Genomic DNA, 144,179 nt, shown 5'->3' with positions numbered 1-144,179 from the left:
ACCTTGTTTGAAACCCCCGGTTCTCAGTATCCACCTTCCGTTTTGCCATTTTTGATGGTTATCTGAAAGTTAATTTTACTGTGATGCTGACGACTGCTGTGCCAATAAATATTGAAATGAAGCAGCCTACTGCTCGGTGCGTCACCTTTGCATTGTGGGAAATGTAGTATTGGTGCGTGTAAAAGATCTGCGGGCTGCCGGCTTGCTGCGGGCCGGTTCTAATAATAAATCAAGATCATCCCAGGGGCCGTAAAAAACCTTCTTGCGGGCCGGATGTGGCCCGCGGGCCTTGACTCTGACATATGTGCCTTACACTGTGTACAAGACAGTAGTTTTGGAATTGTTAGTTAGATTACTTGTTGGTTATTACTGCATTGTCGGAACTAGAAGCACAAGCATTTCGCTACACTCGCATTAACATCTGCTAACCATGTGTATGTGACAAATAAAATTTGATTTGATTTGATTTAAACTGCATACCATTTACTCATCGTTGCATGCTATTTAGCATGTACTGTTTAGTATGCAGCATGAAATGGCCGTAACACACTAGCGGCTCCTGATTGGCTGAGTAGGTGAGGCAGGGTTGAGTGCGGGTAGATTTTTCCATATTCAACAGAAATGCATTGCATTAACCATTTCCAATTTGGAGTTATAGGCCTACTCAGGCTTGTTATAGGCAGACTATCACATTCAACCTATACCGTAGTAGACCATATAACCTATTTAAAAAGTACTGAGACAGGAACTGATAATTTGGTTCCATTTCAACATTGTATTAGTCAAAAGGCACTCGCACAGCTGAGATATCTTTGTTGCAGGTGCATGGTGACAGTTGAATAAGATGAGAAAAAAGAAGAAACCCACACACTGCTCTTGATAGTATCACTGCTCTTTAATAAGCATTAAGTATCGGCCTCAAGGCCTTCGTCAGAGCTTTTGTGAGTAAAAGAAAAAAAGTTGCAGACATAGCTCCACCCACATAAGTTCCATGCATCGAACGAGGTTGGAGTCGAGGGAAATAAATGTTACCAAATATAACAATGTGCATTTCATAAATATTGTAATAAAGTGTGTACATAAAACATATTAAACACGTCTGTAAAACCACAATGAGGACATCGACCGACCAAGCAAGTTTTCATAAATCATTGGGTACAGTGCAAGAAAAACGTCAGAGTAATCTGAAATGGTGGCATTAATTCATTTTCACATTTACAACATAACATACATAGACATTTCATTATTAAGACCTTTAGGAAATAATGTCTGGAGGGTGAAAATCCCAAAACATTCTCTTTTGCTCAGAGTATTATTTAAATCACCTCCCCTGTCTGATATCTTAAATTTCTCTGTGCCACAAAATCTAAAGGTAAAAATGGTCATTAAAATGTACTGTGACTGGATAATCCCTGTCATTTCTACTGATTGAACATTTATGTTAATTCATTCTCTGTTTGCGAGAACGAGAGGTTTTACCTACATAACACAGCCCACATGGACATTTTAATAATTTAGATATCATGGGTGGTGGAGCACGTAATAATGTAATTTATTTGGAACCGTTTTCCTGTATGTGGGTTGCTGAAATATTCTGTCACGCCCTGGTCTAAGTATTTTGTGTTTTCTTTATTATTTTGGTCAGGCCAGGGTGTGGCATGGGTTATTTATTGTGGTGTGTTTTGTTTTGGGGTTTTTGTAGGTTATGTGATTGTGGTGTAGTATAGTTGTCTAGGTAAGTCTATGGTTGCCTAGAGTGGTTCTCAATCAGAGGCAGGTGTTTTTCGTTGTCTCTGATTGGGAACCATATTTAGGCAGCCATATTCTTTGAGTGTTTCGTGGGTGATTGTTCCTGTCTCAGTGTTTGTTTGCACCAGATAAGGCTGTTTAGGTTTTCATGTTATGTTTACTGTTTTGTATTGTTCGTGTTTATCTTTTATTAAACATGTATTGAAATAACCACGCTGCATTTTGGTCCGCCTCTCCTTCACCGGAAGAAAACCGTAACATATTCACACTTCATCATATTGTTGCACTGTGTGCAACCTCTGCATCCATAGCTACCATTTGGAAGAGGGTGTAAAAGAGCCTGGCTGATTTTCTTTTGTAGCTGGCAGTTGGCGTGGACCAATTTATTGCACAAATTGCGACCTCTCCTATATACAATAAGTGGTGGATTCTTAAATTCAGCTGGCAAAGCTGGGTCCGATGATTAAACATGGCAGTGTTTCTTGACAGCATCTCCCACTTTGCGCGAGTTGAAAGTATACAGTACCAGTCAAAAATTTGGACACCTACTTATTCCAGGGTTTTTCTTTATTTTTGACTATTTTCCACATTGTTGAATAATAGTGAAGACCTCAAACTATGAAATAACACATATGGAATCATGTGGTAACCAAAATAGTGTTAAACTAACCAAATATATTTTAGATTCTTCAAAGTGGCCACCTTTGTCTTGACAGCTTTGCACACTCCTGGCATTCTCTCAACTGGCTTCATGAGGTACAGTGGTTCCTCCTTTAAAAATTGTGAGCTTATGCCACAGGATTTAGAGGTCATTTGTGGTTTAGTACGGTACCCTGCGTCACCACTTCATTGCTCCAGACCAGCGGAAGGGTGAGTTAGATCACTGATTTTGCTTTTGGGTCCTACTGGGTCTCTAACAATGAATGGGCGACATAAACCTAAATAGAAACTGATAATTGTGCACGACTTCAGTATTACTTATGTCGTGTCTTTACTATCATTAACTGAAGACTGATAGTTTTTTAAAATTAGTTACTGTGCGATCAACTGATTAATCATGTAACTAATTAACTAGGAAGTCGGGGCACCAAGGAAAAATATTCAGATTACACAGTTATCATTTCCTAAAATAACCTTTCATATATTTTATCTGATCAATTAGTCTTCGAATTAATGAATTATTTACTGTACCTCACGTTAGTCTCATTCCAAACGTCATAAATTGTTGGTTATCTGCACGAACCCAGTCTTCACTGTGAGTCATCCATACATCAATTGTCTTAAATAATTTATTTATTACTAATTCACAGAAATGCATAAACAAACAAACAAACAAACAAACAAGGTAAATGTAATGATAGGAAAATGCGCCCTATTGGGCTAAACCGGCATGGCGGCTTGTTAAACAAAAAGGGGAAGTGGGAGTCGACTAAAGTCACTACAGAGTGATAGTTATAACAATTAAAATGCGAAGCCTTTACACATGAACACTCACTCATTCGGGAACAATTGCAATCAATATATTTACGCTCAGTGTGTCGTCTTGATCGCTGATGAAAAGTTTGTGTCTTTCGTAGAATTGTCCGTCTCTCTCCCTCTCTCTCTGTCTTGGTTAGAGGGGATAGTTCAAAGTGACATTCGTTATAGAATGGGTGTTTCGGGGGTTGTCGTTCTTCGCGTTCTATGATACCGAATTCCTAGCTGCAGAGTAGTAATTAGTATCAAAGACTTGTTCTTATTCGGTCGGTATCGATAGTCTAAGAGTTTAACTACGTGGTATGGTTAAAAGATTCTGGAACTTTTAGCCATCTCGTAATTGAGGTAAGCTTGGTCTGGTGATAATTTCTCAAAGTTGGGTTTTATTCGGAATGGCAGAAAAGGGCTGTCCCAGGATGTCTGACCCTAACTGGGCTCAGGGGCGGTCCTCTGATTTAGTTCAAATCCAATTCCCTTTTTGAGTTTTCCTTCATTAAACAGTCCAAAATCATATTGTGTAAACAGTATCATACTCACTCATTCATCTTATACAACAATTAGATGTAAACCTTATATCTGGGGCTATTATATAAACAGCGTTATGGTAATGTGGCCACACCGTCTCCCATGAGCTTCCCAAGTTGTGACAAACGGACCAGTTCGTAGCTGGATTCTTCACCGATCTTTTACACTTTCTTCGGAACATGAAATTTGTTCGTACCTCAAGTTCTGTGAGGTGGAAGGATTTCCTTTGTCCTCTGTGAAAGTTTACCCTCTCTCTACTATGTGGCCATGTGGCAGGGTCTTTTCAGGAATTTATGACCTCTGACCATGGATCCATAATAAATTGTTATGGGAATAAATATCACTGAATTACAGAAATATCCTCCAATCCTCTATATGTAATTGTCACTTCATATTTTTCGATATACTGTAGGCCTACCGTAGGTGACATGAGTCTCACTAGTGTTGAGTAATGTGCTGTTAAAAGTGGTGTAGGTCTTATTTATTTTAAGAGCATTTTGAAGTTAGAAGCAATAGGATTTGAAGCAATAGCCTACAACTACTTTAGCACCGTTTCGCACTGCCCTGAGACAACCATGGGGACTGGTCTTGATAAATCAATGAGATTTTTATGTTCACTGAATCTCCGTTTGGGTATTGGTTAGACTAGAATTAGAAAATTAGGGTGTAGAAATGTTGTGCTCTTAGTGTAACCATTATTTAGTTAGGCAAGTCAGTTAAGAACAAATTCTTATTTACAAGGACCGCCTACTCCTTCCTCCCCGTCGGGTAATTGAACCCCGGTCTCCCACGTGACCTGCCCTGCCCTCGCAACACGGGGATTCTTTAGCTAAATAGCACAGTACTGTACTCCCGGCCGTCACATTGTACAGCTCCATATTTTCCATTCTATCCTAACGGAATAGAATTGTTTTTCTTGGAATAGAAACACCATAATATTAATTAAGAAAATACCATTCAAAGTTTGGACTGACCTACTAATTTCAGTGTTTTTATTTATTTAATATATTTTCTACATTGTAGAATAATATTTTAAGACATCACAACTATGAAATGGAATCAGTTAAGAACAAATTATTATTTACAAGGACAGACTACTCCTTCCTCCTCGTCAATGATTGACCCCGGTCTCCCGCGTGCCATCATTCTCTAGTACAGCCATTATTGAAGGTTATCAAATGCTTCTCAAAGATGTCCTCTGGTGGTCAAACTAGCACTAATTAGCATTATTGGTAGCAGTGGTTCACACAAATAACGTGCAGAGAATTCTGCAGCACCATGCAAGCTGCGCCGCAGTACGCTGCAACTTTTAAAGGACGAACCACTGTAGTCACCTGGAATGCATTTTAATTAACAGGTGTGCCTTGTTAAAAGTTCATTTGTGGAATTTCTTTCCTTCTTAATGTGTTTGAGCACAAAAGCTCTGACAAAGGCCTTGAGGCCGATACGTAAAGCTTATTAAATAGTGATACCATCGAGCAGTGTGTGGGTTTCTTCTTTATATTAAAGATCCCAGAAATGTTCCATACGCACAAAAAGCTTACAATATTTATTTAATATTATGTGCAAACAATTGTTTTACCTCCCTGTTAGTGAGCATTTTTTATATGCCAAGATAATCCATCCACCTGACAGGTGTGGCATATCAAGAAGCTGATTTAACAGCAGATCATTACACAGGTGCACCTTGTGCTGGGGACAATAAAAATACTCTAAAATGTGCAGTTTTGTCACTCGACACAATGCCACACGTCTCAAGTTTTGAGGGCGCATTCAATTGGCATACTGACATCAGGAATGTCCACCATACTGTAGCTGTTGGCAGATAATTGAATGTTCTGTTCTCTACCATAAGCCGCCTCCAACGTTGTTTTAGAGAACTTGTCAGTGGGTGGGCCTGGCACCCATGTCTGCGCCCCTGCCAAGTCATGTGAAATCCATAGATTAGGGCCTAATGAATTGATTTCAATTGACTGATGAACTGTAACTCAGTAAAATCTTTGAAATTGTTGCATGTTGCATTTATATTTTTGTTCAGTATATTTTTGTTCAGTGTATATAATTTGACCATGAATTAATTTGATTATTCCTGATTGTTTGAAATGCAGTGTATTGACTGTTAATTGCTCAACATAGCTTATTTAGAGAAAACATTAAAATTGAGATACTGTATATATCATGAATCACCCATAAGTTTAAAAAAATGTAGATAGGATTTTTAGGCCATATCGCCCAGCCCTACTCTGTAGCCACATGCCATGCAATCTTTGTCCCCACCCTTCCACTCAGCCTGCTAGATAGCTAGAACAGCTAATTACCCCTTAGCTACCCCGCTGTAATTGTCTAATTGAACCCTGCTGGGAAGGGTTTAGAACCTAGCCAAATACCTGACTTTGTAGATGTGGCAGAGGTATTCCATAATGTGCCATTCCAATACCCCAATCATTATACTAGGACTGCATGAGTCAAATGCATTTCAGGAGAAATGCTTGAAAGAATGCTTACATGTGGTGTGATGGTGACACAAAGCCGCAAAGGTGATATGCTGTCAATGTCACAGCCTGTATTAACATCCTTTTTTGTTAGCCATTAGGAACAGCACAGTGCTCTCTCTATAAGAGCTTTATCAGGCAGAGAGGTATTCCTGAACCACTTATCAATGTAGCACGGGGAGGGGGGGTAAAGCCTCGTGCCAGTCCAAGATAATCAACACTACAGTGGAAACGATCTGCAGGGCAGGCTGTGTCAAGCCTTAAGATGTTTTCTGCTGAAAGGATAGCGTCTAAATACCAAAAAGCCAGAATAATCCAATTTACTCGTAAAATGGAACTATCTAGATTGCAATCAACCTTGCTTCACCCCTACTATTTCAGGGGGGGATTTCCCAGAGCCTAATGTCTGGGTTTAAATTATGCCAACCGTTTCAGTCTCCCAGTCCCTGCCGCTGAAAAACATCCTGAATAAACTGATATACTTTCTGGACTAGTTTGCCGACATGTATTTATTCCCGTAGAAATGTGATTCCAAATAAATGTGAACGTGCATGAAGATGGCAGAATTCAGATATGACATTGTTTTAGCACCACTAAGTTTTTAAACTACGGCGAGCGATACGGTTCCATGTGCCAATAAATAAGCACAATCTACTTTTTCAGTTTTTCAAATTGCCGCTGTCTTGAAGCTAAAATGTGTATATTGTATACTCTGCTAATGACCATACAGCTAATGACCATACAAAAAAAAGAGTAACGGAGAGCAATGTACACTGAACAAAAATATAAACAGAACATGTAAAGTGTTGTTTTATCAGCTGAAATAAAAGATCACAGAATTTTCCATATGTACACAAAAATATTATTTCTCTCAAATTGTGCACACATTTGTTTACTTATCTGTTAGTTTGCATTTCTCCTTTGCCAAGATAATCCATTCACCTGACAGGTGTGGCATATCAATAAGATGATTAAACAGTATCATTACACAGGTGCACCTTGTGCTGGGGACAATAAAAAGCCACTCTAAAATGTGCAGTTGTCACACAACACAATGCCACACGTCTCAAGTTGAGGGAGCGTATAATTGGCATGCTGACTGCAGGAATGTCCACCAGAGCTGTTTCCAGAGAATTGAATGTTAATTTCTCTACCATAAGCCGCCTCCAACGTAGTTTTAGAGAATTTTGCAGAACGTCAACCCGCCCTCAAAACAGCAGACCACGTGTAACCACACCAGCCTAGGACATGCTCATCCGGCTTCTTCACCTGCGAGATCGTCTGAGAACAGCCACCCGGACAGCTGATGAAACTGAGAAGTATTTCTGTCTGTAATTAAGCCCCTTTGTGAGGAAAAACTCATTCTGATTGGCTGTTTCTGGCTCCCCAGTGGGTGGGCCAGGCTCCCAAGTGAGTCAGCCTCTGCCCTCCCAGGCCCACCCATGGCTACACCCTGCCCAGTCATGTGAAATCCATCATATTTATTTGATTTCAATTGACTGATTTCATTATATGAACTGTAACTCAGTAAATTCATATATTTTTAGCTTGTTGCGTTTAGATTTTTGTAAAATAGGAGGAATTTGTGTTGAGTGCATGGGGGCCACAATCTTTATGCACCTCTGCTATTGTGTTTGACGTTATCCTGCTTGTAGAATTAGGTGCAGAAAATTGAGATTATGCACTGGCCTAGGTCACAATAAATCTCTCACTTTTGGTGTGAGCAGGCATCACAAAAGGACTTAATGTTTGAGAAAAACAAGAACATGACCAATGCAAAAATGATTGCTTTCCCAGAGAGTGCATTTGGAAAGTATTCAGACCCCTTGTCTTTTCCACATTTTGTTACCTTACAGCCTTATTTTTAAATGGATGGGGGAAAAAATCCTCAATCTACACACAATACCCATAATGACAAAGCGAAAACAGGTTTTTGAAATGTTTACAAATGTATAAACAAAAAAAAGATAAAGAATAATTTTTCCATTGATCATCTTTGAGATGTTTCTACAACTTGATTGGATTCCACCTGTGGTAAATCCAATTGATTGGACATGATTTGGAAAGGCACACAACTGTCTATGTAAGGTCCCACAGTTGACAGTGCATGTCAGAGCAAAAGCCAAGCCATGAGGTTGAAGGAATTGTCCGTAAAGCTCCGAGACTGGATTGTGTCGTGGCACAGATCTGGGGAAGGGTACCAAAAAATGTCTGCAGCATTGAAGGTCCCCAAGAACACCGTGGCCTCCATCATTCTTAAATGGAAGACGTTTGGAACCACCAAGGCTCTTCCTAGAGCTGGCCGCCCTCCTCAACTGAGCAATCGGGGGAGAACGGCAGCACTCCACCAAACAGGCCTTTATTTAGTTCATATTTGATATCAGTCCTCATTGAACTAGGCCTAAACTGGATGGAATCCCCGAGCTGACGAGGTAAAAATCTGTCGTTCTGTCACTGAGCAAGGCAGTTAAACCACTGTTCCACGGGCGCTGAAGACGTGGATGTCAATCTAAGGCAGCCCCCCGCACCTCTCTGATTCAGAAGGGTTGCGTTAATTGCGGAAGACACATTTCAGTTGAAGACATTCAGTTGTACAACTGAGTAGGTATCCCCCCTTTCCCATTATAAGTAAATGAAGCAGACATAATGGGAATCATGGTCTATGCAAATAAACTTCCCTTCCCTCCTCCTTCTTCTCCTCCCTTCCCTCCTCCCTCTCTGCGGATGACTTTCAACCACACCGGGTCATTACAGTTATTTTTATTTGTGGCCTTAAACATTATTTTGAGTTAATTCTATGAGGGGGAGGGTGTGCAAGGGTAAGGTCATGTGAAAATATTTTTATGTTGGGTAGGTGGGTGTATTTTATTTGACAGCCTGATTCTCAGCAATCAAGTTTTCAAGAAGCAAAGTGTAGGATGCCACGTCATGAAGCCTTTTGCATCATATGATGCACCTGTATCTTGAAAATTACTGCTGACATGCATACATTTTGGGACTGTATCAACACTGGACTTGGAATTCAGTGACACTCTCTCTAAATTTGAATGTCTCAGCCAACCTCTCTGGCCAGTGGCCTGGACCGCTGTATTCCTGTCACTATGGTTTCTGGACTCCTGCCTGGCAGGCCTGTCACCTCCTAGAGAGCCAGGTCAAAGGTCTTAACCACTCCAACCATCCACTGATTAGTAGTGTAATAAGCACCTTATGCAGGCACCACAAATAACTCTGAACCCAGTTGAATAGAGATAGAGACGACCATAGTCTCTCTGGACCAAGACCACCTGGGGAGGGAGAGGAACTGGAGGTTCCGGGTTCGAGGACACCCACGCCTCTACTGTCCAAACCACCTACTCCTCCCCTCTGAAACACCATTGTTGCCTTTCAAGGGGCGCGGGCACCCGCTCAATAGACAATGGCCTGAATTCCTCCTCGCTAGTGAGTAACATGGTTTGCTTGCACTTGAAATGCACTTAAATTAATTCAGCTGAGCTCTTGCTTTTAAACAGTGCATTCACTGTTAGGTCTCCCTTTTTATAGACATCCATCCCTCGTCTCCTCGTTCCATGGTAGAACTGTACTCCCTGTTGACAGTGTGTCTCAACAGTCATGGAGTAAACAAAATCTCCACTTGTGTCCCCTCCCCCTGCCCGATTTTCTCTTGTTGTAACTGGAGTTCGTTGAGGAAAAACCAGATAGTCTTGTTACAAAAAAATATATTAACAGACCGTTTATATCGCACACACGTAGAAAAACACGATAAGTGCAGAATGAAGAAAGAGGGGGATGACACATTGATGCCATGTCCGTACACGTTTCCAGGCTGCTAGGTTGGCTGCTGTGGATGAGCAGAAGCAGGTCCATGCCTTGCACTCAACCCTAATTTGCTTGAACAGAAAGTAGATTTATATTTTGTTCAAATTGGCTTATATAGTACATTATATAGAGAGATGGGACTAAGTTATGGACGTTAATCTTTAGTTGTGTGAACCCCAAAACCCCAGTGCACATACAGTATGCCACAAATTGCCTGAATCATAGCTTTTATTGAATTTCACCAGAGATGCACTATAAATGTCTTTAATCTTGTATTTAACTCTTTATTTAACCTATATTTAACTAGGCAAGTCAGTTAAGAACAAATTCTTATTTACAATGATGACCTACCAAAAGGCAACAGGCCTTCTGTGGGGATGGTGGCCTAGGAAATAAATACAATGTACATATAGGACAACACACACACCACAACAAGAGAGACAGCACTACATAAAGAGAGACCTAAGACAAAAACATAGCAAGGCAGCAACACATGACAACATAGCATGGTAGCAACACAACATGGTAGCAGCACAAAACCGTACAAACATTATTGGGCACAGACAACAGCACAAAAGGCAAGAAGGTAGAGACAACACTACACCACACAAAGCAGCCACAACTGTCAGTTAGAATGTCCATGATTGAGTATTTGAATGAAGAGATTGAGATAAAACTGTCCAGTTTGAGTGTTTGTTGCTGCTTGTTCCTGTCGCTAGCTGGAGCGAACCGAAAAGAGGAGCGACCCAGGGATGTGTGTGCTTTGTGGACCTTTTAACAGAATGTGACTGGCAGAACGGGTGTTGTATGTGGAGGATGAGGGCTGCAGTAGGTATCTCAGATAGGGGGGAGTAAGGCCTAAGAGGGTTTTATGAATAAGCATCAACCAGTGGGTCTTGCGATGGGTATACATAGATGACCAGTCTACAGAGTATAGAGTGCAGTGATGTGTCCTATAAGGTGCACTGGTGGCAAATCTGATGGTCGAATGGTAAAGAACATCTAGCTGCTCGAGACCACCCTTACCTTACGATCTATAAATTATGTCTCTGTAATCTAGCATGGGAAGGATGGTCATCTGAATCAGGGTTAGTTTGGCAGCTGGGGTGAAAGAGGAGCGATTACGATAGAGGAAACCAAGTCTAGATTTAATTGTGGCCTGCAGCTTTGATATATGCTGAGAGAAGGACAGTGAACCGCCATACTCCCAAGTACTTGTATGAGGTGACTATCTCAAGCTCTAAACCTTATGTGGGAAGAGGGCCATTCTTCTTACCAAACCACATTACCTTTGTTTTGGAGGTGTTCAGAACAAGGTTAATGGTAGAGAAAGCTTTGTTGTAGAGCATTTTTCACAAAATCCGGGGAGGGGCCATCTGAGTATAAGACTATCATCTGCATATAATTGGATGAGAGAGCTTCCTACTGCCTAAGCTATGTTGTTGGTGTAAATTGAGAAGAGCGTGGGGCATAGGATTGAGCCTTGGGGTACTCCATTGGTGACTGCACTCTTTGAGAGAGCTAGTTAGCAAACAAGGCCAAAGATCCTCCTTGACACCAATACTCCTTAGCCGGCCCACAAGAATGGAATGGTCTACCTTATCAAAAGCTTTGGCCAAGTCAATAAAAATAGTCGCGCAATATTGTTTAGAATCAAGGGCAATGGTGACATCATTGAGGACATTTAAGGTTGCAGTGACACATCCATAACCTGAGCGGTAACCAGATTGCATACCCAAGAGAATACTATAGACATCAAAGTCTAGTTTTTCCAACACTTTGATAAACTGGGCAAATAGAAATAGGCATATAACAGTTAGGATCAGCTTGATCTCCCTCCTAAAATAAAGGACCAGCTGTGGCTGCCTTCCAAGCAATGGGAACTTCCCCAGAAAGGAGAGACCGGTTAAAAAGGTTGGCTTGGCGATGATAGGGCAGCAACCTTCAAGAAGAAAGGGTCTAAACCATCTGGCCCAGATGTTTTTTTGGGGTAATGTTTAAGGAGCTCCTTTAGCACCTTGGACTCAGTGGCAGGGAAAAACTTTGTAGCGGGGCAGGGGAAAAAGAGGGAGAAGCATCGGGGATAGTCGCATTAGAAGGGGTGGGAGATGAGGAAATGTTCGATGGGCAAGGAGGCATGGCTGAGTCAAATAGGAATCCTGACTTAATGAAGTGGTGATTAAAGAGCTCAGCCTTGTGCTTCTTGTCAGTAACAACCACATAATCAACATTAAGGGACATGGGCAGCTGTGAGGTGGAGGGTTTATTCTCCAGGTCTTTAACTGTTTTCTAGAACTTCTTGGGGTTAGACCCACAGAGAGAGATCTTAATGAGCATTTCTTTGACTATTGTCACAAGAAGGGATAATAATATTTATTTTGCTGGCTCTCTACTTGGGCCTAACACCATACTTGCCAATATATCCTCCAAACCACGGCTTCTCTGGCATTATCACTTAAATATTGTACTGGGCAAGATGTCAAACTGTGAAAGCAATTTTGTGTTCTATAAACAAACACTAAAGCAGGATGTTTTATGTTGTAGAACAGGGGTATCAAACATCTGACCTGCAGGCCCAATCCGGCCTATGGCTGGTTTAAGAAAACAAAAACAAAAAAATAATGTAGAAATTATAATGGACGTACATTATATTCATAAGGTTTCTTGACTGTCCAGGTCGCTAATAATCACTGTACACAAATGGACCTACATTCAAATTAATTGTTTTATTATTTTTTTTTTTTTTTACAGTTTATTTAGTAAACATATATATTTTTTTGCCCTTTTTCTCCCCAATTTCGTGGTATCCAATTGTTGTAGTAGCTACTATCTTGTCTCATCGCTACAACTCCCGTACGGGCTCGGGAGAGATGAAGGTTGAAAGTCATGCGTCCTCCGATACACAACCCAACCAGCCGCACTGTTTCTTAACACAGCGCGCACAACCAATGTGTCGGAGGCTACACTTTCTTAACCTTTTATAACTAGGGGGCAGTATTTTCATTTTTGGATAAAAAACGTTCCCGTTTTAAACAGGATATTTTGTCACGACAAGATGCTCGACTATGCATATAATTGACAGCTTTGGATAGAAAACACTCTGACATTTCCAAAACTGCAAAGATATTGTCTGTGAGTGCAACAGAAATGATGTACAGGTGAAACCCAGATAAAAATCCAATCAGAAAGTGGCGCATTTTTTGAAACCGCCTCATGCCAATGACTCCTTATATGGCTGTGAATGAGCTACGAATGAGCTTACGTTTTCTACGTATTCCCCAAGGTGTCTACAGCATTGTGACGTATTTTTACGCATTTATGTTGAAGAATAGCCGTAAGGGACCACATTTAGCATGACACATGATGGCTCCGGCAGAAAATCTTGCGTAAAGTACACAAGTAGCCATTTTTCCAATCGCTTCTTATGAGAAACCAATTGCCCCTACGGATATTTTATCGAATAGATATGTGGAAAACACCTTGAGGATTGATTCTAAACAATGTTTGCCATGTTTCTGTCGATATTATGGAGCTAATTTGGAAACAAGTTTGGCGTTGTAGTGACTGCATTTTCCGGTCGATTTCTCAGGCAAACGTGAAGAACAAACGGACCTATTTCGCCTACAAAAATAATCTTTTTGGAAAAAAGGAACATTTGCTATCTAACTGGGAGTCTCCTGAGTGAAAACATCCGAAGTTCTTGAAAGGTAAATGATTTAATTTGATTGCTTTTCTTATTTTCGTGAAAATGTTGCCTGATGCTAGCAGAGCCTAGCCATAGCATTATGCCATGATAAACTTACACAAATGCTTGTCTAGCTTTGGCTGTAAAGCATATTTTAAAAATCGGAGATGACAGTGTGATTAACAAAAGGCTAAGCTGTGTCTCAATATATTTCATTTGTGATTTTCATGAATAGGAACATTTTCTAGGAAGATTTATGTTCGCTGCGTTATGCTAATTAGTTTGAGGCTACGTTACGCTCCCGCATGCGGGATGGGTAGTATTTGTTTTTCTTAACTGCGTTGTTGGTTAAGGACTTGTAAATAAGCATTTCACCTGTTGTCTTCGGGGCATGTGACAAATAAAATTTGATTTGATTTGACTGTCCAGCTCGCTAATAATCACTAGACCAGTGGTTCTCAACTGGTTTTGTGTCGGGACCCAAATTTAACCATGTTGTCTCAGTCGTGACCCAAATTTCACATCTCGAAAAATAATCGCCAAAATACAATCTGGAAAACTTTTTTTCATGCTGTATTGATAGTAAATGTAGCAATTATATGCCAAGGGAACAACATTCCCACCTCTTTCATAGTCAGTAATGACATTTTTACCATGTTTTTGATGTTGGCAGCTTCGTTAAATAGTACCTGCAAAACACCAGTCCCAACATCAACAGTGAAGAGGCCTTCTAGGCAGAGTTCCTCTGTTCAGTGTCTGTATTCTTTTCCCATCTTAATCTTTTATTTTTATTGGCCAGTCTGAGATATGGCTTTTTCTTTGCAACTCTGCCTGGAAGGCCAGTATCCTGGAGTCACCTCATCACTGTTGACATTGAAACTGGTGTTTTGCGGGTACTATTTAATGAAGCTGCCAGTTGAGGACTTGTGAGGCGTCTGTTTCTCAAACTAGACACTCTAATGTACTTGTCCTCTTGCTCAGTTGTGCACCGGGGCCTCCTACTCCTCTTTCTATTCTGGTTAGAGCCAATTTGCACTGTTCTGTGAAGAGAGTAGTACACAGTGTGGTACAAGATCTTCAGTTGCTTGGCAATTTCTCGCATGGAATAGCCTTTTTTTTCTCAGAACAGGAATAGACATGAGTTTCCGAAGAAAGTCCTTTGTTTCTTGACATTTTGAGCCTGTAATCGAACCCACAAATGCTGATGCTCCAGATACTCAACTATACTCAACTCTAAAGAAGGCAAACAGTTTTCAGGCCCCATCGAAGCAGCGTTACCCATGCAGAGCAAGGGGAACAACTACTAGAAGGCTCAGAGTGAGTGACGTTTGAAACGCTAGTAGCGCGCTACCTAGCCATTTCACTTTGGTTACACCAGCCTCATCTCGGGATTTGATAGGCTTGAAGTCATAAACAGAGCAATGCTTGACGCACAACGAAGAGCTGCTGGCAAAACGCACAAAAGTGCTGTTTGAATGAATGTTTACGCGCCTGCTTCTGCCTACCACCGCTCAGTCAGATACTTAGATACTTGTATGCTCAGTCAGATTATATGCAACACAGGACACGCTAGATAATATCTAGTAATATCAACAACCATGTGTAGTTAACTAGTGATTATGATTGATTGTTTTTTAAAAGATAAGTTTAATGCTAGCTAACAACTTACCTTGGCTTACTGCATTTGCGTAACAGGCAGTCTCCTTGTGGAGTGCAACGAGAGAGAGGCAGGTCGTTATTGCGTTGGACTCGTTATTGCGTTGGACTCGTTAACTGTAAGGTTGCAAGATTGAATCCCCCGAGCTGACAAGGTGAAAATCTTTCGTTCTACCCCTGAACGAGGCAGTTAACCCACCGTTCCTAGGCCGTCATTGAAAATAAGAATGCGTTCTTAACTGACTTGCCTAGTTAAATAAAGGTGTATATAAAAAATATATATTTTAAAATTAATTTAAAGTAAGTGTTCATTCAGTACTGTTGTAATTGTCATTATTACAAATAAATAAATAAAAATCGGCCGATTTAATCGGTATCGGCTTTTTTGGTCCTCCAATAATCGGTATCGGTATCGATGTTGAAAAATCATAATCGGTCGACCTCTAGTTCGGGCACACAAAATGTTTTCTTGAGGCAAGCCGAAGTCATTAGCCAAAGTCTACGCCCCTTCGTCGGTGATTGGTCAACAGCAGGGATTCTTCAATAAAGTCTTTGTTGTTATTCAACAAGAGACGATTCGTTTTCATGCACATTTTTTCATTAAGAAATCCTGCACCAAACATCTTAGTTAGATGTAAAATTGCGCAACTAAGATCTTCTTGTGAAAAGCACCTAAATTAATGACAGATTTCTTGAGTTATCTTAGATTAAATCTGACTATTTTGAGGAAGTGTCTACTGACGACAGCGTCTCAAAATGGAAAAACAGTACTATTTTCTAGTTTTCTTTTCAATGGTTGCTAAACCCAAGTAGAGAAGCATGACAAGAGAGCCCTGTCTATTATTGTAATTATTATGGAAGTGAACTCCTGTAAGTATATCTCAAAAAGCTGGTGCGTGTTCCCTTTCGTTCTTCACCAGTGACAACATGCCCATAAAAATAACTCTTGAAGCTATTACTTAGTGGACTGACACTGGTCATAAATCCGTCCTGAGTCAACGCCCACAGGCTGTAAAAAACTGCAGGTAATAATTTGATTTATCAACCAATCTAGAAAGAGAGAAAATTGAGAAATTAATGCGTGACCCCTAATAGACTCTGATCATAGAGATGAACACTGAAACACAGAGTTGGTACAGAACAGCGTTCAACTGCACCTTGAGATTTTGTTGACAAGATTGTATCTGTACAGTTCTAAGGTAATATGAAAAATAATTTTCGCTTCTTGCCACCATCTTTAAAGGATTATCTTGTGTAATTTATGTTAATTTACAGTACTAGTCAAACGTTTGGACACACTCTCTCATTCAAGGTTTTTTCTTTATTGTTTTTACTATTTTCTATATTGTAGAATAATAGTGAAGACATCAAAACTATGAAATAACACATATGAAATCATTTAGTAACCCAAAAAGTGTTCAAATATATTTTAGATTCTTCAATGTAGCCACCCTTTGCCTTGATGACAGCTATGCACACTCTTGGCATTCTCTCAACCATCTTCACCTGGACTGCTTTTCCAACAGTCTTGAAGGAGTTCCCACTTATACTGAGCACTTGTTGACTGCTTTTCCTTCACTCTGCAGTCCAACTCATCCCAAACCATCTCAATTGGGTTGAGGTTGGTGATTGTGGAGGCCAGGTCATCTGATGCAGCACTCCATCACTCTCCTTCTTGGTCAAATAGCCCTTACACAGCCTGGAGGTGTGTTGGGACATTGTCGTGTTGAAAAACAAAATATAGTCCCACTAAGCGTAAACCAGATGGGATGGCGTATCACTACAGAATGCTGTGGTAGTCTTGTTGGTTAAGTGTGCCTTGAATTCAAAATAAATCACTGACAGTGTCACCAGCAAAGCACGCCCACACCATCACATCTCCTCCTCCTCCAAGCTTCACGGTGGGAACCACACATGCAGAGATCATCCGTCCACCTACTCTGCATCTCACAACCAAAAACCAAAAATCGCAAATTTCGACTCATTAGATTTCCACCGGTCTAATATCCATTGCTCGTGTTTCTTGGCCAAAGCAAGTCTCAAATCAAATTTTATTTGTTACATACACATGGTTAGCAGATGTTAATGTGAGCGTAGCGAAATGCTTGTGCTTCTAGTTCCGACAGTACAGTAATATCTAACAAGTAATCTTACATTTCCCCAACAACTACCTTATACACACAAATCTAAAGGGGTGAATGAGAATATGTACATATAAGTATATGGATGAGCGATGGCCGAGTGGCATAGGAAAGGTGCAATAGATGGTATAAAATACAGTATATATGGGTAATGTCAGATATGTAAACATAATTAAAGTGCCATTATTTAGGGTGGCATTGTATAAAGTGAAGAGTGATCCAGTGGCCAGTGATTGGGTCAATGTAGGCAGCAGCCTCTCTGAGTTAGTGGTTGCTGTTTAGCAGTCTGATGGCCTTGAGATTGAAAAACAGCTTCTGTCTCTCGGTCCCAGCTTTGATGCACATTTACTGACCTCGCCTTCTGGATGGTAGAGGTGTGAGTAGGCAGTGACTTGGGTGGTTGATGTCCTTGATGATCTTTTTGGCCTTCTTGTGACTTCGGGTGTTGTAGGTGTCATGGATGGCAGGTAGTTTACCCCTGGTGATGCGATGTGCAGACCGCACCACCCTCTGGAGAGCCTTGCGGTTGAGGGCGGTGCAGTTCCCATACCAGGCTGTGATACAGCCCGACAGGATGCTCTCAATTGTGCATCTGTAAAAGTTTGTTAGGGTTTTGGGTGACAAGCCACATTTCTAAAGCCCCCTGAGTTTGAAGAGGCGCTGTTGTGCCTTCTTCACCACACTGTCTGTGTGGGTGGACCACAAACACTGTCTGTTTGTCTGTGATGTGTACGCCGAGGAACTTTCCACCTTCTCCACTGCTGTCCCTTCGATGTGGATAGGGGGGTGCTCCCTCTGCTGTTTCCTGAAGTTCACGATCATCTCCTTTGTTTGTTTTGTTGACGTTGAGTGTGAGGTTGTTTTCCTGACACCACACTCCCAGAGTCTCATCATTGTTGGTAATCAAGTCCATTACTGTTGTGTTTGCAAACTTGATGATTGAGTTGGAGGCGTGCATGGCCAAGCAGTCATGGGTGAACAGGGAGTACAGGAGGGGGCTGAGCACATACCCTTGTGGGGCCCCAGTGTTGAGGGTCAGCGAAGTGGAGATGTTGTTTCCTACCTTCACCACCTGGGGGCGGCCCATCAAAGTACAGGACCCACTTGCACAGGGTGGGGTTGAGACCCAGGGTGATGAGCTTGGAGGGTACTATGGTGTTGAATGCTGAGCTGTAGTCAATGAACAGCATTCTTACATCGGTATTCGGTAGTCCAGATGGGATAGGGCAGTGTGCAGTGGGATGGCGATTGCATTGTCTGTGGACCTGTTGGGGCGGTATGCAAACTGAATTGGGTCTAGGGTGGCCTGTAAGGTGGATGTGATATGATCCTCGACTAGTCTCTCAAAGCACTTCATGATGACAGAAGTGAGTGCTACGGGGCGGTAGTAATTTAGTTCAGTTATCTTTGCCTTCTTGGGTACAAGAACAATGGTAGCTATCTTGAAGCATGTGGGGACAACAGACTGGGATAGGGAGCGATTGAATATCTCCATAAACACCCCCGCCAGCTGGTCTGTGCATGCGCTGAGGTCGTGGCTAGGGATACCGTCTGGGCCAGCAGACAAATCAATATGCTGGTCAAATTTAGGTAGCCTTGTTCTCAAATTTGCTTTGTTAAAATCCCCAGCTACCTTAAAAGCAGATTCAGGAATTATGGTTTCCAGTTTGCATATACTCCGCTAGCCAGCACCTCGCCTAAATAGGTGTGCGTTTCTTTTTCTTCCTGATCTTCCAGTTTGCATATAGCCTTGTGAAGTTCCTTGATCGCTGTCTTGGTGTCTGCTTGAGAGGGAATGTACACCTCTGTGACTATAACTGACGAGAGTTCTCTTGGTAGGTTAAATGGCCGGCATTTGATTGTAAGGAATTCTAGATCAGATGAGCAGAAGGACTTGTCCTGAATGTTGTTATGGTTACACCATGAGTTGTTAATTCTAAAGCTTACACCCCCACCCTTCCTCTTCCCAGCGAGGTGTTTATCTCTGTCGGCACGATACATGGAGAAAAGCCCAGTGGCTGGACCGATTCCGACAACATATCCTGAGAGAGCAATGTTTCTGTGAAACAGAGAATGTTACAATCTCTGATGTCTCTCTGGAAGGCAACCCTTGCTCAAATTTAGTCTACCTTGTTGTCAAGAGACTGGGCATTGGCTAGTAGTATACTTGGGGGCGGTGGGCGATATGCACGTCTACTGAGCCTGGCCAGGTGGCCACTTCATCTGCCCCTTCTGCGGCGTCGTTGTTTTGGGTCGACTACTGGAATTAGATCCATTTTCCTGGGTGGTGGTCCGAACAGAGGATCCGCTTCGGGAAAGTCGTATTCCTGGTCGTAATGTTGGTAGGTTGACGTTGCTCTTATATCCAATAGTTCTTCCCGGCTGTATATAATGAGACTTAAGATTTCCTGGAGTAACAATGTAAGAAATAATACATAAAAAAACAAAATACTGTGTCATTTCCCAAGAACTCGAAGCGAGGCAACCATCTCTCCTTCTTATTGGTGTCCTTTAGTAGTGGTATCTTTGCAGCAATTCCATCATGAAGTCCTGATTCAGGCAGTCTCCTCTGAACAGTTGATTTTGAGATGTGTCTGTTACTTCAACTCTGTGCATTTATTTGGGCTGCAATTTCTGGCTGGTAACTCTAATGAACTTATCCTCTTCAGCAGAGGTAACTCTGGGTCTTCCTTTCCTGTGGCGGTCCTCATGAGATCCAGTTTCATTATAGCCCTTGATGGTTTTTGCGACTCCACTTGAAGCAACTTTCAATGTTCTTGAAATGTTCTCAATTGACTGACCGTCATGTCTTAAAGTAATGATGGATTGTCATATATCTTTACCTATTTGAGCTATCTTGCTGTAATATAGACTTGGTCTTTTACCAAATAGGGCTATCTTCTGTATACCACCACTACCTTGTCACAACACAATTGATTGGCTCAAACGCATTAAGAAGGAAAGACATTAAACAAATGAACTTTTAACAAGGCACACTTGTTAATTGTATTGCATTCCAGGTGACTACCTCATGAAGCTGGTTGAGAGAATGCAAAGCTGTCATTAAGGCAAAGGGTTGGTACTTTGAAGAATCTCAAATATAAAATATATTTTGATTTGGTGAGTACGTGATTCCATATGGGTTATTTCATAGTGTTGATGTCTTCACTATTATTCTACAATGTAGAAAATAGAAAAAATAGTAAAGGTGCATTTATATTGGTCCAACACAGACCAATTAAGCGGTCGATTATATGGCTGCGTTTACACAGGCAGATTCTTTTCACATCAGATCTTTTTCATGGCTGATCTGATTGGTAAAAAGACCAATTAGTGCACAAAAGGTCAGAATTGGGCTGCCTGTCACTACCTATGTGAATTGAAATACGGAGCAGTCTGGACTGGAGTCGGATGCTTTTCTTTTGCCAGATTCCCTTGTCACACTAGGCATGTGCCATGGAGGCTCTTAATCGTCCATATCTAATTTGCTGGTCAGGTGTTGTGAGGAAAATCCTGAGGTGTTGGGATCTGGAGCTCTTCTCCCAACTCCTACAGGATTATGCAAATGTTCCCTAAATTATTTAGAGTAAAACTATTGACTAATTGTGAGAACAAACAAGGAGAGAAAAAGCATGAGATGAGTGAAATAGTGTGTTTCTGCAACACATCAATAAATTCCTATCACGTGTGCAGTTAAACTGTATAATATAAGATGTATGAGCTGGGGACATTTTACTGGAAGGCAGCTTTGCAGATATATGAGCTCCTGAGTGGCGCAGCGGTCTTAGGCACTGCCTCTCAGTGCAAGAGGCGCCACTGCAAATCCAGGCTGCATCACATCTGGCCGTGTTTGGGAGTCCCATAGGGCGGTGCATACTTGGCCCAGTGTTGTCTGGTGTAGGCCGTCGTTCTATATAGGACTTGGCCCAGCGTTGTCTGGTGTAGGCCGTCGTTCTATATAGGACTTGGCCCAGCGTTGTCTGGTGTAGGCCGTCGTTCTATATAGGACTTGGCCCAGCGTTGTCTGGTGTACGCTGTCGTTCTATATAGGACTTGGCCCAGCGTTGTCTGGTGTAGGCCGTCGTTGTAAATAGGACTTGCCTAATTAATTAAATAAATGTTATCTTTAAAAATTATTTTTTTTAAGTGTTCTGTTTATTATAAAGATTTCACAAATCTTTTTTTATTGCACATAAAATTAACTATTATATTTTAAATGTAATGCAGATGAGAATTAACTATGTCGACCAAATCTAGTGCAATGTTTGTTGTACCTGATCACTGTCAACTACACAAAAAAATAACTCTACACACTTAATCAAAGTCAATACATGCTCTTTGATTTTTAGTTATTCCTACAGTTTTTATAACCACAAACAAATAGGATAAATGGACACAGTCCTGGAACAGATTCCTCTGAGCAGGCGTTTGAGTGCAGTGGGGGGCCTAATATCTGCAGCACAGGAGAGAGAGAGAGCCATGGGAAGGACTCATTAGCATATTAATCAGATTCCAGATCCAGGAAAAAGGCCCATTGTTAGGAATACCAGCAGTGTGTGAGTGAAACCAACGAGTGATGTGAAGGACTGAAGGTCAGTTAGCACTCCCATAGTTCTCAGGAGCCAGGGGAAAATGTGACAGAATATCAAACAAATGCTTAAGTATGGCTGTGGCCCCTTCTAGACCTAGCTTGTTCTTGGCATTTGAGACTGGTGGGTAGTGTGGGTACACACACTAGCCTTAAGGCATCAGCATGCTTCAGTTCGGCTGGCGGCTAGCCGAAGTCAGCTAGGCAAACCGAACAAGTGTGTTTGCAAACTCCCTTAAGGTTTGAGTAAAGACGTAAACTTTGAAGTAACTCTTTTTTTAATCATTGTTGTCTTACATTTATTGATAGTGGCTTCAGGCGATGTTGCAAACCCTCATCAGGATCTGTATGTGAGACTGGTTGCCCTCTGTCTTTCTTGAAACATTTATTTAATCCATTGGTGTAACGGTTTTCTTGAGTCGAAGGAGAGGCGGACCAAAACGCAGCGTGGTGATTATTCATGGTTCTTTAATGAAGAAACTATACATGAATAGACTAACAAAAACAAGAAACGTGAAAACCTAAAACAGCCCTATCTGGTGCAAACACAGAGACAGGAACAATCACCCACGAAACACTCAAAGAATATGGCTGCCTAAATATGGTTCCCAATCAGAGACAACGATAAACACCTGCCTCTGATTGAGAACCACTCCAGACAGCCATAGACTATGCTAGATACCCACTAAGCCACAAACCCAATACCTACCAAAACCCCAAGACAAAACACACCACATAAAAAAACCCATGTCACACCCTGGCCTGACCAAATAAATAAAGAAAACACAAAATACTAAGACCAGGGCGTGACAGAACCCCCCCCCCCCCCCCCCCCCCCCCAAGGTGCGGACTCCCGACTTCCGACTCCACAACTAAACCCATAGGGGAGGGTCCGGGTGGGCGTCTGTCCACGGTGGCGGCTCCGGCGCGGGACGTGGACCCCACTCTAACAAAGTCTTAGTCCATTTTCCTCGCGTCCTTAGATAGGCGACCCTCGCCGCCAACCTTGGCCTAGTAGTCCTCACCAAGGGCCCCACTGGACTGAGGGGCAGCTCGGGACTGAGGGGCAGCTCGGGACTGAGGGGTAGCTCGGCACTGAGGGGTAGCTCGGCACTGAGGGGTAGCTCGGCACTGAGGGGTAGCTCGGCACTGAGGGGTAGCTCGGCACTGAGGGGTAGCTCGGGACTGAGGGGTAGCTCGGCACTGAGGGGTAGCTCGGCACTGAGGGGTAGCTCGGCACTGAGAGGAAGCCCAGTACTGAGAGGAAGCTCAGTACTGAGAGGAAGCCCAGTACTGAGAGGAAGCCCAGTACTGAGAGGAAGCTCAGGCAGGTAGTTGGCTCTGGCAGATCCTGGCTGGCTGGTGGTTCTGGCAGATCCTGGCTGACTGGCGGTTCCGGCAGATCCTGGCTGACTGGCGGATCCTGGCTGACTGCCGGATCTGGAAGATCCTGGCTGACTGGCGGCTCTGGCTGCTCCGTGCTGACTGGTGGCTCTGGCTGCTCCGTGCTGACTGGCTGCTCTGGCTGCTCCGTGCTGACTGGCGGCTCTGGCTGCTCCGTGCTGACTGGCGGCTCTGGCTGCTCCGTGCTGACTGGCGGCTCTGGCTGCTCCGTGCTGACTGGCGGCTCTGGCTGCTCCGTGCTGACTGGCGGCTCTGGCTGCTCCGTGCTGACTGGCGGCTCTGGTTGCTCCGTGCTGACTGGCGGCTCTGGCTGCTCCGTGCTGACTGGCGGCTCTGGCTGCTCCGTGCTGACTGGCGGCTCTGGCTGCTCCGTGCTGACTGGCGGCTCTGGCTGCTCCGTGCTGACTGGCGGCTCTGGCTGCTCCGTGCTGACTGGCGGCTCTGGCTGCTCCGTTCTGACTGGCGGCTCTGGCTGCTCCGTGCTGACTGGCGGCTCTGGCTGCTCCGTGCTGACTGGCGGCTCTGGCTGCTCCGTGCTGACTGGCGGCTCTGGCTGCTCCGTGCTGACTGGCGGCTCTGGCTGCTCCGTGCTGACTGGCGGCTCTGGCTGCTCCGTGCTGACTGGCGGCTCTGGCTGCTCCGTGCTGACTGGCGGCTCTGGCTGCTCCGTGCTGACTGGCGGCTCTGGCTGCTCCGTGCTGACTGGCGGCTCTGGCTGCTCCGTGCTGACTGGCGGCTCTGGCTGCTCCGTGCTGACTGGCGGCTCTGGCTGCTCCGTGCTGACTGGCGGCTCTGGCTGCTCCGTGCTGACTGGCGGCTCTGGCTGCTCCGTGCTGACTGGCGGCTCTGGCTGCTCCGTGCTGACTGGCGGCTCTGGCTGCTCCGTGCTGACTGGCGGCTCTGGCTGCTCCGTGCTGACTGGCGGCTCTGGCTGCTCCGTGCTGACTGGCGGCTCTGGCTGCTCCGTGCAGACTGGCGGCTCTGGCTGCTCCGTGCAGACTGGCGGCTCTGGCTGCTCCGTGCAGACTGGCGGCTCTGGCTGCTCCGTGCAGACTGGCGGCTCTGGCTGCTCCGTGCAGACTGGCGGCTCTGGCTGCTCCGTGCAGACTGGCGGTTCTGGCTGCTCCATGCAGACTGGCGGCTCTGGCGGCTCCTTGCAGACTGGCAGCTCTGGCGGCTCCTTGCAGACTGGCAGCTCTGGCGGCTCCTTGCAGACTGGCATCTCTGGCAGCTCCTTGCAGACTGGCATCTCTGGCAGCTCCTTGCAGACTGGCAGCTCTGGCAGCTCCTTTCAGACTGGCAGCTCCTTGCAGACTGGCAGCTCCTTGCAGACTGGCAGCTCCTTGCAGACTGGCAGCTCTGAACAGGCAGGAGACTCCGGCAACGCTGTACAGGCGGAAGGCTCTGGCAGCGCTAAACAGGCGGGAGACTCCGGCAGCGCTGTAGAGGAGGAAGGCTCTGGCAGCGCTAGATAGGCGGGAGACTCCGGCAGCGCTGGAGAGGAGGAAGGCTCTGGCAGCGCTGGATAGGCGAGGCGTACTGTAGGCCTGATGCGTGGTGCTGGCACTGGTGGTACTGGGCCGAGAACACGCACAGGAAGCCTGGTGCGGGGAGCTGCCACCGGAGGGCTGATGCGTGGAGGTGGTACTGGATAAACCGGACCGTGCAGGCGCACTGGAGCTCTTGAGCACCGAGCCTGCCCAACCTTACCTGGTTGCATGCTCCCGGTCGCCCTGCCAGTGCGGCGAGGTGGAATAGCCCGCACTGGGCTATGCAGGCGAACAGGAGACACCGAGCGCAAGGCTGGTGCCATGTAAGCCGGCCCAAGAAGACGCACTGGAGACCAGCTGCGTAGATCCGGCTTCATGGCACTTGGCTCAATGCTCACTCTAGCCCGGCCGATACGTGGAGCTGGAATGTACCGCACCGGGGACACCGTGCGCTTCACAGCATAACACGGTGCCTGCCCGGTCTCTCTAGCCCCCCGGTAAGCACAGGAAGTTGGCGCAGGTCTCCTACCTGGCTTCGCCACACTTCCTGTGTGCCTCCCCCAAGACATTTTTGGGGCTGACTCTCGGGCTACCTACCGCGCCGCATTGCTTGTCTCTCCAACTCCATTCTCCTATACCCCTCTTCGCACTGCTCCAGCGAATCCCAGGCGGGCTCCGGCACTCTTCCTGGGTCGACCGCCCACCTGTCTATTTCCTCCCAAGTAGTATAGTCCATATTCTTGCCGTCCAAAACGTCCTCCCACGTCCATTCCTCTTTACGCTGCTCCAGCCTTTCACCACGCCTCTTGGTCCTGTTGTGGTGGGTGATTCTTTAACAGTTTTCTTGAGTCGAAGGAGAGGCAGACCAAAACGCAGCTTGGTGATTATTCATGGTTCTTTAATGAAGAAACTATACATGAATAGACTAACAAAAACAAGAAATGTGAAAACCTAAAACAGCCCTATCTGGTGCAAACACAGAGACAGGAACAATCACCCACGAAACACTCAAAGAATATGGCTGCCTAAATATGGTTCCCAATCAGAGACAACGATAACCACCTGCCTCTGATTGAGAACCACTCCAGACAGCCATAGACTATGCTAGATACCCACTAAGCCACAAACCCAATACCTACCAAAAACAAAACACACCACATAAAAAAACCCATGTCACACCCTGGCCTGACCAAATAAATAAAGAAAACACAAAATACTAAGACCAGGGCGTGACAATTGGATATACACTAATGTTCAAAAGTTTGGGGTCAGTTAGACGTTTTCTTATTTTTGAAAGAAAAGCTTTAAAAAATTGTCCATTCAAATAATATCAAATTTATCAGAAATACAGTGTAGACATTGTTAATGTTGTTGTAAATGACTATTGTAGCTGGAAATGGCAGATTTTTACAAATTGAATATCTACATAGCCGTAAAGAGGCCCCTTATCATCAACCAAAACTCCTGAGTTCCAATGGCACGTTGTGTTAGCTAATCCAAGTTTATCATTTTAAAAGACTAATTGATCATTAGAAAACCATTTTTACAATTATGTTAGCACAGCTGAAAACTGTTGTTCTGATTAAATACGCAATCAAACTGGCCTTCTTTAGACTAGTATCTGACCTTCTTTAGACTAGTTGAGTATCTGGAGCATCAAATCAAATTTTATTAGTCACATGCGCCGAATAAAACAGGTGTAGACCTTACAGTGAAATGCTTACTTATAAGCCCCTAACCAACAATGCAGTTTAAAAAAAATGCAGAAAAGAATAAGCGGTAAAAGTATCAAGTAATTAAAGAGCAGCAGTGAAATATCAACGTCAAAGCCATGAAGTGCTTTGAAAGGCTGGTCATGGCTCACATCAACACCATCATCCCAGAAACCCTAGACCCACTCCAATTTGTATACCGCCCCAACAGACCCACAGATGATGCAATCTCCATTGCACTCCACACTGCCCTTTCCCACCGGGACAAAATGAACACCTACAGTGGGGAGAACAAGTATTGGATACACTGCCGATTTTGCAGGTTTTCCTACTTACAAAGCATGTAGAGGTCTGTCATTTTTATCATAAGTACACTTCAACTGTGAGAGACGGAATCTAAAACAAAAATCCAGAAAATCACAGTGTGTGATTTTTAAGCAATTAATTTGCATTTTATTGCTTGCCATAAGTATTTGTATCACCTACCAACCAGTAAGAATTCTGGCTCTCACAGACCTGTTAGTTTTTCTTTAAGAATCCCTCCTGTTCTCCACTTATTACCTGTATTAACTGCACCTGTTTGAACTTGTTACCTGTATAAAATACACCTGTCCACACACTCAATCAAACAGACTCCAACCTCTCCACAATGGCCAAGACCAGAGAGCTGTGTAAGGACATCAGGGATAAAATTGTAGACCTGCACAAGGCTGGGATGGGCTACAGGACAATAGGCAAGCAGCTTGGTGAGAAGGCAACAACTGTTGGTGCAATTATTAGAAAATGGAAGAAGTTCAAGATGACGGTCAATCACCCTCGGTCTAGAGCTCCATGCAAGATCTCACCTCATGGGGCATCAATGATCATGAGGAAGGTGAGGGATCATCCCAGAACTACACGGCAGGACCTGGTCAATGACCTGAAGAGAGCTGGGACCACAGTCTCAAAGAAAACCATTAGTAACAAACTACGTCTTCGTGGATTAAAATCCTGCAGCGCACGCAAGGTAACCCTGCTCAAGCCAGCACATGTCCAGGCCCGTCTGAAGTTTGCCAATTACCATTTTGATGATCCAGAGGAGGAATGGGAGAAGGTCATGTGGTCTGATGAGACAAAAATAGAGCTTTTTGGTCTAAACTCCACTCGCCGTGTTTGGAGGAAGAAGAAGGATGAGTACAACCCCAAGAACACCATCCCAACCATGAAGCATGGAGGTGGAAACACCATTCTTTGGGGATGCTTTTCTGCAAAGGGGACAGGACGACTGCACCGTATTGAGGGGAGGATGGATGGGTCCATGTATTGAGAGATCTTGGCCAACAACCTCCTTCCCTCAGTAAGAGCATTGAAGATGGGTCGTGGCTGGGTCTTCCAGCATGACAACGGCCTGAAACACACAGCCAGGGCAACTAAGGAGTGGCTCCTTTAGAAGCATCTCAAGGTCCTGGAGTGGCCTAGCCAGTCTCCAGACCTGAACCCAATAGAAAATCTTTGGATGGAGCTGAAAGTCCGTATGGCCCAGCGACAGCCCCGAAACCTGAAGGATCTGGAGAAGGTCTGTATGGAGGAGTGGGCCAAAATCCCTGCTGCAGTGTGTGCAAACCTGGTCAAGAACTACAGGAAACGTATGATCTCTGTAATTGCAAACAAAGGTTTCTGTACCAAATATTAAGTTATGCTTTTCTGATGTATCAAATACTTATGTCATACAATAACATGCAAATTAATTACTTAAAAATCATACAATGGTATTTTCTGGATTTTTGTTTTAGATTCCGTCTCTCACAGTTGAACTGTACCTATGATAAAAATGACAGACCTCTACATGCTTTGTAAGTAGGAAACACTGCCGATTTTGCAGGTTATCAAATACTTGTTATCCCCACTGTATGTGAGAATGCTATTCATTGACAACAGCTCAGTGTTCAACACCATAGTTCCCTCAAAGCTCATCAATAAGTTAAGGTCCCTGGGACTAAACACTTCCCTCTGCAACTGGATCCTGGACTTCCTGACGGGCAGCCCCCTGGTGGTGAGGGTAGGTAACAACACATCTGCCACGCTGATCCTCAGCACAGGGGAATAGAGTGACGAATAGACTGACAAGTTTCAGAAGAAAGTCCTTTGTTTCTGGCCATTTTGAGCCTGTAATCAAACCCACAAATGCTGATCCTCCAGATACTCAACCAGTCTAAAGATGACCAGTTTTATTGCTTCTTCAAACAGATCAACAGTTTTCAGCTGTGCTAACATAATTGCAAAAACGTCTTCTAATGATCAATTAGCCTTTTAAAATTATAAACTTTGATTAGCTAACACAACGTGCCATTGGAACACAGAAGTGATGGTTGCTGATAATGGGCCTATGTATGCCTATGTAGATATTCCATAAAAAAATCTGCTGTTTCCAGCTACAATAGTCATTTACAACATTAACAATGTATACACTGTATTTCTGATCAATTTGATGTTATTTTAAATTGGCAAAAAATGCGCTTTTCTTTTCAAAACAAGGACATTTCTAAGTGACCACAATCTTTTGAACGGTAGTGTACATACTACCTCAAATAACCGGTTCCCCGGGCACATTGATTCTATATCGGTTCCCCCCTGAATATAGTCTCGCTATTGTTATTTCACTGCTGCACTTGAATTACTTGTTACTTTTCATCTCTTATTTTTATTTGTATCTTTTTGAAACTGCATAGTTGGTTAGGGGCTCGTAAGTAAGCGTTTCACTGTAAGGTCTACTTGTTGTATTCGGCGCATGTGAAATATAACGATTTGATTTGAAAATAACAATCGCGAGACAATGCTGCGTTGAGTTGTTGCAAGTTGGATTTTTCTGTCAGATTTTTGCAGTTCGTTTTCACGTGACATAAGATATACTTTACAAACCAACATACTTCCTTAGAACTTTCTCCCTTGCACTTTCCTCCCAGCAAGTACAGAACTTCCGACCAAACTTGGAACAAGGCGTAAAACACTACTTAATGGACTCTTTCAATTGAGCACACAAACTAGAACAAACACGTTCATTCATCCCCTTTCCAAAATGCTAATGTGGCAAGGCCTTGAGCCTTTTTAAGGGGCTACCCTGTCATGATATTGTGTAAGGCTGTAGGGAGGTTGCCATTTGTTCAGTAGCCACACAAGGTGATGTCCTCACGGTAACCATCCCATGCTAGTTAGCAATTAAGACTTACCAGGTCGAGTGAGTTTCCTCAACCACCATTGGCAAGGAGCCATCTGTAGCATTAGCATGACTAGATATAGGAGGGCATACTACTAGGTAAAGCAACCAAATCAGATGCTTGACAATGGCAAGTGCCAACACTGTAATGTAATGTTGACACACCAGCCACTGGAATGCAACTCAACCGTAATGCCATTGAAGCCATTATCAGTCATCTTATCAAGATTGTGGTAGTTCTTTGGAAAGCACTTGGCACTATGTCGAGTACTCAAGTCTTATATACTATAATGAAGAAAAACATATCATATCTCTTAAGTGTTAATGTGCTGTCTTTTTAGCAAATTTAAGTCTGACAGTCCAGATAGAGTACAAGGAAGGCTCTTGTCTTGTTTATCTCAGTTAAGTGTTTTGTGGCGGCCCTGTCAGAGCTTGCTATAGATGGGGTAATATTTGAGGAATGTGTGTGCTGGTAGGGTGCACTTTGTGGTATAGGGATGACCCTGTGCTGTTTCCAGCATGTTACAACAGAAGTTTTCATTCCCATTAACTCCTAGCTTGTCATAAATGTGTAGTAAGGATGTGCCATCTACCGTGTTTAGATTAATATCTGTATTCATTGATTCATCAGATTTGAAATAATTTAATTACTCCATTTGAGAGCTTGTACAATATCAATAAGGTAGGACTTAGGGTACTATGGGGTGAGACGCCCCCTGGGGTAAGAAGCCCCCCCCTAATTCTCAAACACAATTTCTCACAAATCCTTTTTTCAACAGTTCCTCTGGCTGCTTCTAGTCTTGATCAATCTGTTTCATCAACATTCTGTTTCATCAACAATGATTTTGAGGTAAATTGATAACATTTTTGGTCATTTAGAAAAAGTTGCAGATATAATCCAATGAAGTTTGATCCTTATTTTTGTTATATATACACTGCTCAAAAAAATAAAGGGAACACTAAAATAACACATCCTAGATCTGAATGAATGAAATATTCTTATTAAATACTTTTTTCTTTACATAGTTGAATGTGCTGACAACAAAATCACACAAAAATGATCAATGGAAATCAAATTTATCAACCCATGGAGGTCTGGATTTGGAGTCACTCTCAAAATTAAAGTGGAAAACCACACTACAGGCTGATCCAACTTTGATGTAATGTCCTTAAAACAAGTCAAAATGAGGCTCAGTAGTGTGTGTGGCCTCCACGTGCCTGTATGACCTCCCTACAACGCCTGGGCATGCTCCGCCTGGGCATGCTCCTGATGAGGTGGTGGATGGTCTCCTGAGGGATCTACTCCCAGACCTGGACTAAAGCATCCGCCAACTCCTGGACAGTCTGTGGTGCAACGTGGCGTTGGTGGCTGGAGCGAGACATGATGTCCCAGATGTGCTCAATTGGATTCAGGGCTGGGGAACGGGCGGGCCAGTCCATAGCATCAATGCCTTCCTCTTGCAGGAACTGCTGACACACTTCAGCCACATGAGGTCTAGCATTGTCTTGCATTAGGAGGAACCCAGGACCAACTGCACCAGCATATGGTCTCACAAGGGGTCTGAGGATCTCATCTCGGTACCTAATGGCAGTCAGGCTACCTCTGGCGAGCACATGGAGGGCCTTGCGGCCCCCCAAAGAAATGCCACCCCACACCATGACTGACCCACCGCCAAACCGGTCATGCTGGAGGATGTTGCAGGCAGCAGAAAGTTCTCCACGGCGTCTCCAGACTCTGTCACGTCTGTCACATGTGCTCAGTGTGAACCTGCTTTCATCTGTGAAGAGCACAGGGCGCCAGTGGAGAATTTGCCAATCTTGGTGTTCTCTGGAAAATGCCAAACATCCTGCACGGTGTTGGGCTGTAAGCACAACCCCAACATGTGGACGTCGGGCCCTCATACCACCCTCATGGAGTCTGTTTCTGACCGTTTTTAGCAGACACATGCACATTTGTGGCCTGCTGGAGGTCATTTTGCAGGGCTCTGGCAGTGCTCCTCCTGCTCCTCCTTGCACAAAGGCGGAGGTAGCGGTCCTGCTGCTGGGTTGTTGCCTTCCTACTGCCTCCTCCACGTCTCCTGATGTACTGGCCTGTCTCCTGGTAGCGCCTCCATGCTCTGGACACTACGCTGACAGACACAGCAAACCTTCTTGCCACAGCTCGCATTGATGTGCCATCCTGGATGAGCTGCACTACCTGAGCCACTTGTGTGGGTTGTAGACTCCGTCTCATTCTACCACTAGAGTGAAAGCACCGCCAGCATTCAAAAGTGACCAAAACATCAGCCAGAAAGCATAGGAACTGAGAAGTGGTCTGTGGTCACCACCTGCAGAACCACTCCTTTATTGGGGCTGTCTTGCTAATTGCCTATAATTTCCACCTGTTGTCTATTCCATTTGCACAACAGCATGTGAAGTTTATGTCAATCAGTGTTGCTTCCTAAGTGGACAGTTTGATTTCACAGAAGTGTGATTGACTTGGAGTTACATTGTGTTGTTTAAGTGTTCCCTTTATTTTTTTGAGCAGTGTATATATGTAGTGAAGCGTTAAGATACATCATTGTCACGTTCTGACCTTAGTTCCTTTATTATGTCTTTGTGTTAGTTTGGTCAGGGCCTGAGTTGGGGTGGGGAATCTGTTCTTTTTTCTATATAGTATTTATGTGTTTGGCCTGGTATGGTTCTCAATCAGAGTCAGGTGTCGTTCGTTGTCTCTGATTGAGAACCATACTTAGGCAGCCTGTTTTTCCCACTTGAGTTGTGGGAGATTGTTTTCTGTGTCTTCACCATACAGAATGTTTCGTTTTCGTTTTGTTCTTTCACTTTGTTATTTTGTATTTTCGTGTTCAGTGTCTTTTCATAAAAATGACGAACACTTACCACACTGTACATTGTTCCGATCTGTCATACTCCTCACCAGAGGAAGACGAATTTCATTACAATCATCCACTTGTTTAGAGAGAAAAATGTTGATTGTTTTTGAGTAAAGTAGTAATATGTCAGGTTAGTATGTTGGACAAGATGCCACCCCTCCAATGGGGTGATCTAGCCCCTTTATGGTTGATAATTTGTTTCTAACTGTAATTTAGGCACTGGATAGCCCAGTTACCTAACTAGCAGAAAGTCCGAGGTGAAATAAATTCTAACCAGCTAGTTAGCATAAGCTAATGTCTGATAGCATAGCCAGCTAGCCCCCAGTTACCAAGCTAGCAACCTCACTAGCAGAAAGTCTGAGGTGAAATAAATGCTGGCAAGCTAGTTAGCATAAGATAATGTCTGCTAGTATAGTTATCTAACCCCCAGTTAAGGATTAAGAATCAGAGTTAGAATAGGGGCCATGGTTAGGAATAGATTTGGAGTTAGGGTCAGATAGGGGTTAGGTTACGGTCAGAATATTAGTAAATTTAGGGTTAGATTAGGGGCCAGTTCTCCATCATTATTCAGATACTTAAAAAAATAGTTTAGCAGAAAATATATGATCGTGGTGGCTATGGCGAAGATGCGCTTCGTCATGCGCTGAATGCTATTGAAAATGGACAGGGCATTAAGACAGCTGCCCATGCTTTTAATGTGCCACACAAAACCCTGAGGTGCCACCGAGACCAGCAGGCAAAAACCCCAGGCCATAGCCATTTGGGTGGGTTACCAGTCTTCACTGGCTCTTTTGAATGTGACCTGGTGAGCTATATCCATGAAATGGAAAGAGCCCTTTTTGGACTTAAATCATGGGATGCCCGAAAACTTGCCTTTTGACTTGGTGTCACAAAAGTCAAAATAACATTCGGACCAAGGCGCAGCGTGATATGGGTTCCACATCTTTTTATTCGTGAAACACAAAAAAAACAAAAAAGAGCAAACGACACGTGAAGCTATGGAGTGCTCACAGGCAACTACACATAAACAAGATCCCACAAAAAACAGTGGGGAAATGGCTGCCTAAATATGATCCCCAATCAGAGACCACGCTAAACAGCTGCCTCTGATTGGGAACCATACCATGCCAACATAGAAATAAAACAACCTAGATTACCCAACCTAGTCACACCCCGACCTAACCAAAATAGAGAATAAAAAGGCTCTCTATGGTCAATGCTTGACACTTGGCGGAGAGGTTTGGAATCCAAAACACATTCAATAAAGAAAGGCAGGCAGTTGGTTATATTCCAATGAATTTGCTCTTGAAATTCATTTAAAGAGCTGGGATTTAAAATCTTGCCTTATTCAAATGATAATGTGTTTAGTTTAACTGTACATAATGGAGTGTAAGGAAAAGGTAAAATAACAAAGTTTCTTTATGTGCAGATGAGGTAAAAAACATAGGGACACTTCTGTGAAACCCTATGACATAATCTTCTATTGGGGTAAGTCGCCCCCAGGGGTAGTTGCCGGTCAGGCTGTGTAAGGGCTGTTTGACCAAGAAGGAGAGAGATGGAGTGCTGCATCAGATGACCTGGCCTCCTCAATTAACCGACCTCAACCCAATTAAGATGGTTTGGGATGAGTTGGACTGCAGAGGGAAGGAAAATCAGCAACAAGTGCTCAGCATATGTGGGAACACCTTCAAGACTGTTGGAAAAGCATTCCTCGTGAAGCTGGCTGAGAGACTGCCAAGAGTGTGCAAAGCTGTCACTTTTTTGGTTACTACATGATTCCATATGTGTTATTTCATAGTTTTGATGTCTTCACTATTATTCTACAATGTAAAAATAAAGAAAAAACCTTGAATGAGTAGGTGTGTCCAAACTATTGAATGGTAGTACTGTATATTATTTAGTATATGTAAAGACCAGATTTAATCAAGAATAATCTGATGGGTGACAATATTAGCCTATCACTTGTGAATGATGCCCAGCATATGAAACAATGCCTACACCTCATGTAGCCTGACAACTAAAGTTGCCAAATAACTTCTTAAAATTAAGCACATTAATCCTCTTTAAAAGGGGTGTAGACCCTAACTGGCATACATATGCAGCCCGTGAGTTCCAAGTTTGGGGAAGATCATTTTCACCATAAAAATGCACCTTTTATAATAAAAACATTTACATGCATAATTGCATTTGCAGTCACTTTTGATAATGGTGTTTTCCGCTAACTGAACATTCGCGCTTATAGCCTACTACCATGTGCGCATTGCATTGCTGCACTTATCATGTGAAGAAATAATATTTGATCAACATTTAAAGCTAAACGTCTGTTGCGTAGGCCACATTGCATAAAACATTTTGGGGGATGCTAGTGGTTGTATTAATTTGGGACCTTTCGCATCCCACAATTGTCACAGACTAAGTTTGGAATATTTATTTCTTGCACAGAATAGAATATGTACATTTTTGTACTATGGGAGATAGTAGATTGACATAGGCTAGTGCTTTTGCTGTTCGTTAGGCTGTGACAGTCCTGTGGGTGAAAACAGCTCATTGATGAGAGAGGTCAAAAGAGAATGGCAAAAATTGTGCAAGCTAACAGGTGGGCCACAAACAGACAAATAATGGTACTTTACAAAATTGGTGTGCAAAACGGCATCTCGTTATAGCCCATCCACCGATCCTTGTCGTGGATGGGCTAGTGCAGCAGATGACCACACCGGGTTCCACTCCTATCAGCTAAAAACAAGAAGCGGCTCCAGTGGGCACGCGACGATCACCATCACTGGACAATTGAGGAGGGAAAACATTGCCTTGAACATGACAGTGAGTTCAGTTTACTTGAGTGGCCTGTGCAGTCCCCAGACCTCAACCCAATAGAGCATCTTTGGGATCAGAACGGGCGGTTTGCAGCATGAATGTACCACCTTTCAATCTGCAGCAACTGCTTGATGCCATCGCATCAGCATGGACCAACATCCCATTTCCGACACCTTGTAGAATGCCCTGAAAGATTCAGGCTGATCTGGAGGCAAAGAGGGTCCGACCCTGTACTAGATGGGTGTACCTAATAAACTGTCTGCTGAGTTGTTTCAAGCTAAACTATTGCTGATAGTGAACATGAACAACCAAAATAAAATCTAATGTAAGCCCAGATGTACTGTAGCCAGATGAGACTTGTCTCCGTTGCTACTTTTATTCCGGTAAAACACAATTTTCAACATAGTATATGATAAAAATAACCTTGCAAGTTACATTGGTTGACACTCAACTAATAATGCCTAATATTGCCCAAGCCATTTTATGAAGGTGACATGCAGATGTGCCAAATCAGGAATAGGCCTAATTCTTGTTGGTCAACGCGAGAAGCTATGCACAACACACAGTTTGACTAGGCTACTGATATTGCCTGGGGTTGTTCAGCATGCAAAATGACTTGTAGATCAGTTACTGTCAACATGCTTAGTTCAACATTGAAGGAGAGGACGCAGTTGTCACAAAAGATGAGCAGTATGGGCTCCCGAAAAGAAAGTGGGTTCCGGATGGGCTCCAGAAAGAAAGTGGGCTCCCGATGGCACAGCGGTCTAAAGCACTGCGTCACTAGAGACCCTGGTTCGATTCCAGGCTGTATCACAACCGGCCGTGATTGCGAATCCCATAGGGCAGCGCACAATTGGCCCAGCATCATCCAGGTTAGGGTTTTGCCAGGGAAGGCCGTCATTGTAAATAAGAATTTGTTCACAACTGACTTGCCTTGTTAAAATAAAGTCATTTGAGCAACAAAAAGTCAACGTTTGTATTGATTTTCTGAACGATGCATGCTACATTTAGTTCGGTTTGGGGTGACAGACCAATGCACTCATATCCTTAACATTTGAACTGGGATCGATGCAAATTGGTGAATCGTTACATCCCTAATAATTACTATGGCTTTCAAATCTGGATTCTGTCAAGTTTTTATAGGTAGCAAGGCTGCAGGTATAAGCCATTTGATGAAATGAGCCTAACGATCTGTCCATTCAATTAGGTCGTAGTGCCTTCTTTACTTTCCTTTGTGCCATAGTTTGAGCAGTGGTGTCATCTCCAAAGCGTGTGTAAGTGGGGCAGTGGGAGTGAACTGTATGTGTGTGTTTTGTAAGAATAGAATAGAATGGTTTGATTGCATCCTTTGTCTAAGCCCCTCAATTATGAATCGTAATCCACAAGGATTGAGAAAGAGATCCAACAGCTGTTCATTTCAAACTGGATAAAAGGTACTTGTCGTGACCTGCCACTAAAGCCCCGGACATCCCTGGAACTTGGCGGCTCCTTCGTTCCTCTGTTTCCTTCTCCCTCCTAGCTGATGAAAGGAAAGAGATGAGAGAAAGTGAGTCAGATGCCGTCAACGTGTCAACAAGTATATTCATGTTCAGTTCTCTCCTCTATTGCTCTGTTGTAGAGAAAATAAACCACCAGGAATTCAGAGTTGTAAACCAGCGTCTAGTTATTTTACCGGTGCTACTGTGTTTTGAGAAAATATTTACAGTACATAAAGTGCATATATTGTAAATAACTGAGAAATTGTTGACAGCACATGGATGTTTTGTCTTAAAAAAACAAGGGAAACCAAGTCAGGATTAAAATGGGCTAAAAAAAACAAAGAAAATGCTAACAGCACAAGCTATAGGATATAGAGTAAAACTATTTGAAAGGGGTACAGAATTTAACGTTTATTTAACTAGGAAAGTCAGTTAAGAACAAATTCTTATTTACAATGACAGCCTACCCAGCCAAACCCTCCCCTAATCCAGACAACACTGGGACAATTGTGCGCCACCCTATGGGACTCCCGATCACGGCCGGTTGTGATATAGCCCAGGATCGAACCAGGGTCTGTAGTGATGCCTCTAGCATTGCGATGCAGTGCCTTAGACCGAAGCGCCACTCGGGAGCTGAAAGTCATTCATAAAGATATCATGCCTGTTTTTAAAAAGGTTATGAAAAAGGTGTTAGTACAGTGTTACTGGATGTACTGCATTAGCTTCTGGTATTTGTTGGGGGAATCATTCCCTTATCTCTTTCTCAGCACTGTGGTGGAAAGAGCTGAGGTGTGAAGTGGGCTGCCAGTAGACCCCGAAAAGGGGTCTAGTGTCACTGAGTTTGAGTGTCACTGTCCATATCCCAGTTCTTGCAGCAAACTGATTTAGCTGCTGAATGGCCCTTTCATTGTCACTCTCAAGCGCTGCCAAGTGATGAGTTCCATGTAGGGGAGCTGTGAAAAACCATTATAATTGTTTTGTAAAATGTAATTCCATTGGGGAATAGGATATAACGAAGTCTGAATTCCTATGTATATCCCAAAATGTTTTGTTAACTGTTACAGCTCACTTTGATTATTTCCATATTTATTGTAAAGAAAGAAATCAACAAAAAGGGTAATGAGTGATTAGTAGCCTGTCCAAAGTCTTAATTTCCCCCCTCAGGGACCAAGTTTTTGTTTGGTGGTTTAAGTGTTGTAAATACAATACTGTCCCTGCCCAACCAATCACATGCTTCAAAATTAAATTGAGCAAACGGCTCTTCCCATGTCCTCACACAATCCACTAAACTCTTAACCCCTGCACTGAATGAGCTCTTTCCCACTCTACCGAATGACACTTTTCACAATATGGCGGGACCAACAATGAGAACATTCACTCTAAAAACAACGGCAATGACAACGGCAATGTTGAAAGGTCAATTGAAAGCATGAGAGCTAAGTTTAGTACTTTAGCATAACAACGATAGCAGTAGCCCTGTACTGTATTATTTGTCTCTCATTCACTCACCTCTTCAAATGACTGTACATTTGGCATGATTTAATTACAAACACAGATTGACTGTGGACATGCCCAAAATCCCACAATCGATATTGTCATCAGCTGCAGGTCAATTAAAAAAACTGGGAGTGGCTCCAAAAGGGGAGTACACTAATTAATTGGCTCACATAGACTTCCCCTGTGAGTACAATACAGTAATGTTATCTAACAATGCCCACGTGCAGCAGCGTCTCACTACAGTCAATGTTTTTGTTTTTCCTTTTGAAAGGAGCAGTCTTTGAAATGTGAGATGTTTCTAGCACGCTTCACTGTAACCTAACAAGTGTGTGTGCGTGTCTGTCAAGTTACAAACCCTGCCCTTACATAATACCGGTAGTACAGGTTGGCGCTTGATGTCAGAGAGCTGCCAGGTGCTGTCTGTTAGTGTGGCTGTGGTACCTGTTTAGATACGCACTCCTTTTGAGAGGGCACAAGGAATACATGTTAGGTTTGGCAGGTATTGACCTCAAAGGTAAGCCCATGTCTCTTTCTGACCTTTGCCGGTTATGATGAATTGAGAGACTACTGTTCGTGCTGTTGGGAAATGCAGCGCTGTCCTGTAATGTATCCCTTTTCAGCAAGGCTCAATGGAAGTGTTACCCAAGGAACTTAGTTTTTTCACAAATATGAAGGAAAAAGGTGTCATTGGGAACTAAGTTAACATCCAGTGGTGTGATCTGAGGCACCCTCTTTGTAACATTTACAACAGTTAATTATTTTATTTGCATTGCTCTTGTTGACTGCATAAATTGATAAAAGAGATGGCTAAAGGGATTAGTGCTTTGACCACATAACCATAGATCAAATGATAAGAGAGTCATCTTTAATTTTACTTACCACAGTGAAATATGCCAAGATAGCAGAATCTCATTGGGATGTGATTAACATTTGCAATCAGTGGAAGGGTCGTTCCACCAATCTGGTGCCCTTTTGAGAAGTGTGACTTGGTCCAAATTATGTTTTTTTTTATTTTTTTAGATATCCCATCTCAAGAGATTAAATAAAAAATGACTATAGTAAGTGCCCATTAAGTGCAGATTAAAGTAACAGGTTAAAGTGTAACAGGGTTGACAATTTCTTCTTAAATCAGCAAAAAATCCCCTTGTGACAGGGAGAATGGAAACTTGTTGTGTGCAACAGGGAGTGGCAATTGAATGTAACCTGAAATGGAAAATGAAATTGTTAAAACATTTCTAGCCTGTCTATCTATTGGTAACAGGGTTGACGTGTTATGCTCGACCAGCTCATTTTTCCACCACAAAACACGAGCATAAGAAACAATGTCTTTTTAGCGTTTTTTTTCCCTAATCATAGTCACACACCTCATGTAGCCTAGACCATAAGCCTATAAGTTGTGATACAAACCTTATAAAAACATAAGTAGCCAAATAAATTCTTAAAATTAAGCACATGAATCTACTTTACAAGGGGTGTAGTGCCTAACTGACATACATAAGCAGTGCGTAAAAATAAAGAAAAACACTTGAATGGGTAGATGTGTCCAAACTTTTGACTGGTATTGTGTATTGCACAGCTGAGAGTCAAGTGGAGGCAGGTTGCTGACAGGTGTATAAAAATCACAGCCATGCAATCTCCATAGACAAACATTGGCAGTAGAATGGCCTGTATTGACGAGCTCAATGACTTTCAACCTGGCACCGCCATAGGGTGCCACCTTTCCAACAAGTCAGTTTGTAATATTTCTGCCCTGCTAGAGCTGCCTCGGTCAACGGTAAGTGCAGTTAATGTGAAGTGAAAACGTCTAGGCCACAACAAGTTCACAGAATGGGACCGGTGAGTGCTGAAGCGTGCAGCTCATAAAAATGGCCTGTTCTCGGTTGCAACAGTCACTAAGGTGTTTCAAACTGCCTCTGGAAGAAACGTCAGCACCATAACTGTTTGTCAGGAGCTTTCTGAAATGGGTTTCCATGGCCGAGCAGCCGCACAAGAATAAGATCACCATGCGCAATGCCAAGCGTCGGCTGGAGTGGTTTAAAGTTCGCCGCCATTTCGACTCTGGAGCAGTGGAAACATGTTCTCTGGAGTTATGAGTCACACTTCACCATCTGGCAGTCCAACGGACTAATCTGGGTCTGGAAGATGCCAGGAGAACGCTACCTGCCCGAATGCTTAGTGCCAACTGTAAAGTTTGGTGGAGAAGGAATAATGGTCTAGGGTTGTGTTTTTTATGGTTCAGGTTAGGCAAATCTTAACTCTACAGCATGCAATGACGTTCTAGACAATTATGTTCTTCCAACTTTGTGGCAACAGTTTGGGGAAGGTGCTTTCCTGTTTCAGCATGACAATGCCCCCATGCACAAAGCGAGGTTCATACAGAAATGGTTTGTCAACATTGGTGTGGAAGATCTTGACTGGCCTGCACAGATCTCGGACCTCAACCCCAGGCCTAATCGCCCAACATCAGTGTCCGACCTCACTAATGATATTGTGGCTGAATGGAAGCAACTCCCGCAGCAATATTCCACCATCTAGTGGAAAGCCTTCCCAGAAGAGTGGAGCAGGTGTCCACCTACCTTTGGTAATGTAGTGTATGTTTTTTTTTTTTACCGTTGGTATTTCTAAACACCCAGTATACAGTATACCGCCCAAGCCTAGCCGATATTGTGTAACAGACAGCTCACAAAAAGGCCCATTATGTGTTGACGATACAAGTAGCCTATTGTGCCTAAGTTTTCAGACATGTAAAACCATGCAGGGAGTGCAATGTATGTACTTCTCTAACAACAGTATCCACCCCTCAAGCCAGTGCAGTACACAACTACAAAAGATGAGGCTTGATGAAAGCAGATGTCATCCACCGCTCCACTCTCTTCAATGGAGCTAAGACCCATTTGTATTATAATCATTAAAATAGGGTGGGTGTAAATGGGTGTCATCATGCACATGTTTAGTGAAGGGAGGCATTGGGTGGTAGTGCAGGGTGAGGAGGGGTATGGACAGAGAGGCATGCCTGTACTTCCTCTCCCCTCATTCTTTAATGCTCTGTGAATAGCCCTGTGGCCGTGGCTTTGTCCAAGTCATTGTCGTTCAGCTTAGAGAGCCTCTTTGCCAAGTGAGAGGCTTTGCCGACATATGTCACTTCAGTGAATCTCCCATAGCTCCTTTAGCCGCTTGAGTGGAGGGGCGGACGAGAGGCGTTCACTGGGCGAAAAATAAGCAACGTGAAGGGTGAGCTGGAATGCTCACTGTCTGTTCCTGTCCGGTGTGCCTGAACTTGCACAGCACAGATTTCTGACGCATTTAAATGGACTTTCAGTGCAGGTGATTTGCTCACAGCCTATAGGCATCCACAGTTGAAAGATTTCAGTGAGTACACTCGAATTTCCATGCCCTTTACTATATGTTGTTGCTTTTTTAGAAAGGAGCTGTTTTTTTTCAATGGATTGATGATTAATAGTATGTTTGGAATTTCAAGTCAGTAAGTAATGAGGTACAATGCAATGTGTGTTTTGAGTTGCTGTGGTAAAGGGATTAGCAGGGTGGTGGACCCACACTCATTCCTCGGCTGACTATTGGTCATGTAAACACAATCCCTGGCGATTGGAGGGTTCAATATCCTGACGTGGTCTGGTAATAGATCCCTCTGCTTCCAAACAAATGTTGGGAGCATGTTACCTGTTTATATTCCAAAGCCTTGCGTTACATACTGTACCCCGATGAAGCTCAATCATTTTCATAATCCAAAAGGTTATTTATGTATACAAAACAGAGGCTTTGTTTAGCTTGAATGAGTTACATCCTTGGTAAGGTCAGGCATGATGTTGATTATTTGTTGTCAGGATCAACAAAATCTGGAAAAGGGTCAAATTGTTAATTTAAGCAAGGTTGCCTGCATTTTATGGACTGTTTTACATATATATATATATTTTCTACAATGAAAAAATGAATTAATCACAATATTTCAGTATGTACAGAAATATTGGAGTCTTTTTTTGTCTTTTTTTGTTGTTGAAATATATGTGGTACATCGTGTGATGCTGTGACTGTTTTACCATACCGTAGTTGCTTTATCATGAATTAGGTTTATTTTTTTCGCAAAAAGGCAACCAACTATTCAATTCCAAATTAAATTCAATTCACAAATTGAAAACTTAACCTCACTGAGAATATTGGACAATTTCCAATGTGTTACTTGACTCTCAATTCCATTGTTGAATTAGACTAATCCTAGCCCTGGTGTACAGTAATTGACAAATTAACCTGCATTTACCCATATTACTAACTAGGACCAACCGGCAACGTTACACTCCATTGTGGGAGGTTGGCGGGAGATACATCATTGGTTTGTGTTTGGACAAGGCAGACTCCCGCTCCTGTGACTGAGTGATTCGTTTGTAGAGTGAGCCCTTTGGCAGTGCCACTGTACCCACAGGCTGAAACCCACAATACCCACAGGCCTACTACTATATACAAACTTAAGTCTACCCACTCTAGCAATCATCCATAGCAGCATCTTATATTATGTGCCAATAAGGTTTTCTGTAAGCATGCCATTTGGTGCTGCCATCCCAGTTTTACAATCAAATCAAATCAAAGTTAATTTGTCTAGTGCACCGAATACAACAGGTATTCGGTATTCACCTTACAGTGAAATGCTCACTTACAGGCACTAACCAACAGTGCAAAAAAGGTAATAGGTGAACAATAGGTAAGTAAAGAAATAAAAACAACAGTAAAAAAGACGGTGATAAATAACAGTAGCGAGGCTATAACACAGTAGCGAGGCTATAACACAGTAGCGAGGCTATAACACAGTAGCGAGGCTATAACACAGTAGCGAGGCTATAACACAGTAGCGAGGCTATAACACAGTAGCGAGGCTATAACACAGTAGCGAGGCTATATACAGTAGCGAGGCTATATACAGTAGCGAGGCTATGACAGTAGCAAGGCTATATACAGGCACCGGTTAGTCAGGCTGATTGAGGTAGTATGTACATGTAGATATGGTTAAAGTGACTAAGCATATATGATAAACAGAGAGTAGCAGTAGCGTAAAAGAGGGGTTGGCGGGTGGTGGGTGGCAGGACACAATTCAGATAGCCTGGTTAGCCAATGTGCAGGAGCACTGGTTGGTCGATCCAATTGAGGTAGTATGTACATGAATGTAAAGTTAAAGTGACAATGCATATATGAAAAACAGAGAGTAGCAGCAGCGTAAAAAGAGGGTTTTGGGGGGGGGGGGACACAATGCAAATAGTCCGGGTAGCCATTTGTTGACCTGTTCAGGAGTCTTATGGCTTGGGGGTAAAAACTGTTGTTTCCTGAGGGGAATAGGCTTTGTTGTGCCATCTTCACGACTGTCTTAGTGTGTTTGGACCATTCTAGTTTGTTGATGTGGACACCACGGAACTTAAAGGTCTCAACCTGCTCCACTACAGCCCCGTCAATGAGAATGGGAGTCATCTCCTTAGTCTTGGTTACGTTGAGGGAGAGGTTGTTATTCTGGCACTACCTGGCCAGGTCTCTGACTTCATCCCTATAGGCTGTTTCGTCGTTGTCGGTGATCAGGCCTACCACTGTTGTGTTGTCTGCAAACTTAATGATGGTGTGTGTGTTGGAGTCATGCCTGGCCATGCAGTTGTGGGTGAAAAGGGAGTACAGGAGGGGACTGAGCATGCACCCCTGAGGGGCTCCAGTGTTGATGATCAGCGTGGCAGATGTGTTGCTACCTACCCTCACCAACTGGGCACGGCCCGTCAGGAAGTCCAGGATCCAGTTGCAGAGGGAGGTGTTTATGTTGATTGCATCATCTGGAGATTGCATCATGGATATTGCATCATCTGTGGATCTGTTTGGGCGGTATGAAAATTGGAATGGGTCTAGGGTTTCTGCGATAGTGGTGTTGATGTGAGCCATTACCAGCCTTTCAAAGCACTTTATGGCTACAGATGTAGAGTGCTACGGGTCTGTTGTCATTTAGGCAGGTTGCCTTCAGGGACTAAGGTGGTCTGCTTGAAACATGTTGGTATTACAGACTCAATCAGGGACATGTTGAAAATGTCAGTGAAGACACTTGCCAGTTGATCAGCACATGCCCAGAGCACACGTCCTGCTAATCCGTCTGGCCCCGCAGCCTTGTGAATGTTGACCTGTTTAAAGGTCTTACTTGCGTCGGCTACGTAGAGCGTGATCACACAGTTGTCCGGAACAGCTGATGCTCTCATGCTTGCCTCGAAGTGAGCATAGAAGTGATTTAGCTCTTCTGGTAGGCTTGTGTCACTGGGAAGCTCGCTGCTGTGCTTCCCTTTGTGGTCTGTAATAGTTTGCAAGTCCTGCCACATAAGACTAGCGTTGGAGCCGGTGTAGTACGATTCAATCTTAGCCCTGTATTGACACTTTGCCTGTTTGAGGGTTCTTCAGAGGGCATAGCAGGATTTCTTATAAGCTTCCGGGTTAAAGTCCCGCACCTTGCAAGCGGCAGCTCTACCCTTTTAGCTCAGTGTGAATGTTGCCTGTAATCCATGGCTTCTGGTTGGGGTATGTACGTACGTACGTACGTACAGTCACTGTGGGGACAATGTCCTCCATGCACTTATTGATAAAACCAGTGACTGATGCACTTATCGATAAATCCAGTGACTGATGTGGTGTACTCCTCAATGTCATCGGAAGAATCCCGGAACATGTTCCAGTCTGTGATAGCAAAACAGTCCTGTAGTTTAGCATCTGCTTCACCTGACCACTTTTTTTTATAGCCCGAGTCACTGGTGTTTCCTGCTTTTTGTTTGTAAGCAGGAATCAGGAGGATAGAATTGTGGTCGGATTTACCAAATGGAGGGCGAGAGAGAGCTTTGTACACATCTCTGTGTGTAGAGTACAGGTGATCTAGAATTGTTTTCTCTCTGGTTGCACATTTAACATGTTGATAGAGATTAGGTAGAACAGATCTAAGTTTCCCTAAAATCTCCGGCCACTAGGAGCGCCGCCTCTGGGTGAGCGGTTTCCTGTTTGCTTATTTGCTTATACAGCTGACTGAGTGCGGTCTTAGTGTCAGCGTCCGTCTGTGGTGGTAAATAAACAGCGACAAAATGTATAGCTGAAAACTCTCTAGGCAAATAGTGTGGTCTGCATTTTAGCACAAGATACTCTACTTCAGGCGAGCAAAATCTAGAGACTTTCTTAGATATTGTGCACCAGCTGTTGTTTACAAATATGCACAGACCGCTGTTCTATCTTGCCGTGTAGCGTATATCCCTCTAGCTGAATATCCATGTCATCATTCAGCCACGATTCCGTGAAACATAAGATATTACAGTTTTTGATGTTCCGTTGGTAGGATATTCGTGATCGTACCTCATCTAATCTAATCAAGGGTAATCCCAAAACACTGGCATGTTTTACAACAATGATGTACCAATGAATTACACCCATTGAGAGAGGACGTGTGATATGGGACATTACTGTTATTCAGAAGAGAGTAAGGAAAGACATGGTGATTGCCTAGCCGGGTTGCTTCAGTATTTGCTTGGGCAATGGTGCTATATTTAGATTATTTTAGGCTGTCTGAGGGGTTGTCTATCAAACTGTACCCAGTGCATTTTATATATGATTTTACTAGTACATATAGGCAATTTAACAATTTTGCTTCCGTTTATTTACTGATTTGTATAGGCAAAGCAAATTGTCCCTTGGGCAATTCAAGATTTACTTTTCTCCACTAAAAGTCAGTATAGGGATGCTGTTCATGTTGCCGAAACGGTCTATGACTCTGTGATACAGTACACGCTTTTATTTTTTGTTTTCCTATGCTACCTGGCAAAAATGCTTGCTCACTAACCCAACTTCCTTTCATGAACAATGATGCGCCAGGCCAGCTAGTTAACATCAGCCTACTACATCTAGCTACGTATTGAACTTCCATTCTCTCAGGCCAGGGGCACAATGTAGGAATTTATAGTTGGATCAGAATTACTGTTTATAATCGTTTGCCAATAAGTAATACCACAAGTTCAAATCCCTATCTCCATCCATGGCTAATTTAGGAAACGGACGATTTTAGCTAGCTAGCCACCGGAGGACAACGGCACAACAAGATGTAACAATTAAAGGTTGACCGATTAATCGGAATGGCCGATTTAATTAGGGCCGATATCACGTTTTCATAACAATCGGTAATCTGCATTTTTGGACACCGATTATGGACGATTACATTGCACTACACGAGGAGACTGCGTGACAGGCTGACCACCTGTTATGCGAGTGCAGCAAGGAGCCAAGGTAAGGTGCTAGCTAGCATTAACTTATCTTATAAAAAACAATCAATATTAACATAATTACTAGTTAACTACACATGGTTGATGATATTACTAGCTGTCCTGCGTTGCATATAATCGATGCGGTGCCTGTTAATTTATCATTGAATCACAGCCTTCTTCGCCAAACGGGTGATTTAACAAGTGCATTCACGAAAAAAGCACTGTTGTTGCACCAATGTGTACCTAACCATAAACATCAATGCATTTCTTAAAATCAATACACAAGTATATATTTTTAAACCTGCATATTTAGTTAATATTGCCTGCTAACATGAATTTCTTTTAACTAGGGAAATTGTGTCACTTCTCTTGCGTTCTGTGCAAGCAGAGTCAGGGTATATGCAGCAGTTTGGGCTGCCTGGCTCGTTGCGAACTGTGTGAAGACCATTTCTTCCTAACAAAGACCGTAATTAATTTGCCAGAATTCTACATAATTATGACATAACATTGAAGGTTGTGCAGCAATATTTAGACTTATGGATGCCACCTGTTAGATACAATATGGAACGGTTCCGTATTTCACTGAAAGAAAAAATATATAGTTTTCGAAATGATAGTTTCCGGATTTGACCATTTTAATGACCTAAGGCTCATATTTCTGTGTGTTATTATAATTAAGTCTATGATTTGATAGAGCGGTCTGACTGAGCAGTGGTAGGCAGCAGCAGGCTCATAAGCATTCATTCAAACAGCACTTTCGTGCATTTTCCTGCAGCTCTGCACTGTGCTTCAAGCATTGCGCTGTTTATGACTTCAAGCCTATCAACTCCTGAGATTAGGCTGGCAATACTAAAGTATCTATTAGAACATCCAATAGTCAAAGGTATATGAAATACAAATGGTATAGAGAGAAATAGTCCTATAATAACTACAACCTAAAACTTCTTACCTGGGAATATTGAAGACTTATGTTAAAAGGAACCACCAGCTTTCATATGTTCTCATGTTCTGAGCAAACTTAAACGTTAGCTTTCTTACATGGCACATATTTCACTTTTACTTTCTTCTCCAACACTGTTTTTGCATTATTTAAACCAAATTGAACATGTTTCATTATTTATTTGAAACTAAATTGATTTTATTGATGGATTATATTAAGTAAAAATAAGTCTTCATTCAGTATTGTTGTAATTGTCATTATTACAAATATATATATAAAAAATTGGGCGATTTAATCGGTATCAGCTTTTTTTGGTCCTCCAATAATCGGTATCGTAATCGGCGTTGAAAAATCATAATCGGTCGACCTCTACTAACAATTTAAGTTTTTCTGTAAATTACGTTCTACTTTTGATGTGATTGGTGTGAAGACGAGTCCAAACTCGCTTCCCTTTAAAGTTTTATTTTGGTGCGCCAGGACAATTCACAGTTGAGCTCACTCAGTTTAGCTCAATGCTGATTGGCTATTATTATTTTATTTTTTATTATCAAGGGAGGCTAAATGCTGGCTGGCTTCCGTTGCATTCAATGGGGCAACAATGTCATTCTCAATTTTACCAGACAGCACCAGATAGATGGGATACACATACTGATGCTTTCTCCAGTGAGATACATTCAATCTCTTGCAAATTGAAGGAAAATGACTTCCCTTGCCTCCATGAGTACACACCACTGGGTTACTGACAGTTTTATATTTCCCTGTGTCTCTGCACATCTAGGTCCTATCCCTCTAAGTGTTGACAGCTATCTGCTGATCTAGTGGGTCAAAGCTGTGGTGCTGTCAGTGGTGTCGCCTGCTCTCCTGGACAGTCTCTGCTCAACGGCGGTGGAGTGATGAGGTCGCTGTGGAGCTTGGGCCTTGCTTTCCTCTTGGCCTTGACCTCCAGGGCCGGAGGACTCGATATCCCCCTGGAAGGTAAAGTGCAGTATTGGCAACCTACACTGAGTGTACAAAACATTAAGTACACCCCACCCTTTTGCTCTCAGAACAGCCTCAATTAGTCAGGGCATGGACTCTACAAGGTGTCAAGTTTTCCACAGGGATGCAGCTGTGTCAAGTTGACTGGATGTCCTTTGGGTGGTGGACCATTCTTGATACACAAGGGAAACTGTTGACTGTGAAAACCCAGCAGCGTTGCAGTTCTTGACACAAACCGGTGCACTTGGCACCTACTACCATACCCCAAAGGCACTTCAATATTTTGTCTTGCCCATTTTCCCTATGAATGGCACACATACACAATCCATGTCTAAATTGACTAAAGGCTTAAAAAACCTTCTTGAACCTGTCTCCTTCCCTTCATCTACACTGAATGAAGTGGATTTAACAATTGAAATCATTAAGGGATCATAGCTTTTACCTGGATTCACCTGGTCAGTCTATGTCATGGAAAGAACATGTTCATAATCTTTTGTACAGTCAGTATATTTCATAGTCTATAGGGGAATGTTTTAGACACACCCTATGCCCATGATGGGCAGTGAAGAGAGAGTATATGGTCCAGCTGTCAGAGACATGGACTGGCTAACTAAATTCATGCCTATGACGGGTCATTTACTTCAGGCATGTGTAACATGCAGTGCAAGATTGGTATGTCTTGTTGGTTTAATCGCTGTCTGCACTGCAGTTCATTATTAGCTCAGACATGTGGGCAAATAGAGCTAGTTTCTCAATATTAATCTTCCAACAAGCATAAGTTATACATTTCCTGCTGTACATTGCACAAAACATGACCAAATCCCCATAATGGTAGTCAAGTTGTTAAAGTGTTTGTTTGATTTCTATCTTTTCATCCCGCAGTGGAGCAGCTACCGACCATAACAGTGCAGACTGCTGGCCCTGTCATTGCCTTACCCTTTGAAGGCAGTTTTTCCATGAGATGTGAAGCCAAAGGCAACCCACAACCAGTGTGAGTGAGATGACTGCGATTCATCCTAGGATCTCCCTGTTTTTTGCCCTTATGCTTATGGATTGTTCACACTATCATCATTAACCCAATGCTTATTGTTGCAGCTCAAGCTAAATATCATAACTGTAACCAAGCATTACAAAATGCTTCATTGCCCCAACAGATACAGATGGACAAAAGATGGCAAGGCCATAGATCCCCTCTTCGACTTGGGGGTCAAAAAAGAGAGAAACAATGGGAGTTTTGTGATTCATAGCGGGCGCCTTGCGCAGTTCCAGGGGATGTATCAGTGCTACGCTTCAAACAATCTGGGAACAGCAGTATCAGAGGAAATTGAACTCATTGTACCAAGTGAGTGCCACTCTCATGTTGTAAGAACCTGGCATAGTGAACAGTTTTGCATCTTACAGCAAGACTGTGAGTGTTACATTTAGAATCCTATCTAAAGGTGTTGACATGAGTAAAACATGCCTAACCATTGCACAGGTACCCCAAAGTTCCCCAAAGAGAAGATTGCCCCAATAGTTGTTAAAGAGGGACAGCCTGTGATTCTGGAATGCAATCCACCACAGGGGATCCCTCCACGAAAGATCTACTGGATGACTATTGGTGAGAAAATAGACCACTAGTTCAATCTTTACAGCACCATCCAACTGAAACAGTTTAGAAGGGAATATGTCACTTTATACACATTTCAATTGAAATAGAGTACAGTAACACTTTACATTAGGTTGCTCCTATACCTCTGTTGTAATATTGTTATTACTCAAGTCACAACATAGTATTGACATGTTCTCATGTAGTAATTCAGTAGTTGTTTTAAACTGACATAGTAATGGGAATGAGCTTTTTTGTTATTACACAAGAAGAATTAGGGCCGCTCAACATAGTTCCTTTTAAATTTGGACATTTTGTCACCTTTTTCTCACCATAGCCAAAAGAGGGTCTAATGACATCACAGCACTGTATGAAGGAGTGTCTCAATGGGGATAAGGCCATATGCTTAGGCTCTCAGCCGTTCTAGTTCCATCTAGCCAAATCACACACTTTTCAAGAAATGCTTGTTTTTTAGAGCTGAGAGCAGCTTCTCATAAAGTGGTCCAAATAAAAATAAGAAATTAAATAAGAATTCTAAACTAGAAATTAGAAAATGAAATTTCCGTAAGAAAATCTAAGTTGAGTCAGTCTGTACCAGAGCTAGTTAAAGCGGACCAGAGCTAGACCAATGACCCGAGCTACGCCCTGGACCAGAGCATTGACCAGAGCTAGTTAGTGCGGAGACCAGAGCTAGCTAGGTGCTAGTTACGCGCTGGACCAGAGCTAGCTAGTCAGACCACTCTATCAAGATGGAATAAACTGCGTTCAATAGTGGATAAAAACAAAGTGGAGCGAGCTTTCAGGTCGTGGGCCCCAACCACAATAGTACACTAGACTCGACCCTCATTCTTAACAGCCCTACTTCTTCATTTCTCAAAGGAAAAACATCATCCAATTTATAAAGACTATTGACATCCAGTGGAAGCAATACGAACTGCAAGCAAGATCCACATAGAAAACCCATTGAAAACAGAGTGACCTCAAAAAAACAAAATCCTGGATGGTTTGTTCTCGGGGTTTCGCCTGCCAAAATAAGTTCTGTTATACTCACAGACATCATTCAAACAGTTTTAGAAACGTCAGGGTGTTTTCTATTAAAATCTACTAATAATATGCATATCCTAGGGTCTGGGCCTGAGTAGCAGGCAGTTTACTTTGGGCACACTTTTCTTCTGGACATGAAAATACCGCCCCCTAGCCTAGAGAGGTTATTGGCTGCCATATTTAAAGCCACAGTATGGTCAGTCATGTCATGTGACCCTAGTTCTTCCTTTACACTTCCAATAAGAAACACACATTTTCGCCTTGTTCAATATTAAACACAAATTGTCGCTTTCTGTTGCAAAACATTTTCCATTGTGTGTCCTCATGAAAACGATATATTGTTTCCTCCAGGTCTCCAACATATTGAACAGGATGAGAGGGTGTCCATGGGCCATGACGGCAACCTCTACATCTCCAACGCCCTGGAGAAGGATAGCCGGAGAGACTACTGCTGCTTCGCCGCATTCTCCGTCATACGGACCATCGTTCGGAAGACAGCCATGTCAGTGGTCGTCAAGAGCTGTAGGTTGACAGTGTAATGCCCTACATCAATGTTTCTCAACCTGTTTTATACCAGGGACAGGCAAGCTATAGTCCTTCCTCTAAACATTAGACCAAGAGGACATCCTCATATTCTAAGTGCAACATTAAGGCTCCGATACACTTACATTACAAGTAGCACTTGAAAAAACGGATGAAATAGGTGTCTGTAAGAAAGGTCAGCAACATACCACTCCCAGGTTGAGAACCCTGCACTACATGTCGAGTATGCATTGAAAGGGCATGTTCAGGACACTAGATGCAGTGATGGTGTAAGGAGAAGGAGGAGTGCTGTCCCCACACATGTCAAAGACAATTGTCAGATTCAAAAGTCTATCAACATTATATATGGTTTTATTTTACAAAAGTGCAAAGTGTGCAGGTGAAAAAAGGTGCAGGCATGTACTTCAGATCAAAGGAATAGACATGGCTCCATTGGCTCAAGGTGGGTCTTCATATTTAATTTACATTTCAGTAAAACCTGCTTGTGAGCTAGATGACTGACAGCAGTGGGGCGTTGCTTTAACATTATATTTGACTTTAACATGAATGATAATATCCCATTACAGTTCATAGTATTTGACTGACTAAAGGCCCAAACTTATTTGTAGGAAAAGTCAATACATGTTTAATATGCACACGTTGAATGAGATTCATCTATGCAATTTTATCAGTACCAGTCAAAAGTTTGAGCCACCTACTCATTCTAGGTGTTTCTACATTGTTGAATAATAGTGAAGAAATCAAAACTATGAAATAACACATATGGAATCATGTACTAACCCAAAAAATGTTAAACAAATAAAAATACATTTTATATTTGAGATTCTTCAAAATAGCTACCCTTTGCCTTGATGACAGCTTTGCACACTCTTGGCATTCTCTCAATCAGCTTCATGAGGTAGTCACCTGGAATGCAATACAATTAACAGGTGTGCCTTGTTAAAAGTTAATTTGTGGAATGTCTTTCCTTCTTAATGTGTTTGAGCCAATCAGTTGTGTTGTGACAAGGTAGGGGTGGTATACAGAAGTAGCCCTATTTGGTAAAAGACCAAGTCCATATTATGGCAAGAATAGCTCAAATAGGCGAAGAGAAATGACGGTCCATCATTACTTTAAGACATGAAGGTCAGTTAATCCAGAAAATGTCAATAACTTTGAATGTTTCTTCAAGTGCAGTCGCAAAAACCATCAAGTGCTATGATGAAACCAGCTCTCATGAGGACCGCCATAGGAAAGGAAGACCCAGTTACTTCTGCTGCAGAGAATAAGTTCATTAGAGTTATCTGCCACCCAAATAAATGCTTCATAGAGTTCAAGTAACAGACACATCACAACATCAACTGTTCAGAGGAGACTGTGTGAATCAGTCCTTCATGGTCGAATTGCTACAAAGAAAACACTACCAAAGGCCACCAATAAGAAGAAGAGACTTGCTTCTTCCAAAAAACACGAACAGTGTACATAAGCCCGGTGGAAATCTGGAGTCCAAATTTGAGATTTTTGGTTGCAACCACTGTCTTTGTGAGATGCAGAGAAGGTGAATGGATGATCTCCGCATATGTGGTTCCCACCTTGAAGCATGGAAGAGGAGGTGTGATGGTGTGGGGGTGCTTTGCTGGTGATACTATCTGAGATTTATTTAGAATTCAAGGCACACTTAACCAGCATGGCTACCACAGCATTCTGCAGTGATACTTCATCCCATCTGGTTTGGGCTTAGTGGGACTATGACTCAAAACACACCTCCAAGCTATGTAAGGGCTATTTGACCAAGGAGAGTGATGGAGTGCTGCATCAGATGATCTGACCTACGCAATCCCCTGACCTCAACCCAATTGATATGGTTTAGAATGAGTTGGACTGCAGAGTCAATCAATCAATCAAATGTATTTATAAAGCCCTTTTTATATCTGCCGATGTCACAAAGTACTGTCAGAAACCCAGCCTAAAACCCCAAACAGCAAGCAATGCAGATGCAGAAGCATAGTGGCTAGGAAACCCCCCCCTAGAAAGGTAGGAACCTAGGAAGAAACCTAGAGAGGAACCAGGCCCTGAGGGGTGGCCAATCCTCTTCTGGCTGTGCCGGGTGGAGATTATAACAGTACATGGCCAAGATGTTCAAACGTTCATAGATGACCAGTAGGGTCAAATAATAATAATCGCAGTGGTTGTAGAGGGTGCAACAGGTCAGCTCCTCAGGAGTAAATGTCAGTTGGCTTTTCATGGCCGAGTGAAGGAAAAGCAGCAAACAAGTGCTCAGCATATGTGGGAACTCCATCAAGACTGTTTGAAAAGCATTCCTCATGAAGCTGGTTGAGAGAATGCCGAGTGTGCAATGGTGTCATCAAGGAAAAGGGTGGCTACATTGAATAATAACATATATTTTGATTTGTTTAAATGTTTTTTGGTTACTACATTATTCCATATGTGTTATTTCATAGATTTGATGTCTTCACTATTATTCTACAATGTAGAACATAGTACAATGTTAGGAAAAATCCTTGAATGAGTAGGTGTGTCCAAGCTTTTGACTGGTACTGTGTGCTAGGAGAGTGTACCAAAACACTCAAGTGTGGACAAACACCTACGGCAGTTGCTCCTATGGTTTCAGAAATATACCTACTATACATCTTATGCCTGTCCTTTTCTGCCCATGGAAGCCTATGCCATTCCAGAGAGAAGACCGAGCCTTCTGGTACCCTCTGGTGTTCAGTCAGAGGTACGGCTGCTGAAAGGAGAGGAGCTGGTGCTAGAGTGTATAGCAGAGGGATTGTAAGTGGAGTCTAATCATTTCTCAATTTAGTATGAAGAATATTTCTTCATAACTTCAGTGACTGGATCTGCAATAGAACATGTTGTATTACATTTGATAGAATAATGTGTGTATCATTTTTCACTAATCATATCTTGTTTTCTCTCATCTTGTTACTCAGTCCAACTCCTGTGATTGAATGGACAAAAAGGACAGAGAAGCTACCGAAACGGGCAAATCTAAAAAACTATGGGAAACGTTTAACCATTAATAACATTGAAGAGGAGGATGATGGGAAGTACACGTGTGAGGCGAGGAACTCTGTCGGAGACACAGTCCACTACTTCAACGTCATGGTGGAGGGTAAGTAGACTGAGGCAGGTTATACTTTCAGTGTGTCCCCCACAAAAAAGTTTGTTGTCCCCTTTACAATGTCCAAGTGAAGCCTTTGCCCTTCTTTATACAGTGTATGTTTAACAGTTTTGAATACATTTTAAAAACCTCCCTTGTGCTGTTGTGTTCACTTACAGCAGCTACATTGTCAAAGGAAAACATTCATTTCTTATTAGAGCCTAAAGCATTCTAGAAGGGGTCATTTATCATCTTTACAATGATGGACAAATCTCCAGGTGACCGTCTTTGCTAGATAGAAAGGATTATGGATGCCATTACATAGGTTGTGCTGCCCTGCTCAGACGTTAGATGAATCAACCAATGGTTGCATGCCACGTCATGGACTGTGCCGCCAGGTACCAGAATGCTATAACGTATGGTTTAGTTAGCTGATACATAAAAAAATACCTTTCCAGGCGTTGTAAGATCGATCTGGCATGAGTCAGCAACGTCTGAGCAGGGGAACACAATCCTAGACTGACTAAGACTCTCTTTACAGTGCATTCGGAACGTATTTAGACACCTTAACTTTTTCCACATTTTGTTTCATTACAGCCTTATTCTAAAATGGATTAAATTGTTTTTCCCCCTCATCAATATACACACAATACCTCATAACGACAAAGAAAAAACAGGATTTTTTATTTTTTTTCAAATGTATAATAAAAATAATAATAATAATATCACATTTATGTAAGTATTCTGACCCTTTACTCAGTACTTTGTTGAAACACCTTTGGCAGCGATTACAGCCTCGAGTCTTCTCGGGTATGATGCTTCAAGCTTGACACATCTGTATTTAGGGAATTTCTCACATTCTTTCCTGCAGATCCTCTCAATCTCTGTCAGGTTGGATGGGGAGTGTCGCTATACAGCTATTTTCAGGTCTCTGCAGAGAGGATTGATGGGGTTCAAGTCCGGGCTCTGGCTGGGCCACTCAAGGACATAAATTCAAATCAAATGTTGTTTTTCACATGCTCCGAATGCTTACTTACAAGCCCTTAAACAAAAATGCAGTTTTAAGAAAATACAACATAAAAAGTAAGAGATAAGAATAACAAATCATTAAAGTGCAGCTGTCAAGGCTGTTGAAAGGAGAGGACCAAGGTGCAGCGTGGTGAGCGTACATTTTCATTTATTAATCAAAATGACGCCAAACAAAACAAATAACACTACAAAAACAAACCGTGAAGCTCAAAGGCTATGTGCCCTAAACAAAGTCAACTTCCCACAAAGAAAGGAGGGAAAATGGGCTACTTAAGTATGGTTCCCAATCAGAGACAACGGTAGACAGCTGTCCCTGATTGAGAACCATACCGGCCAAAACATAGAAATACAAAAATCATAGATAACAAAACATAGAATGCCCACCCCAAATCACACCCTGACCTAACCAAATAGAGACATAAAAAGGCTCTCTAAGGTCAGGGCGTGACAGTACCCCCACCCCACCCCCCAAAGGTGCGGACTCCGGCCGCAAAACCTGAACCTATAGGGGAGGGTCTGGGTGGGCATCTATCCGCGGTGGCGGCTCAGGTGCGGGAAGCAGACCCCGCTCCACCTCTGGCTCACCCCGCTTTGGTGATGCCTCTGGTGTGGGGAACCTCACCGCCGCCCCCGGACTGGGCACCCTCGTTGCTGCGGGCCCCGGACTGGGCACCCTCGTTGCTGCGGGCCCCGGACTGAGCACCCTCGTTGCTGCGGGCACCGGTCTGGGCACCCTCGTCGCTGCGAGCCCTGGACTGGGCACCCTCGTCGCTGTGGGCCCCGGACCGGAGGCCATCGCTGCAGGCTCCGGACCGGAGGCCGTCGCTGCGGGCTCCGGACCGGAGTCCGTCGCTGGGGGCTCCGTGCCATGGATCATCACTGGAGGCTTCTTGCCATGGATCATCACTGGAGGGAGGAGACGTAGGAGGATTAGTTCTGGGCGCAGGCACAGGACTCAACAGGCTGGAGAGACATACAGGAGGCCCTGTCCTAGGCAGAGGACTGTGCAGACGCACTGGAGACACATTGCGCAGAGCCGGCGCAGCAGTAAATAACAATATTGGGGCTATATACAGGGTGTACCGGTACAGAGTCAATGTCAATATGCGGGTGCACCATTGACGAGGTAATTGAGGTAATATGTACAGTTGAAGTCGAAAGTTTACATACACTTAGGTTAGAGTCATTAAAACTCGTTTTTCAACCACTCCACAAATTTCTTGTTAACGAACTATAGTTTTGGTGAGTCGGTTAGAACATCTACTTTGTGCATGACACAAGTCATTTTTCCAGACGTTTCAGAAGTTTACATACACTAAGTTAACTGTGCCTTTAAACATTTTGGAATATTACAGAAAATTCTGTGATGGCTTTAGAAGCTTATGATAGACTAATTGACATAATTCGAGTCAATTGGAGGTGTACCTGCGGATGTATTTCAAGGCCTACCTTCAAACTCAGTGCCTCTTTGCTTGACATCATGGTTAAATCAAAGCAATCAGTCAAGTCCTCAGAAAAAAATTGTAGACCTCCACAAGTCTGGTTCATCCTTGGGAGCAATTTCCAAACGCCTGAAGGTACCACATTCATCTGTATAAACAATACTATGCAAGTATGAACACCATGGGACCACGCAGTCGTCATACCGCTCAGAACAACGGCAAAGGACCTTGTGAAGATGCTGTAGGAAACAGGTACATAGTATCTATATAAACAGTAAATCGAGTGCTACATCGACGTAACCTGAAAGGCTGTTCAGCAAGGAAGAAGCCACTTCTACACCTGCACATGGGGACAAAGATCGTACTTTTTGGAGAAATGTCCTCTGGTCTGATGAAACAAAAATACACTGCTCAAAAAAATAAAGGGAACACTAAAATAACACATCCTAGATCTGAATGAATGAAATATTCTTATTAAATACTTTTTTCTTTACATAGTTGAATGTGTTGACAACAAAATCACACAAAAATTATCAATGGAAATCAAATTTATCAACCCATGGAGTTCTGGATTTGGAGTCACTCTCAAAACTAAAGTGGAAAACCACACTACAGTCTGATCCAACTTTGATGTAATGTCCTTAAAACAAGTCCAAATCAGGCTCAGTAGTGTGTGTGGCCTCCACGTGCCTGTATGACCTCCCTACAACGCCTGGGCATGCTCCTGATGAGGTGGCGGATGGTCTCCTGAGGGATCTCCTCCCAGACCTGGACTAAAGCATCCGCCAACTCCTGGACAGTCTGTGGTGCAACGTGGCGTTGATGGATGGAGGGAGACATGATGTCTCAGATGTGCTCAATTGGATTCAGGTCTGGGGAACGGGCGGGCCAGTCCATAGCATCAATGCCTTCCTCTTGCAGGAACTGCTGACATACTCCAGCCACATGAGGTCTAGCATTGTCTTGCATTAGGAGGAACCCAGGGCCAACCGCACCAGCATATGGTCTCACAAGGGGTCTGAGGATCTCATCTCGGTACCTAATGGCAGTCAGGCTACCTCTGGCGAGCACATGGAGGGCTGTGCGGCTCCCCAAAGAAATGCCACCCCACACCATGACTGACCCACCGCCAAACCGGTCATGCTGGAGGATGTTGCAGGCAGCAGAACGTTCTCCACGGCGTCTCCAGACTCTGTCACGTGCTCAGTGTGAACCTGCTTTCATCTGTGAAGAGCACAGGGCGCCAGTGGCGAATTTTCCAATCTTGGTGTTCTCTGGCAAATGAAAAACGTCCTGCACGGTGTTGGGCTGTAAGCACAACCACCACCTGTGGACATCGGGCCCTCATACCACCCTCATGGAGTCTGTTTCTGACCGTTTGAGCAGACACATGCACATTTGTGGCCTGCTGGAGGTCATTTTGCAGGGCTCTGGCAGTGCTCTTCCTGCTACTCCTTGCACAAAGGCGGAGGTAGCGGTCCTGCTGCTGGGTTGTTGCCCTCCTACGGCCTCCTCCACGTCTCCTGATGTACTGGCCTGTCTCCTGGTAGCGCATCCATGCTCTGGACACTATGCTGATGGACACAGCAAACCTTCTTGCCACAGCTCGCATTGATGTGCCATCCTGGATGAGCTGCACTACCTGAGCCACTTGTGTGGGTTGTAGACTCCGTCTCATGCTACCACTAGAGTGAAAGCACCGCCAGCATTCAAAGTGACCACAACATCAGCCAGGAAGCATAGGAACTGAGAAGTGGTCTGTGGTCACCACCTGCAGAACCACTCCTTTATTGGGGGTATCTTGGTACCCCCAATAAAGGAGTTACATTGTGTTGTTTAAGTGTTCCCTTTATTTTTTTGAGCAGTGTACAACTGTTTGGCCATAATGACCATTGTTATGTTTGGAGGTAAAAAGGGTAGGCTTGCAAGCCGAAGGACACCATCCTAACCGTGAAGCTGTGAGGCCAAAATTCACCAAACTTATTGTGGGAAGGTTGTGGAAGGCTACCCGAATTGTTTGACCCAAGTTAAACAATTTAAAGGCAATGCTACCAAATACTAATTGAGTGTATGTAAACATCTGACCCACTGGGAATGTGATGAAAGAAACTAAATCTGAAATAAATAATTCTCTACTATTATTCTGACATTTCACATTCTTTAAATAAAGTGGTGATCCTAACTGACCTAAGACAGGGAATTTGTACTAGGATTAAATGTCAAGAATTGTGAAAAACTGAGTTTAAATGTGTTTGGCTAAGCTGTATGTAAACGTTCGACTTCAACTGTACATGTAGGTAGAGTTATTAAAGTGACTATGCATAGATAATAAGAGAGTCGCAGCAGCGTTCCAGAGGGTGGGATGGCAATGCAAATGATCTGTGAAGCCATTTGATTAGTTGTTCAGGGGTCTTATGGCTTGGAGGTAGAAGTTATTTAGGAGCCTCTTGGACCTACACTTGGCGCTCCGGTACCGCTTTCCGTGCAGTAGCAGAGGAAGCAGTCTATGATTAGAGTGGCTGGAGTCTTTGACAATTTTTAGGGCCTTCCTCTGACACCGCCTGGTATAGAGGTCCTGCATGTCAGGAAGCTTGGCTCCTGTGATGTACTGGGCCGTATGCACTATCCTCTGTAGTAGAGTTAGCAAGATGTTGCCTCGTTTCGCGTTCTTTGGAAACTATGCAGTATTTAGTTTTTTTTATTGTATTATTTCTTACATTGTTACCACAGTAAATCTTAAGTATTATTACATACTGCCGGGAAGAAGTATTGTATAAATCAAATCCAAGTTTATTTGTCACGTGCGCCAAATACAACAGGTGTAAAGCTTACAGTGCTTACTTACAGACTCTAACCAATGGTGCGAAAAAAGAAAGGTGTGTGTGTGTGTGTGTGTGTGTGTGTGTGTGTGTGTGTGTGTGTGTAAGTAAAGAAATAAAACAACAGAAAAAAGAGTAGCAAGGCAATATACAGACACCTGTTAGTCAGGCTTATAGTGGTAGTATTTACATGTTGGTATCGTTAAAGTGACTATACATATATGATGAACAGAGAGTAGCAGAAGCGTAATAAGAGGGGTTTGCGGGTGGTGGGACACAATGCAGATAGCACGGTTAGCCAATGTGCGGGAGCACTGGTTGGTCGGGCCAATTTAGGTAGTATGTACATGAATGTATATTTAAAGTGACTATGCAAATAAGATAAACAGAGAGTAGCCTAAAAGAGGGAGGCCGAGCAACTGCCGTACCAGGCAGTGATGCAACCAGTCAAGATGCTCTCGATGTTGCAGCTGTAGAACCTTTAGAGGATCTCAGGACCCATGCCAAATCTTTTTAGTTTTCTGAGGGGGAATAGGCTTTCTCGTGCCCTCTTCATGACTGTCTTGGTGTGTTTGGACCAACCTAGTTTGTTGTTGATGTGGACACTAAGGAATTTGAAGCTCAGAACCAGAAACAGAACCAGAAACATCTTTCTGGTAAGAAGAAGGGTGTGGGCGTATGCCTTATGATTAACGACTCGTCATGTAATCATAACAATATACAGCAACATACAAGTCATTTTGTTCACCTGACCTAGAATTCCTTACAATCAAATGTCTACCACAATATCTACCAAGAGAATTCTCTTAGATTATAATCACAGCCGGTATAGCCCCCCAAGCAGATACCTCGACGGCCCTGAAATACCTTCACTGGACTCTATGTAAACTGGAAACCATATACTCTGAGGCTGCATTTATTGTAGCTGGAGATTTTAACAAAGCTAATCTGAAAACAAGGCTCCCTACATTTTGTCAGCATATCGAATGTGTGACTCGAGCTGGCAGCATTCTGGATCATTGCTACTCTAACTTCCGCGACGCATGCAAAGCCCTCCCCCACCCACCTTTCGGGAATCTGACCACCACTCCATTTTGTTGCTCCCATCCTATAGACAGAAACTGAAACAGGAAACGCCCGTGCTCAGGTCTGTTCAACGCTGGTCTGACCAATCGGATTCCACGCTTCAAGATTGCTTCGATCACGTGAACTGGGATATGTTTCGGATTGCCTCAGACAGCAAACTTGATGTATACACCGACTCGGTGAGCGAGTTTATTAGCAAGTGCATCGGTGATGTTATACCCACTGTGACTATTAAAACCTTCCCTAGCCAGAAACTGTGGATTGATGGCAACATTCATGCAAAACTGAAAATGCGAACCACTGCTTTTAATCATGGTAAGGCGACCGGAAACATGACCGAATACAAACAGTGTTGCTATTCCCTCTGCAAGGCAATCAAACAAGCTAAGCGTCAGTATAGAGACAAAGTAGATTCACAATTCACCTGCTCAAACACAAGATGTATGTGGCAGGGTCTACAGTCAATCACGGATTACAAAAAGAAAACTAGCCCCATCGCAGACACTGACGTCTTGCTGCCAGACAAATTAAACAACTTCTTTGCCCGCTTTGAGGACAATACAGTGCCACTGACACCAAAACCTGTAGGCTCTCCATCACCGTAGCCAATGTGAGTAAAACATTTAAACGTGTTAACCCTCGCAAGGTTGCTGGCCCAGACGACATCACTCAGAGCATGCGCAGACCAGCTGGCTGGTGTGTTTACAGACATATTCAATCAATCCCTATCCCAGTCTGCTGTGCCCACATGCTTCAAGTGGGCCACCATTGTTTCTGTCCCCAAGAAAGCTAAGGTAACTAAGCTAAACGACAATCGCCCCGTAGCACTCACTTCTGTCATCATGAAGTGCTTTGAGAGACTAGTCAAGGATCACATCACCTCCACTCTACCTGATATCCTAGACCCACTCCAATTTGCCAACCACCCCAATAGGTCCACAGACGACGCAATCGCAATCACACTGCCCTATCTCATCTGGACAAGAGGATTACCTATGTAAGAATGCTTTTCATTGACTACAGCTCAGCATTTAACACCATAGAACCCTCCAAACTTGTCACTAAGCTCGAGACCCTGGGACTCGACCCCGCCTTGTGCAACTGGGCCCTGGACTTTGTGACGGGCCGCCCCCCAAGTGGTGATGGTAGGAAACAACTCCGCTGATCCTCAACACTGGGGCCCCATAAGGGTGCGTTCTCAGCCCTCTCCTGTACTCTCTGTTCACCCATGACTGCGTGGCCATGCACGCCTCCAACTCAATCATCAAATTTGCAGACGACACTACAGTGGTAGGCTTGGTTACCAACAACTACGAGACAGACTACAGGGAGGAGATGAGGGCTCTCGGAGTGTGGTGTCAGGAAAATATCACCACACTCAACGTCAACAAAACAAAGGAGATAATCGTGGACTTCAGAAAACAGCAGAGGGAGCACCCCCCATCCACATCGACGGGACAGTAGTGGAGAAGGTGGAAAGTTTTAAATTCCTCGGCGTACACATCACAGACAAACTGAAATGGTTCACCCACATAGACAGCATGGTGAAGAAGGCGCAATTCGGCTCTTTAACCTCAGTAGGTTGAAGAAATGTGGCTTGTCACCTAAAACGCTCACAAACTTTTACAGATGCACAATCGAGATCATCCTGTCGGGCTGTATCACCGCCTGATACGGCAACTGCACCACCCACAACCACAAGGCTCTCCAGAGGGTAATGAGGTCTGCACAACATATCACCAGGGGAAAACTACCTGCCCTCCAGGACACCTACATCGCCCGATGTCACAGGAAGGCCAAGAAGATCAGCAAGGAAAAACACCCACCCGAGCCACTGCCTGTTCACCCCGCTATCATCCAGAAGGCGAGGTCAGTCCAGGTTTATCAAAGCTGGGACCGAGAGACGGAAAAACAGCTTCTATCTCAAGGCCATCAGACCTTTTAAACAGCCATCAGTAACATTGAGTGGCTGCTGCTGACTCAAATCTCTAGCCACTTTTTTTTTTTTTTAATTTGACCTTTATTTAACTAGGCAAGTCAGGTGAGAACAAATTCTTATTTTCAATGACGGCCTAGGAACAGTGGGTTAACTGCCTGTTCAGGGGCAGAATGACAGATTTGTACCTTGTCAGCTCGGGGGTTTGAACTTGCAACCTTCCAGTTACTAGTCCAACGCTCTAACCACTGCCGCCCCAGGTATAAATGTATCACTAGACAATGCCACTTTATATAATGATTATGTACCCTACATTACTCATCTCATATGTATATACTGTACTCTATACCATTTACTGCATCTTGCCTATGCCGCACGGCCATCGCTCATCCATCTATTTATATGTACATATTCTTATTTATCCCTTTACACTTGTGTGTATAAGGTAGTTGTTGTGAAACTGTTAGATTACTTTGTAGTTATTACTGCACTGTCGGAACTAGAAGCACAAGCATTTCGCTACACTCACATTAACATATGCTAACCATGTGTATGTGGCCAATAAAATTAGATTTGATTTAGAGACTTGTCCCGAAGCGTTGTCTTGGCTGTGTGTTCAGGGTCATTGGATGGTGAACCTTCGCCCAAGTCTGAGGTCCTGAGCGCTCTGGAGCAGATCTCTCTCTGTACTTTGCTATGTTTATCTTTCCCTCGATCCTGACTAGTCTCCCAGTCCCTGCCGCTGAAAAACATTCCCACAGCATGATGCTGCTACCAGCATGCTGCTGCTACCAGCATGCTTCACCATAGGGATGGTGACTGGTTTCCTCCAGATGTGACCCTTGACATTTAGGCCAAAGAATTCAATCTTGGTTTCAATAGAGCAGAGAATCTTGTTTGTCATGGTCAGTGTCCTTTAGGTGTCTTTTGGCAAACTGCATGCGGGCTGTCATGTGCCTTGTACTGAGGAGTGGCTTCCCGTCTGGCCACTGTACCATAAAGGCCTGATTGGTGGAGTGCTGCAGAGATGGCTGTCCTTCTGGAAGGTTCTCCCATCTCCACAGAGGAAATCTGGAGCTCTGTCAGTGACCATCGGGTTCTTGGTCACCTCCCTGACCAAGGCCCTTCTCCCCCGATTGCTCAGTTTGGCCGGGCGGCCAGCTCGAGGTAGAGTCTTGGTGATTCCAAACTTCTTCCATTTAAGAATGATGGAGGCCACTGTGTTCTTGGGGACCTTCAATGCTGCATGCAATTTTTGGTACCCTTCCCCAGATCTGTGCCTCGACACAATCCTGTCTAAGAGCTGTACGGACAATTCCTTCGACCTCATGGTGTGGTTTTTGCTCTGACATGCACTGTAAACTGTGGGACGTTATACGGACAGGTGTGTGCCTTTCCAAATCATATCCAATCAATTGAATTTACCACAGGAGGACTCCAAGTTCAACCCCAAGCTCAATTTTGAGTCTCATAGCAAAGGGTCAGTAATATTATGTAAATAAGGTATCTGTTTTTGTATAAATCTGCAAACAATTCTAAAAACTTGTTTTCACTTTGTTATTATGGGGTATTGTGTGGAGATTGATGTGAAACATTTTTTAGTCCCTTTTAGAATAAGGCTGTAATGTAGCAAAATGTTGAAAAGATCAAGGGGTCTGAATACTTTCCGAATGCACTGTATGTCTCACAGAGCCACCAAGATGGCAGCCGGAGCCACCCAAGGGCCAGTTGGCTGTTGTTGGCTCTGACGTGCACATCAAGTGCTCTGCCTCGGGAAAGCCACGGCCGGTTACCTCATGGAGGAAGAACGGACAGCCTCTGGACGGTGAGTGAGATGACCTCTGACATATGAAACCTGACCTCTGTCCTTGCCGGTTACTTCAGTGCCCAGTCCACCCACTTCACTTGACTATATAGGATACAATATTATCTTTGTAGTTTTGTGTAATACAATAGTCATTCCACTGTGTTTTTATTTTATTTATTTTATTTTACCTTTATTTAACCAGGTAGGCAAGTTGAGAACAAGTTCTCATTTACAATTGCGACCTGGCCAAGATAAAGCAAAGCAGTTCGACAGATACAACGACACAGAGTTACACATGGAGTAAAACAAACATACAGTCAATAATACAGTATAAACAAGTCTATATACAATGTGAGCAAATGAGGTGAGAAGGGAGGTAAAGGCAAAAAAGGCCATGGTGGCAAGGTAAATACAATATAGCAAGTAAAACACTGGAATGGTAGTTTTGCAATGGAAGAATGTGCAAAGTAGAAATAAAAATAATGGGGTGCAAAGGAGCAAAATAAATAAATAAATTAAATACAGTTGGGAAAGAGGTAGTTGTTTGGGCTAAATTATAGGTGGGCTATGTACAGGTGCAGTAATCTGTGAGCTGCTCTGACAGTTGGTGCTTAAAGCTAGTGAGGGAGATAAGTGTTTCCAGTTTCAGAGATTTTTGTAGTTCGTTCCAGTCATTGGCAGCAGAGAACTGGAAAGAGAGGCGGCCAAAGAAAGAATTGGTTTTGGGGGTGACTAGAGAGATATACCTGCTAGAGCGTGTGCTACAGGTGGGAGATGCTATGGTGACCAGCGAGCTGAGATAAGGGGGGACTTTACCTAGCAGGGTCTTGTAGATGACATGGAGCCAGTGGGTTTGGCGACGAGTATGAAGCGAGGGCCAGCCAACGAGAGCATACAGGTCGCAATGGTGGGTAGTATATGGGGCTTTGGTGACAAAACGGATTGCACTGTGATAGACTGCATCCAATTTGTTGAGTAGGGTATTGGAGGCTATTTTGTAAATGACATCGCCAAAGTCGAGGATTGGTAGGATGGTCAGTTTTACAAGGGTATGTTTGGCAGCATGAGTGAAGGATGCTTTGTTGCGAAATAGGAAGCCGATTCTAGATTTAACTTTGGATTGGAGATGTTTGATATGGGTCTGGAAGGAGAGTTTACAGTCTAACCAGACACCTGATGTTGCATTTGGTCCAGTTGTTGCTCAGCATCCTATAAATCAAATCACGTTGATTTTGTTCACATGCCCTGAGTACAACAGATGTAGACTTTACTGTGAAATGCTTACGTACAAGCCCTTTCCCAACAATGCAGTTAAAAAGTACGAAAATTAAAATAGATAAAATAAAATAACAATAATCAGGCAATATACAGGCCAGATACAAAGACTGCCAGTACTATAGAATCTGCATTCGTGTTTGGTTTTAAGCATTTCTTTCTGGTTCTTTCAGATGGCCCGTCATCGAACAGACAAGTGCTTGATGACACCATAGTGTTGCACAGGGCCAGGCCTGAGGACAGTGCCGTCTACCAGTGTGAAGTCTCCAACAGACATGGCACCATCCTGGCTAATGCTAACATCATGATCATAAGTCAGTACTGGACATTAGCACTTTGTGTGTGTATTTGTATTTATTAAAGCAGCAGCTACTCTTCCTGGGGTCCAGCAAAATTAAGGCAGTTTATACAATTTTAAAACATTACAATACATTCACAGATTTCACAACACACTGTGTGCCCTCAGGCCCCTACTCCACTACATAACTACAGTACTAAATCCGCGTGTGTGTGTGACTGTATGCATGTGTCTGTGCCAGTGTTTGTTGTTTCACAGTCCCCGCTGTTCCATTAGGTGTTTTTTTCATGTTTATTTATCAAATTTTACTGATTGCATCAGTTACTTGATGTGGAATAGAGTTCCATGTAGTCATGGCTCTATGTAGTACTGTGTGCCTCCCCTAGTCTGTTCTGGACTTGGGGACTGTGAAGAGACCTCTTGTGGCATGTCTTGTGGGGTATGCATGGGTGTTCGAGCTGTGTGCCAGTAGTTTAGACAGACCGCTCGGTGCATTCAACATGTCTCATAAATATACCTCTCATAAATAAAAGTAGTGATGAAGTCAATCTCTCCTCCACTTTCAGCCAGGAGAGATTGACGTGCATATTATTAATATTAGCTCTCTGTGTACATCCAAGGGCCAGCCGTGCTGCCCTGTTCTGAGCCAATTGCAATTTTCCTAAGTCCTTTTTTGTGGCACCTGACCACACGACTGAACAGTAGTCAAGGTGTAACAAAACTAGGGCCTGTAGGATCTGCCTTGTTGATAGTGTTGCTAAGAAGGCAGAGCATCACTTTATTATAGACAGACTTCTCTCCATCTAAGCTACTACTGCATCAATATTTTTTGACAGTTTACAATCTAGTGTTACTCCAAGCAGTTTAGTCATCTCAACTTGCTCCGTTTCCACATTATTTATTACAATATTAAGTTGAGGTTTAGGGTTTAGTGAGTGTTTTGTTCCAAATACAATGCTTTTAGTTTTAGAAATATTTAGGGCTAACTTATTCCTTGCCACCCACTCTGAAACTAACTGCTGCTCTTTGTTGAGTGTTGCAGTCATTTCAGTCGCTGTAGTAGCTGATGTGTATAGTGTTGAGTCATCCGCATATATTGAAACTCTGGCTTTACTCAAAGTCTGTGGCATGTCATTAGTAAAAATTGAAAAAAGCAAAGGGCCTAAACAGCTACCCTGGGGAATTCCGGATTCTAACTGGATTATATTTGATAGGCTTCCATTAAAGAACACCCTCTGTGTTCTGTTAAACAAGTAAATCTTTATTTTTACACATTATAGCAGGGGGTGTAAAGCCATAACGCATATGTTTTTCTAGCAGCAGGCTATGATCAATAATGTCAAAAGCTGCACTGAAGTCTAACAAGACATCACCCACAATCATTTTATCATCAATTTCTCTCAGCCAATCATCAGTCATTTGTGTAAGTGCTGTGCTTGTTGAGTGTCCTTCCCTATAAGCATTCTGAAATTCAGTTGTTTGTTTACTGTAAAATAGCATTGTATCTGGTCAAACACAATTCTTTCCAGAAGTTTACTAAGAGTTGGTAACAGGCTTATTGGTCAGCTATTTGAGCTAGTAATGGGGGCTTCACTATTCTTGTGCAGCAGAATGACTTTAGCTTCCCTCCAGGCCTGAGGGCACACGCTCTCTAGTCGGCTTAAATTGAAGATGTGGCAATATCGTCGGCTATTATCCTCAGTAATTTTCCCTCTAGATTGTCAGATCCCGGTGGCTTGTCATTGTTGATCGACAACAATAATTTTTCACCTCTTCCACACTGACTTTACGGAATTCAAAAGTACAATCCTTGTCTTTCATAATTTGGTCTGATATACTTGGATGTGTTGTGTCAGCATTTGTTGCTGGCATGTCATCCCTAAGTTTGTTATCTTGCCAATGAAAGTAGTTTGCAATATCAGTGGGCTTTGTGATGAATGAGCCATCTGATTCAATGAAGGAGCCGAGTTGGTTTTTTTCTCCAAAAATGTAATTTAAGGTGCCCCAAAGCTTTTTACCATCTTTGTTTCATAGTGTAGTTTATTTTTATTTAGTTTAGTCACATGATTTCTTAATTTGCAGTATGTTTGCCAATCAGCTGCTAGACTTCATTGCCATACCTTTTGCCTCATCCCTCTCAACCATACAATTTTTCAATTCCTCATCAATTCAAGGAATTCAACACTTTTTTTCTTAATGGGTGCGTGCTTATTAGTAACTGGAATAAGTCGTTTCATAAATGCTTCAAGTGCAGAGTCTGGTTGCTCCTCATTACACACCAGCAAATATTCTGGTCTTATTTTCAATGACGGTCTAGGAACAGTGGGTAGAATGACAGATTTTTCCCTTGTCAGCTTGGGGATTCGATCTTGCAATCTTCCGGTTACTAGTCCAACACTCTAACCACTAGGCTATCTGCATCCTATGGATTTGGATACTGCTTTAAAGCAAATATCTGCAGCGTTAGTAAAACTGTGATCAATACATGTTGCTGATTTAATTCCTGTGCTGTTTGTGCCTACCCTGGTAGGTTGACTGACAACCTAGCACAGTGCAGGCACTGGTTACAGTTTTTTCCTGAGTGTGTGTGTGTGTGTGTGTGTGTGTGTGTGTGTGTGTGTGTGTGTGTGTGTGTGTGTGTGTGTGTGTGGCTATAGCACACAGCCCTGGTTCACCCAGGAGTCTGATAGGGAGTTTATGGATGTCATATCCATATAAATATATTATTACACATTTATACAATGGGTGGTTTGGAATTCCCATTGTTAGAGCCTCTCCTGCCCATGATATGAGACAACATACATGTACACATGGCCACGTTCATATAAAGTGGCATCGTTTATGTCATTACCTAGCAACCTACTACCACTACTACTTTTAAAATTATTAAATTCAATTAAATTAAAATGAAGTCTTAGCACCTGTAAGTCATCATGGATGATTTTAAAGTTACTTTTGATTTGTTTTATCCACTAACGTTTGAAGAATGGTGCCAACGAGAAGAGGAGGAGTATATGAAAGAAATGAAGCAAGAAGAAGTGCAAGTGGACCAGAAACCTGAGCCTAGCATTAACGTTAGACATGCAGAAATCAGTAGCGCTGCTATAGACGACATAGAAAAGGAGAGACATTGGGCAATGAAGTGCTTTCTGGAATGGCTGTCAGAAAAGGGGATAAACATCGATCTGGCAACTGTTTCAAAACAGGAGTTGGGTAATATTCTCTGGAGTTTAAACACAGGTAAGAAGACCGATATGGAATCAGCAGCTTCGCTGGACTGCGGGAAGGCCTCAACCGCAACTTAAATGAGCCTCCATTGAGACGATCTGGGGTTGTATCATTTGATTTACACAACATGCCTACCACTTTGATGATGCAAAATATTTTTTTATTGTGAAACAAACAAGAAATTAGACAAAAAATCTGAAAACTTCAGCATGCATAACTATTCACCCCCCCAAAGTCAATACCTTGTAGAGCAGCCTTTTGCAGCAATTACAGCTGCAACTCTTGGTATGTCTCTGTAAGCTTGGCACATCTAGCCACTGAGATTTTTGCCCATTCTTCAAGGCACAATTGCTCAAGTTCCTTCAAGTTGGATGGGTTCCCCTGGTGTACAGCAATCTTTAAGTCATACCACAGATTCTCTATTGGATTGAGGTCTGAGCTTTGACTAGGCCATTATAAGACATTTAAATGTTTCCCCTTAAAGCACTCGAGTGTTACTTTAGCAGTATGCTTTGGGTCATTGTTCTGCTGGAAGGTGAACCTCCGTCCCAGTCTCAAATCTCTGGAAGACTGAAACAGGTTTCCCTCAAGAATGTCCCTGTATTTAGCACCATCCATCATTCCTTCAATTCTGACCGGTTTCCCAGTCCCTGCCGATGGAAAAACAGGGTGTTCTCAGGGTGATGAAAGGTGTTGGGTTTGTGCCAGATATATTGTTTTCCTTCATGGCCAAAAAGCAAAAGCAAATCGCAAACTGAAGCCAGACTCATTCATAATAATACAAATATGGATCGAGATACGCAACACTAAGTTTCAATGAAGAAACCAAGAACTACAAAAATTGACTGGAAAGAGACGGAGAGAATCGTTGAGGCTGCATGTATGAAAACCTAGGGAACGAGCTCTGCACGATGGCATCGCTAGAAAAATATATCTCTAAATTACATGAACATGCCCCAGCCTTTTAGCTATACCCCAGAAGAAAGCTCTCCGATGATGACAACCTGTTATATACCATGGAGTCAATGGGACACCCTTTCATCAATGTTGCCCCATCTGTGCAAGGTATACATTTTTTTCAAATAGCTAGGCTGCTATGCGGTATATGAATAGAATAAAACATATATTGTCATTCGGGGTTGGATAGGTTACTTTCTAAAAGTACTCAGTAATGTAATCTGATTACATTCAGTTACTTTTTTAGATTACTTTCCCTTTGAGAGGCATTAGAAGATGACAAAAATGTATGTTACCAATTGAATGATATCTTCTGCAGGATAAATCAATGTTAAAGTTTACATAGCTGGCCATATATGGATGCACATTTATACCCATCGCTTTCTACTAAATATAATAATACGATTAAATTATATATTTACATTAATATATATCATTTATAAGTCCAAAAATGGATGTAGCAACTACAGATTGCCCCTTTAAGTCTATCCAAAGTGTGTGAGTTTGAGCATGTGTCCATTAGGCCTATGGATGTAATTTTTTTATCAGCATGAATTTAATTTGAGCATTAAAAGCCCCACTTTTATTCCATAGGACGGCATCCGCACTATGCAGATGTTGCAAGCGTGCATTTTTCACTAGCTGTCTGTCACGTTGTATAGTAATTGGAGACAGGTGCACGAATACGACATAGGGGTTTTTAATTTCACTACCCAAAAGCGTACGTCATGAACATGACGGGGACAACGTCCAAAACAAACACGTGTATATGTATATGTGTGTGTGTGTGTGTATATACATACATGCATATACACAGTTGAAGTCAGAAGTTTACATACACTTATGTTGGAGTCAATTAAACTTGTTTTTCAACCACTCTACACATTTCTTGTTTACAAACTATAGTTTTGGTAAGTCGGTTAGGACATATACTTTGTACATGACACAAGTAATTTCACTTACAATTCACTATCAAATCTTATTGGTCACATACACATACAGTGCCTTGCGAAAGTATTCGGCCCCCTTGAACTTTGCGACCTTTTGCCACATTTCAGGCTTCAAACATAAAGATATAAAACTGTATTTTTTTGTGAAGAATCAACAACAAGTGGGACACAATCATGAAGTGGAACGACATTTATTGGATATTTCAAACTTTTTTAACAAATCAAAAACTGAAAAATTGGGCATGCAAAATTATTCAGCCCCTTTACTTTCAGTGCAGCAAACTCTCTCCAGAAGTTCAGTGAGGATCTCTGAATGATCCAATGTTGACCTAAATGACTAATGATGATAAATACAATCCACCTGTGTGTAATCAAGTCTCCGTATAAATGCACCTGCACTGTGATAGTCTCAGAGGTCCGTTAAAAGCGCAGAGAGCATCATGAAGAACAAGGAACACACCAGGCAGGTCCGAGATACTGTTGTGAAGAAGTTTAAAGCCGGATTTGGATGCAAAAGGATTTCCCAAGCTTTAAACATCCCAAGGAGCACTGTGCAAGCGAAAATATTGAAATGGAAGGAGTATCAGACCACTGCAAATCTACCAAGACCTGGCCGTCCCTCTAAACTTTCAGCTCATACAAGGAGAAGACTGATCAGAGATGCAGCCAAGAGGCCCATGATCACTCTGGATGAACTGCAGAGATCTACAGCTGAGGTGGGAGACTCTGTCCATAGGACAACAATCAGTCGTATATTGCACAAATCTGGCCTTTATGGAAGAGTGGCAAGAAGAAAGCCATTTCTTAAAGATATCCATAAAAAGTGTCGTTTAAAGTTTGCCACAAGCCACCTGGGAGACACACCAAACATGTGGAAGAAGGTTCTCTGGTCAGATGAAACCAAAATTGAACTTTTTGGCAACAATGCAAAACCTTATGTTTGGCGTAAAAGCAACACAGCTGAACACACCATCCCCACTGTCAAACATGGTGGTGGCAGCATCATGGTTTGGGCCTGCTTTTCTTCAGCAGGGACAGGGAAGATGGTTAAAATTGATGGGAAGATGGATGGAGCCAAATACAGGACCATTCTGGAAGAAAACCTGATGGAGTCTGCAAAAGACCTGAGACTGGGACGGAGATTTGTCTTCCAACAAGACAATGATCCAAAACATAAAGCAAAATCTACAATGGAATGGTTAAAAAATAAACATATCCAGGTGTTAGAATGGCCAAGTCAAAGTCCAGACCTGAATCCAATCGAGAATCTGTGGAAAGAACTGAAAACTGCTGTTCACATGCTCTCCATCCAACCTCACTGAGCTCGAGCTGTTTTGCAAGGAGGAATGGGAAAAAATGTCAGTCTCTCGATGTGCAAAACTGATAGAGACATACCCCAAGCGACTTACAGCTGTAATCACAGCAAAAGGTGGCGCTACAAAGTATTAACTTAAGGGGGCTGAATAATTTTGCAGCCCAATTTTTCAGTTTTTGATTTGTTAAAAAAGTTTGAAATATCCAATAAATGTCGTTCCACTTCATGATTGTGTCCCACTTGTTGTTGATTCTTCAAAAAAAATACAGTTTTATATCTTTATGTTTGAAGCCTGAAATGTGGCAAAAGGTCGCAAAGTTCAAGGGGGCCGCATACTTTCGCAAGGCACTGTACGTATCACAATTCCAGTGGGTCAGAAGTTTACATACACTAAGTTGACTGGGCCTTTAAACAGCTTGGAAAATTCCATAAAATGATGTAATGGCTTTAGAAGCTTCTGATAGGCTAATTGACATAATTTGAGTCAATTGGATATGTACCTGCGGATGTATTTCAAGGACCACCTTCAAACTCAGTGCCTCTTTGCTTGACATCATGGGAAAATCAAAAGAAATCAACCAAGACCTCAGAAAAAATATTGTAGACCTTCACAAGTCTGGTTCATCCTTGGGAGCAATTTCCAAACGCCTGAAGGTACCACGTTCATCTGTACAAACAATAGTGCTCACTTATAAACACCATGGGACTACGCAGCCGTCATACCGCTCAGGAAGGCGGCTCGTTCGGTCTCCTAGAGATGAACGTACTTTGGTGCGAAAGGTGCAAATCAATCCCAGAACAGCAGCAAAGGACCCTGTGAAGGTGCTGGAGGAAACCGGTACAAAAGTATCTATATCCACAGTAAAACGAGTCTTATATCGACATAACGTGAAAGGCCGCTCAGCAAGGAAGATGCCACCATCCCAACCGTGAAGCACGGGGGTGGCAGCATCATGTTGTGGGGATGCTTTGCTGCAGGAGGGACTGGTGAACTTCACAAAATAGATGGCATCATGGGGAGGGGAAATTATGTGCATATATTGAAGCAACATCTCAAGACATCAGTCAGGAAGTTTAAGCTTGGTCGCAAATGTGTCTTCCATATTGACAATGACCCCAAGCATACTTCCAAAGCTGTGACAAAATGGCTTAAGAGCAACAAGGTCAAGCTATTGGAGTGGCCATCACAAGCCCTGACCTCAATCCTATCGAACATTTGTGGGCAGAACTGAAAAGGTGTGTGCGAGCAAGGAGGCCTACAAACCTGACTCAGTTACACCAGCTCTGTCAGGAGGAATTGGCCAACATTCACCCAACTTATTGTGGGAAGCTTGTGGAAGGCTACCTGAAACGTTTGACCCAAGTTAAACAATATAAAGGCAATGCTACCAAATACCAACCGCACCAGCATATGGTCTCACAAGGGGTCTGAGGATCTAATCTCGGTACCTAATGGCAGTCAGGCTACCTCTGGCGAGCACATGGAGGGCTGTGCGGCCCCCCAAAGAAATGCCACCCCACACCATGACTGACCCACCGCCAAACCGGTCATGCTGGAGGATGTTGCAGGCAGCAGAAAGTTCTCCACGGCGTCTCCAGACTCTGTCACGTGCTCAGTGTGCACCTGCTTTCATCTGTGAAGAGCACAGGGCGCCAGTGGTGAATTTGCCAATCTTGGTGTTCTCTGGCAAATGCCAAACGTCCTGCACGGTGTTGGGCTGTAAGCACAACTCCCACCTGTGGACATCGGGCCCTCATAGCACCCTCATGGAGTCTGTTTCTGACCGTTTGAGCAGACACATGCACATTTGTGGCCTGCTGGAGGTCATTTTGCAGGGCTCTGGCAGTGCTCCTCCCTGCACAAAGGCGGAGGTAGCGGTCTTGCTGCTGGGTTGTTGCCCTCCTACGGCCTCCTCCACGTCTCCTGATGTACTGGCCTGTCTCCTGGTAGCGCCTCCATGCTCTGGACACTACGCTGACAGACACAGCAAACATTCTTGCCACAGCTCGCATTGATGTGCCATCCTGGATGAGCTGCACTACCTCAGCCACTTGTGTGGGTTGTAGACTCCGTCTCATGCTACCACTAGAGTGAAAGCACCGCCAACATTCAAAAGTGACAAAAGCATCAGCCAGGAAGCATAGGAACTGAGAAGTGGTCTGTGGTCCCCACCTGCAGATCCACTCCTTTATTGGGGGTATCTTGGTAATTGCCTATAATTTCCACCTGTTTTCTATTCCATTTGCACAACAGCATGTGAAATTTATTGTCAATCAGTGTTGCTTCCTAAGTGGACCGTTTGATTTCACAGAAGTGTGATTGACTTGGAGTTACATTGTGTTGTTTAAGTGTTCCCTTTATTTTTTTGAGCAGTATATTTCTGTTCAAAATGTTGTATATTTCTGTTCACATTTCCATATATGCATATCCTTGCTTCAGGGCCTGAGCTACAGGCAGTTAGACTTGGGTATGTCATTTTAGGCGAAAATTGAAAAAAAGGGGCTAATCTTAAGAGAGAACTCTTGGCTTCGCCTCGTGGCTATGACCACATCACAGCCATGATAAAAAATTCATAACACATGGCCTCATGTATTATTGCTTAATTTGACTAATGTTTGATGGATCTGACAGTGATTTCTCCGTAAGATGTACCGTATAATAGTGAGTGTGCTGGCATGTGGGAATACATGCAAGTGTGTTTATTGTACTGTTGCAACCTCTGCTGGCCACAGAACACACACACAACCAGTCCTATCCGAGAAGCAGAGCAGCATAGCACAAACAGATCCTTGACGAGGCTATGCTTGGACATTCCAAGCTAACAATTACTTTTCTCAAACTAGAACAGCTTACCTAAAACCACCCAAATTCTTCCTCATGATAGTATCACCAATAAACCAATCATTAACCTATACCATGGTTGATAGCTTTATGTTTTTGCTTCCCCCACAGATCTCCCACCTCGGATGCTGACTAAGGATTACCAGCGATATTCAGTAGTGCAAGGGAGAGACATCATCATGGACTGCAAAGTATTCAGCTCCCCTCCATCCACTGTTTCCTGGTGAGTTGAGCCACCAGCCTATTTCTCCTCCACTGCTGTTGTTGGTGAACACCTGTAGTGACTGGTATGGAAAGCACTGCAAAAGGTTATCTTCAATAATAATGTATTTGCCATTACATTTTGACAATCACTTTTTGGTGTGCTGTTCATTTGATTCACTATGAACAAGGAATCAGCACGCATCCAGTTTTGAAGTCAAATTTGTGAGTGAGCGATTTGTTTTTTATTATTGTTTTTTATTGTTTATTATTTGGGTGGTGAACAATGCCCGAATCATCCTTAATTCTTTCTCTCCTGCTGTTTATATATCATACATCACCCTATTCTTCATTTGTCCTCCATCTGGGCAGTTCTGTGACACGTTTCCTCTGTTCATCTCCTTATATTCTGATTATCTCTTTCACTAACATCACCCCTAATCCTTCTCTTTTGGTGTGTTTAGGTAGGGAACACTCTCTTAGACCCATTGACATTGACCCATTCAAATGTCATATAGGACTCATGAGTTCCACTTGTTTCATTCGCCAACACCTTAACAAAATGAGGAAGAGTGCAAACCAACCCTACTGGAAGTTCCACACACAATTCCATTTGCAATTTTAACATGACATGTTAAATGACTAGATAAAATGTTTTCCAAATGTGTAATGAATTTAGGAACTAAAATTTCACTTCAAACAGGCTTTTCAGGTGTCTTTGAAAGCAAAGATGGGTGGAATGCATTTACAGCGCTTTAGAATTCAATTTGTGTTGCAATAAAATGTTTTTGTGTAATTATTGTATATCCAACACAGTTTTAACATGTACATGTCCGGTAGGAAAACAACAAATAGCAACTCTGAAATGCTTGTCTTCTAGGAACAAGGATGACACTACGGAATCTGTTGAGGGGGAACGATTCTCAGTTTTTAAGAATGGATCGCTGCAGATCAACCAGGCAGGGAAAGAAGACAGTGGGGAATATGTATGTTTCGCCACAAATTCGGAGGGAAAATCAGCCATCACAGCCTTGTTGGACGTCAAAGGTATTTCTGCACCTTAGACAGGATTGAATGGCTTATCATTAGCTTTTTTCATTTGCACTCTGAAGGAAATTGGGTTTAGGACAAATAATAAGGATGTTGGCTTTCAACCATATTGCTTTTATTCATCTAGTCCTTTCAGATAAGTGGTGACAGGAAAGGTAGCAGGGAAAATATGGCATTCATTATCATCCAGACATAGTTCAGTTCAGCCTGTGTAAAATGTCTGTAACTCTCTCTCACCGGACTTACATAGCTAGCATGAGACTTCAAATATGGCCCGCAAGACTTTCAAATGTAACTGAACATCAGAAGAGTTTAAGATCTTGTTTTATTCACCCGGTAAATGTATTTGTATGTTTCAGATCCCACCCAAATCGTGGAGCCGCCGCAGGACCTGCACATATTAAGTGGAACCACAGCCCAGCTTACATGCCAAGCAGAGTATGATATATCTCTTAGGAACGAGTTTCAAATAGTCTGGAGCAAGGATGGGGAAGAGATACCCCCATTCACAGAACAGTCCAGGTAAGATACCCTAATGGGATTGTTACCCCATTTTGTATTCATCACTATACTATTACAAGAGTGTAGCAAGTTGGCTCACCTCACAAAGATTACGGAAATATTCATAGAAACCACCTATTAAGATTGACAGCTTTACCAAAGATACAAGTGAATGTATTATGAGTCTTTCTTTATAAATGTGCTTTTATTATTAGATATTTTCTGGATGATGGAATGCTACAAATTATCAATGTAAACCAAAGCGACAAGGGAACATACACATGTACCGCCAGAACCAATCTAGACCAGGACACCGCCTCTGCACTTGTTACTGTACTGGGTAAGCAGCATCACCCTCTGTTTCAGTAAAGCCATTGTACTACGTCTGTAGTGCTGAAGTGCACAATTCAAGCCCCGGAGGTCCTCAGTCTAGACGGTTTTGATTTATCTTTGGTACCTACGGTGCTTAATAGGGATCTTACTGATTGGCTGAAGAGTGCACCAAGAGTTTACCAAACGGAAGAAAATAGACTGAAAGAGGGAAGGACTACCTGGACAAAAATGTATAATTTTAGTTTTCCTTTGCAAAACATTTTTTTTTTTCATTGCATGCCCCAATGAACATGTCCCAGGTGTCACAGGTCCCTAGTTACTATATAAGGTGGACAAAGACTAAATGTAGCAGGAATGCGGTCCTCAAATGACTGAAACTGTGCACCCCACCATCATAATGTGATTACAATGTTGCTGTTATGTTGTTTCAGATGTCCCTGATGCGCCAGAAGATGTGGAGCTGTCTGAACAAAAGAGCTGGAGTGTCCGGTTGGCCTGGGTACCCGGTGACGACCACAACAGCTCTACCACTGGTAGGCCTGGCTACCACAGTCAGCTGTCTTCACCCTCAACCTTTTGCTATAGGAAGGAGGGATGTCCTCAAATGTACACCGTACCTGTGGGACTAGAAAGAGAAGATCAAATGTGGTCCCAGTTTCAGCATACTACAAACATATACTGAACAAAAATATAAATGCAACATGCAACAATTTCAAAGATTTTACTGAGTTCCAGTTCATATAAGGAAATCAGTCAATTTAAATGAATAAATTAGGCCCTAATCTATGGATTTCACATGCAGATATGAATCTGTTGGTCACAGATAACTTAAAAAAAAAGTTTGGTCGACACCAGTCAGTATCTGGTGTGACCACCATTTGCCTCATGCAGCGCGGCACATCTCTTTCACATAGAGTTGATCAGGCTGTTGATTGTGACCTAGGGAATTTTGTCCCACTCCTCTTCAATAGCTGTGCGAAGTTGCTGGATATTGGCGGGAACTGGAACACGCTGTTGTGCACATCGATCCAGAGCATCCCAAACGTGCTCAGTGGGTGACGTATCTGAGTATGCAGGCCATGGAAAAACTGGGAAATGTTCCGCTTCTAGGAATTGTGTACAGATTCTTGCAACACATGGGTCTGTGGATTATCATGCAGGAGCATGAGGTGATGGCGATGGATGAATGGCACAACAATGGGCCTCAGGATCTCATCACGGTATCTCTGTGCATTCAAATTACCATCGATAAAATGCAGTTGTGTTCGTTGTCCGTAGCTTGTGCCTGCCCATTCCATAACCCCACCGTAACCATGGGGTACTCTCTTCACAGCGTTGGTATCAGCAAATCGATTGCCAACACGACATCATACATGTGGTCGACGGTTGTGAGGCCGGTTGGATGTACTGCCAAATTCTCTAAAATGACATTGGAGGCGGCTTATGGTAGAGATATTAGCATTCAATTCTCTGACAACAGCTCTGGTGGATATTCCTGCAGTTAGCATGCCAATTGCAGGCTCCCTCACGTTTAACATCTGTGGCATTGTGTTGTGTGACAAAACTGCACATTTTCGAGTGGCCTTTTATTGTCCCCAGCACAAGGTGCACCTGTCTAATAAGTATGCTGTTTAATCAGCTTCTTGATATACCATACCGGTCAGGTGGATTAATTATATTGGCAAACGAGAAATGCTCACTAACAGTGATGTAAACTAATTTTGTGCAAAACATTTGAGAGTAATTCACCTTTTGTGTGTAGGTAAAATGTCTGGGATCTTTTATGTCAGTTAATGAAACATGGGACCAACACTTTATATGTTTTGTTTATATTTTTGTTCAGTGTACTAAAAACATTGATTGTCATGTAACACTTGGGGGTGTTCTTCCTCAATATACAGTATTATAACCCCTTTCCTGAAACTGTAAAAAGAGATTTCTATAATGTGAAATATATGCACAGACAAGGTACACTATTGTGAAGTTGAAACGTCTAGGAGCAACAACGGCTCAGCCGTGAAGTGGTAGGCCACACAAGCTCACAGAACGGGACCGCCGAGTGCTGACACGCGTAGCATGTAAAAATCGCCTGTCCTCAGTTGCAACGCTCAATACCAAGTTCCAGACTGCCTCTGGAAGCAACATCAGTACAATAACTTTTCGCTGAGAGCTTCATGAAATGGGTTTCCATGGCCGAGCAGCTGCACACAAGTGTAAGATCAACATGTGCAATACCAAGCGTTAGCTGGAGTGGTGTAAAACCGCCATTTTACTCTGCAACAGTGGAAATGCGTTCTCTAGAGTGATGAATCACGCGTTCACCATCTGGCAGTCTGACGGACGAATCTGGGTTTGGCGGTTGCCATGAGAACCCTACCTGCCCGAATCCATAGTGCCACCTGTAAAGTTTGATGTTGGAGGAATAATGGTCTGTGGCTGTTTTTCATTGTTTAGTCTCCCTAGTTCCAGTGAAGGGAAATCTTAACGCTAAAGCATACAATGACATTCTAGACGATTCTGTGCTTCCAGATTTGTGGCAACAGTTTGGGGAAGTACATTTCCTGTTTCAGCATGACAATGCCCCCGTGCACAAAGCGAGGTCCATACAGAAATGGTTTGTCGAGATCTGTGATGAAGAACTTGACTGGCCTGCACAGAGCCCTGATCTCAACCCCATCGAACACCTTTGGGATGAATTGGAATGCCGACTGCGAGCCAGGCCTAATCGCCCAACACCAGTGCCCGACCTCATTAATGCTCTTGTGGCTGAATGGAAGCAAGTCCCCGCAGCAATGTTCCAACATCTACTGTGGTGGACAGCCTTCCCAGAAGAGTCGAGGCTGTTATAGCAGCAAAAGGGGAACCAACTCCATATTAATACCCATGATTTTGGAATGATATGTTCGACGAACATACTTTTGGTCACGTAGTGTATTTCAATATTTTCTAATGTAGACATACAATGTAGTACTTTTTCAGTAAACAGTATATTTATTTCTGAATGGCTAATTTATGATTTTGTATACTGTACGAGCACAGAGTTCATAGTGGAGTACGAGGAGAGTCAGTGGGATCCTGGGACCTGGCGAGAACTCCAGCGAGTCCCTGGCAACCAGGTCACAGCTTTGTTGACATTACACGGCCACCTGAACTACCAGTTTAGAGTGTATGCAGTTAATGGCATTGGGAAAGGGCCCCCAAGCAACCCCACAGACCGATACAAAACCCTTCCTGCAGGTTTGACTTTCTCTGTAACCTGTTATAATCATCTTAGTATACGTTTATAACTGTCTACTTTATATATAGGTTAAGAGGATTTCAAAGTTTTCAATGAACTGGCCATTGTCATGTGAAGAGTTATTTTGGCCATATGCGCCCTAAAGGAATTGTCTTAACACAGAGCAAACTATATAATAATGCATATGTCCTCACAGCTCCTGATAAAAACCCAGAAAACATCAAAATTCAGGGTCATCTGCCCCATCAAATGGATATCAGTTGGGAGGTGAGAGAGACTCATAACTGCGTCTATAGCTACCCTTAAAGGCAGCAATTGTATGCTGTATGTCTTAGATACAGGTAGAGTATGTTGTAGATACCTTATGTGTTTAATGACGTACTTTCTGTTGTGTTGTCCTCTGTCACAGCCACTATTGCCTGTGGAGCACAATGGTCCAGGCCTGGAGTACAAGTTGAGCTACAGAAAACTGGGAGTAGAAGATATCTGGAAAGAGCATCTTGTCAAGAGACACGCCTTTGTCATCAAGAACACCCCCACATTCGTCCCCTACGAGATCAAGATCCAGAGTCGCAACAGTCACGGCTGGGGCCCAGAACCCAAAGTAGTGACAGGGTACTCCGGGGAAGACTGTGAGTAACAGACCACCAGAGTTTTTCCTTTAATCCCGTGAACTTCATACATATGGCCTCTTTTTGGCAATTATCAGTCCCTCGTCCCAAAGTGTGTACGTTCACTTCCCTTATATGCAGTTGAAGTCGGAAATGTACATACACTTAGGTTGGAGTCATTAAAACAAGTTTTTCAACCACTCCACAAATTTCTTGTTAACAAACTATAGTTTTGGCAAGTCAGTTTGGACATCTACTTTGTGCATGACTAAAGTAATTATTCCAACAATTGTTTCACTTACAACTTACTGTATCACAATTCCAGTGGGTCAGAAGTTTACATACACTAAGTTGACTTTGCCTTTTAAACAGCTTGGAAAATTCCATTAAATGATGTCATGGCTTGAGAAGCTTCTGATAGGCTAATTGACATAATTTGAGTCAATTGGAGGTGTACCTGTGGATGCATTTCAAGGCCTACCTTCAACCTCAGTGCCTCTTTGCTTGACATCATGGGAAAATCAAAAGAAAGCAGCCAAGACCTCAGAAAAACAATTGTAGACCTCCACAAGTCTGGTTCATCCTTGGGAGCAATTTCCAAATGCCTGAAGGTACCACGTTCATCTGTACAAACAATAGTATGCAAGAATAAACACCATGGGACCATGCAGCTGTCATACCGCTTAGGAAGGAGACTCGTTCTGTCTCCTAGAGATGAACGTACTTTGGTATGAAAAGTGCAGATCAATCCCAGAACAGCAGCAAAGGACCTTGTGAAGATTCTGTAGGAAACAGGTAGAAAAGTATCTATATCCTAAGTAAAACGAGTCCAATATCGACATAACCTGAAAGGCCGCTCAGCAAGGAAGATGACACTGCTCCAAAACGGCTTAAGGACAACAACGTCAAGGTATTGGAGTAGCCATCACAAATCCCTGGCCTCAATCCTATAGAACATGTGTGGGTAGAACTGAAAAAGCGTGTGTGAGCAAGCAGGCCAACAAACCTGACTCAGTTACACCAGCTCTGTCAGGAGGAATGGGCCAAAATTCACCCAACTTATTGTGGGAAGCTTGTGGAAGGCTACCCAAAATGTTTGACCCAAGTTAAACAATTATAATACACCTATATAAATCAAATAAATAATTTGTTCTACTATTATTCTGACATTTCACATTCTTTAAATAAAGTGGTGATCCTTACTGACCTAAAAAAGGGAATTTTTACTAGAATTAAATGTCAGGAATTGTGAAAAACTGAGTTTAAATGTATTTGGCTAAGGTGTATGTAAACTTCAGACGTCAACTGTATACAGTATAAATTCAAAGTTTCTTCACTGATTTGAAAGGAACTAGTGAATGAGTACGCACTTCAGGAGAAGGAGATATTATTGGGATGTACACTTTTAAGGCTGGATAGGTGTATCATAATGTGCAAGTAGGGGAGATGAGTGTTTTACCAAGCCCACCCAGGGGAGGCATGTTGCTCCTCTATGTGAATGAAAAAAAAATTATACTCTTTTGTTATATATATATATAAAGCAAATAATCATCATTGGTTGTATCATACATTTTCCATTTCCATTGTTTATCTACTGTTATGATGTGCAGATGGTGTTGTAGTGTATCCTAGTACTACTCTGTTAAGTGACCCAACTGCCATTTTTGACAAAGAGACCAATATTATTAATTTATGTGAACATTGCATCTCCCCCATTTTCTTGTCTTCAGTTGTCTTTTGGCATTGTTTTCGGGATAATGTATCAGGTTAAGTGTCTGTCATTTTTTTCCTGGATATCACCCCAGTCCTATGTAGGTGTACTTCAAGTAGTCCCCTCACATAAGAAATTGGAACCGTTGCAGAGAGTTTGCAAGTCAAATTCTCACCTTTGTCTGAGCAAATTGTGAGATTTGACACATAATGACACAAAGGATAATGGATCTTAGTTTTGTTTTTCACACCCTCCGTACTATAACCCCCCTCCCCGCCCTCTACATAGACTGTACTAATACGTACCCTCCATAGTTTCATACAGAAGTGGAAATGATTTTGTTTTATATAGTTTGTTTGTTCCTTCTTGATGTTGTATTTCTTTGTAAATATGTGCTACCTACCCTTTGTCTAGTATGTGTGTGCGTGTGCGTGCGCTTGTGTGCCTGCTACTGATTGGTGCATGTCCTCTCCAGTGCCTACAGCTTCCCCACAGGACGTGGCAGTGGAGGTGTTGAACACCACCCTTCTCAGAGTCAGTTGGACAAGGGTTGCCCAGGCAACATTGCGGGGTCATCTGGGAGGCTACAATGTGAGTGTTCAGGGTTGTGTTCATCAGGTACCAAATGGAAGAAAATGGACTGAAATAGGGAGGAACTAGCTGGTCCGCTTTCCATTGTATGGCCTAATGAGCATTTTCCAAGTTTCTCTATCAGGATTTTACTTGAGGTGGGCCCATCTGCCTAGCTCTGTTGCTCTTCTTCACCCAAAGTAGGGCCATTACATCTCACTTAATATAAATACTGGGTCACCTGTACATATCCCTGGGTAGCCTACTCCACAGGCTGTATTCCTATTTGAGAAATGTGGAATAATAAGGCTGAATTTAAGGTTGCCTGTGTGTTTTTCAAGTCAGGGTACTCTGTGTAATCTACCATTTTGTGTACATTATGTGCCCATTTAGCATAGCATGTTTTACATTGAAGTTAGTTAGCAGTTAGCATTAATTATTGGTCGACAAACCGCATTTTACATTAGACAGTTAATGCACGAACCGGTTTGGATTTTTACTTTACGTTTGGTAAATGTTATATAAATGTAATAACTGAGTAATGAAACTCTAAAAAGTATGGCAATCGTCCGTTCTTATCACCAGTAAAAGACTGCTAACAGTTGCGAATGGCTAATTTGCTAGCAGAGCTTCGGGTGTGCACATGTACTTTACACTGCCTTCAGAAAGTATTCACACCCCTTGACTTTTTCCACATTTTGAAAAACTTTGCTTAACAAGTCACACAATAAGTGTACTCTACACATACAATTATCTGCAAGGTCCCTCTGTCGAACAGTGAATTTCAAACACAGATTCAACTACCAAGATCAGGGAGGTTTTCCAATGCCTCGCAAAGAAGGACACCTATTGGAAGATGGGTAAAAATAAAAAAGCAGACATTGAATACCCCTTTGAGCATGGTGAAGTTATTAATTACACTTTGGATAGTGTATCAATACACCCAGTCACTACAAAGATACAGGCGTCATTCCTAACTCAGTTGCCGGAGAGGAAGGGAACCGCTCAGGGATTTCACCATGAAGCCAATGATGACTTTAAAACAGTTACAGGAGAAACATTTGAATGGATCAACAACATTGTAGTTACTCCACAATACTAACCTAAATGACAGAGTGAAAAACAAGGAAAACTTTCCAGAATACAAATATTCTAAAACTTGCATAATGTTTGCAGTAAGGCACAAAAGTAAAACTGTGAAAAATGTGGCAAAGAAATGTACTTTGTCCTGAATACAAAGCGTTATGTTTGGGGCAACTCCAACACAACACATCACTGAGTACCACTATTTATATTTTCAAGTATGGTGGTGGTTGCATAATTGTATGGGTTTGCTTTTCATCGACAAGGACTAGGGAGATTTTTATGATAAAAATAAATGGATTAGAGCTAAGCACATGCAAAATCCTAAAGAAAAACCTTGTTCAGTCTGCTTTCCAATAGACACTGGGAGACAAATTCACCTTTCAGCAGGACAATAACCTAAAAACACAAGGCCAAATATACACTGGAGTTGCTTACCAAGATGACATTGAATGTTCCTGAGTGGCCTAGTTACAGTTTTGACTTAAAAAAAGCTTGAAAATCTCTTGCTATACATGAAAATGGCTGTCTATCTAGCAATGATCAACAACCAACTTGACAGAGCTTGAAGAATGTTAAAAAGAATAATGTGCAAATATTGTACAATTCAGGTGTGCAAAGCTCATTTCTAAAAACATGTTTTCACTTTGTCATTATGGGGTATTGTGTGTAGATGAGGAACAAACAATCAATTTAATACATGCTTAATTCAGGCTGTAACACAACAACATGTTGAATAAGTCAAGGGGTATGAATTCTTTCTGAAGGCACTGTATGCCATGAATAGTGCCTGTGAGAGCGCGGGCACCAATGAGTTAGTGCGGGTGCCGAAAGCATCTTAGAAAATGGCACAATGCACCTTGTGGCGAAAGTATGAACTGCCGTTGAATCCATTGAAAATAAATGGTCATAGAGGACAATCATTATTATGATAAAGGAAAATTGATTTTTTTCACAAAATAGAGGCATACAAAGACAAATAAATGTTTTACAGCGTGGAAATAATAAATAAGTGAAGTAAATGTATGAAAATGCGAAACATTTATTTTTGGGTGAAGTTTAATTGAACAGTATAAGACAATCAGAAGAGAGAAAGCCCCATTTAAAACCACTTAGAATGTATTTGTTGCCTCTCTGGGGATATGCACTACTCATGAAGCATATTTAGAACTTGTATTATTAAAAAACAAAATATTGTCAAATACCCATACCATTAAAAAAAGAAAAATGTGATATGATATTTTGGCCATATCACCCAGCCCTAGTTATCATTAGTCAGCAGCAGTTAATTCTCAATGGCACTTGAGTCATTCTTGAGTTGCAATGGATTTCGGCATGGAATTTAGAAAAAATATCTAATTCATAGATTTTATTTATTTAAATGTATTTGGGTGCGTCTTCCCATTTTTAAATCAATTTATATGGCAACTTAATGACTTCAAATGTTTTATTTTATTGTGATAACCAGTCATTTCCTTTCGTCAAAATAGAGTAACACCAATTACACTTAGTTTAGTAACACCAAATCATTAGCCTGAAATCTAGAACCTGTTTTGCTAACATTCCACTCATTGTACTCCATGTCATGCTAAACATGCTATGGGTAGCATGACAATGTGTGGCAAGGAGTGGAATGAGAACTCAAACAGACTGGTACCCAGGTTACCAAATCATCATTGAAATCCTCAAATGTATGACAAACTATAAGGGTGTGATTAACAAATAATTGTATGTCTTTGTAAGGAGTGGTTTGTATGTCAGTAACACCAATGGCATAAAACTTAGACACATATTTGTAAAAAATAAAAAAGGAATTTTAAGTCTTCTTTGTTTTAATAGAATATATTAAATACTTTTTCATTTTCTAGCATTCAAAATAATAAGTCCCCAGAACATGTCACTACAACTCTACTGGGAAAACAAATTTGCTTGCATTAAATACATTAAACAATAGATAAACAGAACGTGTTTCAGTTTCAAGGACTTGCATTATGTTTGATCATTGATAAACAGTTCAAATTAAACAAAAACATGAATGATGCGTTTAACTCTTTGCCATTTTAAAGATTTTTTCATGGTTGCACAGTTGACCAACCCCCCCTCTCAGGCACTGATTCTTCTGGCGTCCTTTTCGTTCTTCTTCAGATAGCTTTACAGTTCAAAGTGGATGGCCCATGATAATGTCCCAATTTCAATGTCTCATCTTTACCACTCATTATGTCTTGTCCATTCGTCAACCAGTATACCAGCATCATAAGAAAAGGTTAGAACAGATCTACCTCTATGCTCACTCCATGTGGACTCTCCTCTCACACTCCTGAGAGAAGCATGAAAGAAAAGCAGTTGATAGCTTAGATCTGATACTGTACATCGATTTCTGGCTTGGTTCCTTTCTCTCGGTAGAAGTGGTTCGGAAGGCCTTCTTCAACGCCTTTGTCACTCTTCTTCAGCCAGTTAGAGGGGGTTTTGAGGTACACACACTATTGTTTCCAATTATCTCTTCCATGCATTAAGATACCGTCTGATGTCACTTTTCATGATCACCTCGAAAGAACAGATCAGAACAACAGTTTAGTTCAGTTCATTAACTACATGATAAATGATTACTTTTACCAATTATTAATACACATATCTAAACATATTTCAAAGAGAATATCAACACATTCTATTGAAACTATTCTTTCAAATTGGCTTATACTCCCCATCTCACTGTCAACTCCATCGTAGAGCCAAGGATCAAGAAGTTAGACCTATACCCCTCCGGAATAGAACCAAACAAACACAACAATACAATACACTCAACAATACAATACACTCCTTCACATATCACTCAAGGTGTATAAACTTCAATTCAAAACCTCAAACTGAATCCTCCCCCATGTTTTACACATATATCTCCATGAGAGTAATGTAAAAAAACAAAACTACTAATGGAAAAAAAAAAAATTCAAATAACCTTTTCAAATTATAATCACCAAACTGAAAACCCCCCACAAATAAAAATTATTTAACCCCTATGGTCATAGGAAAATAGACTTAAAGCAGCATACCCTTAGTTAAAGGCAATGCCCTCTCCTTCTTCACAGTGGTCTAAATTACACATATGGCTAAGAACTATAAACTCAAACATATTCATCAATTACACAAATTATCTTGAAAGCAGTATTACAAATTACCATAAATTCCTTATCCAAATGGCCTCCCAATGCGGGTGATCAAGCCACAACGGAAGGTCATTATAGAGGTCATAGGTCATACAAAACCCTTCAAATAAGTGTTTTTTACTATATTAGACAAATTGCAAACAATAGTCAAATAGTTCCTACATGTTGTATCCCGGGTTCCCAGAACATTCCTTTATCAAAAGAATTAAAGTGTTTAATTAAAAACTCATTAAAATTCCATGTGCGTGCATGCCCCTTTAAGATACCTTTGCACTAAAACAAATGGAAAACTCTACCACATCCAAAGGAAATGTGAAATAAATCTAACATAGTATTTTAAAATCACCAACAACTAGTCATAACAAATGTTTTAGATAACTTCCATCCGTCCCGGAAGAAAGAATCCTACTCAAACACATCAGATAATACAATGTTTAATTAAGTAAAATCAACACCTAAAATCAACAATAAACAGTAAACAAATAAACAAACCACTTTAATCAGCAATCTAATCATTTCAACCTGTTGATATAAATTTAGTAAAAACTATCCTGATTTTTAACAAATCTAAAATCTTTCAAAAGTTAGCGCTGTCTCACCACCATAAAAATCAAAACAATTTTCCACTCATATCCACAAAGTTTTCATTCCCCAAAGGTCAATACTGTTCAGCACATACTTTAATGATCTTCCTTCTGTCTGTACAGGGTCTGAAGTTCAAATGTATGCAGATGATATAGTGATAAATTCATGCAAATAACAAACTACACAAGAACTCACTACTATAATGGTTCAGATGACAAACTTGCTCAGAGACTCATGTTTACATATCTCAATAAAATAAAACACAATCAGCATGTTTCTCAAAAAACAACAACTGATGCCCCTGAGACAGATGTCTATGTATCAGGGGAAAAGCACAAATAACCAAATTTAACCTAGCTAATTTCCCAAAACATATTAAATTGTTTTGACTATAGAGGTAACAAAACTAGAATTAAAATCTGTGATACTCCCCCACTTAACATACTAACTTACTAGTTTGACCCAAGCTTGCTTTTCAACATTAATACACTTTCAGTCTTCTTGTAACGGTTTTCTAGGTGTGAAGGAGAGTCGGACCAAAATGCGGCGTGTCTATTGCAATCCATGTTTAATGAAGTAACACACTAAACACAAACACTACCAAAACAATAAACTTAACGAAAACCGAAACAGCCTATACTTGTGTAACCTAACAAAGAACAATGACATCAGGACACTAAGGACAATCACCCACGACAAACTCAAAGAATATGGCTGCCTAAATATGGTTCCCAATCAGAGACAACGATAAACACCTGCCTCTGATTGAGAACCACTTCAGACAGCCATAGACTTAGCTAGAACACCCCACTAGCTACAATCCCCATACACACACACCACCTACAAAAACCCATGCCACACCCTGGCCTGACCAAATAAATAAAGATAAACACAAAATACTTCGACCAGGGTGTGACACTTCTGCCAATAGGCTCCAAACTACTCAACCTGCAATCAACTTTAATGACCTGACATTGTTCCACATAATGGAAACAGATTATAATGTTAGACTACATGACCTTTCCTGCTCAAATTCACTGGTGTTACCTAAACAATCAAACCAAGAATCAATAACCATCAGAATACATTATCACAATGTTTCCTTACTCACACCTACATCACTTTCAGCTCAACAAATCCTATTTATTTTTCCCCAGTGGGCAAAAATATATAACCCCTCTCATTTCAACGTTTTTCCTTACCTCTATCGTAAGCTTTAAAACCAAACTTTATAACTTCCTCTTCTCTTTGCTCTTCACACTTATGAAATGTCCAAGACTTTAAAAATAACAATCTATAAGAATGAAAAACATTTCGGTGGGCACCTCTCTATTGCCATTATCTCTCCGCTATTATTTAGAATTTCTTTAATTTAGGCAACTGTCTCCTCTATTGATACAGTAATTTAAATACGACTCAATTCTCAATACATTATCCAGCAGATAATTTAGTGAACAGACATAGTCTTGCATCAAAATTTGCTTCGTTATTATTTTTAGTTTAATTAATTAGTCTATCAATTTAACCTAAACAATCTATTAAAAAGTTCAATTTATCCCTTCTATCAATTTGAACCAAACAAGCTATTAAAACGTTCAGTTTATATCTTATACAAACACTAGCGACCATAACTTTCCAGGCAAAACATACAAATTGTTTAATTACAATCAAAAACTCGGGACTCCAGCTTGGAAGCTATGCTCACCACCATACCACCAACCCAACGCTATGTAAATGACTAAGATTCTCTGCAAATAAACCCACTTTACAAGTAAAATCATGACACGTCACTATCGGCAATTCCCAGAAAAATAGACCTAGTTTTAAAGGTCCAAGCGTTACTCCGGCTATGATTCTCATATGCCAAATGAATAGATTTGCAATCAAAGAATAAAATTGACATTTATTGACTAGGAAACAGATCTTGCGCCTTTTAATAAAAGTAGATTTATGTTTACTTATGCAACGTATTTCAATTACTTTACTACATCACGCAATGATAATTTGTTTGATGGAAAACCTTAGGCTTTGTACGACATTATAAATTACGTTGAGATTCCCTCGAATTCTCTCTTACTTTATGGAAAACCGTTTATTCAATAAATCCCGCAACTATTATAACATTTTCAGACCTTAAGGGCAGTTTTATTTCAAATGTTGTACTCAGACGGAGATAATCAATATGCGTTTTATAGTTACATCGTTAGGGTAAGATAACCAAAAGTTGACACACTCTAATCAGTTTCTAGAGCTCAATTTCCTAGATTTTGTAGACTATTTTAATAGTGCTTAAACCCACATCTTTATCAAATTATCCATTTAAGATACCAACTCAAAACCTACATACGTCTACGAATGGGTGGTTTAAATTGTATCTAATTATATTCTCAGCATTACTTTATCAAATCTCTAGTAATTGATTATACAAACATACAATTTATCATAATTTCAAATAATTCACAGAATCTACATAAAACACAAGAAATCTTAGGTACTCACACAGAACTTTAAGGATCACCCACACAGGATTGGTCAGATGTTCACATAGAACATCAGAAAATACTTGAAAGGTTACTCACACAGAGTCAACCTACCCCGCTCACACAGAACGCTCCGGCAAATATTACCTAGTGATCCCATAACAAAATACTCACAGAGTAACCCAGGGCATACCTGGCTAGCACATTTAAAATAATTGGAATTCACCACCTCTGAGGGTCACTTAGACAATAACACAGACACACAGAATTAGGTCCTTCTTCCAATAGGGCTTCACCAAGTACCATGTTTCACACAGAACACACAGTTACCCTGGCCCCTCACTCCCACAGACCGCACCAATCCCCACTGTGATCAATTCAGTGTCAGGACAGCTCTTGGTCACTCGCAACCGGACAGTGGCAGAGTATCTTTGAGTCCACAAACTCTCAGATTACTCTCCTCTGACTCGGCCCTTCTTACGCCTCTGAGGTGCGCTCCTTACAAAGGAATTCACACTTAGAGTACACGTAACAGAGGCATATTTAAAAAACTTGACTTCAAGTGTGTGGTTCGCTCACCTCACCTCTCAACTCAGTTCGAGATGTGGTATCCACTCGGCTCGCTTCCTCTCAGATCAAAGGTGGGTCCATCTGCTTCGTTTCCAAAGTGTGGTTTACCTAAGATCCCAAGTTTGAGGGATCACTTGTGCATGATTTATTTACCTAGATCGTCAGGAACAGTCACTAAGTGAAGATTCATTATCCTATCCTCGTCGCCAAATGTCGTGGAAATTTCCTGTATTACCAAATCACGAGAGAGCAAACCACACACAAGTCAGAGTTATCATAAAGTCCATCTTTAATTATATGAGCTTCACCATATCCCTGTGACTCTCAGATCAATTCAGTGTCTATAAATTAATTCTCTGAGAGTGCCAACATAATGGCAACTAAGATCCTTTATAGCAAAGACACACCCATCTAAACTCGCATGACAAATAACAGATCTTAGGAACATTACACAAAGAACCTTTTACTTGAAAAAAAGGAGTATCCTATAGCCAGACAGCATTAGCTATAAATGATTGTTTAGTTTGCTCTCCTAAAACGAAGTTCTTATCTCGTTCTTGGTACCACTTAGGACCAAAACATTACCTCATCCAGTGGCATATATCAATTGTCAATCCTTGATACTACCATAAAAAATACAACCCCTCCTGGACAAGCTTACGGAGAGGAGTGACTGGCACACAGACATTGTGGAGCCAAGAGATAATTGGTTCCCCCTCAATCATCCCTTCACAAGGTTTAAAAGATACGTTTACATATGAAGACAAGCCTGACCTCTCCCCTCTCTGGGCCCCAAGTAACTTTTTCCACATAAGCATACTTATGAAAATTGATAAAACATCTTATTTATCAATGTTACCTAAATCATTCTGATTCTGCTACCACAACATTCACCACAGTCTAAGGTTCTGAGTGCTCTGGAGAAAGGTTTTCATCAAGGATCTCTCTGTATTTTTCTCCGTTCATATTTGCCTCGATCCTGACTAGTTACTCAGTCCCTGCCACTGAAAAACATCCCCACAGCATGATGCTGCCACCACCATACTTCCCCGTAGGGATGGTGCCAGGTTCCCTAAAGATTTGGCACTTGGCATTCAGGCCGGCCAAAGAGTTCAATCTTGGTTTCATCAGACCAGAGAATCTTGACCCTCATGTTCTGAGATTCTTTAGGTGCCTTTTGGCAAACTCCAAGCGGGCTGTTGTGCCTTTTACTGAAGAGTGGCTTCCATCTGCCCACTCTACCATAAATGCCTGATTAGTGGAGTGCTGCAGAGATGGTTGTCCTTCTGGAAGGTTCTCCCATCTCCACAGAGGAACTCTAAAGCTCCCTGACCAAGGCCCTTTTACTCAGTTTGTTTGGCCGGCCAGCTCTAGGAAGAGTCTTGGTGGTTCCAAACTTCTTCCATAAGAGTGATGGAGGCCACTGTGTTCTTGGGGACCTTCAATGCTGCAGACATTTTTTGGTACCCTTCCCCAGATCTGTGCCTTGACACAATCCTGTCTCTGAGACCCCAGGACAATTCCTTCGACCTCATGGCTTGGTTTTTGCTCTGACGTGCACTGTCAACTGTGGGACCTTATATAGACAGGTGTGTGCCTTTCCAAATCATATCCAATCAATTGAATTTACCTAAGGTGGACTCCAATCAAGTTGTAGAAACATCTCAAGGATAATCAATAGAAACAGGATGCACCTGAGCTCAATTTAAAGTCTCATAGGAAAGGGTATGAATACTTATGTAATTAAAGTTTTTTTATTTTTAATACTTTTGCAAACATTTCTAAAAGCCTGTTTGCTTTGTCATTATGGGGTATTGTGTGTAGATTGCTGAGGATTTTTGTTTAATTTAATCCGTTTTAGAATAAGGCTGTAATGTAACAAAATGTGAAAAAAGTCAAGTGGTCTGAATACTTTCCGAAGGCACTGTATTTGGACAGTGAAGCAACATTTTTAAATTTGTCTCTATATTCCAGATTTTGGGATTTGAGATCAAAGGTTTCATATAAGGTGACAGTACAGAATGTCACCTTTTATTTGAGGGTATCTTCATAAATATATGTCCTCCCATTTGAATAATTCATTTGAACATATTCACTTATAAAGTATTAAAGAAGTCAAAAGTTTAGTATTTCATGCATTGACTACAGTCACGGATGTCGTACGAACAGGACCAAGGAGCAGCAGATGTTATTCCACATATTTATTTCAAAGTGAAACTTTAAGCAAAACACAATAAACGGACATTGAAACGTGACTACGTGGTGCACAAACACAAAACAATATCCCACAAAGCAGGTGGGAACAGGGAACCCTTAAGTATGATCCCCAATTAGAGACAATGAACATCAGCTGCCTCTAATTGGGATGCATACCAAGAGCACCAAATATATAACCTAGAACGCCCCCTAGTCACGCCCTGACCTACTACACCATAGAGAACCAAGGGCTCTCTATGGTCAGGGCGTGACAACTACATCAAGCTTGCGACTCTACAAACTAATTTGCAGTTTGTTTTGATTGTGTTTTGGGTTATGTTTTGTCCAATAGTAACTGAATGATGACTAGAGTTATTTTCTTTAAGTGAGTAGGTGAGATGTTTCTGATCCCATGATTAAGAAAAATCATGAATAAATCATAAATAATGATGAGTGAGATGCCGTTCAGAGGCGGCAACAAAAATCTCATCCTTATTCACAATTCATGATTATTCATAATCATGGAAGCATCCACATGGATGTAAAAGTGTTCAGAAATATATTCTATTCTTACTTGCAATAAAAGTGACTCCAAAATTTCGCAAGACATGCTGACATTCTGTACTGTCGCATAATATGAAACATTCCATCTCAAATGCTGGAGTATAGAGCCAAATTAAAATGGTTAGCTTCACTGTCCAAATACATATGGAGGTGAGTGTATATGTCCAATAAAAATATATAATAAATTTAAAAAAAAAGGTCCTGTGAAACCATCTCCATCACAAACAAAACTTTTCTCATTTGAATATCATCTTCAAAATGGCTGCCATATAAGTCTCTTCATATTCTATCCCTCCCTCAGGTGCACTGGCTGAGGAAACGGAGTCTCCTACATTCCAACAGAATTCCTGAGGAGAGACATTTCCTGACGTTCCCAGGGAACAGGAGCCATGCCATGGTACCTGGCCTCAGACCCTTCTCGGAGTACAGACTTACCGTCAACGTCTTTAACAAAAGGGGCAACGGCCCCAATAGTGACCCCGTCACCTTCCAGACTCCAGAAGGAGGTAAATATTTGGCAGAGGAATGTGTGCACTCACAGGTTTACTTCAAGGCATAACAGTACAACAATGCAAACTTTGTGTAGCAGATGTGAGATAGTTAGCTGTGTCCTGTAGTAATAGCCATTGTGCAGTGACATCACCCGCCCTGAGAACTGTGGTGTTGTCACAGAACACAAAATGTTACTGTAAGTGTGAGTGTTTGTCTTATACTGTATATTAATACAACATTTGTGTGCCTTGCTGAAAAATGAAGTTCAAAATATGTGAACGCTAAAGCCTATAGATTTCACAGCAAGGTAAGCCTAAGGAGTATGTTCAATACGATTATGACGGATGTGTAATGTTTGTTTTTCTATTTTTGACAGTTCCCGAACAAGTGCCCATTCTGACAGTGTCAAACGCCCAGAGAGACTCTATCACCCTGGTGTGGGCACCCCCCTTTGAGGCCAACGGCATCCTTACGGGATATCTCCTGCAGTACCAACTCAGTATGTACACACATGACCACCCTAGTATTACTTGATGAGTATGTACTCATGTGACCCCTCTAGTATTACTACAGTAGATGAGTATGTACACACAACTTCACCACAATTTTATCAGCTGAATATTACTCTTGACCTACTATTACCTAGCGGTCAGTTTAGACTGGTCATTTACTGTAGTACAGTTTGCTGTTGTTCCAATAGCTGCACTATCAAAACCTGCACTAGATGGTGCTGTTTAAATACTCAATGGTCAATTGGGTTCTCTCTAAAGCTCAATTATTGGTATTGCCCACTGGCAGAGGGTTACCTCTATAGGCATATCAATTGTAGTTTATGTTTTTCCCCTAATAGAATGGAAACATTTACTAAATCAAAAGAAGACATGGCTAGTGTTCATATGTCATTATATGCTTTCTATCACATGGAATTGAAATGAAATCATTCACATCTTATATGAAGAGAACACTTATCTTATGGAGAGAACACTGAGGTAAGAGGCTTTCATCACATTCATTACATTTTCCTTTTACCTGCATTTTTTTTTTGCCTGACATTTCTGGAGGCATTGTGTGAAATGTTATGGGAGACCCTTCCCTGCAGTTGTTCTAGCACCCACTGAGCCAGTCAAGCCTCTGAATGCAGCCAGCATGCCCTTTTCAGTGCTTGTCATCAGATATCAGCATTTCACTGATATTAAAGTACAAGGAGCCAGTGGGAATATAAGCATTACAATAGAACTGGTTCAGAGAGCCTAACCGGCTGGCAAATATACAGTACTACAACAAGGACATCTTATTAAAGCTTAAACCTTATTAAACCTTATAGAGGTATCTCTTTATGTACATGCTGCTTCAGAGCAACGTCTTTAGGAATAACATGGAAAGGCACTAATACAGAAAAAAGGGAGGCAGTGAATTGTAAGTGCAGTAATTGGAATCTGTAATCGATGGGTAAAATACTATAATACTAACATCTCCATTTATTTACCACGAGACCTGACAATGAAAACCTCTGGAGCCTAATTACAGCATATGAGTAGGCCCCAGACTCTTAGTCAAGTCTTGTAACTAGAGTCTTGTTTTCCTCGTCAGCTCACAAAAGTCATGACCCGTGTCATGTGAATGTTTGACTGTGAGCTCTGCCTCTCCAAACAAATTTGTATTTTTGTGTATGTGTGTGTGTTTATCTTCTTATTGGGTGGTCCTCTGTACCTCAGTTGGTAGAACATGTCGCTTGCAACGCCAGTATAGTGGGTTTGATTCCTGGGACCACCCATACGTAAAACTCGGGCTCCCGAGTGGCGCTGCGGTCTAAGGCACTGCATCTCAGTGCTAGAGGCGTCACTACAGACCCAGGCTGTATCGCATCCGGCCGTGATTGGGGGGTCTCACAGTGCGGCGCATAATTGGCCCAGGGTCATTAGGGTTTGGCCGGGGTAGACCGTCATTGTAAATAAGAATTTGTTCTACACTGACTTGCCTAGTTAAATAAAGGTTCAATAAAAAATGTAAACAATTATGCACGCATGACTGTAAGTCGCTTTGCATAAAAGTGTCTGCTAAATGGCTTCTATTATTTTCTTCTTCTATAGTAAATGAGACGTTGGCGATGGGGGACATGCAGGAGGTGAACGTCAGCAGTGCCGACACCACCCAGTGGTTCCTGCAGGGCCTGGGGGAGATGAGCAAGTACATGTTTTACTTGAGCGCCTGCACCAGGGTGGGTTGCGGACCCCAGCGCATGGAGGAGGGTAGCACGGTCACAGAAGCAAGTGAGTAGCCAATCCACAGGGGGATGGATCATGGTTGAGGGAGTTGATGGCTGTGTTAAACTCAATGATTACTTTACGCTACGGAACAAAACACTACGCAACGCAGCTACGGTTGCTTGTAGTAGGTGTCGGTACGCTTGTAGCTCACAACCAAATATAATCTCAGCACTCTTCAAACAATAATCCAAACAACATTGTTGATTTATTAGAGTCCACAAAATGCTTTTTTTTTGGAAGTAATAATAACTGTGTGATTCTAGGCTATTTTAAAATGGAAAAGTTGGTAAAGTTTTTACAGCAGTTTTCTGCTGTGAGGAAGAAATCTTTTTTTATTATTTATTTATTATTATTTTTTTATTTTACCCCTTTTTCTCCCCAATTTCATGGTATCCAATTGTTGTAGTAGCTACTATCTTGTCTCATTGCTACAACTCCCGTACGGGCTCTGGAGAGACGAAGGCTTGCAGATATACAACCCAACCAGCCGTACTGCTTCTTAACACAGCGCGCATCCAACCCGGAAGCCAGGCCCCTGGCAACCTTGGCTAGCGTGCACTGCGCCCAGCCCGCCACAGGAGTCGCTGGTGCGCGATGAGACAAGGAGATCCCTACCGACCAATCCCTCCCTAACCTGACGACACTAGGCCAATTGTGCGTCGCCCCACGGACCTCCCGGTCGCGGCCGGTTACGACAGAGCCTGGGCGCGAACCCAGGGACTCTGATGGCACAGCTGGCGCTGCAGTACAGCGCCCTTAACCACTGCGCCACCCGGGAGGCCAGTGAGGAAGAATTCTGTTCTATTTTTTGCTGATATGGGCATGAACGCATTCAAGTAACATATCAAACTGGGATAATGTTGTAGGTTACACATTGTTATATCATATGGGGGAGATGTGGGAAGTTAAAAGGCTAGCTTGTTTTTTTACAACGAACTAGTAGACAAAACAAGGTAATGGTAAATAACCCTAAACTTTCTCCTACAACTGCAGACATGGTTTTGAAATCGCATCCATTCGTGTCAAGACAAATACTACTACACATGTATAGTTTACACTGTGCAAACAAATATTCAACAACAGCTTCAAACCCTTTTGTTGTTTTGTGGTTGACATCTAGATTATGAGACAAACTGTATATTCTGACAACTTTTAGCAAATATCAGGCAGCCACGTTGATGAAGCTGAATGAGAACTCATTGTTGAGACAACCAGTTTTTGAAGTGTTGAAGGGAGTTGTAGTCCGTGCTTGGAGTCAGTGCTCCTATTGGGACATTATAGTGTCTGTCATTACTGAACATGGTAGAGTATATGGCTCTGAATGGAGATAAAAGGGCCTATTGGGCACGTGTGCCTTCTGGCCAAGTCCGTCATTGTTATCTACAATAGGCAATAGGGGAGCTGGAACGCAATGAGTTTGGAGACATTGATGGGAGGTGATAGAGAGTATGGAGTTGATACTACATACAATGGAACATTCATGGCACTGTGAGATGCATCCTGGGAATATGGGAAAGTGTGGGTTGTGTGTTTTTGTTTCTGTTTGTATTTGAGTGTGGGTGTTTGCCTGTGAGCGAGAGAGAGGATGAGAGAGACTGACATGCGTGAGAGAAAGAAATAAGTGTATGGTACAAAGGAAATAGAAAAAGAGAAACTACTGAGAAACTAAACAAGAACAACAGCTGTGATACAAGAACAACAGCTGTGATACAAGGACACAACAGCAGTGATATCAGAACAATGTGTTGGGACTCTTCAACTGGTCTAAAACCATCTATTTTTGTCTGTCTCCTCATGGTGTAGCAAAAAAGTGTGAGAAAAAAATGTATGTTGCATTTAAGACCGATAGCAAAACCTCCTACCAAAAATCCCTTAGAAAAACAGTGTATCACCAGAGATTCAATTACACTGAGTGCACAAAACATTAGGAACACCTGCTCTTTCCATAACATTGACTGACTAGGTGAATCCAGGTTAAAGCTATGATCCCTTTTTCTTTTTTTAACGATTTCATTTGATATTTTATAAACAATACAAAACATACACATACTGTACAAACGACTACATTGTACAAACATCAACTACATCACACCTGCCCAGACCCACTTGCACACCCACCCTGATCTCCGGCGGCCACATCACTTTCCGCCACATGGCCTGAAACTGCACCATTTTGTTTCTTTCCGTAGCCCACGCACTTTCAGTATTTAAATATTAAATCATTTGATTTTTCCATTGTGTTAATGATGGCGCGTTTCAAGATGAGTGATGAAGAAAATTGTCCAACCCATTGGGTATCTCACTACACCCCCACATGCCATGTCTTGAAATATGAAGACAGACGGATTAAAAGCAAGTTTACATTGTAATACTTCTGACAGCCAACTTTCTAGCTACACCCACAATTTCCGGACTTTATATCATTCCCAGAAAGCATGGATTATTGAGTCATTATTTGTTTTACACCTAAGACCTGACTCTGGCTTTGTGCTGCAGAATTTGTTAATTTTGTCTTTTGTACAATAAATTCTATACACTAGTTTATACTGGATTAAGCGTTAAAATTATCGTTAACTCTAATTTCCTTAGTTATGCTCCAACTTTCCCTCCATCTTGTGCCAACATCAGTTCTTTTTAAGTCTTGGTTCCAATAGTTATATTTTTTCCTAAGAGATTGTCAGTTGGACATGCTCTCTGCAAGGTTTTGTATATCTTCCCTATCATATGAATATCTTTTCCTGACTCAAATTGTAACAATGTGAGCTGAGAGTCGCGAAGCAAATTCAGGGAGTGAATACATTTAATAAAGGAACGGATCTTTAAAACAAGAAACACGAGCAGCCTGGTGACCTAGAGGCCGGAGAAGGGAGCACACGGGACACAAATAAGATTCCCTCAAGGTTGCTCTGATGTCCAAAAGATTTCAAATCGAAATGTTGTGTTTAGTCACTTTTAAGTTGCATGTATTTGAAACTATCTACATTGTTCAGTCCAAAATGACTTTTTAATTTTGTCATGAAAACAAATGTATTTCCTGTTACCAAGTCATTAATGGTTTCTATGCCTTTAGTTTTCCAATGTGGACAAAGTTATCAGTGAATTCTGAAAAGCTATCCAAGTATTGTTCCAAAAGATTGTGTTTTACAGAGTGATATTGATTCTTGTAGAATACTTAAAATGTTCTTTCCATATTTTTATAATGTTCTTAACTAGGACGTTGTTAATGTCCTTGGCTTTATCCTTTGAAAATTGACACGTAAAAAGATTCCCGGGATAAGCATGTGCATCTTCAATATGTACCCATTGTTCCTCTTTATTGCATTTACTGTAACTATACACTGAATCTACAAAACATTAAGATCACCTACTCATTCCATGACATAGGTGAACCAGGTGAATCAAATCAAATTGTATAGGTCACATATTTAAAAAAATTTTTTTAACTAGGCAAGACATACACATATTTATCAAACAAAATAAAATTGTATTGGTGACATACACGTGATTAGCAGATGTTATTGCGGGTGTAGCGAAATGCTTCTGCTTCTAGCTCCAACAGTGCAGTATTATCTAACATGTAATATCTAACAAATTACACAACATACACCCAAATCTAAGTAGGAATGAATTAAGACTATATACACATGGATGAGCGATGTCAGAGCGGAACGGACTAAGATGCAATAGAATAGTATAGAAAAAACAGTATATGCATATGAGAGGAGTAATGCAAGATATGTAAGCATTGTTAAGTGAATGAGATGCCGTAGAATAGTTTAGCCTGTCCGGAAGCAAGATGTCAGTCTCAGCGACGTGGCTGGTTTTCCTGCCACATGCATCTCATGTCTGAGCCATTGAATTGCGACTCCACTTTACCTCTATACTGACGTTTAGCTTGTTTGATTGCCTTGTGGAGTGAATAACTACACTGTTTATATTACCAGTCGCCTTGCCATTGTTAAAGGCGGTGGTTCGCGCATTCAGTTTTGCATGAATGCTACCATCTGTCCACGGTTTCTGGTTAGGATAGGTTTAAAAATTCACAGTGGGTACTCCTATACACTTCCTTATGAACTCAGTCACTGTATCCGTGTATGCGTCTAGATTATTTTTGCATGCTACCTGGAACATATCCCAGTCCACGTGATCAAAACAATCCTCAAATCAAATTGTATTTGTCAAATACACATGGTTAGCAGATGTTAATGCGACATGTTGTAAAAGGAAATTCAGCCATGTCGCCGAGACCGACGTCTTGCTTCCGGACAGGCTAAACTATTCTACGGTATCACATTCACTTAAATAAATAAGGTTAAATAAAAAAATAAAAGTATGTGACCTATACAATTTGATTTGAATCACCTGGTCAGTCTATGCCATGTTGTAGCGAAATGCTTGTGCTTCTAGTTCCAACAGTACAGTAATATCTAACAATTAATCTAACAATACCTCAACAACTACCTAATACACACAAATCTAAAGGAGTGAATGAGAATATGTAAATGTAAGTATATGGATGAGCGATGGTCGAGCAGCAAAGGCAAAGTGAAATAGATGGTATAAAATACAGTATATACTTGTGATATGAGTAGTGTAAGATATGTAAGCATTTTTAAAGTGCCATTATTTGGAGTGGCATTGTATAAAGTGACTAGTGATCAATTGATTAAAGTGGCCAGTGATTGGGTCTCAGTGTAGGCAGCAGCCTTTCTGAGTTAGTGATTGCTGTTTAGCAGTCTGGTGGCCTTGAGATAGAAGCTGCTTTTCAGTCTCTCGGTCCCAGCTTTGATGGGACTGAGAGTGTGGATTCCGATTGGTAAGACCAGCATTGAATAGTACAAAGCACGGGCACTTCCTGTTTGAGTTTCTGCCTATAAGACGGGAGGAGAAAGATGGATTTGTGGTCAGATTTGCCAAAAGGAGGGCTGCGTGGTCATTGTAAGCATCCGGAAGTTTGAATAGCAATGGTCGAGAGTCTTAGTAGTGAGAGTAGGACAGTCAATATGTTGGTTGAATTTTGGCAGCCTAGTCCTCAGATTTGCTTTGTTAAAATCCCCAGCTACAATAAATGCAGCCTCAGGATATGTTGTACACTTAAACTATGACATACAAAATGAGAGAGAAATCCACAAAATCACATTGTAGGATTCAATTTATGAATTTATTTGCAAATTATGGTGTAAAATAAGTATTTGGTCACCTATAAACAAGCAAGATTTCTGGCTCTCACAGACCTGTAACTTCTTCTTTAAGAGGCTCCTCTGTCCTCCACTCGTTACCTGTATTAATGGCACCTGTTTGAACTTGTTATCAGTATAAAATATACCTGTCCACAACCTCAAACAGTCACACTCCAAACTCCACTATGGCCAAGACCAAAGAGCTGTCAAAGGACACCAGAAACAAAATTGTAGACCTGCAACAGGCTGGGAAGACTGAATCTGCAATAGGTAAGCAGCTTAGTTTGAAGAAATCAACTGTGGGAGCAATGATTAGGAAATGGAAGACATACAAGACCACTGATAATCTCCCTCGATCTGGGGCTCCACGCAAGATCTCACCCCGTGGGGTCAAAATGATCACAAGAACGGTGAGCAAAACTCCCAGAACCACACGGGGGGACCTAGTGAATGACCTGCAGAGAGCTGGGACCAAAGTAACAAAGCCTACCATCAGTAACACACTACGCCGCCAGGGACTCAAATCCTGCAGTGCCAGACGTGTCCCCCTGCTTAAGCCAGTACATGTCCAGGCCCGTCTGAAGTTTGCTAGATAGCATTTGGATGATCCAGAAGAAGATTGGGAGAATGTCATATGGTCAGATGAAACCAAAATATAACTTTTTGGTAAAAACTCAACTCGTCGTGTTTGGAGGACAAAGAATGCTGAGTTGCATCCAAAGAACACCATACCTACTGTGATGCATGGGGGTGGAAACATCATGCTTTGGGGCTGTTTTTCTGCAAAGGGACCAGGACGACTGATCCGTGTAAAGGAAATAATGAATGGGGCCATGTATCGTGAGATTTTGAGTGAAAACCTCCTTGTATCAGCAAGGGCATTGAAGGTGAAACGTGGCTGGGTCTTTCAGCATGACAATGATCCCAAACACACCGCCCGGGCAACAAAGGAGTGGCTTCATAAGAAGTATTTCAAGGTCCTGGAGTGGCCTAGCCTGTCTCCAGATCTCAACCCCATAGAAAATCTTTGGAGGGAGTTGAAAGTCCGTGTTTCCCAGAAACAGCCCCAAAACATCACTGCTCTAGAGGAGATCTGCATGGAGTAATGGGCCAAAATACCAGCAACAGTGTGAAAACCTTGTGAAGACTTACAGAAAACGTTTGACCTCTGTCATTGCCAACAAAGGGTATATAACAAAGTATTGAGATAAACTTTTGTTATTGACCAAATATTTATTTTCCACCATAATTTGCAAATAAATTCATTATAAATCATACAATGTGATTTCCTGGATGTTTTTCCCTCATTTTGTCTGTCGTAGTTGAAGTGTACCTATGATGAAAATTACAGGCCTCTCTCATCTTTTTAAGTGGGAGAACTTGCACAATTGGTGGCTGACTAAACACTTTTTTGCCGCACTGTATGTGATATTTAGAATCCAGGTGAAAGCTACGATCCCTTATTAATGTCACTTGTTAAATACACTTCAATCATTGTAAATAAAAGGAAAGAAACAGGTTAAATAAGTATTTTTAAGGCTTGACACAATTGAGACATGGATTGTGTATGTGTGCAATTCAGAGTGTGAATTGGAAAGACAAAAAATGTAAGTGCCTTTGAACGTATGATAGTGGTGTCAAGCGCACCGGTTTGTGTCAAGAACTGCAACGCTTCTGTTTTTCACGCTCAACAGTTTTCCGTGTGAATCAAGAATGGTCCACCACTCAAAGGACATCCAGTCAACTGAGGGAAGCATTGGAGTCAAAATGGGCCAGCCCCAAAGAATTGACACTGTTCTGAGGGCAAAAGAGGGTGCGACTCAATATTAGAAAGGTGTTCCAAATGTTTGGTATACTCAGTGTATAAGCTCTTCATAAAGCACATTTCATAATTTCAGTTGTTTTGAAAAGATCAATACCTGGCTTTAGTGTGGTGCTTTTTATCCCTTGCATATGTCTGACTGATTAAAAATGTACCATTTGGCTGTCATCATCATTGATATATGATGGTTGTAGTTTTTTGTGTTGTGTGTATTGATGGATTATGGCTGTGTGTGTATGTATGTGTGTGTGTACGTGCGTGCATGCATCGTGTATGGTATTTGGTGTTTGACTGTGCCTGGAGACTAGCTTTCCTCATGTTTGTGACGTGGTGCCTTATTTGAACTCTTCTCCCTCTGAAGATTTCTCCTCCATTCCAGCTGTGGCACCCACTGAGAGGACTATGTATCCATAGGCTTCCTGGATAGAATTCCAAATACAGTACCTTACCGGAAATCTACTTAAAAATGCGTTGGAAATACATGAATTACACAATACACGTTTTATTGTAACACATTGAATTATAACATGTTGAATGTAAAAGGCATTCTACCCTATCTTTGCTTCAACAATTACCTTAAAAGCTATAGTTTGGAGTGGATTTTTAGATCCTTAATACATTTCAAATGTTTTGGAAATAGTTTATGAAGTCATTTCCCATGCCATTGGAACATGTTAGAATTGCAAACGGAATGTGTTAATTGTGTGGGATATTTTGATAGGTTAGTAGTGTGATGATCATTGCCCTAACATTAGTAACAGTATACCAGTGGTGTCATGCCCATCGAAACTAAAGAGGCACATGCCCCCTTCCCAGCGGGCAGAACGGGTTGAAATTATGTCATTAGAATCTGTTTTACATTAATTTTGACATCATTTCAACCAGCTTTGCTCGCTAGGCTAATTCTGGGATTTAGGCTTGTAATTCCAAATAAGATATGGAATTAATGCAAGAATGTAATGGCCCTTCAAAAGAATGTGTTGAATGACGCCACTATAGTATACAGTAGTGGTAGCAGCGTCATTTTTAATCATAAATAGGCATTTGTAATTGGTGGCGAGATGTCAATTTGTAGAGCCTGGACACAATTGTTTCAGCATTCAATAACACTGCATTGATACCTAGCACTGAGCCTACCATTAGTAGACCTCCGTTGTAAATGTTGACAAAGTACAATTTGAAATGGGTCATTACGTAAACAAGACTATTGTAGAAATTTAGAAACTGTTTCAATGGGTACACTGGAACTTGAGGTGCGTCTTTCATTTCAGGGCATAACTGCTCTCTCATTCCTCCCAGCTTGATTCCTGTGAATGCAACTCCTTCCTCCTTAGGTATACTTAGGTATACCTGTACCTACCCGCCTGTCCAACATTACTACTCTGGACGGCTCTGACTTAGAATACGTGGACAACTACAAATACTTAGGTGTCTGGTTAGACTGTAAACTCTCCTTCCAGACCCATATCAAACATCTCCAATCCAAAGTTAAATCTAGAATTGGCTTCCTATTTTGCAACAAAGCATCCTTCACTCATGCTGCCAAACATACCCTTGTAAAACTGACCATCCTACCAATCCTCGACTTTGGCGATGTCATTTACAAAATAGCCTCCAATACCCTACTCAACAAATTGGATGCAGTCTATCACAGTGCAATCCGTTTTGTCACCAAAGCCCCATATACTACCCACCATTGCGACCTGTACGCTCTCGTTGGCTGGCCCTCGCTTCATACTCGTCGCCAAACCCACTGGCTCCATGTCATCTACAAGACCCTGCTAGGTAAAGTCCCCCCTTATCTCAGCTCGCTGGTCACCATTGCATCTCCCACCTGCAGCACACGCTCCAGCAGGTATATCTCTCTAGTCACCCCCAAAACCAATTCTTTCTTTGGCCGCCTCTCCTTCCAGTTCTCTGCTGCCAATGACTGGAACGAACTACAAAAATCTCTGAAACTGGAAACACTTATCTCCCTCACTAGCTTTAAGCACCAACTGTCAGAGCAGCTCACAGATTACTGCACCTGTACATAGTCCACCTATAATTTAGCCCAAACAACTACCTCTTTCTCTACTGTATTTAATTAATTAATTTATTTTGCTCCTTTGCACCCCATTATTTTTATTTCTACATTGCACATTCTCCCATTGCAAATCTACCATTCCAGTGTTTTACTTGCTATATTGTATTTACTTTGCCACCATGGCCTTTTTTCCTTTACCTCCCTTATCTCACCTCATTTGCTCACATCGTATATAGACTTGTTTATACTGTATTATTGACTGTATGTTTGTTTTACTCCATGTGTAACTCTGTGTCGTTGTATGTGTCGAACTGCTTTGCTTTATCTTGGCCAGGTCGCAATTGTAAATGAGAACTTGTTCTCAACTTGCCTACCTGGTTAAATAAAGGTGAAATAAATAAATACTACCTACTCACACTTCTAATATGATGCTCCTTTGTATTTTGCTATATTTCTAATATGATGAATTTTCCACTCTGTGTCTCTGACAACAATACAATTTCCAGACATTAAGTAGTCGGATCTATTTAGATATTATTGCATGTGGGATGTCATAAATGGCAGCTCAGAAGACCCTGCCTAAGTTATATATCTCCCTGTACACCAAATCCAATTCCACACAATCAAGTAGAGGATGCCTGCCTTGCTTTCTAACAGTCTCCTTGAAGGGTGCCTAGTGGCTGCAGTGTTCTTTACTTGGGGGATCCGATTTGGCTTCACTAATCCTCTCTTCCCTGCCTCTCTTTTCTTTCCCCTTCCTTTCTTCTCTCTTTATCAGTCCCAGCCCTGTTTAACATAAGCTCCTATGTGAGTGACACCTTTGTAAAAATCAGCTGGACTGCCGGGGACGAGCAACAGGACTCTCAGCTTTATGTCGCTTATATGAATAATCGTAAGCTACTCTCTAACCCCCACAGCTTTTTTAAAAAGTAGCACATTGCTAGTGTATTACTCTTTTTTTTTGTGGACGCATGTAGTTATATGTCATAAGTAGGGCTGTTACGGTGACCATATTACCGCCACACCGGTGGTCACGAGTCATGATGGTAGTCAAATTCCATGTGACCGTTTAGTAACGGTAATTAGGCTTCTCCAAGCTTTGATGCTGCTGATGGTCATTAGTAGCTTACTGAACTGGCGAACTACTCTATTGTCCCTCTAATCACTCTGACATCAATGCAAATGTAATCAAAAATCGAATAATACACTTCATGAGAGCTTATGAGCTAATGTTGCTCAACATTTCTATAGGCTATGTAACTCCGTGAGAAAACAGAGTGATGGCCTCTATTAAAAAGAGGATGATCCCATCAGCTTTCTATAGGCTAGACTTACTATATTTATTTATCCACCATTGTAATATTAAGCAAATGGCTTCTCTTTAAAACAGGAGTAAAGTCTACCTGGCTGGCATGAAAATGAACCATGGGAAAGGCATCCTTCATTCGCTACTTAAGTGCATAGATTACATGTTTTTTTCCCCCCGCTGCCCCTATTCAATACAGGTGCATGATAATGGTCCATTCTAAATTAAAACAAATTTCACACATATATTATTTAGTATATGTAAAGATAAGAATAGTGTGATGGGTGACAATATTAGCCTATCACTTGTGAATTATATATTATCAATGATGCCCAGCTTAAGAATAACTGCGCATGCATTAAAAAAAATTACTTTTTCAAATCATAATCGCACACCTCATGTAGCCTAGCCCATAGGCATATGTGTTATGATAAGGTTTGTATCACAACTAAAGTGGCCAAATAACATCTTAAAATGAAGCACATGAATTCGCTTTACAATGGGTGTAGTACCTAACTGGCATACATACGCAGCGCGAGTGTTTTCAAGTTTGGGGAAGCTCATTTTCACCATAAAAATGCACCTTTATAATAAAATCATTACATGCATAATTGCATTTGTGGTGTTTTCCTGCTAATGGAACATTTTCCCCTTCTGTGTGTGCGCATTGCTGTGAAGAAATAGCCTATTCGTTTATCAAGGTTTTAAGCTAAAGTTCTCATCTGTTGCGTCGGGCTCATTGCTTAAAACATGTTTTTTTTATGCTAGTGGTTGTATTAATTTTGGACCTTTCGCATCCCACAATTGTCCCAGACTATGTTTGGAATATTTATTTCTCGCACAGAATAGGTCAACTTTTGTACTATGGGGATAGTAGATTGACATAGGCTAGTGCTTTTTATGTTTGTTAGGCCTACTCATCTTGTTGGCTGATGAAAAGTAAATGTGGAAAGTTCTTCCAATATCTTCAATATGCGCCACGGAATTGGATAAGGATGCACGCAGTTGCGTCCCCGATGTGTCAGTCTTCACTTGTAGCCTGTGAGGAAGACCCAATCATGTGACTGAGAGCCATGTGAGTGAGAGGTGCTTCGGGCAGGCAGTAGGGAGAAGGGATTTATAATTATTATATTCAGCGAAAGGGCATAACGGCTACTCGCCACAAAATACATGAATCTTTTTAGGGAAATTAGGGCCACACAAAGGGGATGCAGCCGGGAAATCCGAGGCATTATCAAGTGCTTGTCAAATTGTGAATGAGAGACTGATGAAGTGTGTGCGACCTGTGCAAGTAACAAAGCAGAGCTCATGCCTTTCATGGAACTTTTTTCAAATCATCATTAGAGTCATATCATACAGCCTTAGAATGTATTAAAAATCTAAACATATAGCCCAACATTTGTATCACAACTAAAGTTACATAAATAACTATAAATTAAGCATATAGGGAGTACCTGTTTCTTTGTTAACCGCTCCACACAGAATGCATGTGTGGAGAAAAGATCCTTTCTATTTTATTCAACTAGGTTCAATTGTATTCTTCATACTATAAAATAATATAAAATAATGTTACGGAATTCTAAGCAAATATTTTCTGTTAAATTAACTAGTGTAACTCAAAGCTATATGGCAGAGCCAGATCAGGACCTAACATAAGGACCATGCAGAGTATGCTATTCTGTTCTTCTGAAATAGACTACATTTTCTTCATGTCTTTAGACCTGTCTAAAATAAATACTGGATTTATTGTGATGGTGTTGGCTATATTGCATGGATTTATTTGACTTTTTAAAATGTAGATGTTCCAAAGGTCTGCATCAGTAACTTGTAGGCTATGTGTGGAAGACAGGAGATGCTAAATGTGTTTATGTTAATTAACGGTAAATTACAGTGAGACCGGTAGTTTTTTGCTTGACAATCAGCAGCTGACAAAATTTCATGACCGCCACAGCCCTAGTTATAAGGATATATAAGGCTTGACTGTACTGTATGCACAAACTGACTGCTATTGCATTTCAGTAACTTACAATTATTTATACTTTGTTTCCATTATCTGAAATGTAAACAATGTATTTTTCAGTGTTGTTGTCGTAGAAGTAGTGTTTAGCATGGCGATAGTCCTTACCATGTGCTGCTAGCCTGACTAATAACACATGATGGTTGTGCGAATCCTGTAGGTGAAGGTAACTGGAGGATTTCAGAAGCAGTAAACACTTCTAAGAATTTCCACTTGATTGACGGGCTGGAGCCTGGGACGGTGTACACTGTGCGTCTCTTGGCTAAGTCACGGCTCGGTAATGCTAGTATTTTCGAAGACGTTATACAGACCAGGGTCAAAGGTAAGAGAGAATAGTCCCATGTTGTGCAATTGGTAGCCATCAACTGTCCATTCCACTCACAACAACAGAATACCAGATTGACAAGCATTTGTCGACAATTATCGACAGCGTCTGTGGTGAGATGTTTTTATTTCCTGTGTCCTTCATTTTATATTATTTTATTGACAAATGTTACCAGGGGAAAGTGAAATAATCAAACAATAGGGGATATCATTGTACTATGGAGGTCTATTGAGAAAAACATGTTATTTTCATGACCTCAACGGACTTCCATATGGTTCACATGCCAATCTGTTTTCTAATGTACTCGTTGTTATATGAGTTGTTTGGGGCATGGGGCAAACTAACCTCATTTGTCTGTTTGGGGTGGGTTAGGTTTGGCCAGTCTTCACTTGGGAGTTTCCACCCAGGGCTGGTTCATCGGGATGATGTGCGCTGTGGCTCTCCTCACCCTCACCGTGCTCATCGCATGCTTCGTGACCCGCAACAAGGGTGGCAAATACGCAGGTACGCCACCTCACCCAAACATGTCTTCCAGTGTCCAAGGTCAGTTTTGTCTTTGAACTTTGCTGGTTTTGGCATCTATTTAATTCGATAGAGGAAATAAATTGCTTTTCAACTCGTCAACCAAACATTAACCTATTGTTTTCAATGGTGATTTTTTGTATTTATTAACAAATTGAATGCCTGTTAATTTCCTGATTTGAGTGAAATAAAATGGACCCCGAACCTGGCCAACGGCTTCAGCTTTGTTGTAGTGAGGTGCGTACTGGCGGCAGAGAAGTCAGGCGCAGGAGAGCGAAAACTGATTTACAGCAGTGTCGTTTAATATCCATAAACCACCGTCAACAGAACAATACAAATAAATGGGTCAAACAAACCTCGGTAATACCAGCATACCGTGCACGAGCACTACAAGGAAACAATTATGGACAAGGACATGGGGGGAGAACAGAGGGTTAAATACACAACATGTAATTAATGGAATTGGAACCAGGTGTGATGGAAGACAAGACAAAAGCAATGGAAAATGAAAAGTGGATCAGCGATTGCTAGAAGGTCGGCGACTTCAACTGCCGAACACCGCCCGAACTAGGAGAGGGACCAACTTCGGCGGAAGTTGTGACGTGTGGGAATGCTCTTTGCATAACGTGCATGCCAATCAGTCCATGCATGTGGGAAATCAGACAAACCCCATTCAACCCTGTGTGTGAAACATCGGCAAGGTGCTAGAGGCCTTCTTTCCTTCCCAATTGTCCCTCCTCTCTGTGCTGTGGCCCTCGTGTCCCAGCCCGGCACCGCTGATTACTGGGGTTGTCAAAAAGACAGGTTGGAATCAGCCAGCTTTGTTCCCCTTCTCCGCCTTCACCTGGAGCCGGCCCCGGCTCTTCTCGAGCCTTTGTGCACCCGTCTTGGCCTCACAAAGGTGTTGCTGTCTCACCCGCTCTCTTTCGCCCCTACCATTTCCGCCTGTGGGAGCTGTTAACATGAACACTGAATATTTCATCACCCCTGTATTCCCTCCTTTACTTGTCCTGATGCTTTTCATGAAACCCCTCTCCTTTGTATCTCTCAAAAGCCCCTTTATTTTTTAATCATATTTACACATAGAGCTGTTGGAAATCGCTTTGAAAAGACGCACAAAAGAGCACTCAGGATGGTTGAGGAGATATTTTTGGTCATTTGAGATGTTTGTTGTTCATATCCTTCTGTGGTTTCAACTGAGAAAATTACACATTTGTGTTACATACGTGTTGTGAAATAAAGGACACACTAACATAAAGTGCCGTAATAGGGTGTCGGGCCACCACGAGCTGCCAGAACAACGTCACTGCGCCTTGGTATAGATTCTACAAGTGTCTGGATCTCTATTGGAGGGATGCGACACCATTCTTCCACAAGAAAATCCCATAATTTTGTGTTTGGTTGATTGTGGTGGAAAACGCTGTCTCAGGCACCGCTCCAGAATCTCCCATAACTTTCAATTGGGTTGAGATCTGGTGACTGAGACGGCCATGGCATATGGTTTACGTTGGGTTTCGTGCTCATCTAACCATTCAATGACCACTTGTGGACTGGGGCATTGTCATCCTGAAGGAGACTACTACCATCAGTATAGAAATTCTTCATCATAGGTTGAAGGTGATCACTCAGATTGGCTATTTATTGGTATTTTTGTTTACTTTTTGTTTGCCCTCTTGAGTGGACCTGCGACCCACACTATACCAGCTCAAACAACTGAAGTGTTTCCTTTATCTTGGCCTACAGTAGAACCCTCTATGAATGGGTCTTCATTCAACCGTCTATGAAGGGTTCTACCAAAAACCTTTTCATCTCTAACATACAGTATATTTTTCTAAATGAATCCAATCTGTTAGTAGTTAGACTTATTTCACCTTTTACTGAGATGTCTTTTCCAGTTTAGATGATTTAGGTAGCCTCACTAATTAATCTTCCCTACCCTGTCAGTCATTCTGAATGTGGGTTGCAGGACTTGAATACCTGATGTGGCTTGTAAACCAGGAGATTCAAACTACTGCGATAGAGTATAGCTAGGCCCTCAAAGAAAGGCCTTTAAAATTAAACTTTTTATGACAATACATTACATATATCAAAGGCTAATAAGGCTGGTTGAACTGTTCATACAGGGTTCTAAGAAGAACCCTTCAAAGATAAAACGGTTCTCATAGAGAACTCTTCATAGAGAGTTCTAGGAAGAACCTTTAGATGATAAAAGGGTGATTAGTAGAACCATTTATAGAAGATTCTAGGAAGAACCCTTCATACAGTGGAGGGTTCTAGGTTGAACCCTCTGAAAAGGGTTTACCTAGCACCAAAAAGGGTTCTCCTATCGAGACAAGCTGAAGAACCCTATATGGTTCAACTAAGCAGAGTACCTTTTAAAGGTTACCTTTTTAAAGGTTCATCCTGTCACTCGATATTTCAGGGATGGAATGCAATCAAACATGTACTCCTGAAAACCACACTGACTCTTCCTGGTACATGTCATTTGATCAATCAAAATAATACTGTTTTGTACTGAAGGTAGGACCTGCTTTTTCTCAATGCAGGGACAATGTTACTTTCTCACAACCGGGATCTGCCACAGTGTCACTTTGAACGATGTCCGGTCACATTTTCTATTACCCTTCATGAATAAGACAATATAAATGCTTATAAATGCTTTATACACTATAATAAATGTTCCTAATCTTTATGAATGGTAATGCTAATGAATGTTTACCATTATATAATGAGGAACTATTTATCAATTGTTTATACATTTTGTTGTTGTGAAGTGTTACGACAATCTCCTTCCCTTAAATGTAATTGAATGAAAACATTCTAAGAGTCTGTATAGAGCTTTCTGGTACTAGGCTAATAGTTATAGTCATGTTTCAATCTTGCAGTAAAGGAAAAAGAGGATCTCCACCCTGAAGTTGAGTCCCAGGGCATGAATGATGACACATTCTGTGATTACAGGTGAGCCATTTGCTATTGTTCTTGAGAATGGTGAGATTTAATATGGAAGTGCTTACATTGACAGCAATATGTATTTTCACTATAATGTATTTATGATTGAGCTTTGTGGCAATGAGATTAGAAGAACTTCCATACTTTTCATGATTTTCTTACTGTACATCTCTCTTGTCCCAAAAGAAAACCTTATATGCATGCGCTTTTCTTGGATCAGCACAGAAATGAAAGCAGCTAAGTAAACAAAAAATGTAGGTAGTCGTTGTCCTTAAATTGATATGGTACTGTAGAGTAGGATATTGTGTACAGTATATGTTTTGTCAATGTGTGTCTGGGTGGGTGAATGTGCACTTCCGTAAAATCTCAAACACATTTGTTGTATGTTGCTCCCTATGTAGTAGATGTGCTTTAAAATATGATTTATTCTGAGACATGTAGGACAAAATACTTCCTTCAAAGCTGGAAAAAAAACTAAACGGGCGGTCAAAGGCGAGACATCTTTTGATGACCAAAGTCATCAAAAATCAGTGATGTACTTCCATCTCTCTCATGTCTGTGTGACCACGCAGTGCCCAGTTAACGCCTCTCTCATAGAGAGCAAGGCGCTGCAGCTGAGGTCGAGGAGGGAGTTGGATTCAGATCAGAGCCCAAAATGAACCCGAGACTCTAGCAGCAACTCTGCAGTCATTTTATCACAGCATGGCGATGTCACGGCTTAGCTATAACGATTGTCTTCCTCTTCTGATGAGGAATAAGAAGGATCGGACCAAAATGCAGCGTGGTACGTGTCCATGATAACTTTAATAACTCAGAACGAGAAAATACCAAAAGAACAAAGTGCAGGAAAGAAATGAAAATTGAAACAGTCCTGTGTGGTGCAAACACAGAAACGGAAAACAACTACCCACAAATCATAGTGGGAAAACAGGCTGCCTAAGTATGGTTCTCAATCAGAGACAACGATTGACAGCTGCCTCTGATTGGGAACCATACCAGCCCAAAACCAGAAATACAAAAACATAGAACAACACATAGAATGCCCACCCCAACTCACGCCCTGACCAAACTAAAATAGAGACATAAAAAGGAACTACGGTCAGGACGTGACAATAGCTGTTTTCGAATACTCATACTAACCGTAATATTTGTGACATGAATTGAGTAAATGTTCCTGGATGCCGTACTAAACTTGCCAAAATACGAACTATACACGCATAGGACACTATTTCCGTACTTGTAGGGCCCATAATGCAATTCTTCAGAAAATGGCCGTGGCTTCACAACATTTTCAGATTTGACGAAATTGGCGGAAAATATGCAGCCAATGTCCGACGAGCGAAAACAAATTAATTGAACTAACTAATGACAAATGTTAAGAAAATGTTGGGCAGTGTAATAAAGTAATGACTTTTAAATCCTTATGAGCCGCATAGCATTACAGCAGTATGTACTAGTATGTTAGTTAGTTACCTAACGTTAGTTGGATACTAATACATCGAACTTGACAGGCAGTATATTAACTATATGCTATCTAACGTTTATTGACTTGATTATTCACATTCTTAGCTAAGTGGTATAGTTGTTGTGCATTTCAATGGACTTTGTTAATTCATTGTTAAATCATCAATGCTCTGGAGAACATAACAGCCTAACCAGCTCTGCTATGGTGAGTAAAATGGTCAGCGTGAGGTGTGTCATTTGTGTCTGGAAGTAGCTAGCCAACGTTAGCCAGTTAGCTTGGGTGCTTGACTGCCGTTGAACGCTCGGATCAACCCTACTCCTCGGCCAGAGAGTCCAGGGTGCGCTTTGAACGCTCTGAGAGCGAAACACTCAGAATTTACAGTCTGACAAAGCTCTGGATTTACAAACCCCGAGAGCGCACTCCGGCACTGCAGATTTGAATTTACAGACACTCACGAAATCGTAAAATGTTTAGCTAGTCATTTGTTATGCTAAAAAGCTAGCAAGAGGTTCCATAGCAACAGCATCAACTTCCGATACACAGGTAAAGCTCTAGTATGCTCAACTAAAATAATACCGTTAGTTTACAGTATACTAAAATGAACTAATAGTATGCTGTATATACTCATTAAGTATGTAGTATACAGTAGGTTTAGTATGGGTATTCGAACACAGCCCATGATGGGTCGCACCGGCTGCCGCACTTCACCAATAAACATAACACTTAGTGTTATACAGGCACTTGTTTGCCAGCTCTGATGTAGAAAAAAGAAAGAGAGATTGGTAGCAATTCAAATGAGGCCAGTGTAAACTGAAACATTACCTAATATCATACAGATATGAGAAGATTAATGTTGGATGATTTAATAGATTATTGAAAATTATATCTTAAAGGCCTGATATGTAAATCTTCACATCTACATCTTAATGCTTCCCCTAATCAATTGTCTCGTGTTTGTGTTGACTATTCAGTATGTACAACAATTTGATAAATTATCATATCACACTGAATTATGAATGCTAAATGGGACAGAGATAATGTAGAGTATTACCACATATTGATGGTCCTGGGCTTTAGTGAGGGTGATAAGAAATCCTTGGTACTGAGGTGACCCTTTGTCTTGTCGAGAGACACCTGCAAGCTGGCCATGTGCCCAGTCTTAAATTGGCATCTAATCTCCTTGGCCCCGGCGTGCTCCCCTGGGAATACCAGGAATGACAGGCTGTTTGTCTGGGATTGCATATGGCCTCTCTGTACGGAATGAGCAGCACTCGGGCAATTTCCATCTAAAGAGATTTGAAATTGCCTTCCGTCCTGAAGCCTTGGCAATTAGCAATTAGTGAAGTGAAGGGATTGTACGGTAGTAGCCCCCCATCCACCCTTTCCCCATCAAAACCACACCCCCACCCGCTATGTTAAAGCCATGCTAGCTGTGTGTGTTTCCGTGTGCATGTGCGCACACGTCTGTGAGTTTGTTTGTGTGAGCATTTCTGTGTGCGAGTGTGTGTATATCAGTGTTAAAGCTGCAATATGTCACTTTTTGGGCGACCCAACCAAATTCACATAGAAATGTGTGTTATAGATCTGTCATTCTCATTGAAAGCAAGTCTAAGAATCGGTAGACATGTTCTATGTGCGCTATTTCTATGCCTCCCGTTTTGAAGTTCAGTTTTTGCATCTTTTACTTTCAGTTTTGTACACCAGCTTCAAACAGCTGAAAATACAATATTTTTGGTTATGGAAAATATATTTCGCAGCGGTTTATATCAGGGATGGGCAACTTTGATGCGGGTGGTATCTACAAAAAAAACTTAACTCATCATGAGGGGCTGCAGTGGTTCGTGGGTCATCCATACCTCCCCACCCATTGTAGCGGCGCCCCTTTGTGATAGCAAAGAAAACAAAACATTTATTTAAGTTAATTTTCTGCTAAATATTGCCGTTTTAAATCAAGTTTGCTGCAATTCTACACGTTTTGCATTGCGGCGGAGAGAAGATTTTGCAATTTTCTAACATTTCATGCAATTCTACTAATTTTGCCATGGGATGGAGAGAAAACAATATCTGTTTTACAATTCATTTAATGTAATTCTACACATTTTGCCATAGTGGGTATGCAAATGTTTACAATTTTTAATATGATAACTGATGATCAATTGGCATGTCACGTGATCAATTGGCATGTCACGTGATCTGGGTTAGGCATCTTTTATTCAGTGAAACACACAAAACAATAAAGAATAACGAAAGGTGACGACAATGGCGTGCTGACATACAACTACCCATAAACAATATCCCACAAAACACAGGTTGAAACAAGCTACCTAAATATGATCCCCAATTAGAGACAACGATTACCAGCTGCCTCTAATTGGGAATCATACAAAATCACCAACATATAAAAACAAAACTAGAACCCCACATAGAACATATAAACTAGACTAACCCCCAGTCACGCCCTGACCTACTCTACCATAGGAAATAAAGGCTCTCTATGGTCAGGACGTGACAGGGCACCACCCCAGTCGGTAATTCTACCATGCTTACTACAATTTTAGACAGTTTGCCGCTAGACTAATTTTACCAATCTAAACAATTTCCTGACATGGGCAAATTGAGTGACTGCTGATGCACAACCACATTTCGAAATTGTGCCTTGTGTATTCTAATGCTCAACAGTAAGTTGAGACCCCAACTGAGTTCCCAAAAATGTAATCAATAAATGAAAGAAACTACAAAAGGGCGCCAGTTGCCCATTCATGGTTTAGATGGTACAATAATTCTCTACACTATACTTGCTTGTTTTGTCACACAAACTGAAATTAGATACTATTTCTACATAGTGCATATTTAATTTAGTCAACTATAACTACATTTTACGAAAAAATATTCATTTAATTATCTATTTTCCCTGAACAAAAACTAATGACGATAACGAGACGAGATATATAAATATAACAAATTAGTTTTCATTTCAGTTGAAGAAAATGTGATGAGACAAGAATTCCACGAGACTAATGGACATTATATTTGCCATGAAGTGTCTTTTTATCTGTTTTGTTCAGGCATACGCATGCATGCCTTTGCAGAATATTTTTAAAATAACTGTCCAGTGAAAATCTCACTTTTTAAAAGTTCATATTCTGTTAACTCATAACCAAATAATGTTGACGTTTTAGAAAAAACACTTCAAAAATTCAACCTCAAACTTGTATCAAACCAGCTGTTTCAAAAATGCTTGCTATTTACTTATATAATGTGACGTAATGTTGGCTCATTGGCTGAGCTGGCCAATCAGCTGTTTACTTTCATTAATATTTTTAATGACCGGTATTCGCCTTCACCATTCTGTTGTTGGAGTTAGGGCTGTGCGGTGTACCATATTTAAGTAATAAGGCCCGAGTGGTTGCGGTAAATGACCAATATACCACGGCTAAGGGCTGTTCTAATGCACGACGCAATGTGGAGTGCCTGTGGATACAGCCCCCAGCCGTGGCATATGGGCCATATACCACAAAACCCAGAGGTGTCTTATTGCATTATAAACTGGTTATCAATTTAATAAGAAGAGTAAAAATACATGTTTTCTCATACACGTTGTATGTGGTCTGTTATAAACTGTGTAGCTGTAGCGCTGAATGCTGATTGGCTGGCAGTCAGTGGTATATCAGACTAACAAAACATTTATTTTTACTGCTCTACTTACATTGGTAACCAAAGTCTGTTAAAGTCTGTAAATAAATAATAATATCTCCTCTCTTACTTTCATATTGGCCATTTTTGCTCTGATCACGTCAGAAGCTGCATTGCCATGTTGCAGTGGCTTTTTCCCAATTTTTAAAATACGAATGGTGTTTCAATATTTATTTGCCACATCCACAGGACACAACAAGTGTAAAACAGTAGAGGAGAGTAGGGTAAGTTGAGTATTTCATTCAGCATCACTCCGTCAATGGAAATATAGTATTCTTTATAACAATGATATCTATATACAGTGCCTTGCGAAAGTATTCGGCCCCCTTGAACTTTGCGACCTTTTGCCACATTTCAGGCTTCAAACATAAAGATATAAAACTGTATTTTTTTGTGAAGAATCAACAACAAGTGGGACACAATCATGAAGTGGAACGACATTTATTGGATATTTCAAACTTTTTTAACAAATCAAAAACTGAAAAATTGGGCGTGCAAAATTATTCAGCCCCTTTACTTTCAGTGCAGCAAACTCTCTCCAGAAGTTCAGTGAGGATCTCTGAATGATCCAATGTTGACCTAAATGACTAATGATGATAAATACAATCCACCTGTGTGTAATCAAGTCTCCGTATAAATGCACCTGCACTGTGATAGTCTCAGAGGTCCGTTAAAAGCGCAGAGAGCATCATGAAGAACAAGGAACACACCAGGCAGGTCCGAGATACTGTTGTGAAGAAGTTTAAAGCCGGATTTGGATACAAAAATATTTCCCAAGCTTTAAACATCCCAAGGAGCACTGTGCAAGCGATAATATTGAAATGGAAGGAGTATCAGACCACTGCAAATCTACCAAGACCTGGCCGTCCCTCTAAACTTTCAGCTCATACAAGGAGAAGACTGATCAGAGATGCAGCCAAGAGGCCCATGATCACTCTGGATGAACTGCAGAGATCTACAGCTGAGGTGGGAGACTCTGTCCATAGGACAGTCGTATATTGCACAAATCTGGCCTTTATGGAAGAGTGGCAAGAAGAAAGCCATTTCTTAAAGATATCCATAAAAAGTGTTGTTTAAAGTTTGCCACAAGCCACCTGGGAGACACACCAAACATGTGGAAGAAGGTGCTCTGGTCAGATGAAACCAAAATTGAACTTTTTGGCAACAATGCAAAATGTTATGTTTGGCGTAAAAGCAACACAGCTCATCACACTGAACACACCATCCCCACTGTCAAACATGATGGTGGCAGCATCATGGTTTGGGCCTGCTTTTCTTCAGCAGGGACAGGGAAGATGGTTAAAATTGATGGGAAGATGGATGGAGCCAAATACAGGACCATTCTGGAAGACCTGAGACTGGGACGGAGATTTGTCTTCCAACAAGACAATGATCCAAAACATAAAGCAAAATCTACAATGGAATGGTTCAAAAATAAACATATCCAGGTGTTAGAATGGCCAAGTCAAAGTCCAGACCTGAATCCAATCGAGAATCTGTGGAAAGAACTGAAAACTGCTGTTCACAAATGCTCTCCATCCAACCTCACTGAGCTCGAGCTGTTTTGCAAGGAGGAATGGAAAAAATGTCAGTCTCTCGATGTGCAAAACTGATAGAGACATACCCCAAGCGACTTACAGCTGTAATCGCAGCAAAAGGCGGCGCTACAAAGTATTAACTTAAGGGGGCTGAATAATTTTGCACGCCCAATTTTTCAGTTTTTGATTTGTTAAAAAAGTTTGAAATATCCAATAAATGTCGTTCCACTTCATGATTGTGTCCCACTTGTTCTTGATTCTTCACAAAAAAATACAGTTTTATATCTTTATGTTTGAAGCCTGAAATGTGGCAAAAGGTCGCAAAGTTCAAGGGGGCCGAATACTTTCGCAAGGCACTGTACATGTGAACTGAGCTGAAAAGTGACTGGTAGCAGGAATATATAACTATGCATGGTAATATGTACAGTTCATTTGGAAAGTATTCAGACCCCTTGACTTTTTCCACATGTTGTTACGTTACAGACTTATTCTAAAATGGATTAAATTGTCCCCCCCTCAATCTACACACAAGACCCCACAATGACAAATACAAAACAGGTTTTTAGACATTTTTGCCAATGTATAAAAAATGTAATATCACCTTTTACATACTGTAAGTATTCAGACCCTTTACTCAGTACTTTGTTGAAGCATCTTCAGCAGCGATTACAGCCTCGACTCTTCTTCTGTGTGACGGTACAAGCTTGGCACAACTGTATTTGGGGAGTTTCTCTCATTCTTCTTTGCAGATCCTGTCAAGCTCTGTCAGGTCTCTCCAGAGATGCTCAATCTGGTTCAAGTCTGGGCTCTGGCTGGACCACTCAAGGACATTCAGAGACTTGTCCCGAAGCCACTCCTGCATTGTCTTGGCTGTGTGCTTAGGGTCGTTGTCCTGTTGGAAGTGAACCTTCGCCCCAGTCTGAGGTCCTGAGTGCTCTGGATCATCAAAGATCTCTATGTACTTTGCTCCATTCATCTTTCCTTCGATCCTGACTAGTCTCCTGGTCCCTTCTGCTAGACAACTTGCCACCACCATGCTTCACCGTAGGGATGGTCCCAGGTTTCCTCCAGACGTGACGCTTGGTATTCAGGCCAAAGAGTTCAATATTGGTTTCATCAGACCAGAGAATCTTGTTTCTCATGGTCTGAGAGTCTTTATGTGCCTTTTGGCCATCTCCAAGCGGGCTGTCATGTGCCTTTCACTGAGGACTGGCTTCCGTCTGCCCACTCTACCATAAAGGCCTGATTGGTGGAGTGCTGCAGAGATGGTTGTCCTTCTGGAAGATTCTCCCATCTCCACAGAGGAACTTTGGAGTTCTGTCAGAGTGACATTGGGTTCTTGGTCACCTCCCTGACCAAGCCCTTCTCCCCCGATTGCCAGCTCTAGGAAGAGTCTTAGTGGTTCCCAACTTCTTCCATTTAACTGTGTTCTTGGGGACCTTCAATGCTGCAGAAATTGTTTGGTATCCTTCCCCAGATCTGTGTCTTGACACAATCCTGTCTCTGAGCTCTATGGACAATTCCTTTGACCCCATGTCTTGGTATTTGCTCTGACATGCACTGTCAACTGTGGGACCTTATATAGGCAGGTGTGTCTCTTCCAAATCATGTCCAATCATTTGAATTTACCACAGGTGGACTCCAATCAAGTTGCAGAAACATCTCAAGGATGATGAAAGGAAACAGGATGCACTACACTCTCAAAGCAAAGGGTCTGAATACTTATGTAAATAAGGTATTTCTGTTTTTTATTTGCTAATATATTTGCAGCAAAAAACTGTTTTTGCTGTCATTTTGGGGTATTGTGTGTTGATTGATGAGGAAAATGTTTTATTTAATCAATTTTAGAATTAGGCTGTAACGTAATATAATGTGGAAAAAGTCATGAGGTCTGAATACTTTCCAAATGTAAACAGGAGTAATAGTGACCAGTAGCAGGATAAATATACAAATGTTATTGGAAATTGATAATCAATGGACAGCAGCGTAATGGGGTAATACATCTCATCAATAATATTTTTAGCAGCAGCGTAGGTTGTGTCTGAGTGGGTAGAGATCTGTGGATGGGCATAGAGTCAGTGTGGATAGTCTGTGGGAGAGGGAGAGCAGTAGTTTTTAGCCATTTAACGGTCTTATAGCCAGGGGATGGAAGCTGTTTAGGAGTCTGTTGGTCTGAGCCTTGATGTACCACCTACCGGACGGGAGCATGGAGAAGAGTCTTTGTCAAATTTTCAGGCCTTTCTAAGACAACGCCTGGGATATAGTATTACTGTAATAATTCTGTCATTGTTGAAAAGCTCAGATACTTCCCTCTTTAAGTGAATCATTGTAATTCATCCCCCTCAGATGGTTATGACGAGGAGAGAATTGGAGCCGTAAATTGTTTCAACTTTATCCAGCTATTTAACCATAGCCAGGATTAACCATAGAGTATGCTACAATCTACCACAATAGCAATGTTGCCAGCTAAGATATAGGAGGTTATTGTAGTTGGACAAGGCTATCTGAATTTAAGCATCTCTTAACACAGGAAGTTAGAGGTAAATATAAATTATTAAATGAAAAAAATGACTGACTGAAACTAGACTAAAACGGTCCAGACTTTTAGTCGACTGACAATAACATTAAGGATTCTTCAATAAAGTCTTTGTTGTTCATTGAGAAATAGTGCACCAAAAATCGAAGTTAGATTCCTCTGCAAAAACGTCTAAATTAATGACAGATTTCTTGAGTTATCTTAGATTCATTCGGACTATTTTGAGGGTATTCTGGCTACGGAATCTCAAAATCGAATAACAGCACTGTGGCTGCTTTTTTCTTGTATTTGAAGTGAAAGTCTTGAGGGAGTATGCTTTCACGCCAGCCAGACTGAAGCATACTGACGCCTTAAGACTAACATGAAATCTAAAATAGCAGCCAAAATTGTGTGTGTGTGTGTGTGTGTGTGTGTGTGTGTGTGTGTAACCAAAATGAGCCTCTGTCCTTTGTGCTGTGTGACAGTGAGGAAAACCCACTGAAGGCTAGCCAATGTTCCCTGGATCGGGGCATGGGAGGGGACAGCGATTATGGGGACGAAGAAGAATGCCAGTTCAACGAAGATGGCTCATTTATCGGTGAATACTCTGGTCACAAAAACAGAGGCTCTGTAAGACCCAGCCCAGTCACTGCGTGAAGAGACGAATGCTTCCTTCGGACTTCCCTCTGAAGGGTGTGTGACAGCAAAAGGAAATGAATGGCATCATCTGTGTGATGCATGACGTTGATCAGAAATGTTAAATTCCTGTCAATCACAATTGTATATGATGCATATTTATTTTGTACCTCCACATTGTGACGGATTTATTAGTAAATGTTTTCACATTCTTGTAGACAGGATTGTAAATCTGCAGTTTCAATATACAGTACCAGTCAAAAGTTTGGACACCTACTCATTCAAGGGTTTTTCTTTATTTTCACTATTTTCTATATTGTATAATAATAGTTAAGACATCAAAACTATGAAATAACACATATGAAAACATGTACTGTAGTAACCAAAAAACTGTTAAACAAATCAAATTATATTTTCTATTTTAGATGCTTCAAAGTAGCCACCCTTTTCCTTGATGACAGCTTGCACGTTCTTTGCATTCTCTCAACCAGCTTCACCTGGAATGCTTTTCCAACAGCTTTGAAGGAGTTCCCACATATGTTGAGCACTTGTTGGCTGCTTTTCCTTCAGTCTGTGGTCCAACTCATCCCAAACCATCTCAATTGGGTTGAGGTACGGTGATTGTGGAGGCCAGGTCATCTGATGCAGCACTCCATCACTCTCCTTCTTGGTCAAACAGCCCTTACACAGCCTGGATGTGTGTTAGGCCACTGTGCTGTTGAAAAACAAAATATAGTCCCACTAAGCGCAAACCAGATTGGATGGCGTATCGCTGCAGAATGCAATGGTAGCCATGCTGTTTAAGTGTGCCTTGAATTCTAAGTAAATCACTGACTGTGTCACAAACAAAGCACCATCACACCTCCTCCTCAATGCTTCACGGTGGGAATCACACATGTGGAGGTCATCTGTTCACCTACTCTGTGTCTCAAAACATGGCGGTTGGAACCAAAAACCTCCAATTTGGACTCATCAGACCAAAGGACAGATATCCGCCGGTCTAATTTCCATTGCTCGTGTTTCTTGGCCCAAGCAAGTCTTTTCTTGTTATTGGTGTCCTTTAGTAGTGGTTTCTTTACAGCAATTCGATCATGAAGGCCTGATTCACACTGATTCTCCTCTGAACAGTTGATGTGTCTGTGACTTTTATTTAGGCTGCTATCTGAGGCTGGTAACTCTAATGAACTTATCCTCTGCTGCAGAGGTAACTCTGGGTCTTCCTTTCTTGTGGAGGTCCTCGTGAGAGCCAATTTCATTATAGCGCTTGATGGTTGAACTTGCACTTGAATAAACTTTCAAAGTTCTTGAAATGTTCAGTTTTGACTGACCTTTATGTCTTAAAGTAATGATGGACTGTTGTCTCTCTTTGCTAATTTGAGCTGTGCTTGCCATAATATGGACTTAATATGGGCTATCTTCTGTATACCACCTGTCATGGTTCCTCCTGGCACCAGAGGGAGGCAGGTGTGTCTTATTATTTCATCATTGTGTCCCTGCTTAAAGAGGTGTGTTTTCTGTGGTCCTTTGCAGAAGCTTGAATTGTTTACCGTGTGCATTTGTTTCCTGAGTGAATTTTCGATACTTAGTGTTTGTTGTTTTTTCTGGTCTCTTCTCTGCACCTGGGTCCAACCTTACCACGTCACACCACGCCTACCTTGTCACAACACAACTGATTGGCTCAAACGCATTAAGAAGGAAAGAAATTCCACAAATTAATTTTCAACAAGGCACTTTTGCATTTTGATTTAACAATGTTTTGGTTGCTACTTTTTCCATGTGTTATTTCATAGTTTAGATGTCTTTCTTATTCTACAATGTAGAAAATAGTAAAAATAAAGAAAAACCCTTGAATGAGTAGGTGTGTCCAAACTTTTGACTGTTACTGTAAATACACTATATATATATTTAAAAAGAAAAGGTAGACAGCAGACACATATATCATTAATAACGATGCATGATTTCTTATGTTTTTACTTTCTTAGAAAAGGTCAACAGATATGAGGCATAAACATTCTTTATACCACGGTATTGTTGAATACTTGTTTATGATTGGCTTGTATTCTAGAGTGTGTATTATGTAAGGGATAATCAATGAGTTGCTCTGCGTTCTATGGAAAATACTGAAGGACCTGGAAGTTGTGTTCCACGGATTATTTTCCAGAAAACCCCGAGTTGATAATCCCTTTCATACCAGGGCTATAATTTAGCACATTTGCCACTAGAAATGTGTTAATTTGCTGGTATACATTTTTTTATTAAACTTTTGCTTTCAAAAGCAGCTCAAACCGAACATGTAAGAATGAACTATAGCCATCGAATTCTACCGAGGTAATATAGCGTGGGCTACAAGGTCTAATCGTGAATGCTGATTGGTTAAAACCGTAAATGGTGTCTATTCCACCATTTACCACCGGCTAAATCTATGATGTTAAAATGCCTATATTCGTGGCCAAAAGTTTTGAGAATGACACAAATATTAATTTCTACAAAGTTTGCTGCTTCAGTGTCTTTAGATATTTTTGTCAGATGTTAATATGGAAAACTGAAGTATAATTATAAGCATTTGATAAGTGTCAAAGGCTTTTATTGACAATTAGATGAAGTTGATGCAAAGAGTCAATATTTGCAGTGTTGACCCTTCTTTTTCAAGACCTCTGCAATCCACATGGCATGCTGTCAATTAACTTCTGGGCCACATCCTGACTTATGGCAGCCCATTCTTGCATAATCAATGCTTGTGGGTTTTTGTTTGTCCACCCGCCTCTTGAGGATTGTCCACAAGTTCTCAATGGGATTAAGGTCTGGGGAGATTCCTGGCCATGGACTCAAGGTCCATCATGCTGGAAAAGGCATTGTTCGTCACCAAACTGTTCCTGGATGGTTGGGAGAAGTTGCTCTGTGTTGTGTTGGTACCATTCTTTATTCATGGCTGTGTTCTTAGGCAAAATTGTGAGTGAGCCTACTCCCTTGGCTGAGAAACAACCCCACACATGAATGGTCTCAGGATGCTTTACTGTTGGCATGACACAGGGCTGATGGTAGCGCTCACCTTGTCTTCTCCGGAAAGCTTTTTTCCGTATGCCCCAAACAATCGGAAAGGGGATTCATCAAAGAAAATTACTTTACCCCAGTCATCAGCAGTCCAATCCCTGTACCTTTTGCAGATTATCAGTCTGTCCCTAATGTTTTTCCTGGAGAGAAGTGGCTTCTTTGCTGCCCTTCTTGACACCAGGCCATCCTCCAAAAGTCTTTGCCTCACTGTGCGTGCAGATGCACTCACACCTGCCTGCTGCAATTCCTAAGCAAGCTCTGGTGGTACCCCGATCCCACAGCTGAATCAAATTTAGGAGACGGTCCTGGCGCTTGCTGGACTTTCTTGGGCGCCCTGAAGCCTTCTTCACAACAATTGAACCGCTCTCCTTGAAGTTCTGGATGATCCGATAAATGGTTGATTTAGGTGCAGTCTTACTGGCAGCAATATCCTTGCCCGTGAAGCCATTTTTGTGCAAAGCAATGATGATGGCACCTGTTTCCTTGCAGTTAAACATGGTTGACAGAGGAAGAACAATGATTCCAAGCACCATCCTCTTTTTGGAGCTTCCAGTCTGTTATTTGAACTCAATCAGCATGACAGAGTGATCTCCAGCCTTGTCCTCGTCAACACTCACACCTGTGTTAACAAAATAATCACTGACATGATGTCAGCTGGTCCTTTTGTGGCAGGGCTGAAATGCAGTATAACTGTTTTTGGGGATTCAGTTCATTTACATGGTAAAGAGGGACTTTGCAATTAATTGCAATTCATCTGACCACTCTTCATAACATTCTGGAGTATATGTAAATTGCCATCATACAAGCTGAGGCAGCAGACTTTGTGAAAATTAATATTTGTGTAATTCTCAAAACCTTTGGCCACAACTGTATTTACTCTGTTCCATCTGACTGCTCAATCCACTGTCTCGTCAGCCCTGCCAAGCAATTTATAAACTTGATCTCCACTACATTATCTCACATTTCTTTTAGACTAACATTTTGTTTTCAACAGCGGAGATTTGTATAAACCTTGCTGTCTGACATTTGCAACATTGTTTCAATATTCAAATTCTATCTCCAGCTGTCTCATAGTAATGAACATGTCAGGAGTCGAAAAGAGACAAAGGCATTATAGCCGTGGTATAAGTGGGATAATCAACCCTGAGCTCTATGCATTCTATGGAAAATAATGCAACTCCGTGGAAGGTTAGTGCCACTCTGCTGCGCACCTTGGCACACACCTTCCACGTTGTGTATTATTTTCTATAGACTGCATATCCCCTCGTTGATTACCTTTACATAATTACTTGTGCCTACTTTTGTATATTTAATTTTCACAATGTTAAAAGGGTTTTTAATTGTATTTTTAAATCATCACTGTATGTCTAATACATCACTGTGTTTGTTTATTTCATGAAAATAACTCCAAATATATTTTTTGTCATTTATTTCTCTGAGACTCCTTTCGACATTGAAATTCTCAGTCTGATCGTTTGGGCGTTGATACAAATTAAAATGTATTTACTATAAATACACAGCCCTGATTGTCGGATTTAATTGTCTAGACCCCTTCACTCAACTCTGGACCTCGAAGACAGTTCCACTGTGTTTTTTAAATTGTTCTCCTATAATCAGGGACTGATTTAGACCTGGGACACCAGGTGTGTGCAATTATCAGGTAGAACAGAAAACCAGCAGGCTCTGGACCTCGTAGGGTAAGAGTTGAGTACCCCTGCTCTAGAGCCTACTCAGCTTAACCCTTCAAAGTAGGAGGATTACGCGTGCAAATAAAATATGACTGGTCATTGGTCAGAATAATAAGATCTGATTGTGATGTTATGATCTTGGTCAAAAACTTCATCCCACCTGAACAGGCTGAAATTCCAGACATTCTTTAAAAAAATCTGTTACATCATTTTCACAACTTCATAGTGTTATTCGACCTCATTGTGGAAATATCATCAGAATAACAGGAAATCAAGTTTTTGATGGCACTGCCCTTTTAATACTTCACAACACTGTATATATTGTAGAAAACAAAAGTTGGCTTTGTATGCAATGTGTGAATGTTACTGTGGTTGATTGCATTTTATAATGTTAATACTGATGTCTAATGTGTTTTTGTAAATGATAGGATCAAACTTATTACAGGTGTTTCCATCCCTGCTTTGGAAAACTGTCTGCTAGTAAATTAAATGTAAAATACTAATTTAATAATTGAAATAATTATATACTAGTGAAATTCTAAAAAATGTAAATACAAATTATAATGAAATCACCCTATACACATCGATAGTACAGTAGAAGGTATACAAGCTGTGTATGCTGTAAAATCGTGTTAGGGCATTGGTCAAATTTAGGTCAGTTTTCATTTTAATTTCCTGTCAAAATCATGGCATGAACCAATTTCATTCAACAGAAGGTTGGCATTCCTAATAAATGTCTAAGGTTGCTGCAGTTGTTATAGTATTCAAGATAATGATATGTTTCACTCTATCACTTGTCAACATTTAAAAATGTATGCTAGCAGCATACCACCCTGCATACCACTGCTGGCTTTCTTCTGAAGCTAAGCAGGGCTGGTCCTGGTCAGTTCCTGGATGGGAGACCAGATGCTGCTGGATGTGGTGTTGGAGGGCCAGTAGGAAGCACTCTTTCCTCTGGTCTAATTTTTTTTATCCCAATAAATTGTGTGATTGACACTGCCCTGTATAGGGTGCTGTCTTTCAGATGGGATGTTAAACGGGTGTCCAGACTCTCTGAGGTCATTAAAGATCCCATGGCACGTATTGTAAGGGTGTTAACCCTGGTATCCTGGCTAAATTCCCAATCTGTCCATCAAATCATCATGGTCACCTAATAATCCCCAGTTTACAATTGGCTCATTCATCCCCTTCCTCTCCCCTGTAACTATTCCCCAGGTCATTACTGCAACTGAGAATGTGTTCTCAGTCAATAAATAAAATAATGGCAAAATATTATTTTTTTAAACAGCTGCTAGTTGGCCATTCCAAGAACATTCTATCGTGCCTGAATGTAAGTGTGCATCCCAAATGGCACCCTATTCCCTATATAGTGCACTAATTTTGAACAGATCAGTGCACTAGGCCTACATTTGGGACAAATCCTAACTGTGAGTGGTTCTCACTAAACAGGAGATGAGTCGATTCTTCCCATCTCTATTAGTTTGGAATATCCCCTTCATCAAAGGTGCTATTTCCCGGAAAATGAAAATTGGGGGAGGAATTACACTGAACAAAAATATAAACGCAACATGGAAAGTGTGGTTCCCATGTTTCATGAGCCAAAATAAAATATCCCAGAAATGTTCCATACTCACAAAAAGCTAATTTTCTCTTTTTTTTGCCACAAATTTGTTTACATCCCTGTTAGTGAGCATTTCCCATTTGCCAAGATAATCCATCCACCTGACAGATGTGGCATATCAAGAAGCTGATTAAACAGCATGATCATTACACAGGTGCACCTTGTGCTGGGGACAATAAAAGGCCACTCTAAAGTGTGCAGTTTTGTCACACAACACAATGCAGCAGATGTCTCAAATTTTGAGGGAGTGTGCAATTGGCATGCTGACTGCAGCACACCAATTACATTTTCCATCACTTTCCCTCCTCTTATCACTCAATCTGTGATTATTATCATTACATTTTAAGGTAAGCATTAGATTATAGTTTATATCAAAAGTTTATATACTTCTATTAAAGTAAGGAAAATCAACCCATAAAAGCAGTCACTTCATCATTTCAAACCCTTTATTCTGGGTTATACAATCTAATTAGTATGGTAATACTGTCATCATAATAAAGGTTATACTATTAATGGGTGTGAGAGAAAAAGCAGTTGATAGCTTCGACTGGATGCTGTGTACAGGTTTCTGGCTCGGACTCAGGTCTCACGGTAGATGGTGAAGGACAGGGCCATAGTGGTGAGGGACAGGGCCATAGTGAACACCATTGTTACCATTACTTCCGCCGGTTAGACGGGGTGAGTCTCACACTGTTCTCTGTCAAATTATCCTTCCATGCATTTAGATCTACTCACTCTACTCTATTTAGTTTAGGGCATTTATGATTCAGGAAATCCAGACAAATTATTCACTGTATGACGAATGTGACCGACTGGCTCGATTCGGTTTGATGTAGAAAAATGTTGTTTTTTACATTGGATAACAGTAGGGACTCCGAGCTAGGAAAGGGTATATCACCAACTACAGTTGAGAAAGAATGGGAAAGGAATTCTGCTTTGAAAGCTTCTCACTTTTGACAAAATTGCCTTTGAATGTTTTGGTACACCTACCGGAGAGCTCTTCTTTGTCGGCATCTTTCACACCCTCTTAAGCTTTAGCCCCACGCATCTCTTTAAAGGTTGATCCGAGTGTTCTGTCCTAACAACAGCAGACAAGCTAACTGGGTGATGTTGGCTAGCTTGCTAGCACCTTCCAGACACAATCGAGAGAACAGCTCACTCTGGTCATTTTACTCACCCTAGCAGATCTGGTTATCCAGAGCGTTGGTGACTGCAACTGTGCTGCTGGCAACAATTTACGCTTTTTTTTACCAATGTTTACTGACACCAGTCATATTCAACAGGCGTGGAGCGCTCTTAAATTCGTCAGTTATTCTGCGCTCTGGCACACTCAAATAAGAGTGCTCTGAAATCGGAGTAGATAGCCAGAACAAATTGACCAGCTACGTCTATCAACAGTTGTCACAAGGACATCATTAATGTTCTATTGAAATGATTACTTGCATAGTAGAGTATTTTGTTAAGACGGGTAGCTAGCTAGCTAGCTAAACAATGAACTATAATCCCGACTCATTATGTTACTACCCTGCATTAATCTTCAGGTAGCTAACCAACCAGGTTCAGTGTTAGCTAGTTAGTATTAGGCTATAACTAGCAAAGCAAATGTCTCTGAGATATGAATAATATTACTACACAGATCATACACATAATGTTAGCTAGTGAGCCAGCCAGCTAACTTTAGCTAGCTAGCTAACCGTACACTTTAACTTGAAATGAAAATTACTTTATGACAAAATTAGAAATGTGTAGTGTCTGAAAATGTAGCTAGCTAGACTATCTTACCCATATACATGGATGGACACTTCTCCCTCTGTCACGGATGCCATGGTTGCCCTTAGTTTAAAACGTAATCCGGAGACAGGTGTTTTCTCTATCTCTTTAGCTATTATACTCTAATTCCACTGATTTCATATTCGGAAATAGTGCTCCTTTCATATCTCCATACAGAATCCCTGTATAACGTTATAAATCAACTTAGGTATTTATATCCTCATCACCAGCAACAATCACAGCGCAGCAGCCCGAGAGGTACACATATCGTGTTCCCGAGGAAATCTTAGCGTCTGGGGGCATTCATGAACTTCATTGTTACAGCCCTTACCCATCTCAGCTGTTACAGCCCATACTGTTACCCTATCAAACTTTTCAATGACTTCTCCTGTCAGTGCTCACTACATGTAGATCAACGGGCGGTGGTGGACAGAACCCCTAGATAAAGTTATAGATTAAAAAACTCAGCTCATAGAACTGCTTTGGGTATTCATTACACAATAATCTCCCATATTGCCTCCCTCACACCGGATTTAGTCCCATGATAGCTCTCATTCAAGCAATAATTAATAGTTACATTTCAATCATCTTTTTATCCAAATTTCAATCAGCTTAGTATCCTAATTTTAATCATGTCCTTTCCACACATGCACGACTCTCACAAGCTGGAGAGGTCAGAGTCAAACTTAGATGCATAAAGTACCGGTCTGAAGTGAGCTCCGTCGGAACAGTCCCAATAGATCTTTTATATACTGCTTATAGACACATTACATAGGCATAGTTCGTAGGATTGGTTCCGGCATGTGTTTGGCACAAAATACATTACAGACAGCATACTTTTCATACGTTTAAAAACATTCATATGTGGTGTGTGTGTGTGTGTGTGTGTGGGTGCGCATCTATCAGTTACACATATATGTCAGTACATACACACAACAAGTAGGTCACATGGGGGAGAGGCATTGTGCCATGAGGTTTTGCATTATTTGTTTTTTGAAGCCAGGTTTGCTGTTCAATTGTGCTATATAAGATGGACGGGAGTTCCATGCACTCATGGCTCTGCATTATACTGTACATGTTGTAACGTCCGTCGTTCAAATGAGACCAAGGTGCAGCATGGTAGGCGGAAATGTTCTTTATTAAAATGGTCCACCAAAAAAACAATAAACAACTCAACGAACGAAAAGCTTAGGAGTGCAACCCATGCAACAAACAAAGACAAGATCCCACAACTGAAGGTGGGAAAAAGGACTGCCTAAGTATGATCCCCAATCAGAGACAACGATAGACAGCTGCCTCTGATTAGGAACCATACTAGGCCAACAAAGACAAAGAAAACATAGATATACAAAAACTAGAGTACACACCCTAGTCACACCCTGACCTAACCAAAATATAGAGAATAAACAGGGATCTCTAAGGTCAGGGCGTGACACGTACTTGAATTTGTTCTGGACCTCGGGACTGTGAAAAGACCCCTTTTGGCATGTCTGGTGGGGTAAGTGTCTGTGTCAGTGCTGTGTGTAAGTTGACTGTGCAAACAATTTGGAATTTCCAACACCTTAATGTTTCTTATAAAAACAAGAAGTGACAGTCAGTCTTTCCTCAACTCTTAGCCAAGAGAGACTGGCATGCATAGTATTAATATTAGCCATTTGATTACAATGAAGAGCAAGACGTGTGCCTCTTTTCTGTTCTGGGCCAGCTGCAGCTCAACTAAGTAATTATTTGCCTCTCTTGACTGGACAATATTCAAGATAAGATAAAATTAGAGCTTGCAGGACTTGCTTTGTGGAGTGTGGTATCAAAAAAGCAAAGCATCTCTTTATTACAGATGGAATTCTCACCATCTTTACAACCATTCAATCTATATGTTTTGACCAAAACAGTTTACAGTCTAAGGTAACATCATCAACTTGTTCAACAGCCACAGCATTCATTACCAGATTCAGCTGAGGTCTAGAATTTAGGAAATGACTTCTACCAAATACAATGCACTTAGTTTAAGAAATGTTCAGGACCAGTTTACTACTGGCCACCCATTCCAAAACAGACAAACTCCTGTTTAAGGGTTTCAGTGACTTCATTAGCTGTGGTTGCTGATGCGCATATGGTTGAATCATCAGCATACATGGACACACATGCTTTGTTTAATGCCAGTGGTAGGTCATTGGTAAAAATAGAAAAGAGTAAAAGGCCTAGAGAGCTGCCCTGCGGTACACCACACTTGACATTAGAGAAGCTTCCATTAAATAAACCCCTCTTTTCTATTAGATAGATTGCTCTGAATCCACGTGATGGCAGAGGTTCAAAAGCCATAACACATATGTTTTCTCAACAACAGGCTATGGTCAATAATATGAAAGGCTGCACTGAAATCTTCTTATTATATATTTCTTTCAACCAATCAGTAATTGTAATGGTCTTCTTCCTCCTCTGACGAGGAGTAGTGAGAAGGATCGGAGGACCAATGCGCAGCATGGTAAGTGTCCATATTTTTTATAAAGAAATTGAACAGTGAACAAAAACAACAAAATGAACAAACAAAACCGAAACGGTTCTGTCTGGTGCAGAATACAAACACTCAACAGAAAATAATCACCCACAAATCAAGGGTGAAAACAGGCTGCCTAAGTATGGTTCTCAATCAGGGACAATGATTGACAGCTGCCTCTGATTGAGAACCATACCAGGCCAAACACAGAAATACCAACTCATAGAAAAACAACCATAGACAACCCACCCAACTCACGCCCTGACCATACTAAAACAGACATAACAAAAAAACTAAGGTCAGAACGTGACAGTAATTTGTGTCAGTGCAGTACCTGTTGAGTGCCCTTCCCTTTAAGCATGCTGAAAGTCTGTTGTTAATTTGTTCATAGAGAAATTGAAATGTAGTTGGTCAAACACCATTTTTTCCAACAGTTTGCTAAGGGCTGGCAGCAAGCTGATACTGTAAGTCTGCTGTTAGAGCCAGTAAAGGCAGCTTTACTACTCTTGGGTAGAGGAATGACTTTGGCTTCCATCCATGCCTGAGGACAAAGAATTTCCTCTAGGCTCAGTGAGCCACCATTGCCAAATGTGCGTCCTTTAAAGAAAAAATAATGGTTAAAAGCCTGGTCAAAAGACTCGCCGGCTTTAAAATAGGCATGAACAATCAGTTGCCAAAGGAAATCGCAGAACGACACTAGACTAAAATGGAGACGTGTAGCTCTCGTAGTCGACAAGCTAGACATTGATAACCAACTGTTCCCAGACACCAAGACCACTCCATTGCTATTCTAAATAAAATGTAACATCCAACACTATTAATGTATTCCTGGTCTTAATGCTGGTGAATTACAGTCACTCTGATATCCATAAGTCATTTCTGGCTGTATGTAATAACACAAAACATTTTATGGGCCAATAATGTAAGAAATAACACACACAAAAACAAAATACTGCAAAGTTACTTAGGAGCGAGAAGCAGAGCTCCCATATCAGAGATCCCATATTATTTTACTGTTGAAACAGAAAGCTGGTTGCAATTTCAGGTTAATCCACCAGAAAAGACAAATATTATGGTTAATATTTTGTATGCTCAAGGATTTCAGTTTGTTTTGACTGCTATAAGAGTGTAATAAAAAAAGTGAAGAAAATGTTTTATGCAAACACTTTCATTCCCCATTTCACACAATCAAAAACAATGCCTGGATGTTGTATTGCTCCTCTATGTCTAGACAACTGTTATTGTTGTACAGCAGTTTTATTCAATCATTTTAACTATGGAAATAAATGAAACCCAATTAGAAGGACATTTCAGATGCTGATGGACTTCAAATTTATGTTGGTACTGTAATAAGTCAAACACTTTGATGGCATTACGTAACGCAACTTCAACAATCATGGTTACATGATAATACCATTTAAGTTTCACAGTTAATAAGCAAATTATTATAAAATAAAGAGAAACCCCATACAACCTATTATCAAAACTGAACAATCAATAATACCCCTTCAAAACACCAGTCTCAACGTCAACAGTGAAGAGGCGACTCCGGGATGCTGGCCTTCAAGGCAGGGTGTCTGTGTTGGTTTGCCCATCTTAATCTTTTATTGGCCAGTCTGAGATACGGCTTTTTCTTTGCAATTCTGCCTAGAAGGCCAGCATCCCGGATTCGCCTCTTCACTGTTGATGTTGAAACTGTTGTTTTGAAGGGGTACTATTTAATGAAGCTGCCAGTTGAGGACTTGTGAGGTGTCTGTTTCTCAAACTAAACACTCTAATGTACTTGTCCTCTTGCTCAGTTGTTTACCAGGACCTCCCACTCCTCTTTCTATTCTGGTCTTTATATTCTCCCTTCACAGAACAGCCAGTTTGCGCTGTTCTGTGAAGGGAGTAGTACAAAGCGTTGTACGTGATCTTCAGTTTCTTGGCAATTTCTCGCATAGAATAGTCTTCATTTCTCAGAACAAAAATAGACTGACGAGTTTCAGAAGAAAGTATTTGTTTCTGGCCATTTTGAGCCTGTAATCGAACCCACAAGTGCTGATGCTCCAGATACTCAACTAGTCTAAAGAAGGTCAATTTCATTGCTTATGTAATCAGAACAACAGTTTTCAGCTGTGCTAACATAATTTTAAAAGAGTTTTCTAATGATAAATTAGCCTTTTAAAATTATAAACTTGGATTAGCTAACACAACGTGCCATTGGAACACAGGAGTGATGGTTGCTGATAATGGTCCACTACACCTACGTAGATATTCCATAAAATATCTGACGTTTCATTAACAACACTAACAATGTCTACACTATAGTTATGATCAATTTGATGTTATTTTAATGGACAAACAAATGTGCTTTTCTTTCGAAAACAAGGACATTTCTATGTAACCCCAAACTTTTTAATGGTAGTGTACCTGTGCCTGTCACCTGGGCCGGTGGGGGGTTTTCCAGTCCTGTGGGCGCGCTCCACCTCAATCTTCCTGTGGTGCATCTTCAGTTTCTCTGAGATAATTTACCTCACTTTGTCCTCAGATTCCATCCAGGTCTCATATGGAGATTCTGCAGTTCCATCCACAACCATGTTCTTCTGCCTGGATTGTCCCTGGAGATAATCTGATTTCTCTGTCATTGTTATCATGGATTCACATACAGAAATGATGTCCTCTATCAATGACTTATAGATTGCTGCCATCTTGCCGTTCTCCTGTTTAAACTCATTGAGCTAACCTTGGGAGAACTGCAAACTCTTTCTTCAGGACCTGGACATCTCTGGTCTGGTCATCCATTCTTTTATTAGTTGACTCCACCAGTATTTGGACACAACACTTGAAGCTATTTTCTTGTAGTTGTAACTGCTAGTAGGAGCCAAAGTATGGAGTCTTCTCTTCTCCGGTGCTGAACTGGACACATTCTGTTGAATGTACTGTAACACTTAGAAATAAACTTAAAAATGAAATGTGGTTCACCATTACATCCCATGTTATTACCACAGTTTAAGTACGATTGTGGAAGAGGTCAAATCTGCATTTTATTTGCATTTCTGTCCTTAATCAATATTTCCGTATTACTGTATGCATAATGCATGCATATTCACTGTATGTTTTTCAGAGATAACTGCTAAATATTTGGAGGATATGTTTGTTATTATACTGAATTCAGCAACATTTATATGATTTGTTTCTCTTTTTACACAACTCTATGAATGGTTATTCGTATTGTTGCGAATTTAGCATATTTCACTTTTGAGGCAAGCACGTTATCCATCCCCTGCTTCCAATAGGCCATAGTGTGCTTACAGTATATCTGCCTGGGTATACTATGGCAATGACTTTGGATAGCTATAAAAGAGAGTATACCAATGATCTACCATAATTGTATCTTAAAGTTTGACTAAATTATCTCACTTGATCAAACGAAACTCAAAAGGAAGAGGCCAGCACTTATGTCCCTAATCTACTTGACAATTATCCCACAGGGGGTTGAGTGATACAAATAGAGACACACTGTGGCTTATAGAGAGAGACACAATGTGACAGCGGTCTAGGCAAGTGACAAGTGACAAATTGAGAAATCGAAGGCAAACATAACATACAGTAAATATGAGCATGAACATTTGCTTTAATTTCATATTCCCAATTCCAATCCTTTCAGATGAAAGCTCTCTATTAGCCACTTACTCTTTTGACATGTTTCTTTAATGAAAATTGCATCCCAAAATGTTGTGATTGAATCCTGACACTGCATCCAAGTAAATTGCTACTGTGATCATGGTTTTGATTTCAAGAGGACAGCCATTTCTGATTAAATACGCAATGTCTGTGTCTTTATGTATCCAAAGTCAACACTCCTTAACAACATATTGGTGAGTTTTAACTGGTTAAGAAAACTAATTATTTCTGAAAACTGACAGCAAACCTTCAAAATCTTTCACAAATCCTTACTCTTCCTTTAATGGACTTTCTCTGAGTCTTCACAATACCCTGCCGCCCATTATCTTGTGGTTTGCATACAGTATTCTGCCATTTGTATACCCATAGCCCTGCAAGCTTAAATAGGCACTCTAGCAGTAATCAAACAAGACTAGGGGCAGTGCAGTTGAAAAGCACTTGGGTGCCTCATGGCAAGATAAAGGTCATTTTAAGAGATAATCCTGCATTGTTGGGGATTACCCCTTCATCCGTTTTAAAATTGCTTTCTCGGTGGAACGCTAAAACCACTGAACAACAATAAAAGATTATTCTACTCAAAGCCTCGCAGAGGAAGGCCTTGAGTGTCACATGAGCAGTTCCCCCCCCCCCCCCCCCAAGCTCAATGCGCAGTTTAACTAGAACGGAATAAGATCAAGCCCTAACTGTGCGATGTAGTAGGGAGTTGTAGTTTCCAACAGGCCAATATTCTGCATAGTTTAGCGCAGAAAATGTGGTAATTAACTACAATGACCATAATCCATTGCTCGCCTACTTTTCTGGTCAGTGTGGGCAGAGATCTTATATATATACATATAATATACATAAGTATTCAACCCAGCAATTACAGATGTGAGTATTTCTGGGTAAGTCTCTAAGAGCTTTGCACACCTGGATTATACAATATTTACACACAATTATTTTTGTTAATTCTGTCTCTGTGAAGTTGATTGTTGATCATTGCTTGACAGTCATTTTCAAGTCTTGCCATAGATTTTCAAGCTGATTTAAGTCCAAACTGTAACTAGGCCACTCAGAAACATTCAGTGTCGTCTTGGTAAGCAACTCCAATATATATTTGGCCATGTGTTTTAGGTTACTGTTCTGCTGAAAGGTGAATTTGTCTCCCAGTGTCTGTTGGAAAGCAGACTGAACCAGATTTTCTTCTAGATTTTTGCATGTGCTTAGCTCTATTCCTTTTCTTTTTCCCCCAAAAAACTCCCTTGTCCATAATTATATGTGTGGGGTACAGAGATGAGGTAGTCATTCAAAAACACTATTATTGCATACAGAGTGAGTCCATACAACTTATTATGTGACTTGTTTTTACTCCTGAACTTATTTAGGTTTGCCATAACAAAGGGGTTGAATACTTAATGACTCAAGACATTTCAGCTTTACATTTTTTATTCATTTGTAAAAACTCCTAAAAACATAATTCCACTTTGACGTTATAGGGTATTGTGTGTATGCCAGTGACACAAAATTTAAATTTCATGCATTCTAAATGCAGGCTGTAACACAACAACATTTAAAAAAAGTCAAAGCGTGTGAATAATTTCTGAAGGCACTGTGTAGGCTGAGCTGTATCAGTAATTTCATTATTTTGTATGTTTCAGTCAGTGTCGATTTTAGCATGTAAATCTTGAAGCGGCCCCCCAAAAAAGGGTAATGCCAGCAAAGCCACAACACAACACTAAACAATACATGAATTGTATATAAAGGTGACAAACGGTGTACACAAACTGTTAGGGCCTACATAAAGTTGTCCCAATAGCAGTCCCAACACCTTACCACTGCTACACCTGGCTATCAGCGGAGCCTTGTCTGGCAGCGAAACAGTTCATTCAGCCTAATTTACTGCCTTGAAAAAAAAATATGTGTGGTTTCAATTAGGACATTAATGAGCGAGTTAGGACGGACGTAGTCAATATAACTATTTGTTCAGCACCTTTGAAATGTACAGCGACAGAATTCAGAACATGGGCCGTTCTTATAGTGTTCTCCCTGGACACCAAGTCAGAACCTTAAATAAATAAAGGGGGCATATAAGCAGACAATGAAAGCTCTTACGATATTCAATGATTGCATTTCTCTAAAACAGGCTATAGGATACATGTGCACCACCAAGTCAGAACAGTAGGCGAAATTAAGAGGTGAAAATAGACCAAATTATTAGGGTGAGGCACATGGGCTACAAACAGCTTACTACACAACACACACTTAGTATTACTTTCTTATGTCACACCCTGACCTTAGAGAGCTTTTTATGTCTCTATTTTGGTTTGGTCAGGGTGGGATTTGGGTGGGCATTCTATGTTCTTTTTTCTATGTTTTTGCATTTCTTTGTTTTGGCCGGGTATGGTTCTCAATCATAGACAGCTGTCTATCGTTGTCTCTGATTGGGAACCATACTTAGGTAGCTTTTTCCCACATGGTTTTTGTGGGTAGTTGTTTTCTGTTTAGTGTTTTGCACCTGACAGGACTGTTTCGGTTATTCACTTTGTCATTTTTGTTTCAGTGTTCTGTTTAATAAAAAGTCATGCACACTTACCACCCTGTGCTTTGGTCCGATTCCTCCTCTTCAGAAGACGACACCCATTACAGAACTACCCACCACCAACAAACCAAGCAGCGTGGTATGGAGAAGCATAGGGTTCAGGACTCCTGGACATGGGAGGAGATATTGGACGGAAAGGAACCCTGGAGACAGGCTGGGAAATATCGCCGCCCGAAAAAGGAGCTGGAGGCAGCTAAATCTGAGAGGCGGCGATATGAGGCAAGGCAGCGCAGCAGGCATGAGAGGTAGCCCCCATTTTTGGGGAGGCACACATGGAGATTGGCGGAGTCAGGCGTTATGCAGTAAAGCGCACGGTGTCTCCAGTGCTCGCTCATAGCCCGGAGCGCTATATGCCAGCCTCCCACAAGTGCCATGCGATAGTGGGCATCCAGCCAGGGTGGATTGTGGCAGCTCAGCGCGCTTGGTCTCAGGTGCGCCATTTCGGCCCAGGGTATTCGGCCCAGGGTATCCTGTTCACTTGAACAGGAAGGTGGCGCGGCGGTCCTTCGTCTGCAAATTTTGTCATCAATGTCTGACATTCTCTTGATTTATGGTGCTTTCAAGACTGAGAACTGGGAACAAAAAAAAAAGTTGGATCATGATAACATCCGTGATCTTCAGGTCGTAGCTCTAGAAAGTGACCCGAGTTCCAGAATTATATTTCCGAGTTGTATGAAAGTTCAAAGGTTTTCCCCCAGTCATAGCTCGTTTTTCCCCGAGTTCCCAGTTGTCTTGAACTCACTTATGTCAGATTTTGTTTTGAGTGTGGCTGAAATCATGTTTCATTGACAGCATTTAAACCAGGAAAAGAGACCCTTAATCTTAGACTTGGGACCACACAGCCACTACACTGAATAGCAGGCTAATGATTGCTTTGTAATTCTTGCAGTTAGCCACTGATTCCTTCCAAACCACTCATTGTTGAAAGGATTTGCCAGTAGATTGTCAACTTGATTCTTGATGATGACTGCTAGCTAAGATTTTGAAAGAATGATGTTGTATGATCAGTCCAATCAAAGCCACTGTAGATATAACTTGATTTGACATAATTTTATCTGTGGCCAATGACCTTGAGCCTTCTGGGATGGGCACTTGTATGTAATGTAACTCTTTGGCAGCTCCCAAGGGCTTGAATTTTAGAGCTCTATCCTTAGACTTGGCAGAACCGTAGTGTCCCCATGAGTGACAGAACACTGAGCCAATCATGGCGCAACGCTCCAGATTTTCTGCTGCTTGCCCAACCAGCACAGAAAGCACTGAGCTAGGCTGAAACACCTGCATTTTGGAGATGCCTTACTTAAGAAAACAAAAAAGAGACCATGTTTGTATGCGGCTTTATTAACTCATTGATATATATATTTTTCCATTGTTTGCAAACTGATATGTGACACTGATGTATGGCTGGGGGCAGTATTGAGTAGCTTGGATGAATAAGGTGCCCAGAGTAAACTGCCTGGTACGCAGTCACAGAAGCTAAGATATGCATATTAGTACTATATTTGGATAGAAAACACTCTGAAGTTTCTAAAATTGTTTTAATGATGTCTGTGAGTATAACAGAACTCATATGGCAGGCAAAAACCTGAGAAGAAAATCCAACCAGGAAGTGGGAAATCTGAGGTTGGTCGTTTTTCAACTCATTCCCTATTGACTATACAGTGGGATATTGGTCATGTTGCACTTCCTAAGGCTTTCACTAGATGTCAACAGTCTTTAGAACCTTGTTTGATGCTTCTACTGTGAGGTGGGGGTGAATGAGAGGGAATGAGTCAGGGCTCTGGCAGAGTACCATGAGCTCGTGACACTCGTTCACGTGAGAGCAAGCTCTGTTCCATTGCATTTCTACAGACAAAGGAATTCTCCGGTTGGAACATTGTTGAAGATTTATGTTAAAAACATCCTAAAGATTGATTCTATACTTCGTTTGACATGTTTCTACGGACTGTAACAGAACTTTTTGACTTTTCGTCTGCTCCTAGTGAACGCGCGTCATGAATTTTGATTTGTGAACTGAACGCCCTAACAAAAGGAGGTATTTGGACATAAATGATGGACATTATCGATCAAAACAAAAATTTATTGTGGAACTGGGATTCCTGGGAGTGCATTCTGATGAAGATCATCAAAGGTAAGTTAATATTTATAATGTTGTTTCTGAATTCTGTTGACTCCAACATGGTGGATATCTGTTTGGGTTGTTTTGGTCTCTGAGCGCCGGACTCAGATTATTGCATGGATTGCTTTTTCCGGAAAAATGGCTGTGGTTTTCTGTGACTTGCCTCTGACCTGACATAATCGTTTGTGGTGCCTTCGATGTAAAGCCTATTTGAAATCGGACAATGTGGTGGGATTAACAAGAAGTTAATCTTTAAAATGGTGTGAAATACTTGTATGTTTGAGGAATTTTAATTATGAGATTTCTGTTGTTTGAATTTGGCGCCCTGCACTTTCACTGGCTGTTGTCATTCCGATCCCATTAGCAGGATCTCAGCCATAAGACGTTTGCCAAAATAACATGCAAAACAGGCAAGTCCAAAAATAACATGTCCTGAATGAAGAGTCACCACTGGTTTCAATTTCATTCCATTTCATCTATGAAACACTTGAGGTTTATGGAATCCTATCCCTGACTCAGTTTTTGAATGGAGTTTGGCTCGCCTTCAAATTACGGTTACATAATAAGAAGACATGCTATATGACCATTGGCTGAAACAGCTCAGCATTTGGGAATGTAAGGATCAACATAGTAAAGCAATCAAGGCGCAGAATATACTTGCACGTGAGTTGGAAGGTAAGAGGACAAAATTTTATCATGCAATTGACTGTTTAGTTTAAGGAGCCTATTGGATAGGAGCCAATGGAGGAGAAAGTGGCATGTTTACTGTGAAATCCTAATAAATAATAGACGTCCTGTCTTAGGTTCACAGCGAGGGGAAATTTGACAGGTGTTTCTCGTGATGCACTTAGATCTTCGAAGAAGCGCGCTTCTATGCAAGCTGCGAAGCATTCACAACAGAGAATAGCATAACACTCCTGCTTTTTAATGGCACACATCCATACAGAATACATTTTTTTCATGAAGAGCACACAAACACTCTGAAGGGCTGGCTGAAACCACTTCTGTAGAGATGGGGGGTTAAAGAGGGCAGAATTTTAGGTTATACTGCTGAATATTTTATTGAAAACCTGGCGGCAGCATTAGCAGCCTCCTTCTTCATTGTGGAAAATGGAACGCCTTTGCTAGGCATGGACTTAGTTACGACCTTGGAGTAGGGATTTTGCTGGTAATACAGTGCTGTCCTCTCCTATGCCTGTTAAGGTACAGCACCTAGCAACTCCCAGCGTGCAGAAACTAGGGTGTGCCAAAGGGTTCATTCATCGCGTGGAAGTCAAAGATGACATTACTCTTGTGCAACAAAAACTACCTTGACTACCACTGTCTGTTAAAAAAGCAGTCACTGCTGACCTGGTTCATTTACTAAACTCTGATGTCACTGAGAAAATCGATGCCTCCCTGTGGGTTTCACCCATAGTGGTTACCAAAAAGAAAAATGTGGATACCCGCAAGTGTGTGGATTTGCTCTTGCCAAACAAAGCAGTGATTATTGACAGTTATCCACTTCCTCACATGGAAGATCTCTTTGCTGAGAAGCAAGGCACTACTGTATTTT

General features: G+C 41.6%; 1 protein-coding gene across 4 annotated transcripts; it reads left to right on the top strand.

Moving 5' to 3' along the window:
• The first annotated feature begins 38,883 nt into the window (after window positions 1-38,883).
• On the top strand, window positions 38,884-128,208 carry LOC110532314 (neural cell adhesion molecule L1-like protein). 4 transcript variants are annotated; one of them, XM_090184560.1, is made up of 27 exons: window positions 38,884-39,103; window positions 48,569-48,765; window positions 49,651-49,759; window positions 49,923-50,110; window positions 50,246-50,368; window positions 51,752-51,922; window positions 54,604-54,715; window positions 54,877-55,058; window positions 65,049-65,183; window positions 66,614-66,754; window positions 76,142-76,253; window positions 77,112-77,278; window positions 77,641-77,803; window positions 77,998-78,122; window positions 78,547-78,648; window positions 81,155-81,352; window positions 81,550-81,620; window positions 81,763-81,985; window positions 84,151-84,266; window positions 95,189-95,393; window positions 95,756-95,878; window positions 97,470-97,649; window positions 107,453-107,566; window positions 110,158-110,319; window positions 110,695-110,826; window positions 113,730-113,802; window positions 123,490-128,208. In XM_090184560.1, exons 2-27 carry the CDS (start codon window positions 48,684-48,686, stop codon window positions 123,659-123,661), a joined length of 3,681 nt encoding a protein of 1,226 aa, XP_090040686.1. In that variant the 5' UTR covers window positions 38,884-39,103; window positions 48,569-48,683; the 3' UTR covers window positions 123,662-128,208. The 4 variants fall into 4 exon arrangements, with proteins under 4 accessions (XP_090040686.1, XP_090040685.1, XP_021471769.1 ...); XM_090184559.1 differs by lacking the exons at window positions 107,453-107,566; window positions 110,158-110,319 and adding an exon at window positions 113,980-114,047 and having other exon boundaries at window positions 123,490-123,713; XM_021616094.3 differs by lacking the exons at window positions 107,453-107,566; window positions 110,158-110,319.
• The last annotated feature ends 15,971 nt before the right edge of the window (window positions 128,209-144,179 follow it).

Source organism: Oncorhynchus mykiss, chromosome 9 (assembly GCF_057628025.1).
Source record: "Oncorhynchus mykiss isolate SJ-2025 chromosome 9, ASM5762802v1, whole genome shotgun sequence".
Classification (NCBI taxonomy): domain Eukaryota; kingdom Metazoa; phylum Chordata; class Actinopteri; order Salmoniformes; family Salmonidae; genus Oncorhynchus; species Oncorhynchus mykiss.
This window is presented reverse-complemented; position numbering and strand designations above follow the sequence as displayed.

What these genes read in the sequence shown, in the direction of transcription:
- LOC110532314 (XM_090184560.1), top strand. Translation starts at nt 48,684, where the DNA reads ATGAGGTCGCTGTGGAGCTTGGGCCTTGCTTTCCTCTTGGCCTTGACC. An exon ending in CTTCAACGTCATGGTGGAGG is followed by an intron (nt 55,059 to 65,048) that starts GTAAGTAGACTG and finishes TATGTCTCACAG; the next exon opens with AGCCACCAAGATGGCAGCCG. An exon ending in TGCTAACATCATGATCATAA is followed by an intron (nt 66,755 to 76,141) that starts GTCAGTACTGGA and finishes CTTCCCCCACAG; the next exon opens with ATCTCCCACCTCGGATGCTG.